Source organism: Lagopus muta, chromosome 2 (assembly GCF_023343835.1).
Source record: "Lagopus muta isolate bLagMut1 chromosome 2, bLagMut1 primary, whole genome shotgun sequence".
NCBI classification, from domain to species: domain Eukaryota; kingdom Metazoa; phylum Chordata; class Aves; order Galliformes; family Phasianidae; genus Lagopus; species Lagopus muta.
Genome location: NC_064434.1, coordinates 62,246,039 through 62,366,376, shown reverse-complemented (window position 1 = coordinate 62,366,376; position 120,338 = coordinate 62,246,039). Strand labels below are relative to the sequence as shown.

The 120,338-nt window shown below is 41.0% G+C and overlaps 5 protein-coding genes and 1 non-coding gene across 16 annotated transcripts; 1 reads left to right on the top strand and 5 right to left on the bottom strand.

Annotated features, from left to right (window-relative positions):
* Window positions 1-2,308: 2,308 nt before the first annotated feature.
* KATNA1 (katanin catalytic subunit A1) lies at window positions 2,309-21,159 on the bottom strand. 5 transcript variants are annotated; one of them, XM_048936172.1, is made up of 11 exons: window positions 21,090-21,159; window positions 16,391-16,565; window positions 15,538-15,695; window positions 12,374-12,557; window positions 11,100-11,221; window positions 9,756-9,861; window positions 9,269-9,427; window positions 7,989-8,115; window positions 6,199-6,333; window positions 5,802-5,928; window positions 2,309-2,656 (listed from the first exon to the last, which is right to left on the bottom strand). In XM_048936172.1, exons 2-11 carry the CDS (start codon window positions 16,559-16,561, stop codon window positions 2,458-2,460), a joined length of 1,488 nt encoding a protein of 495 aa, XP_048792129.1. In that variant the 5' UTR covers window positions 16,562-16,565; window positions 21,090-21,159; the 3' UTR covers window positions 2,309-2,457. The 5 variants fall into 5 exon arrangements, with proteins under 5 accessions (XP_048792129.1, XP_048792131.1, XP_048792127.1 ...); XM_048936174.1 differs by lacking the exon at window positions 21,090-21,159 and adding an exon at window positions 20,248-20,772; XM_048936170.1 differs by lacking the exon at window positions 21,090-21,159 and adding an exon at window positions 20,926-21,029 and having other exon boundaries at window positions 2,310-2,656.
* A 51-nt stretch (window positions 21,160-21,210) lies between these two features.
* TRNAG-GCC (transfer RNA glycine (anticodon GCC)) lies at window positions 21,211-21,281 on the bottom strand. The gene has a single exon. It is a non-coding gene; the product is annotated as a tRNA-Gly (tRNA).
* A 1,459-nt stretch (window positions 21,282-22,740) lies between these two features.
* On the bottom strand, window positions 22,741-45,346 carry LATS1 (large tumor suppressor kinase 1). Of its 4 annotated transcripts, XM_048936148.1 has the most exons (8): window positions 45,270-45,346; window positions 41,077-41,586; window positions 37,079-37,229; window positions 34,826-36,354; window positions 29,870-30,452; window positions 28,768-28,950; window positions 27,864-27,970; window positions 22,741-26,905 (listed from the first exon to the last, which is right to left on the bottom strand). In XM_048936148.1, the coding sequence occupies exons 2-8, from the start codon at window positions 41,425-41,427 to the stop codon at window positions 26,399-26,401; spliced, it is 3,411 nt and encodes a 1,136-aa protein (XP_048792105.1). In that variant the 5' UTR covers window positions 41,428-41,586; window positions 45,270-45,346; the 3' UTR covers window positions 22,741-26,398. The 4 variants fall into 4 exon arrangements, with proteins under 4 accessions (XP_048792105.1, XP_048792106.1, XP_048792108.1 ...); XM_048936149.1 differs by lacking the exon at window positions 45,270-45,346 and having other exon boundaries at window positions 34,826-36,351; XM_048936151.1 differs by lacking the exon at window positions 45,270-45,346 and having other exon boundaries at window positions 37,094-37,229.
* Window positions 45,347-45,935: 589 nt separating this feature from the next.
* NUP43 (nucleoporin 43) lies at window positions 45,936-55,143 on the bottom strand. The gene is made up of 8 exons (XM_048936184.1): window positions 54,948-55,143; window positions 54,716-54,838; window positions 54,426-54,503; window positions 53,508-53,685; window positions 50,418-50,553; window positions 49,440-49,591; window positions 47,715-47,837; window positions 45,936-47,087 (listed from the first exon to the last, which is right to left on the bottom strand). Exons 1-8 carry the CDS (start codon window positions 55,065-55,067, stop codon window positions 46,873-46,875), a joined length of 1,125 nt encoding a protein of 374 aa, XP_048792141.1. The 5' UTR covers window positions 55,068-55,143; the 3' UTR covers window positions 45,936-46,872.
* Window positions 55,144-59,869: 4,726 nt separating this feature from the next.
* PCMT1 (protein-L-isoaspartate (D-aspartate) O-methyltransferase) lies at window positions 59,870-95,172 on the top strand. Of its 4 annotated transcripts, none has more exons than XM_048936194.1 (8): window positions 59,870-60,062; window positions 73,837-73,941; window positions 75,045-75,076; window positions 77,496-77,600; window positions 80,886-81,006; window positions 86,854-86,939; window positions 88,004-88,173; window positions 93,003-95,172. In XM_048936194.1, exons 1-8 carry the CDS (start codon window positions 60,008-60,010, stop codon window positions 93,013-93,015), a joined length of 687 nt encoding a protein of 228 aa, XP_048792151.1. In that variant the 5' UTR covers window positions 59,870-60,007; the 3' UTR covers window positions 93,016-95,172. The 4 variants fall into 4 exon arrangements, with proteins under 4 accessions (XP_048792151.1, XP_048792152.1, XP_048792149.1 ...); XM_048936195.1 differs by having other exon boundaries at window positions 88,004-88,220; XM_048936192.1 differs by lacking the exon at window positions 59,870-60,062 and adding an exon at window positions 60,305-60,533.
* A 2,458-nt stretch (window positions 95,173-97,630) lies between these two features.
* LRP11 (LDL receptor related protein 11) lies at window positions 97,631-116,607 on the bottom strand. The gene is made up of 7 exons (XM_048936175.1): window positions 116,027-116,607; window positions 110,370-110,533; window positions 107,884-108,025; window positions 105,795-105,920; window positions 104,910-105,122; window positions 99,440-99,541; window positions 97,631-99,164 (listed from the first exon to the last, which is right to left on the bottom strand). Exons 1-7 carry the CDS (start codon window positions 116,580-116,582, stop codon window positions 99,010-99,012), a joined length of 1,458 nt encoding a protein of 485 aa, XP_048792132.1. The 5' UTR covers window positions 116,583-116,607; the 3' UTR covers window positions 97,631-99,009.
* Window positions 116,608-120,338: the final 3,731 nt, after the last annotated feature.

The window sequence follows — 120,338 nt, the reverse complement described above, 5'->3', positions numbered from 1 at the left end:
CTCCAGGGCCTCAATGTTTTTCCTGTAGTAAGAGGCCCAAAACTGAACACCGTACTGGAGGTGCAGCCTCAGCAGTGCCAAGTACTAGTGTAAGGCTGAAATTTAATGAAGAAAAAATGGGGGAGGGGGCAGACAACATTCAAGAGTTTTACCTTACTGCACAAGTATGTTATGAATTGCAATGCAGATGGAAATTGAGCAGCTGTTAGTATGTGCTCTTTGCATCCCTACTTATGAAACTATAAACCAAGCACCTGCACCGCAACAAGAAAGTTTAACTCTGTGCTAAACAGCTGCAGCATAAATGAGTGGTTGAACCTGAAAGCATTGGTGCTGCTTCACAAATTGGCCTATTTCCATAGGCCAAATAATCCTCTTATTTCCGTACTGTGTCTATAAAGTTACAAAGCACAAGGAAAGAAATACTTGTTTTAAATTGACAGTAAGTGGGAAAAGTAGTGTCAGTCGTGAACAGAAACACAGTAGTTACCAAACAACATTGCAGTGCTACCGAGCTATCAAGTCTTAAAAACTTTTAGCAGAGGATTTCTGTTTCAGCATATGCAAGGTTTTCCTGATTCAAGAAAGATTCTTTTCAGAGGAGGGCTAAGTTGAGCTGGGACAAACCTCAAATAGACAAACCATTTTGTAAACAGTTATAAAGACTCCTTGCCACAGATAACAAGGGAAACTGTCCTCCATGCCAGTTGCATCTGGTCTCATTTTCTACACATGACTTGAAAAGGATACGTGTGCAATCTGAAAGAAAAAAAAAAAACAAAACAATAAAGATAAGTCACTTTGTAAGACTAGGAAAGGCACATCCCTCTCCTGTTCTTATAAACTGTGGCTCTCACCACAGCTGTCATGTTCTCAGCCTCTGAATGCATCTGTACCTTTAAACATGTTGAGCTGAGCATAAGTTTTTCCTTTTCTCCATCCAAGAACTCCACTGGATAGGGGAAGGCATCACGTTCTGCTTTCCAAAACAAAATTAACTTCTGAATTATGAAATCAGCATCTATTACTTTTTTCCATGTGCCATATATTACATAGGTGTTCATTTTGTTAATGTAGAGTGAACAGCACTGGTTGAGCTAGAAAAACTATGCTGCTTTTTAAACAGTTTACTTTAGAAGTTCCCAAAATATATTACAGTTTAATTAATTGTTACATTTCAGTTTAAGTGGCCCTTTACAGGAATGCTTCCAAGGATTGAAGCTTAAAAATTCCCCTTTTAACTCAGATAAGACTGAGCAGTTTGATTTGTTAGCAGTGAACTGATTTCCAAGAAGAAATCTCTTCCTACAACACAATTGATAGCTACATCTTCATTCTCACATATAAACAGGAATAAGTATTAAGAGAACCTACTCCAAAACACTACAGCTTTGTCTGCATTCTTACCTGAATTTTCTTCCCTTCATTTTTGGGTTCATCACACTGCATTCACCATGGAATTCAGAAACTGCTCGTAAGACCTGCATCTCAGTGTCTTACTGTAATACCTGACCGCTGACACTGCTCAAAGTGCCTTTTAAGAAAAAAAAAGTAAATCGTGTCTGTCACTCATGACATAGGGATGAATTAAGTATATTAACAAGATGTTCATGATAATGGCATTTATAGGATGGTGTACTTGGGATGCATTTGCCTTCCACAAAAATCACCACTTTTCATTATCACATGTCCTTTCATCTCCCTTGCAGCATGTCAGGAAGCATCAGAAGTTCCACAGCTGGCTTTGTATGGTGGGCACACAGAAGCTGAAATGAGCCTAGACATATTGGACTCATGGGACAGCATGAAGTTCAGCTGCAAGCAGAACTGCAGCCATCTGCTCTGAGATGAGCTGGAAGAAAGAAGTGTTTCCAAAATAACAGACATTTTCAAGGAGATGGACAGGAACAATGATCACTACTGAGCAAAATCTAATGTTAAATTATATCCTAAATGGTCATGGTAGAACCATTCTCAGAGATCTGTTTCTACAGTCCACTTGGCAACTACTGCAAAAAGAGAACACTCTCAAGAAGAGGTTCAGATTTTAAAACTGTAAAACCAACATTATAAGCAGAAGTCATCTGAGTACAAAGATATCAGGACTTTTCTGGCTTATCAGAACAGCGTTAGCAGAATGAATGTGTAGTGAATGCACCAGTTTTTAAGGTCATGGTACTGTACAGTGAAGGAAGGAAAACATTTCAGAAATAACACCAAGAAGAAAACCTTGAAGATCAAAGCAGAGCCCATCAATGGCTTTCACATTTGAGAAAAAACAGGTAACTTTTGAGCAAGTCCAAAGAACGCTAGAGAGAATCTGCATTTTAAAAAAGTATTTATTTAGATATCTGTTGCTCTTAAATTACAAAAGTTAAAAAGAGCATGCAGTGCACTGACACACTGATTACTTCTGAAGCTGTTTTCAGATGTAAGATGGCTTCAAGATAAGACAACTCAGCATGACCCAAATTCAACTATCCATTTCTCGTATTTCTCAATGTCCGCAGCAGATACAGACTTAGAAACCTTCTTTAAAGCTATTTCAAAGTCTTCCATCGTTGTTGGCATGTGCATTTCATCTCGAGAAAGATTTCTTATCTCTTCTGGTGTCAAGCCTTCAATGCGCCTTCTCATAGCCATCAGCGATGCATCTCTATTACGTACACATTGCGGGGAGGGAAAAGCAAAAGAAGAAAGTAGTTATTCAGTAAAGGATGATGAGTTTACTTGCTCAAACATTCCAGTTAAGCTGTTGCGTTCAAAAAAAGATATAAATAATTCTAAACTTTTCTAGGAAGCTCTCTTATTGCCTGGACAGCCTGCAATACTATGCCGTCTGTATTTTTCAAACACTGATTTATTGCTGGATCTTCCAATAGCTGTTATACTAAATACACAGGTGAAAGAATGCTTTACTTCTACCGTGTACAGAAGAGATGCGAAGTTTTGAATGTTTCCTGGTCCAAATAGATCTGCTTCTAACAAAGAGGTCTACGATATCTGACTCCAGCCTATACTTTCAAAACAAAACATTTATCTACAGAACCTGTTCAGCCTTTGGCTCCTCTAACTTCTGGCCTCAATAAGCATTAAGTGCATTGTTTTTGTACTGGGTTGACCACATGTGAATTTCCAACACTAACACAAGAAGTAGCAGATGATGAGCAGAATGCTTTCACAAATGGATAATGCTGAAAGACTACAGTTCTTGCTAATTCCTTGTTAATAAAGCTTATTTTAAAAAGTAAACACTGTTAATTTTGTCCAGCAGTCAAAAAAGAAGGAAGGGTAATTCAGGTGATATCACAGAGTCATGTCATAGTAGTAGGTCAGGATCCAGGAAAAACAAAAAATCTTATAGGGCATTTTAGAAGGATTTTGAAAGATGGTAACAGCATTTCCATTTCAATTTTGTCCCCCCAAAGGAAACCATAACCGACAGACTTCTGCATTCTAACTGTGAAGAATTATTTATCAAGTTCATGAATACAATAACTAGAACCTTAGAGCAGCAGCAGCAGCAGCAACAAAGAGCTGCCTTGTTAAATTCCATCTTAGTTAAATGTCACCATGCTTTGCTGCTACGTCATCATTTATGAACTACAAGCCAGCCTTACACAATCTGGAAAGAAGAAGGGGGGAGTACACTGTGCATCTGATTTACCTCCAGTGCAGCTGCCAAGACTTTCTCACATAAAGTCATTTTTCTGACAGTCATTCTAACTCCAGTTCTTAGCACTTTCTCAAACACACTCTTAGTAGTTGGACAAGCACCAAAGCTATCCTCAAAAAAATAAGGAACCACCCACCAGAATACACAGTGAGAGTCTGTTCCATTCCAAATGCCTTTCAAGCTTCACTTTGCTCAAAAAAACAATTGCAATTCAGTTCCAGCTGATACCCAATACACAACTTAGATGCAATTTTACATTTCCTGAATATATTTGCTATTTTTCTCTCTCTCTCTTTTTTTTTTTTTAAATGAAGTTCTATCTTAACTCTGTGCTGACTGTTAGGAACTGCCCTGTATAACTCTGACTACTTTCCACTCTGGCTCAGCGAACACTGGATTTTACTTTAAGTTGTTTAAGGTAGGAGAACAATTTGAGCAAGCCAGAGTCCTTGGCTCACTTTTTTCCTGTTTGGCTTACGTCACTAGCAAGGATTTATATTTCAGAAGTTTGAACTTTACCTGTGTTTGTATACTGCTTCTGAACAATATAAAAGCCCAGTCAATGGCTCAATGTAAATGAAGCAATCACGTCTAAAAATCCTTTTTCCCTGATGCCAACAACAAAGTGTAAATACACAGACTAATCTGAGTACTTCCTTATTAATTTCAAATCACGCACATCCAGACTCCAGCTTATCTGGATTTCTAGTTGCTGTCACCTCAGTCACTCTAAGGAGATCACCACAAATGACAGACCTGGACATTTCTGTATTTGTTTTCCTGTACTATTTGTCTATATGAACTTTGATTAAAACTAAAAAGCAACAGTATAATTAGAAGTCACAAATATGGTAATGATTCTGAACAACTCTATTAGTATTCAGTGCAGTATGAATTACAAATAACAAACGCTGTATCTAGAAAAGCAAACAGTCAGGTAACAGAAAAAACAAAGTGCAGCTAAACCACTCAAAGTAATAGGCTAAACAGAGTCTTGTGTTACACACAAACCTCTATTAGCACAAACTACTTTCAAAGTACAACCAATGCCAAAACCCAGCAGAACATCACCACAAATTCAACTCTCAGATGCACACATGAAGCAAATCTGTACCATACTCATTCAGAGCACCGACTGCATTGTTTTCCCAAATGTTGTGCAAGGATTTTTCTGGAAGTAATACCACGCCTCCAAACTCTTCAGTAACCCTCCTGAGAGAAGCCTTTGGCGTCAGCTTTGCCTACAGGCCACACAGATCCCTGCAGCATGACATACTGTCCTCTCATTTGCACTGACAAACACTTGCAGAGCTGTCTGTATTAAGTGGATCTGTTTTTGAGGAGAGTGATGAGACATTTTTAACCTGGAACAGTTAGTTCTCTTAGCCTGCTCAAAGCACAGCCCCACAACAGTTGTGCTGACACACAACTGGAGGTCCAGGCTTTCAACGCCACTCCTTAGTGCTACCTCCAAATCCTGAAAGCATAGTTATACAGGTGCTTATGAGATGACAAAAGCATCTGGACAAGTTTCAGTTCTTTGTCACTTGCTGCTGGTTCTGTAGTTTGTCATCTCTGCATGAAGGGGAAAGGGATAATTGGGGGAAGGCTTAGCAAGTATTTAAATAAGAATGCTAACAGGATTCTTGGTTGCATTAGGCAGAGTACTGTCAGCAGGTCAAGAGAAATGACCCTTCCCCCCTTCTCAGCACTGGTGAGGGCAAACCTGGAGTGCTATACCATATATTCTGGGCTGCTCAGTTTCTATTATCTGTTACTTCTCCAACAGAATGTCCATTTTTATGACCTCAGTGGAATGACTGTAAGCCTGCAGGGTTGAAGTCTATCATCCTGTGGACATTCCCCACACAAGGAATTTTGCATACATAAAAGAACGTAGAGTTTTACCTAAATCATACTATGTTGCAACTGCTCTTCATTATTACCTTATGAAAATACCAAACATACACAAAGATTAATGTAGCATTTCATCTTTTAGCTGTATGTAGAAGACAAGTTACAATCTGCTCTTATCCAACAACTTAAAGTAATTAGTTTCGTTACTTTAAAAACAGCTTTCTCAGTTTGTAGCAGTGGTAACACAGATGATGTAATGTTAACATACCTGCATACGTTGGTAATGTCTGCACCTGAATAACCCTCCATTTTCTCAGCTATATTTGCAAGGTCAACATCATCAGCCAGTTCCAGCTCCCGCAGATTTATTCTTAGGAGTTCCTCTCTACCTTTTGCTAATTAAAGAACAGAAATCAAGGCTATACAATCTGGTTTCTGAATACAAATAGTAAATTGGAGAGAGCTGAGGAGGAAGGATGACCAAAGGATTCTGCACTTGCTAGAAAAGTAACAATATTCAATGCTTAGATTTAACCCGATTCTGAATTCGTAAATAAATTTGCATAGATATACCAACAAGATTATTTATTTAAACAAGTGATCAAAACAAAAGAAAGATTGACACAGCTTTGATTTCAGCCCCTCCTCTCCTCAAATCTTTATACCTGATGGTAAAGGAATGTAAATTCTCTTTTCTAGTCTCCTTCTTAGGGCTTCATCAATATCCCATGGAAAATTAGTAGCTGCAAGTACCATGACCATTTTAGAAGGATCATCATTTTCAGTGGCTCCTCCAACACCTGCATTGGAGAAAAAGGAGAAGTAAAATGTACATATGCTGATATTAAGTTTGACACATAGAGAAAATAATATCCATGATTCTATAATATTAAAGCAGCAAACCAAGTGTAACAGAAATGATACAGTGCAATAAAATTCCAGTTCTTATCTGTCAAGAAAAAATGGAGACGCAGTTTAGTTAGAAGCAATGACTTTGGCTGTATGGGGTCAGGAAGTTCCTCTCTACTACATCTAGAACACTTCTACAGTAATTATTCCCATTTCCCATTACACCATTTGGAATCTTCACACCAATGTCATGCAATGGCTGCAGGGAGAAAGGGAGCAGCCATGAAAACAAACCAGCTAAGCACCACAGTCACCTCTCCTCAACAGTATTCACTAACAGCCATGCTAAACCAGCATTAATCCCCTACAAAAGCTTCCTCACTTCTGAAGTCAGGCCAAATGTTTTACATACTTGGTTGGATTCTTTCAAACTGCTGCTGAAGTGAATGTTCAAATCTGTTGAACTAAATCACAATTTCTTTGAGACAGAGAAATCACTTAAATCTCCAAAGCACTATGAAACTCCTGCTAAGTTAAGAAGTTTTATTTCTTAATATATATTATTGTAGATTATATTTTATATTTATAATAAATGTATTTATCATATACATAAATAAATATCATAAATAAATAATTAAATAATATTATGCATTTTATTACATATATTTAAATAATTTCTTAAAATTATTTAAATTGGCTAGGCTCTGGATTACTGTTCTGATTTGTGCTGTGGAACAGCCATGGTACCGAGTATGCCTGAAAATTTGCATATAAAAAAACATTTATGAACAAAAAAAAGAACTTCAAGTAATTCTAAACAACAAAACTATGCTTGAATTATGAGAACAAGCTTGGCTGCTAGTTCAACTCAGACCTAAAAGGGCATCAACATCAGAGAGACAGAATATACAAGTCTCCTGACCTTCAGGATTTATCACAAATTACTGCATATGTTCACACTTTCCAGTTGCTCCTTTCTTTTCCCTTCTTGCCAAAAGAGCATAAGGGTGCTTCTAATACTGCAGCTGTGTAAATTTTATTTATTTGCTGCCTACTAAGCAAATAACTATAATGAAATAGTGTTTTAAGAAGCTAATTCTCCAGACCCTTTCTACAAAACAATTTTTTTCATTTTTCTTTTTTCTTTAGGAGGGGAAGAAAAAAAAGGAGATCCCAAAGAGGTGTAATGATTGTATTTGTTGAAGTTTAAATTGAAACAGGTGACAGTTATTTTGAACCACTCCTCCAAAACCAAGTAAAAAGCAGATAATATTCTAGGTAACCACTCAAATGCCATCCTGGCTGCTACATTTATATTTGAGGAAGACACTTTCTTCCTTCTGCAGCCTTGAAATCTTGCATTCTCTACTGAATCTTTTTTATTGTAGATTAATATCTGAAGTCCTTGCTCAGATGATAAAAGACAGTTTCATAACAGGTTGTTATTTTCTTTCTTCCATACTGGCAGTTGGAATGGTGTATTGGTATATTTTTACTCCAATTGAATGTAAGCCCTTCAAATAAACTGCTTCTGAAGAAAGAAGTTTGGATTTATTTATTTTCCTCCATCAAGCTTCCTCCAGCCCCGAGGGATTAGGTTATTTACCATCCATTTGAACTAGCAGTTCTGCTTTCACGCGTCGGCTAGCCTCATGCTCTTCTGAAGTTCCCCGTCGACTACAGATAGAGTCTATTTCATCAATAAATATGGTTGTCGGGGCATAAAATCGAGCCTAAAGGAAACAAACGATAAATGAGAAAGTGAAATGGCAGCCTACTCACATTTAAGAAACAACAGCACAGTCAGATCAGAGTAATGAAACATACATCCCAATGAATCAGCTCCTAAGCATCAAACTACACCCAACCATCTGCCTCTGACCACTGCACACATTCATGAAGTCTATCCATTAATGACATCTGAGCAGAGTTGATTTTGGTAGACACAACCACCAAGGCTAGAACAAACATTTAGTAACGTTAAATTTTCACACATTAGGAATATAATTTCTTATTTTGTGAAAGATCTCACAGAATGCTTGAATAAGAACTTGGATAAAGTTAGGCGTACCATTAGTCCTAAGACACCATGACATGGAACCTGTCCAAAAGCCAGATCAACTACAAGATAACTTCACCTTTCTGACAACGAAAGAAGTTAAACAAGGGTTTCTGATAGTAAAGTCACTGTCCTACAGCAGTTAAACTATATTCCCTTGTGTACACTCATTTCTGATTGATGGTCATTATATTAATATCAATATTAATATCAATATTAACTTATTTAATATGGTCACACTGTATTTTAAAATCTTCTCTTTCCTGACTACTGTAATAGCAGCTCTGCTGCGCCTTTCAGTACTGGGGACCCTGGCAAACACTGCATGCAAACCTGATAGCACAGAAAATAGTACATGTTCTGTGCTGTTTTCAAGTGTTACGAGCTCCGAAGCCAACTACATACTTCATACAGTTTGAAAGCCTACTTATTTTAAAGTACAACAACAACAAAAAAAGCCACACACAACAAAACATGTACAGCCTAAGTAGGGTTCCCACCCACAAAGCAATTATATTCAATTTCCAGGTTTACCTTCAGGTTTGCTCTATAGTATCATCAGCTCATAGATAGATAGCTACTTTCTACCATAACAAGTTAACCCTGAAAATAAAATGATCCACTTTTTTCAGTTAAGAAGTTGTACACTAACAACTAGATTCTCAGTGTACATAGCCAATTCAGAAGGTTCCAAAGCATCTGAAGTTTGGAGAGCTCTTTTATTTTTCCCACTTATGCTATAAATTCTAAAACTTGGGAAGCTTTTACTATTCCAGAAGTAATTCTGCTTCATCATTTCACTATTTATGCTAAGAAATTTCAATCACCATTTCAAAGAGCAAACGAACAAGTTTCTCAGATTCTCCCCTGTATTTTGAGGTAAGTGTGGAAGAAGAAACATTGAAAAAAGTAGTCTTGCATTCAGTTGCTACAGCTTTTGCCAGAAGGGTCTTTCCAGTACCAGGAGGACCAACCATCAACACACCCTATTAAAATAAGAAAAGAACCACAGTTAGGACAAGAATCTAAACAGACAACTTCACAATTTGATTAACAGTACAATAGGAACGCCAGATGTAAACTTTCTGTTGAGAAGTTACTCAAAGGTAAGTAATTATTATTGCTTACTCGCAACGAAATAGCTGAAGATAGTAATTATCTGACACCATTATTTTGTTAGTATTATTTGCCATAATTTTATTATTAAAAAGTGGAAAGAATTTATATAAACTGTAAGACACCTGTAATTGCTTGTTGCTCCAAGATCCAATCCCAGAATCCTACTTATGATCACAGGATCAGATTTTTTCATACCTTCCATGGTCTTCTAATTCCCTTAAAAAACTCCGGCATCCACATTGGTAAAACTACAGCTTCCTTGAGCAGTTTTTTAGCTTCTACTAAATCAGCAATGTCATCCCTGACAAGAAAGAGAAAGTTGTTTCACAGATTCAGACAGGCTGAAAAGAATCAGTCCACAGCTCAAATTGATGTGCAACTGAACTCATCAGTATTTGCCTGAATTATGGAAGAATCATTATATAACGATCTAATGAAGTTCTAGTGGCAAAATCCTATGACTACTGCAAAGAACAGTTGACAGACTCCAGCTGGTTGCAAAAACAAAAAACAGACATCACTATTTTAGTAAAACATCACTGTTCTTATTCACAGAAAGAATAAGCAGAATAAGGCATTTTGGGTAAACTTATGTAAGCCAAATTATGCTTTCCTCTTTTGTTGACAAGTTGGCTGATTCTGAAACTTAAATATCATCTTCTATCAATAAGAAAACCAGCAAGTAAAGGCTAGTAAATATGAATAAAAATGTTGAATTCTTTTTTGAAGTTACAAGAGTATTAATTCTTAAAAATCTTACAGGCTAACCTTTTTTTCTTGAGGATGACTCTAAGGGCAAACCACTCATCAGCTATGTCCAAGTAACATTTTGGTTACAAAACACACACAGGTAGAAAAGTAGTTTCAAATATGAAGTTGTAATTTAAGATTCAGTGTACGAATAGTATGATTTATTCACATACTGAACTGAAGTATATGTCAGTTGTCCTATGCATACACAGTTCTTAGGGTTTGAGGGAGTGTTTTTTAAAGCCTACTTTATTTGCCAGATTTTTGCTCACTTAATCCCCACAAAATCACCTAAGCTTGGAAACATTCAGAACACAAAACCACCTTTGTATAAGGTTTAATATTTAACACGTTTATGTAAAGGCGTTGACACGTGGTTACATTTTACACTGGCAGTCACATCACATCCAGTGAGACCTGAAAGGGTTCCCATATCGACATAATTTCTTTGTAAATTGGTTATCTTTCTCGGTATGCCCCTGGGTAGAAAAACAGGTGGTTTAAAATGATGAGGCACTGGCAGACAACAGAATCTTTTACACTGCAAAATACTATCCCTGCATTGGTTTCAAGACTCTTAGAAGAGATTGAGAAGCTTTGCATGGGTGACTAAAAAGTTCTAAAAATATTCAACTACCCAAGAGGCTTAGCTGACTACTTAATGAGCAAGGAAAGCTTGCATGTACTTTTTATACGTAAACAATTAAGCATTTAGCTTATTCTGTCATATCATAAAGAGGGAAAAGAAACAACAATTAATTAAGATCTAGCAGCAGTACCCAAACTTACCATCGAATGTTGGGATTTTGAGAAATTATATCTCTTTCCAAAGCTTCTACTAAATCTTTATCGTATCCAGTACTATCAAATTTCTTTGGTTCAGACTCTGAAATTTCAGACGTGGATTTGTTCTACATAGAAGGAAGATAGCAGTGTAAATACATAACAAATGTTATAAAAATCCATTAGTAGCATAACCAAATCCATAAGTTTTTCAGAGGTGACATAAAACAGCACAGAAGATGTGGGGTATCCATATCACTGTTACACTGTACTATCTGTTTGGATTACCCACAGTTCTGGACCACCCTAGCTCAACTTCCTTCTCCCCAAAGGCATCACACCACACTGATGCAGTTTCTTTGCTTCAGTAAGTTAAACATTCCAACAGCCAACGTTGACAAAACAGGGAAAAAAAATAGAAACAAAGCAAAGAAAATCCCACACCATCCTGCCTCAGCACATATATTTTCTTCTGAATGAGAATCATCATTCAGAGAATGCAATATAACTCCTACTAACTAAAATCAGGGAACTTCAGAGGCAAATATTCCCACCCTGGTATTTTATACTGTTTTCTTGGGTCACTACGTAAGGTTGTTGGGACTACCAGAGACTCTAGTATATGGCTAGTTGATTTATTCAGACTGAAAAACAATGTATTTATTGTCAGTAAGATTACTCTGTTCATCAGCTAGATTTATGGAAATCAGACCATCAGCAAAAACTTATGCAATCGAATCAAGAAGAATGGATCCTGGCTCCTTCTCTTTCATGAAATATGTCAGATTTGTTTGCTTTAAAATGAGAAGAGTCTGGAGCTAGTAACAGACCTCAACATACAATAAGCAAAAAACTCTGCCTCTAAGATTAAGTAAGTTCTGCAATGCTTTTCAACAGGGTTGTCAATTTCAGCATTAAATATACACAAGCAATAGAAACTCGCACATACATTGCATTTGAACAAGCTCCACCAACAATGTTTTCAGTAATTGAGTGATATAATCTTAAACAATTATCTCCAAATTGCAGTAAACAAGCCCACAGTTAGCAGATCACTTCCTCTAGATGGGTTCATTACTAGGTTTTTGTTTGTTTGAATTAATCTACTTTGCACCTTTTAGTAAGCAAGGTTGTCCCCTAAAGCAAATATACTTTTGAAGGTGAGATCAAAACTGCCATGCTGACATAAACAAAGTAAACAGTTTACAGGCATCTGACCTTATAAAATACTCAAGAAAACAAGAAGGTTCTAAACGCCAAGAAGCCATGTACAAACTTACCTTCTCCTCTTTTCCTTTATTTTGCTGATCCTTCTTTTCCCGGCCGCGCACTGCCTTTCCTTTATCGTTGGGATTTCGAGAAGATGGACGGTGAGGGCCTCTAACAGCTGCACTTATACGATTATTGTGACCTCTGCAGTCACTGTATTGAGCGGACTGACGCTTCCTGGGTCCTGGTGAAGGTCTAATTAGTTGTAACACATGTAAAAAGCCTCAGTATAAAGCCACCAGTGAGCATTAAACAACTACATTGTTTTGCTCAAGATAAGAATCTGTGTATATCAATTATATTTCACTCACCACAACTAAAAGTACCAACAATATTACAAGTCACCACACCGAACTATGTTGACCAGAATCAGCACAAACATTTTTATGTAGTCACTAAAAAATTCACTTTCCTTTTGCCATAATCTCTAAAGCTCTTAAAGCTAGCTCTTTTCATATTTGACAAATGAAAGTAATTCTGGCATTATGGAGCTTAGAAAAACATGAACAAAACCAATATATTTTATCCCTATTACAATTATCCCTCACTTTCCTACCCACATAAACAAAGGTTTCTTGGGAATGACAGCATTATTTTTACATCCTCAAGGGGGGAAAAAGGAAAAAAAACAATCTGATCTCTGCCACCACTGTCCATCACTCTATTGCTGGAATAGCTTAGGACAACATAAAAGAGAAGACAACTTGCAATGTTACAAGCAGGTATCTTTTTTGCTTTAAAGAGAAACACAGAGAAACAGACACAAAATGAAATAAAAAGCATTTCTGAACACCAATCAAGATCTCTTATCAAAATTTCCCAAAGGAAAAACGCACACTAATTTGTCTTTATCTCTCAAAGAACACTTCTCAGAACCTGCAGCTTACGAAAGAGGAAAATGAATACAGTCTGGATATTCCTGTTACAATTCAAGGAAACACAATCATTTAGGTTGGATGGGACTTCTTGAGTCCTAGTCCAACCTCCTTGTCCAACCAGGGTTATCTACAGCAGGTTGCTGAGGGCTGTGTACAGTCAGATTTTGATTCTAACTCTGGAGACTACAACCTCTCTTGACAACCTGTGTTTGTGTCTGTTCCTACAATAAAGGAGCATTTTGTTATGTTCTGGTTGAATTTCGTGCATTTCAATTTATGTCTTGCTTTATGACCTGTCACTGACTAGGTATAGGTATTACTGAGAGGAGTCTGGCTCCCTATTTTCACTCCCTCTCATCAGTTACTTACACACATTAACAAGACTCCCCTGAGCTTTCTCTTCCCCAGGTAGAAGACTCCCAGCTCCTTTAGCCTCTCCTCATAAGAGGTATGAAACCATCTTTGCTGGTCTGTGATGGACTTGCTCCATTAACTCCATCTCTCTTGTACTGGGAAAGCCAAAACTAGGCAGAGTGCTCCAGGTATACAGTGACTTGCTTCTAGGTAGGCCTTCTGCCACCGATCACAACCCTCTGAGCTCAGTCGTTCAGCAAGTTTCTAAATCCATTGATCTTGTTCACTTATTTAACTCATATTTTGTCAGCCTGTGATGATGCTGTACAGACAGTATCAAAGGCTCTACTAAAGTTGAGGTAAATGGCATCTACTGCTCAGCCATTATCCACCAAGTTAGTCACCTCATTGTAAAGGGTAATGAGGCTGGTCAAGTATCATTTCCTCTTTGTAAATCCATGCTGACAACTCCTGATCATCTGCTTGTCCTTCATGTATTTGGAAATGTCTTCCAAAAGGAATCTCCCTACCATCTTCCCAAGGATTATTTGCCTATGTCCAAAGCACTCTTCCTTGTTGATTCCTTAACTACCTGTGCTACGAAGTCATCATCAGTGCACCTCCCACATCAGAAACCTCCCACATTGTTTGAGCCACGCTGTGCTGTCCTTCTAGTAGGTGTCAGGTGATACGTGTGAGACCTCCTGTTTGAAACTGGACTGCTCTGAGCACATACAATTAAACTGGTATCATAATGGACTTCATTTTTAAATCCAGGTTCTTTTCTAAATCCAGTACACTCACAGATACACTTTTTCCATGGGCCTTCCTAAAATTCCAGCATGAGTAAGTTACCAGCCAAGTTTAAGTTTGGAGATACCTCTACAAAACAGACAATGGAAGACTGATTTGGAAGGCATTTATCCAAGTCAGAAGATGAGTTCTGACATTTCATTCAAGATTAATCAGGATAAATTACCTTCATAAAAGTTGAATTTAACTGATTCACAGGAGGAAGTTTGTCAAAACCATACAATCGCTTCAGGGTGAAATGCAAATTAAGGATCAAGAATATGCTAATGATAAGATCATAAGTATTGAAGTCTTTTCACTCTCCAAACAGAGTATCAACCAACCTACACTTGTGTTTATGTATTTAGCCACCTCTGCATTCCATCACAAAACTCAAAATAAGGGAATAATCTGACACCTTAATTCCATCAAAATTAGTATGATCTGCTATCTCAGTACAGAAATGTGCAGAAATGATTCCAACACAATGACCAGATTTTCTCTGTGGCTTTTTCAAATTACAACCACCAAACACTCAACCAACTGGCATGGTAAATGGAACAGAAAGAGTTCTTTCCATCAAATCTTGTCTTCTTTAGTAGTATGAATTTGTGTCTTCTCTTGAAAGTTTTAAAACACTAGAAGTTCTGTCCCACAGACTCTAATAGCCTAAAAAGCTTGAATGAAATTGGCTAGGGGTGTTCCAGTTATTAAATAAGATAAACAGAAACAATGTGAACAAAGGACCCATTTCTTTCAGAGAGTAGGCTTAAAATAAATCTGTCAGAAACAGCCTGTAGGCTCAGAGCCTCAAAGAACAGCTTGATGATACAGCTAAGCTGGTTACCTTCTGTCAAAACGCACAGTTACATGCCTGTCTTGCATGCACTCCTGTCCTGTCCTTCATGCTATCACTAGCATTTGTTAGAAACTCCAGCTAACTAGTGCAGAAAGCTAGCCTCAGGCAAAGCAAAACAGAACAAACAAACAAGACATTTTGTTGGTTTGGGTTTTCATTTTGTTTAACAAAAACTATGCAGATGGTGTGTTACATATAAGTCATGTATGCTCTGGAACAAAATCTTCACAGGAACGGGCTGAAGTCAAAGCACACTTTGCTCTGGTCAGCGTTAATACAAGTTTCTCCTTACCTTCGTTCAGCAGGTACTGGCAAAGACCAGACTTCTGCATCATGAGCCGGTAATTCTTGTTGTGAAGCTTTCAGTGGAGTACTGTCTAGTTTAAAACTCTCTAATGTTTTCATTATATCTTTCACGTGCTTGGCTTCCACACTTATCTCCTGCCAAACCTGATAAATAGAAAAAAAAAAAAAAAAGAAGGAAAAAAAGGAAGATTAAACAGTGAAAGTCAGTAAGTTTGTAGCAATCTTCTGCTTAAGACTGTGTAATGCCTGGATGGATTTCACAAAGTTTCATAAACTACCTGATTCTACTTTGCTAAGCCAAGATATTAAAAATGTTCTTCTGCTTTTCCCAGCACATTTAAGGATTAAGGAAAAAAATTTGAACGCAATACCAAAGAGACATTTGACAAACTGTTTAAAAAACATCATACATGAAAAGAGAATGCAACTTCATAGAGGGAACGTCAATGAAGAATTAACGTCTTGGGACTAAGATAAATTAATATGGAAGCCACAACTCAGTTTCTATTAAGAATGTGTAAGCCCCGCTACTGAAACAGGGATTATGTGAAATATGATTACTGAGAATAGTATTAGCTAGAAAAAAATACGAAAAAACTTCAGCACAACAGGGGCACAGTTCAGCAAGAAGACAGTGCACTACTGGCTCCTCACAGATGTTTCACAGTCTAGTTTGTCAGTGTCAGAGCGTAATGAAACCTTAAATATATACATATCACAATACTACAGTTTATCAGAGAATTATATAAGTACTCCTATGCTTCTGTATACCATCAACAAAGCAATTTTTGCTAGTTTAATGCTTTACTCTTAGAATGACCCAGAAATGGATTATTTACCTGTTGCCATTTCTGCTGCAGGTACGCATCTCTGACAGAGCAGAGGTATTTATTTATCTGGTCAAGAACTCCCTGATAGTAGACCATTGCAGAGTCATAGTTTCCCAGTAAGGCATATTCACGGGCCAGCTTTACATTCTCACTGATCATAACAAGGCTCATGTTCAACATGAAGCTGAAAAAGACAGCAAACACTTATATTAAGGAAAAAATACCCCACAATCCAGGAAGAAAACACATTTTTGCAACTATTTTTATGTTACTGTTACCCTAACAAGTGTATCTAAATACAGAAGCAGGAAATACTTGGTTAGTAAAAGGGTTCTAGAATGTATGTCGTACATACAGAAAGATAATTGTTTCTCTATTGAAAGAAGTGGAACTTCTCATTTCACGCAAGACAGACTCTGTTGAAAAGTATATGCAAAACATGCAGATTTAATATGCGTCCTTACAAGCCAGAACTGCGGACACTCCTTCCCTCTTTGCACTACTGTAAGACAATTTGATATCTTACTGTTAGTGCTACAACATCCTCCATACTATAACCATTCTAGTTAAGAACAACAACAAAAAAACAACCAAAAATCCCCAACCTGTCCTTCAGACGCATTAGGTTCATATTTCTGCCTTATTGTTTCATGTATACAAGTTTATCAGAAGGGTATACGCAGACATAGTGGAAAACGCCATTTGTTCCTCATTCCTCCCCCCCCCCCTTTTTTTTATATATATTTTATTTTATTTTACAGTTCTTCAGTTTTATCTAAGGACTCCTTGAATCAAGTCTCCACACTCCATGCTCAGCCTGCCCTTCTATCACCTTCATTTTTGCCCTTAAAGAGAGACTCTTGAAAAACTTTGGGACGGCTAAGGAAAGGAAAAGCCAGAATTGTTTTGTGTGTGGCGTCCCACTTGGTTTAACATCTTGTTCAAACCATGCTAATATTCCCACAAGTGCTTTTTCTGTCAGCAAATACTACGGAATGTGACCTCTTTGTAGATTAGCACAACCTGCACTTTCAGATGAGAATAGCACTACAACTATTAACACAAGTACAGCAATAACCAGACTAGAACATCAAGCAAATATAGTAGTAAGTAGACATAGACTCAGTCTTCACAATTCAGCCTTTGTTCACACAGCAGTCCTCCTCTGTTTTACACATCATTTACACATCCCACTCCTTGCTAAGATACCTGCACCATCTCTATTCTTCCTGTTGCTTACTCACCAAGAATTCACCTCTTCTCGATTTTCTAGAACCAAGCACAGAAAACATCAAAATAAGCAAATAAACAAGCCCGTGAGAGTCATCTTACTCTCATTTCAGTACCTTTACCCGATACCAGTAAGGAGCAATTGCAGACAAGCAATTACTGCTAAGCCCTGGGATGAAGCATACTTGATACAGATCAACTATTTAAAGAATGTAAGAAGCACTATATTCACACGTGCAATAAAACGACTTAAGACCAAACATATTTTATGACCAGATCATGGTGAAACTTGGACACATTACCAGAGGTTTCAGAAGTCATACCGCACACCAGATAATCCACAGCTAAAATGTGACATCCCCTCTGTAAGGAGGAGCTGCTAAGTACAAATCAAACATTTTAAGGCTTCCTCTCCTCCCTTCTCTTTTCCCCTCCTAAGTAATTTTACGTATGGATAAATAAATGTTGATCCATTCTTGAGCCAACACAACTTTTTCCCTCCTTTCTCCGCCTGCCTGCTTCCCCTTGAAGCAGCCAGCTGCTGAGAAAAGTTTCAGCCTTAACAGCAAACCTTGGCAGCAGCAGAATTGGAGAGGGGCCCCACTAGCCCACGTGCACACATGTGCAGGGCCATGCAGGAGGGATGGCACCTGCAGGGCTGCGTCTGGAAGCTTGCTACCAGAGCCTGCACCACACAGCTCACTGCCCAGAGACTTGCTGAGCCGGCCACAGCCACGTCTGCAAACTGGTATGGTTCCTGTGACCAGCAACTACAAAGACTGCCATGTCCCTGTGTGATTAAGCTCTGGAGACACAGCTTGACTTGGGAGTATTGTTGGGTTTTTTAATCTCAGGAGAAAGAGCCTGAAGATATTTGTCAACTGCTGCCTGGATCATCAAGCAGATGCTACTGAAGTTTTACCTGCTATATTTAGGAGCAAGCTTTTCCACCCGTGCTCATCCTACCAGATACACCTGTTTGCCTGTCCTGAGAATTCAAACCCATGACTAACACCTCTAAAATCACAAGTTGAGCAAGATGCTAATAAACATTCTAAAAATCAAGTAACAGCAAGTTACCAGAGCCAAACCAGACTTTCAAACACAGTGAGCAGTACATAAGTGGAAAAAAAAACAAAAAAAAAAACGAAACATGCTGAATACTGGCAGAGCGATCTGAGCAGAACAGGCAATTCTGCTTAAATATCAGAGATGGGACACAGAACATAATAAAACAACTCATGTATTGGTTCATGCTGACTCACAAGAAGAGCAGAGTTTGGAGCTGCTCCCAGACACGTGCCTCCTGTGCAGGACAGCTGCTGGCTCAGCCCATGTCTGGACACACTGCTGTGGCTTACAGACAGCAGTACCAGAGTGGGTCCACTAATGCAAGCCCACAGCTTGTTGCAACTGCAGATGCTGAAGCAGCTTCAAGACAGGCAGGAGACGGAGTTAGAGCACTAATCTGAAAGCTGATTAAGGTTTGCAGCACAAAGCAGGCTGTGGCAGCTCAGAATACCATAAAAGACTCGTGTGAGAGAGGTGCGAGCACACAAACCCAGAGCTAAGCCAGACCAGAAGAAATTCAGGAAAGAATAATAAAAAAAAAAAAACACTCTAATTTGTAACCACTTAATTTGTAAAGTGTTTATAAATACCTGGTGCTGTCACGTAGCCGGATGTCAGAGCAGCAGGAATGCACTTATCAGCTACAACCTTCCCGTGAATCACCCCCTGTGAAATTATCTACGTTCCAACAGCCACTGGAGGAGCAATAGGCTTGTAAAGCTCACAGCAAACAGGGCAGGACACAATCAGCCTAAGACCTCTGACTTGTACCTTAATTCCATGTGTGTACACACACCATTCTCCCTCTCTGCACTGGCTGTAAACATCCTCGGTTCTCAGGGTTGACACAAATCTTGTCACACCTTAACCCATCTCCAGTAACAAAATACATTCATATATTTTATCATTTGCTCTAAGCACCTGAAATATTACTAGGGTTTGAAACTGACAAGAATAGCATGGGAGGAATCTAACAAAGGTTCAAGGTATTACAGTTCTGAGAATGACATTTTGAATTTGATTTTTGTGCTTTACGTTAAAGATAACAGCTTGATCATCAACAAGAAAACACTGAGGGTATATCACGTTTCCAGCAATAACTTTATGAAATTATCAAGAAGTACCCAAAGTTCTTCACAACAGTACACGAGGATTTAGGGAGTTGAACACAAACTCAACAATGTTTCACAAAGAAATCCCCCCATATGCACACAAAGAGGAAAAAAAAAAAAAAGATACTGAGCTGTCAGGAGGGAAGAACAAAGCCGAGCTGTCAGCTGCCATGGGTCCCCCAAGCCCTCTGTCTGACCCAGAACAGCACGAGCCACGCAAGGACAGTATTCCCGCAGAACCCTTTGGTCAGACTTCCACACCTGGTTTACACCAGTGCCAGGGTTCTGGCAGTGTCCTGTTACTGCAGCCTGCTAGGCAGGCTCTGACACCGAAGCAGCCATGTGAGCCTCAGAAAGTTCCCTCCACAAATACAGGGAGGGGAAACCAGCAGTAAGAGCTCTCGGGAACCAATTTTCACTCCTAACACGGCGTCCCATAGTTGGGCCACGTACCTCTGCGATCCCTTCTGCCCCACTCCACAACGCGCACCGTGAGCAACTTCTGGTATCAACAAGTGCTCCTGCTGATTGCTACAGAAACGCGACGCTTACCCACACTGCTTCTCACATGCTGCGTTTAACGGTAGTGAAAGACAGCCATCAGCAACCACAGCTGTAAGCACACTTCATATACACAAAAACTCATCGTGTACAGGAGCCGTACGCAGACGACGTCGTGTTTTCAATACTGAGCTTGTCAGAAGACTCTGAATCAACCACGGTACTCGCTCCCGTTTCACGGGGCTGGCGCTCTGAGAGAACCAGAACCACAACACCGAACTTCTCAGCAAGGCTGGAAGGAAAGGGCCTGCTGCAAAATGGATATCTAAAATATAGGCGAAAAAAAAAAAAGCAGGAGGTGGAGAGAAAGGAGCACAAAGCGAAAGCCGGCTCCTGAGGCAGCCCCGGCCGGGAGCCCTGCGAAACAGGACGACCCCTCGCCACGGCCGCCCAGATGCAGCGCGTAGGCTCTGCCCTGAGCTCCGAGCCCTCCGGCCCTGCCCGCAACCCTGGCCACGCGGCGGCAGGTGCCGGGCGGGGCAGCCCTCACCTCGGGGAGGCGGCCCGGCGCCACGGCCGCCAGCGGAGGACGGGGGCGCCCCGCAGCGGGGCGAGTGCCGCGGGTCTCACCCGTACGGCCCAAAGCTCGGCGGCAGCTCCCAGCACCGCCGCTCGTTCCTCCGCCTTCCTTCTCTCCTCCGGCTCGGTAACCCCGCCCCGCTCCGCCCGCCTCCTGCCGCCGCCGGCGGTTTGAAGGCAAATCCGCTGCGTCACTTCCAGGCGGTGCTACTCACGGGTATCACGTGGGCGTCCGAAGAACATCGTTGTTTCAGCTTTACTGCTGGCTAGGTGGAGGCTGCGGGGCTTTAAAAGAAATAAAGGCATTCAAAACATAGAAAATTTTAAAAGTCTTACTGCATTGGCCGGGAATCGAACCCGGGCCTCCCGCGTGGCAGGCGAGAATTCTACCACTGAACCACCAATGCCTACATGCAGTGCTCCCGCGCTACCTCAGTTGAACACCGCGAACGCGAGTTTTCAAATGGCGCCGCCTCGCCGCAGCCGTTTGAAAGCTCGCGCCGGCCGTTGGAGACCGCAGCTGAGAGGATTTCACAGCACGCGTTTTGCAGGCCTCTCCCCAGTGCTGCTAATCCTAAATAACGTGAAGCCCTATCTGTCCTTCAGTGCTCAAACACACAGGGAGAATTAAACCATTTTTATCGTGTCCTCCCCCCCTCCTCCCCCAGTACACGCAATTAACCACCTATGGCCCAGCTGCCCCCCATAGGAGTTATTTCAGCTAGAAGTACAGAGTCCCAATTTCTTATTTGATTTCGCTGATTTTTAAACTAACTCAGTTTGTGAACTGCCTCGAGAAGAGCATTCCTTCCACACAGTCGCTTTGTGACAACCTAGAGCTCTTCAGATGATCTCTCTCTTTCACCTTTAAGACAAATGTAAGCACTGCCATAGGGTGCATCACTTCAGAGAAGGAATAGCTCCATGATAGAATTTTATACATAAAAAATAGACAACATCTTAATGATCTTGATGGTAGTGGTAGCAGAAGGTAGGGAAAGAGCACCAATGAATTCAGCTCTTGAACATCAAAATGCATACTTCTGAGAACAGGTTACAAACATTTATTTTGTTAATCAGTAAAGCTGCTGTAGTAAGGGGGGGGTTCTGGGGAGAGAAAATCGAAGGAAAACAATAAAACAACTGCATCTGGATGATTACTGTGTACATTTCACATCTGATTAACCAAAACAGAAATCTGGTTTTCAGTTATTGTATTATTGTACTTCTCACTACCCCAATAAATGTTACGCTAAAAAAACTGCTTCTGAGAACAGAACGAGTTTTTAAACTCTAAAAGAGTGTAACTGATTACCAGAAGCTGACAGTTATACTGTCCACACATTCTGTAATTCTCTTGCTCTGCAGTAACTTTACAGTAAGTGTGGTGTTGTGTCAGTGCAACCCCGTGCTCACAGCACCCAGGTTGGGACTTGCTGCACTCACAGCTGAGTCAGCAGGGCAAGCAAGGCTCACTCAGTTCTTCAGCTATCTGGTACTGACAGAGGAACAGGAAACCTGGCATCCTGCACACAGGAGAAAAAGAAACTCCAGGATTCCAGCTGTAAAAGATGGTGTAGAAGATGCATGTTCTTTCCACGCAAACGTCAAGGGGACTTAGTGTTTATGGTTCAACCAACATCACACAGCACTACAAAACCCAAATGCACCAACAGGTGTTTGAATATCACACAGCAGAGTACAAGTATGCAGAAACATGTCAAAAATGGGTGTCCAGGCTGTGACAGAGACAAGCATGGAACACTCAAAAACTGGTGAGTAACTTAGAATGGTCATGAGATAATGCAAGACTTTTAAGTTTACTAACAAAACACGTAATAAATAATTTGCTTGAGCAGAACTGTGCAGTGGTCTATGTATTTTAATTGAAGATCCAAAGGAACTGTGACAATCAGAAGGATGTTTATAATACAAAAAAGACATTATATATACACACATATACACATAGATATATCTATATATGTGCCTATATAGATATATATAAATCAGTAAACTTGAATAGTGCCTTTATCAAGAGCATCTTAAGGCATTCAAACGTTTTACTATCACGTTGACCCAATTTAACATCTTTTTGCTTCGGCTGAACTAAAGCAAACATTATAAGGTCTGATCTGAAATGGCAAAGACATCTGAAACCAATGCCTAACGGTATCTTCGGTGACAGCAGCAACATCTAAGAACCCATCCACTGCACTGCCTATTAGCTAAACAATATTAAATGAAACTAAATTATTCCCACTCACAGCTTTGAGCTTTGCGACAGCAGAAGGCAAGTCAGCCTCAGTGACTTCCTAGCCATATATTCTATAGAGTCTATTACAAACTGAGGATAGAAAAGATACAGCAAGAGGGCCTGCCCTAGGATAGAATGCCACTGAATATCAAATAGTATTTACAATACAGTATACGATTATAGAATATTTTATAAATACAATTTATATGTATACAAGGACACATATGAGAAATCTGTTTTCATGCTTTACAGAGAGAAAAGTAATCTGAACTAAAACTCACTGCATAATTCCACAGCTGCTGGTTAGGAGCCTTTTCTCTACTGCCAGTATAAAGCAATCCCCATGATGTGTAGCCAGTACAATACCCATGTTTTAAGCAGCAGCTACAAAGAATCTCAACAGACTCAAAGTGTGTGAAACGTGACGTTTCAAACATGGATAAGGCATAGTATGTTGGAGAGTTGCACCATCATTACATGAGTAACGTTTTCTTTTTAGAGAAGAACACGGACTGAAACACACTGCATTTTTGCAAAGAAACACACAGTGCTTTAGCATACGGACGGCAAAATTCAAACAAGGAATATTACAACTTCTAACAAGGTAACAGAAAATGCTAGAAGCATCTACCAAAGTCTAAAAATGTGAGCTCTTAGTATGTTTGTTTCAAAACGGTAAAATAATATTTAATATTTCAGTATTTGCATGTCCTTAAAACACTCAATTTCTTTTATTAAAAGCCATCGTTTTTGCTCTTACAGAATCGCGTGCCCTTGCAGGACCCTTCTGGGTTGTTGTTTTTGGTGGGGTTTTTTGTTTTTGTATTTTAAACTCGCTAGCTAGACACCAGTAACAACATTAAATAGGAATATAATAACATAATATAAAGCAAGCAAAGGAGAAATATACTCAGATAAACAAAAGCAATTTTAACAGTCAATTTAATAATGAAGAACTGACATTATTTTCTCTGCAAACTTCACAAATGGTAAGGTAGGTTTCATTAAATTACCTTTAACTAGCAATATATTATACTTTACTCCAAGCAAAGTAGACCAGTTTTACTGGGATACTTACTATGAAAGAGGATAATCTTTAAAAGTTTATTTACATTGAAAACCATCTTTTTTACATAAAATGGAGTAGCTATACACTGCAACCATTTTATAATATTCAAACTAAATGAAATTAATCTTAAAAGCTGTTCCGTTTCAATAGCTGTAGATCAGCTGGACAGAACATGAATTATTTTATCAAGCTACAGCCCATTTTCACTGTAGAAAATATCTACCTGGTTATGAAAAGCACTGTCTTTTTTTTGTTTGTTGTTTTTTTTTTTAAAGCATCACCTAATTCTAGACACTTCTAAGGAGGAAGGTGAATTAAAAAAACCCTCTTGTGACAAAGTCTGTTTATGAAGTTTCCACACTTTTTACTCACCGCAATTCACTCCTCCCTCAGTTATGCCAACATAAGCCATTTTTTGGACCACACTGGTTCACTTCAGTGAACACGCACTACAACAACCGTCCAGATGCTAAAGACCATTTTTCACACCGAGCCAATAATTAGCATTGTAAATGGTTGCACTGGCACAAAAACAGGTATTGAGCACAGAAAGGCAACAAACAGCTGAAAGTGCACAAGAATTTCTTAGACCAGTTTAGTGAGAAAACTGAATTAGTAACTGAAGTTTGCTGCAAGAATAGATACAAGGACAATGCAGAGGCACCAAATAATAACTTAAGAAAGCACTAATACTATAAAGTACATTACTACAATAAATTTGGAATTTTCTATTGGAATTCAATTCCAAGAAGGATGGATTTTAAAAGGAATGAAGTTTACTAAAAATAGTGCATTTTACTTACTGCTCTGTTGAATTCACAGAATAGAGCAAGATGGAGAGAAATAAAAGTGTAATTCTTTCCGCCTCTCACCTGAAACTCCTGGTGTTCTCTCAGGGAATTTTTTTCACAGGTTTGCCTTGCTTCCTGCTCCTGGCAACCTCAGCAGGCTCATCGCCCTCCCACCATGAGACCAAAGAATCACCTGTTCACCTGCTGTGGGAAGTTGTGAAACAGGAATGCAGAATATGCAGCAGACAGACGCAGGTTACTAGTTCTGTTCTGAACTGGGCTGTGAAAGATGAACCACTGAAAATGTATGAAGGAAAACTAACAGATCAGATTGGGTGCATGACATTTCTCACACACTGTCACTAGGAGGAAACTCATTAAAAGCAAGGGAAACAAGACCCTACAAGAAGCCTCAAAAGCCATAATTTCTGCTCTTTCTCATCATTACTTCAAACATATAATAAAGAAACTATTCTAAAATTTTGCTTTCAAACTAGAAATTCCAACTGAAGTCATATTTTTTAAAATGCACTTTACAGTTCTGTTGTAGTTGGAAAATTAAACTGGATTTCAAGAAGTACTTTTCCTTAAGCTTGCCTTCTCTCAAAACCATAAGAGAGCTGATGACAGAAGACAACCAAGTTGTTTCTTCTGAGCGAGGACCCCTGCTCACATACTACAGCATTACTAATGTCAAATTCAATTATGTATTTTAAAGACCATTTCTAATGCTTTATCACTTCACAATGACAGTACAGCCAAGATGCTTTCCTGTTTGAAAGCTGAGAACTATGCCATTACTGCAGCAGCTGGAAACGTTTCACCAGATAAGATGGCTCAGTTTTCCCCAACACTGAATAAATATACTAAATACAGTGAGCAGTGAGGGTATGGGGAAGGGGAGGAAGAGGCTGCCAAACTTATCACATAGCTTCATTAGTGTAAATTTAGTTTTATATTTGGTCAATGCAAAGGAAGAACTGTCATTAAAAAAATCTGAAGCAAAGACTTGTTTTTTTAAAATTATTTAGTATATGTACAAATAGATATCAGGCATCACTTCAGGGTGAAAAAAATAAATCACTATTTCCTATTTTAAGTACTTAGAGTACAGAGATCAATGATAAAATTCAAGTGATAATCTTTTCACCTAACATCGAATCTCTTCTAAATTAAATAATTGACAACGTTGGAATAAATTAATTTTTGAAAAGGAATTTCATGGATTTTGGAAATGTATTTTGGAAAAATGTACAGAGATGGAAAGCAAAGACAACTTAGTGTTTAAAATAACAATAAAGAACGTGCATATATTCACCCTAGCAATCTTCTCTCAATTCTGTTCAGAGAAAACACTTTTCAAAAATGTCAGCTGCAAAATAAACTGTTTATTTAGTGTTTACTCCTCTACTAAACATAAACTAGGTCACGATTCTGAACCCCTCTACCTGCTTGTTCTTCATCATCAGACTGCTGGTCTGAGTTCTGGGTACTGCTATACTCATACTCAATGGGCTTTGGGTTGTTGTATGGGTAGCCATTGTCATCAAAAAACCTTCGGAACGTGAACTCATAAAAGGCATGTTCAGGATGCTTTCCATTTTTGTACCACCCATTAAGCGTATCATTTACGTTTCCTTCCTTATCATCATCACTCCACAATTTATCTGGATCGACCGGATCAAAGTTCGATGTGTCCGTAGGATGAGCGATTTTGGGAATGTAGAAAGCTGACTGCCGCCGCAGATCGCTTGAAAAATCAATAGTCTTAAAAAAGGGATGAGCTTTTATTTCATCTGCACCATTTTTGCCTAAACGATCTTCTGGCCCTCGGCATAGTTTAATAATAAGGTCAGAGGCCTCTGGAGTCAGCTTAGCTTGAGGTGGAATATGAAGGGAAGTCTGCCAGTTGATAACCTTTAAAGCAAGAATATATGTTATTTTATTTACAACTTCACAAAAAAGAAAATCCCCTGTGAAAATTAAAAAGATCACTCAACAGAAGTAATGTTTTCAGACTGATGAGGGCAAATATAAAGCTGTTTTTTCAAAAACAGAACACTTGCTGTGAAAATCTGTCAAAATTTAGATAAAGTTTATTCACAGCTCAGATCTAGAGTCTGGCATGGAATATACCTGCCATAAACACACAAGATATCACAAAAAACAGTGCCTAACAGGGCTCACAATCTTAAAAGAAGGTGAGATGAATGAATTTTTAATTATTTAATTTATTGGAAAGGTGAACAAATTTAAAATTAGACATCAATGCAGAAGTACATTTGGGCCTATTAATATCTTAGGAGTTGAATGCTGTTTTGTAAAAATGGTGCAGCAGAAGACTGCAGAAGCCTTGTAGTCTCTCTGAACCAGGTGAGGTCAGGAAAGGGAGAGACCAACAGCTCTGAGTTGCCAGCAACCCTAAGCAGACACACTAAACTGCTCTTCCTCCATCCCCACATGCTGAGCACCTGCAGACACTGCAAAAAGGAATCTTCTGCAGATAAGTGAGCACGGAACCCAAGTGGTAGCAGAACACCACTCAGATTGCTGGAAAATGAGAAGAAAGTGGAATTAATAACTTCTTGCACTCACTTCTAGTTATAGAGGATGGCTAAGATCTGAACTGTGATTTGACTTGGTACAACTGCAACATAACCAGATAAAACACATGAATGTGATTCTTAAAGTCCCCTTACAAAATGAGCAACCATCACTGTAACAATTACAATACTGTCAGTTCCTAACATCCTCCAATAGAGCAGCACTCTCAAAAAATCACCTTTGATTTTATTATAAATTAGAAAGATCATGTCCATTTCAACCCTCTTTTTTCAGCTTTTTCTACCTGTAACCATGAGATTTTTAAAATTACCTTCATTTGTGTTTCCAGAGGTGTTTGTGCCAGGAAAGGAGGCTGGCCCACTAACATTTCAAAGAGAATTACTCCAACACTCCACCAGTCACACAACTGTGTGTAACCTGGAAGAAGAAAAAAAAAAAAAAAAAAAAAAAAATCATAGAATCACCAAGGTTGGAAAAGACCTAAAAGATCACCCAGTCCAACCGTTCACCTATTCCCAATAGCTCCTACTAAACCATGTCCCTCAACGCAACATCCAGCCTTTCCTTGAACACCCCCAGGCTCGGTGACTCCACCACCTCCCTGGGCAGTCCATTCCAGTGCCTGACCACCCTTTCTGAAAAGTAATACTTCCTCATGTCCAGCCTGAATCTCCCCTGGCGTAGCTTGAAACCATTCCCTCTGGTCCTATCACTAATGACACGAGAGAAGAGGCCGACCCCCAGCTCACTACAACCTCCCTTCAGGAAGTTATAGAGAGCAATAAGGTCTCCCCTGAGCCTCCTCTTCTCCAGGCTGAACATTCCCAGCTCCTTCAGCCTCTCCTCATATGGCCTGTGCTCCAGACCCCTCAACAGCTTTGTTGCCCTCCTTTGAACACGTTCCAGGGCCTCAATATCTTTCTTGCAGTGAGGGGCCCAAAACTGGACACAGTACTCAAGGTGTGGCCTCACTAGTGCTGAATATAGGGGAACAATCACCTCTTGCCTCAGAAAAGAGTCAAAGCCTCAGTATATATTTAATCCTGCAAGTTTGCAAGGTATTTCTGTTCGATATAGAAATCTTAAATGTATTAATAGCTGTTTTTAATCAAGATATATACTTGGGGGAAGCAGTAAGAAAGGTGAAGCTGCTACTGGAATGCCAGTTAAGCTGCAGCAAGATTACGATAAAAAAATAAAAATAAATGCATTACCTGTTCGCAGCAATACTTCTGGTGCAATATAATTAGGTGTGCCAACAAGGGAATGGGCCAGACAGCGCTGGTGCTGACGTGCAGCCCTACGTTCGAGTGGCTTCAGCCGATCTCCACATCTGCAATTCGCTGGGTCACCCCACTCACTGCTGAAATCCATGCTGTCCTGACGGGCATGATCACCTGCAACAGTGTGAGAAAAATGCCAAAACTGAGATGGGCCATTTCAGAGCGTAACTAGAATTAAATTCTCTTCATTTATTATGTTTTCATCACAAAACAGAAACTATTTCCCAACTCAAGAAAAAATAACTGAAAAGTCTTAAAACATCAGTATTTTGACTTTTTGCTTATGATACAAATTACATTTGAGAAGTTAATTTTTGGAGTAATTATGAGAAAGTTTGATTTCTTTCAAGTTGTTTCTTAACATAACCACAGTGACTATATAGTGTGTATATTGTTCTTTCTGCTATACAAAGAGAGAAAACCAACATTTAAAGCATCAATTGATGCTAATTACCAAAATAAAAATCAATGAGTTTTTATTTATGCCTTCCAAGTAATCAGTTTCAATCTCTTATCTGGAATAACACAAACCCTGGCCTTCTCTTGAGAGACTCCAAAGTAGCCTGGTCTAACAGTAATTCAGAAATTCTCTTCTAAAATAAAAACAAGCCTCTAAGAATTAAAAAGACATCATTTAGAGTTTTAAAAGAAATCAACAGTTACAAGGATGCTTGGAGAAAGATTTTCAAGAATGATCAATCTAAAACATCAGTCCTATCTTCAGAGTAGAATTAAAGTTGTTATCTACATAATTATGCCACTACATCTTTTCTCTCCAAGTTACAGAAGATACTAATGGGACAAACTTTCAGCATCATAGTTTATTTCTTCCCTCTTAAGCAATCAATGCCTACCTACACTCAGAAATGCTTCCTAAATGTTGTCTTCTGTAATTTGAATGGTGTGCAGAAACACTGCTAGATGCTTTAATGTTCATGAAGGCAACGCTACAGTCATCTTTTGACTCATTATTTAATTTCTTCGAAAGAATAACATACCAATCAACAACAAAAAAGTTTTATATTTCTCTTACCACTCTGGTAGTATTTTGAATCATGGGTCCATCGAAAACCTGTACAGAGTCCGAAGTCAGTCAATTTAATGTGACCATCGCGGTCTATCAAAATATTATCAGGTTTAATATCTCTGTGGATGAAGCCCATTTTATGAACGCTTTCAACTGCACAGGTCAGTTCTGCTGTGTAGAACCGTGCCAGATTTTCTGGAAAGACACCCATTCTAATTAGGAGACTCATCATATCACCTCCAGGAATGTAGTCCATTACAAAGTACAAATTGTCCTTATCTTGGAATGAATAGTACAGACGAACCACCCATTCGTTATCAGCTTCCGCAAGGATATCCCGCTCAGCTTTAACATGAGCAACTTGATTTCTAAGCAACACATCTTTTTTTCTTAGAGTTTTTGTTGCATATAAAGCCTTGGTATCCACTTTTCTTGCTAGGCAAACTTCTCCAAATGCGCCAACTCCCAGGGTTTTAATTTTTACAAACATGGACTTGTCCATTTTAGCTCTTCTTAACCGAATGTAATTAGACTCTTTCTGGCACAACATTTTCCTCATTTGATCTCGGGCTTCTGGTGACAATCCAACCTGTGCAGCAAAAGAGAATTGCATTTGAAGAGTGAATAGTACTCTCAGTTCTAAGTGATCTTCTTAACATTACAAAACTTAAGCAAAACAAACAAAATACTTATATATGAGAGACTAAGAAGATCCTTTTAATCTTACTTCATGTCTTTGTTTCTTAGCTTCTCTTCCTAAAAAATAGGAATAGTTATTTCCTTTGTGAAATGTTTTACAAAATACTGTTAAGTACCACCTGCCCTGTTTTTTATTAATCAGAATAACAGTGTGCATTAACTGTCTCCCTGATGCTTCATGCAGAGCAAAAACCAGCCAAGACATGCAGAGGAGCTGCAGTGGGAAAGGCTTCTACACTACCTTAGCTGAAGCAGTGTTACTAATCATCCTGGCCACATCAGTGTAATCTCAGTTACAGGAGGGGATACAACGCTCCCACGCTCATGTCTATCTACACCAGGCAGAACTTTAAACCTTGGCACTGTTTCCTATTGCCCGCCCAACCCCAGGGCACACCTCCACCACAAGCCCAGGCCCAGTCTTCCCTCCTACCACAAGTTCCACCTCTCCCTAACAGGGCCTCAGTCACGTTCTCTCTGCTGCTCTCCATGTACCGGTAAGGTGGATGGAGCAGCTTCTTGGAAGTGGCTCACTCCTCCACCCACTATCATTTCTCAGCAAGTATCGCTATCTTGAATGAACATACCTGGCGCCTGATCAGTACCACTAGCACTCTGACAGCTGAAATACTCACAAGCCACGTGAAACTCACAGCCTAAAGCATAGAAACTCTTATCTACTATAACCACGCTAAGCATTCTCATCGTATTCCAACCCCGGTTCCTCCTACTGGTTGTTTTTCTGGCTTCAATTCCTTTAAAGCATTCCAGTAGCATCTACCAAGGAGAATTTCAGGTGCTGGTACCAGGATATCCCTTCATTTTAGTTTTAACATGAGAAAATTTTTTCTTCAGAACTGTTATTTCCTTTGAGATGTTCCTACCACAGGGCTTTATGTTCATTCCTTCTTTTGTTTTCTGTAAACATTTTCAATCCTTTTCAATTGTTTTTCTGCCCACCTGGCTTGTTGAAACTGCCAGCCAACAGCACTGATTTGCCAGTGCAACCTACAGAATACTTTTTCCCTTTTTTTTTTTTCCCTGGACACTCCAACCATAAAATGGAACATAAATGAATAAATGAAACCCTGTAGACATAACGACAGTTGCTCAGCACAAGTTTCCAATTTCTTAGTGTCACAGTATTTTACTGATGCTTGATACCAGATGGTGCAACTTCTGTCCCCGAACACTGCAATGCTTAAGATACTATCTGCATAATACTACCCCAGGACCATCACCAGATTAGATAATCACTAGCTGAGGTGTGTATAAACTGCCTGTTAACAGATGACTCCTACGCTTCGCGTAGAAAAAAAGGAGTGATTGAAAGACCAATTGGGTATCACTCAGCATCTTACACATGCCTTCAGTATACCATATATCAATCACAAAAACAAAACAAAAAAAACCCACACTGTTAGAGAATCAGAGATTTTCTTACAAGCATAAAAAAAAAAAAAAGACTACAAAAAATTTACAATGAATAGCAGTAAGATTTAAATAGAGAAAGCTGGCTCAAATCTGAGACAAATTTTTTCATCTAAGTCAGAAAAACAGCAGTTAGGTAGAGCTAGCTTCAGATTAGATTTGGGAAATACATTCAACTTGCTACCTCAAGTACAGTCAATGTGTGCAACTGACCTCCATGTTACTGTAGGAATACCAAGGCAGTGCCCTTGAAAAGAGAGATACAGTGGAAAGCACCTTAAGTTTTCTGTGGATGAAGTGCTTAAGGTACAGTTCAATGCAGAAGAAGCCATTTCTGAAGAATTCAAAAGATCAAGAAGACATTCTTGAAACTTCAGACAACAGAGCATCTCTCAAATGCCCCCTGCACCATGAAGTCTGCTTCAGGGCAGTGCCAGTTGCACACTGACAGAATCCCACCTGTTAGATAACTAGCAAAGAAAATGGTAACAAAACACTAGGAGGGAGTTAATCACAGCAAGATATACAGAATACGGCCTCCAAAACTCCTGTTGCTTTCTCGTTGTTGCAATTTTGTTTTTCGTTTGTTACAATTTTGTTGTAAAATCCAAATTACATAGCCTAATTTGGCATCTATTCACCCAAACGCAGTCTTCACTTTTTCCTATGCCATTCATTAAAGTAAACGTTTGTCACAAACTGACCTCTTCCCACACTGCAGTAATTTGCCACAAGTCTTCTCAGCAATGGAATTTATCAAAAATTTACTATTTTTGTCAGGTGCATAAACACATAGGTACTCACATCTCTTATAACTTCTATTCAGCAGCAGGCACAAGTCTCCCGAATTGCTATCTACTATCACACCATTTACCCTCATTTTACTTTCTTCTCATCTCTTCCTTAGATCATGACTACTGAATTTTCTATTTGTGATAGAGATATCTAGCATAACACTTGGGCACGAGTGTAAAGGAAATAAATTCACACATTTAAATTAAATATTTCTGACAGACTTTCACTTAGCTCCCTAAAAGGCCCAAAAGAATACAAATCCATCACCTATCCAAGAAATAGCATCTGCTGACGGTAGGTACTTCTGCTGGGATACATTCTGTGTTCTTTTTTGATTTTCAAAATTCCTACCAAGGAGAAGAAAAGTGGGGGATCGATACCTGTTTAATCCTCTTAACCTTCCTAACAGCATGCAGTGAACTAGTTACCCTTACTCCTTATCATGAAGGCCTCAAATATACTACACTGTTGTGGGAATTCTGTCCTACAACCTGATGAAAGAGAAGAGGTTTGTGGCAGTGTAATACTGCATTTCCCCTGCTTCAGTATGCAATTGAACATCCCAGCTTTTAATCTAGCATAAATATTATAAAATGTATTTCATATAAAAAAAAAAAGACATTCACTTAAGTGTTTTAAATGTACAAAGAAAACATTCAAGAAAGCTTACAATCAGTGTCTTTGCTTAAGTAAGACATGATTCTGATACTATGGAACAACACAGGAAGAAGGGAAAGTGAAGTTTGCAAATCAACATGAGTTACAATCTTACTTTTCAGTACTGAAAAATAGTCAAAATAAAATTCATGCTTAATTTTGATGCAGGATTGCATGCAAAGACCTCTAAAAAGGGATCATGCTACTCTTTAATAAAAAAATACTGTTGCTCCAAAAATCTTACTTGCCTACACAGGAATGGAGGCTACAGAGTTCAGGAAAGCTTCCCACACCTTAACAGTTTAAATCAGCTGTTAGTGGAAGTGAAAAGGAAAGAGAGAAAACTAAGAATAAAGATCTAGAAAGAACTTCAGGAAATCTTGCTAACATTTACATATCTTATGATTAACCAAACATAAAACACTATAGCTTACAGTAGGAATTTTCAAAGAGTAAAAAACATGGATTTTAAAAGCAGTGTTTCAAAGAAAGTGGCATTAGCCAAGTGCATTTATAAAAGGCACATCACAATTATGTCCAATTTTCAACTACAGCTGCTAAGAATATATAAAATGCATCTCAAATCTTCATTTCTGCAAGTCTTAATAATCTACTTCTCCTGATTTTCACTTTTGAAATTACACATAAACACATCACTTGCTTTTTTAACCTTTTAGATTGTTTCACAAACATGAAATCTCAGGAACAGACCACTGACTTCAGGTACGCACAAAGAAATTGCTTCTATATATTCTTGCAGGTGTTTGTTATCATCCCATTCAGTTACACCTTGTTTGAACAGACACCCTTAGAGTCTGGGTTATAAAATACTTTGCCAAGAAGTACCACATCACTCTCATTTTAGAAATATAAAATTAAACACTGTTTTTTAAGGTATGAACTTCAAAAACCCTCTTACTAGTGAGAACAAACTGCAAAAGATATCACTGTTTAGGTGACTATATAAAAGGTGCACCAACTTGTCCCTGCAGTGTTTGCTTATACACACCTACACATACCATTAAAACACTGCATAGAGCTCACTCAAAAGAAAAATCAGGATTAAATAGAATCCTGAAAATAAACTATAAGCCAAGTAGTTAACTCTCAGTTCATACAGAAATACTGCTGCTTCTGCCTTACCAATTATAAGCCATATGAGCTGTGTTTAGACACAGAAACCTTACTTCACAAAACTAATTTTTAAGAAGACAATAAAGTACATAAGCAAAGTAATGGAGAAACTGCCACATCTGAAATACAAAAAACTAAGCACAGCCCTCAACACCATGCTGTACCACAGTGTTCTTTCTATGTACCTGTACTATTTGTCCTACCATTAAGGCAATTCTAGTCAAAGACTTAGGAGAAAGAGTTTACCCGCATCATTTCATTCTCCAGTTGTTTCTTCCGATGTAAACGTTGCTGATGTGACTTGAGTATATTCTCCACATGCTGCTCCATGAAGAACTTAAAAGCCTGAGGGGAATAGCTCTGAATACGAGACTCTCGCCGTTCTTCATCTTTCTTGTTTTTTCTGACAGGAACGGGCGATGTTGTAATTTGTTTCTTTTCTTTGTCTGCTGAATCAACACATTCATAATTCTTTTCGTTCTCTTCCTCCTTAGACGAAACGGGTGGTTCCTCTTTGCTAAGCTTGGGTCCAGTTTCATAAGGATGGACAGATGGACTCTGGTGTAACAAGTGTTTGGGGTAAGGTGGGGGAGGACCCTGGTAATTCGGAGCCTCTGCAACAGGTGGCATAACAGCCATGTTTGTAGATGGACCCTCGGAGAAGGGAATGGGCTGAATGGTTTGTACTGGTTGCGGCATCCAGGAAGGGTGAGATGGTGCTAAGGCAGTCTGCAGCTCTGGCTTTAACACACGCATACTTTTCACTGGCTGCTGAATAGGAGCTGGTGTTATAGCTGTTACTGTAGTGGCTGAAGGCTGAGAGCTGCTAGCGTGACTCTGTCTACTTCCGTGATGGTTGTTGAAGGAATTTGACCGTGCTGGAAGGTTGGGTTGCCATGCAGGGATTTCGTGCCCATTGCCAGGTGATGACTGCGGCTGCACAGGTGGAGGCTGTGACCAGGATGCAGGTATTCCAGCCACGTTTGTATTATAAAGTTCCATGTTGTGACTATTTCTATTTGGCACCAACATTGTTGGAGGAAGATTCCCATTGGTGTATGCTGAAGGGGGAGCAGATCCCCCTGCCTGCATTTGTAGTGCTGTAGGACTCTGCCTATTAGTTGAGTTCATTGGATATGGAGGTGGCTGGCGGGTAACCGAGTTCCCAGACACAACATTCTGGTGAACTATGAACTCTGCCTGACAATTACCATTTTGCATTCCAGCCCTTCCTGAGGGAAAGCTAAACTTGCTGTTGGCAGAACTCTGCATGATTATTGGTTGCCTTCCAATGGGGACAGCACTCATGCCTCTCTGACCCTGAGTAGAAGAATTCATGGGTGGTGGATTCATCGGTGGAGGTGGATAACCGTCCTGCCACGCACCTGGTGGCACTGGAGAAATACGGGTGATCACATACTCCATGTTCCCAGAGTAACGCTTTGTCTGAGCATTTGGTTCCCAGGAAGGTGGCGGTGGCGTGGTTCCTCTGGGAGGGGGCGTCTGCCCTCGAGGAGGTGGAGGAGGCGGCGTGACGCTCCTTATCTGGGGGAGCGGTGGGGGATTCACTCTCTGTCCATTGCCAGGGTGAGCCTGAGCAAATGCTGCAATGCCAGATCCAGATAGCGGCCTTCCCACATCAGGCTGAGAGCTGGGACTTTCTGAGCGATAAACTACTCCGTCTGCCAGGGAAGGGCCGTGCCTCTGAGGAACCAAGGATTCCTTAGAACCCTTCCAGCTCTGCTTGCGGTTAACCGACTGCTGTACAGTCCCTGCTTTTACAAAAAGATGACAGAGCATTGCTATCATTTCAGTAAAAGAACATGCTAACTATGATAACTTTGCAAGTAATAATGAAAATTACAGCTCAATGGTAGCATTTAACTAGCTGCTTCATACAAGCTCCAACTAGTTCTGCTTCAGAGGCTAACTGAAAATAAACGCTGTGTATTGCTACTCTTGACTATCATTTTTTCCTCACATCTATATTGTGGATTTAAAACAACTTTAAAGAGATGACTGTTGAGTATTCAACTTTAAGTCAAACAAAAGTTTACTGATTTCTGAATGGCACGACTGAGAAAAAATACAAGCATCACAACAACCAGGGGCAAAAATGACTGAGATCTGAGTATCACTCCTTGAATATAATACAAAGATGTTGTTTAGGTGTTGTCCTGAGGGACATGGTTCAGTGGGAAATACTGGTGATAGGTGGACTGCATGACCTTGGAGGTCTTTTCCAACCTTGGCAATTCTATGACTCTGTGATTCTTAGACAAAATGCTAACAAGCAGATATTAAAAAGTCTTAAATTCACATCAAAGATACTGATGTTTCAAAAGAATTCTATTATACACTTCACAAATAATCTTCAAAGCAAAACCCTGTATCTCAGCACCTCCACTCTTCTACTGTGAGCACATGACAGAGTATGCCATTTTGTATTTTTCACCAGTAAGAACAGTTAATGAGTTGAAGTGCCATGAATATACCTACCTGGTGGTTTCATACCTGCGTTTACAGGTCTTGCTGCAGCTGCAACCATCTGTTCCCGACGAGGATCCTGGTAGCTCATTTTACTGATAAATTCGATGGCTGCTTCTATACTACGGTTGTTAGTTTGTCTAAGGGCTTGTATAACCATTTCCTAAAGGGAAAATTAAATACAAAAAGTTACTAAAAATGGCAAGAATAATAAAAATCATGAGAATTTAGCCAAATATCCTCCAGTAGTTTTACCAAAGTACATAATGATTTCTCTCAATCAACTTAAAAATCAAACAAGGTCTTCTCCAAAACAGATCCTCCAAAAAATTAATAGTCTGGATCTTCCAAAAAACAACTATATTTTGATATTAACTATGTCAGCGTGCTGTTCTTACAGTTTGTCTATTCTAGGTGTTTATTAGTTGTATGCATTACTCAGATAACAGATAGAGGTTCCATCTAACTTAACTTATTCTATAAAAGATATCCAAATGTGACATTCAGTTCTATTGTATTTGCTCATTTTTCCTCAACCTGAAATGTCAACAAATATCCGTTAGCTTCTCCTCAAGTATTTTTTTACTAGTAAACATAACAATACTGGCAGAAATTCTGTTATTTTTGTGGTGGGGATTTGCTGTGTTCTTAGAGATCCAAAGAGAAGCTTTGATCAGATGACCAATCCCAGGTTTGTCAATGAAAAATGCATTATGGATCAGTGGTGTTTCTCTGGACTTGAATGAGACTGAAGTCAAGAGGTGATTAAAAAAGTCAGGCATTCCTCTCCCATTTTTATTGAATGGTACTGTGCAGTTGACTCAGAATTAAAAAAAAAATATAGAGAGAGTGACTCCCTTTAATTAACCACACTGCCTTGCAGTGATCTGTTATGGCCATACTTTGTCATATCAACGCCATCATTTCAGTTCACATTATTTTTGAACAAGTCACCAAGTTACAGCAGTATATGGCAGGAGGGCTGGAACTGGATGATCTTTACGGTCCCTCCCAACCCAAGCCATTCTATGATTCATCTACCAGCAAAATCAATGGGAAGTCCAAGAGGGTTCAAAAGGGAAGAGGTCAGTATCAATTTCAAATTCAAACCCACATTTATACTTTCACTACATCTGTATGTTTTTGACATTGTGAATGCATGAAATATGCACAGCCTTCATAAACAAAAATAAAATGGACAAAACAGAGAAAGTACATACATATAGAAAACAAGATAGCCTTGATGTTTACAGAGCAGGTGATGTTGCTGGATCAAAAGTTACAGCATTTGATCTCATAACTTTTTCATGAGACAGTTACACCTGCAACATTTCAACTATTACAGGCAAAGAAGTACGTTTTCAGCATCAGTATGCTACTGGATCATTGTGCAAACAGAAGGTTAGACTGTCTGTAGTATTACATTTCCAATGTGAAAATGTTTTTTCCAGGCTCATCATCCATTTCTACCTAACTACTCTAATTCTCTTCGTTTCAAAAACAGATTCACCAGCTTTTCAGCAAAATTAGTCTACAATATGCAAACATAAAGTAACAAGTTTACATCATCAAGCTATAAAGTTAAATATAAAGTACAGAATGAGCAATATTTTAGATTAAATTTAAATTCCATGTCCACTGATCAGAGAACATGAGGAAGAGCCAGCCAAAAGGTCTCTCCTAATGAAGAATATTTTATGGTCACCTATGTCAGACGAAGTATTAGACATTTTGGAAAGTATCCCCTTACATAGAACACATTTGAACTGAACTTCAATCTCAATAAGACAGATTTCCTGTAAACAATTTAGGATGCCTTTTTTTAAATGAGTAGAATGAACTACATTCTTCCGTTTTGTTCTTTTTACAATATTCTATTTAATAGTATAGTGTACTATATTTTCTACTGCTCTCATTTTACCACTACATATACAGACACACATACACACAAGCATATGATTTCAGCTTTAACCCTGAATACTACAGACTATTAGAAAAGGTGACTGGAGGAAATGACCAAAACTTCTGTGATACAATCAATACATACAGAATGAAAAAGGTGGGAATGAACTTACCATGTTCCCAAAGCTCAAGTGATTACTGAGCCTGCAATACAGCTAAGACCTTGCTCTGATTTAAAATAAGCTTTTATTGTTACTTCAAATCCATTTTGAACACCCTAATAAAATCCCACTAAAACTTAATATAGATTCTGACCAGAGCTAAGCAAAACAGAAAATGAAGTTGGCATCCACTAGTTAGTTTGCTTCTACTGTAAATACAGCAGATTAGAAAATCTCTGGCAATGCACCAGAGATCAAGAAAGTAAGGTCCATGTAATCTGCCAAAGCAAAAACATACCTAACATAAATTAGAAACAGCCCAATCTGGCCAAACCATAAGCAGCTAATGCACTCAACTACAATCCTGTTCAGAATACCCAGCTCAAAATACCCCCTTATTCCCTTCTTGTCTCAACCCCCTCACTCTGAAAAATGCTATCAGCTGTATCTGTTCCCTAGTGGTGTCTGCAGGCCACTCCCATATGGACTATTGTGGAAACACAGCCATGGGTTATCATGTGGCACAAACTGCTTACGCTGTCTCTGTCTCTGAGGAAGAGATCCATGTAATCCCAAGTGCCCTGTGAATTCTTGGTTGTATCCAAGAACAAAGGGCAGAAGACCAAAAGGTTTCAAGACACAGAGGCCTCCAACAGAAATACCAACTTGAGATGCTTTCCTAGTTTACTATCCAGCCACAAACCATTCCACAGCTTGGGAAAGTGACTGGAAACTCGCTCTGTAAAAATGGATATGAGAGCTAATCAATTTAAGAAAGCAAAACTACTCCAGCAGCAAACCACAGATAAGGAACAAATCATTACAAAATCATTTATCATTATAAAATCCTTCCATTCTTACTGAAAATCAAGCTTGGTCTTTGCGTTCGGGCAAGCCAAAGGAAAGTGCTTTTTTTTCCCCACAGTCAGCACCTCATTTTGTGACATTATTGAGGAAATACCAATTTAGAGAAATTTGCTCCTCTTAACCTCCCTGTGAATACCAAAGCATCGCAGAACTTATGAGCTGGCTGCTAGGGCGGTCAGCACGCTCCTGGAAAGGGAGCCCCAGGGTGGCAGAGTGGTTTGCTAGTTTGTGTTTTGTTTTTATCTGCTTTTCAGGTTTACAGAGAAGGAGTGAGAATAGGTATAACTTACGTAGATGTGCAATTTCCAATAAAGACACAGGAGCTCTAAGTATATTCATTTTATATTCCTAGAAACCGTATTTCAAACTTCTTTCACATACTGAATGAATGGAAGTAAGTTTAGTGCGTACTTGTCTAATGTTCTTGGGTTTTTGGTGGCTTTTTTTTTTTGTTTTATAACAATGATAGCAGAATAGTGACTTATACCCATGATTTTCAAGTGCTGTGATCTTAACATTTTTGTCTTCAGAACATAACTGCAGAGAAGATAACCTGAAATTGCTTTTATAGTATACCTTGTTAAATATATTTGTCAGGGGAAAAAAGAAAAAAAAAAAAATTATAACATTTTTTCTTCACTGACTTTCCACTAACAACAGATGTGAAAAGATCATTAAAATTTAATCCTGAAATATGTGGTGCTGCCTTTCACATTAGAATGGCCATACGTTATCAACACGTTTTAGTTGTGCACAATCTAAAATTCTGGTGAGTATCAAAGACAAAATCCATGTTCTGAAGTGTCCAGTTCTCTCTGTCTAAAATGGTTTATAGAATTAAAACAATCCCTACCACACATACTGCAAATGGTGCAAAAAATGAAAAATAGCCAAATCTCTCTAAATCTGTTTCCCTTCTTCATTCCAGCTTCATCAAGTTCTGATTAGAACTCCACCAGATTTTACAGCTATTTTGCTTATCATATGCTGTTTAAACATTCCATGACCAACACCTCCTCCAATACACTCTGATAGTTTATAGTTAGCAAAACATTAAAACTTGAATATAAAATATTTCACCTCATCAAAGCCAGCAGCTTGTAAGTCTTGCAGCATTTGTCGATTAACTTCTGATGTTCCTTTGACAGCTGAAGTAGTCTCATTTGCAAAGGGCAGCAGTGAGTTTCTTATCTCCTGCAAAACTTTATGATATGTTACAAATTTGGGGGGATTTCGACCTTGTCGAGGATCTTCAGATGACATCTTCCCCATGCTGAGATCAGCTTTAGCAGCATCTGAGGGTTTTGGTAAATTCCTGAGGCTCTCTCGTATTTCCTGTAGCATTTGCTGGCTGCTGCCAGTATAGTTACTGGCAGGAAAAGTCTTAGGCCTCATTTGTCTATAACCTTCTGGCTTCTCAGTTCTCTTCATGAAAACATGTATATATGCAACCTTCACCAAGGACTCGCGCTAATGCAAGACTCCAGAAAGGCTGGCTGGTAGTTTCAGAACACCTGAAGGCAGCGACTGTTTGCTGCTAAACTGTGATTCTTGTAGCGCTGAAGTGTGGCACAATCCAAAGCAGCTCTCCTGTTAAGAAAACAAACCAAAAGTCCCATTACACATCACAAGTAAAACATTGACATGCAGCGACGCCTTCGCAGTTAGTACAGGTATGCTACCCAAATTCTTCAGGGAGTCTTTACATAACGCAAACCAGGAACTTTGCTGGGCTCCTAACACTCCTTTAAGGAATGTCATAGATGCCTCAAGTTTGAACAGACAGGAACTCAGGGTGAGGTTCAAAGTCTAAGGAGCAGACACGACTGCTAAGTGCGCTTCCCCCACACAGCCCCATTGCTGGCTCTCTGCCTTCCCTGTCTGCTGTTCCCATTCTGTCGCCCACATTCTCTCCATCACCACTCTGGAAAGCTGAAGGTGCCTGCTCCACTTGCCAGGCAGTCAGCTACAGCATGGACCAACATGCTGGCTGTTCAAAAGCCCTGACACCAAGCTCCATGAGCAGGTGGAAGCACAAAGTATGTATATAACTACTGTGATTTATCCATTCTCCACCAGCCACATATATAAAAAAAATGGCCAATCTCATCACAAGCAACTTCATGATTTCTAGCACCAGCTTCCACCTAATCTTGTTTAAGGTCTCAGTTTTCTAAGGCTATCACAGTCTCTCAGCTTGAGCCTTCTGGATCCAGTTGTATTTTGTTAGTAGTTATATATTTTTTTAATATAAAGAAAGATGGGTGCAGGAGGATAAAATAACATCAAAACTTTCTTACTGCAATATCGTTTAACTGAGAACATAACTGTGACATTTGGTAAGGAAAACAGAAAATTCTGCCAAAAACAAATAACTTCTGCGTTTTGAATGGCCTGACTCATCAGGGAAAGAACTCTGTGCTCTAAAATTTCTGCCTTTGTGCTGTGCATTAGCATGTACTCTAACCAGTATAGCAAAGCTATAGAGACTAAGGTGATACACTGAGAGGTTACAGAGCCTCCACCTCTTCAGAGCATCCTGGAATAAACCTTCTGCAGTCCACAGAGGCAGATCATACACTGAAGGCAGTACGAGACACAAAAGTTACATGTTTTAGCACTGTCTTCAGAGGCAACTAGAGAATGATAAAGCTTAACTCACACTGCTTCTTTACCACAGCTCAACACCCAACAGATTAATGCACTCAAATTCTGCCTTCCCAGTTTTCTGAAGGATTCTTTCTGAGGATCCAGATGCTTGTAAGCATCATTTGTCTCTTGAAGTACTGTGTAAGTGTTTCTCATGACAGACATTAATTAAACACATCTAAGGAGTTTCAAACAGCCCACATAGGAGCCACTTTTTACCTTGGTTTCACTTCCACGATATCTGCACTGACATAAACCAATTAGTGATTCAACAACTGAGGAAGAATGTGACACGCAGCTAATAGGAAAAAGAACCTTCTGACACCCATACACATTATACAGGTGGCATACACACGCTACCCATACATGAATGAAATTGGAAAGCTTAAAGAAGACATAAACTAGGCTTGCAAGAAGGAACACAAAGGACCACCGTCCAATGCCATTCACCTTGGCAAATCACTTCATACTGTATTTCTTGAATGGAACTGCTTAAATCTTTGATGCTGTAACTGCACCCACACTTTCCTTGCTCTGTGGTAGGTACAGAACTTCAAACAAAGATAGTTTGCTACTGATATTAAAGCTTTTTCCTGCAGTCTGGTAGCATACAGTTCCTCAGTACTCGCTGAATAAGGAGAAGATTATCAAGCATCTAAGTGAGTTTTAATAATAAACAGCGAGGTTTTGTCCAAAGTATTAAGAAATTTTGATTCAGCAGAAAGCATGTCATGAGAGCAATTAAAAGATAATTCAGTTTTGCCCACTTTCAAGATCATTTTCAAAACACGATGTTTAAGACTGCATTCAAAAACATTTGGCTAAAAATGCTTTTTCCAAAGAAAAGGGAGAAATTCTACTAGAAAATACTTTCGCTTGGCATGTTCCTTTTTCTTCCAAGAGACCTGCTTCAGAACATAAACTGGACTCACAAGTGCAAGGACGCATGCTAACAGCGTCTGAAGGAATTCTCTCCTCCAGAAAAGCAAAATCTCTATGTGAGTTCATTCAACAGTATTTAATGACACAGCTCAGTAATTTCAGTGCAAATTCAGCCAAAATTAAGAGCGATTATTAGTTCACCATTGGCAGGGTTATCCAGCTAAAGCTCTGCCAGCATGAAGCAGCCATCCTGCTTACCTGCCACCGCTCACCTGGGCCTGTGCAACTGCACGTAAGGCTGCACAGTGCAAATCAGGCTGGGGCAACTTACCCAGATAACAGTCACTTTTTGGCAGGTCTTTCCTTTTGACAGCAGGATTGAGCAATAACAGTTAGATGCCTATGTGAAACAGCAGTCTTAATTGCTTAGAAAGCCATTTAAACCTGCCTCTCAGTTTAACAAAATCAGAGAAAGCAAGCATTACATTGGCTACAGCTAACAATGCTTTACGGGTAAACTTCAAAATTCAGGACACCTCCTGAAGACATTTGTACACACTGCAAAACAAGAACATTTTAACTGCTCAGTAAGAGATCGACCGGAGTTGTTCACCTCTAACCACAAATAGCTGACTGCACCCAAGGGAAATGACACGTACCTATAGAATCACAGAACTGCAGTGGTTGGAAGGGACCTCCAGACACTGTCTAGTACAACCCCCTGCTAAAGCAGGTTCCCTACAGCAGCTATTCCCACTCACTCACGTGTGTCCTTGAACCTAAGCGATATACCTGTTTGTCACTAGTACTTTCACTAATGAAGCTCCCCAATTCCCTAAATTAAACAAAAATTAAGAAAAAAAAAAAAAAATCATTTCACCCTGAAACTTTGAAATGAAAAGTATTTTCTATTATGAGTCAAACTGTAAGAAAAACAACAAACACTTGTCTTTACACAGACAACCAAGAAAGGCTGGGCTTCAGAACGGGCAGCTGCATGAAAGCACAGCACAGTTGCATGCAACCGTCAGCACCTTCCAACTTTTTTCTGAGGGAAAAGAAAAGGCAACACGCGGCTTTCCAGCAAACTTGTAACATTTTATATCTAAATAACTTTGAACACATTTAAATATTCCTATTCTCCCACTGACCATTGAGCACCATGTTGTAAGCTGTCTTCGGTTCCACTTCCATACCCATTGCAGTAATTTATTTCTGATCTCAAGACTTCATCACTAGGAAAACCAAAGCAAACCGACACAAGAATTTGGGAGCCATCAACTTAAGTTTGCAGGCGCTCGATTCAAACTAAGGAGAGGCAGCAATTCTTTCCAGCACTTACAGCCACCGAGCTGCCTGCCAAAGGACGCGCTGCCAGCGCCGAGTGCCTCCAGAGGAGGAGGAAAGCACGGCGCAGAAGGGCGCACTCGGCGCGGCAATGAGCGCGGCTCAGGGTGCACGGGCACACGGCGCTCTCAGCCCGCCCCGTTATCTCCCGCGGCGGGACGCGGTTCTTCCCACGGACGGACGCTCCCCGGCCGCTCCCGGCGGCGGCAGGCCCACGCGCTGGGAAGGGCGGCGGTCGCCCCGCCGCCCCCCGGGGAACGCGGGGAAAGAGCGGCCGAGCGGACCCGCGGGGCGGCAGGATCCGGACACGGCTCGCATTCCCCGGCGAAGAGCTCGCGGCCGTCCCCGCACCGAAGCCAGGCCTCGGCTTCCCGCTCCCTCCGTCACCGACCTACCTGCGGCGAGAGGGCGGCGGCGGCAGCGCCCCGTCCCCGCCCGCGCGGCGACGACCGCCGCGGCCCTCCGCGCTGCCCGCCGCGGCCGCTCGTTCCCTCCGCCACGGCCCGCCGCCGCCGCCACGGAGCTCTCAGTTCGGCGCCGCCATTTTGTCGGTGTCTCCGCCGCGGAGGGCTTCCCGGATATGGGCAGCTCCCGGCCGCCCTTGCGCGCCCGGCGCTCCCCCCGCTCCCTCGGCCCGGGCGGGGAAGGGAAGGCGAGGCGAGGCGAGGCGGGGCCCGGCCCGGCCCCTGCCGCGGGCTGCCCGATGGTTGGCCCCGGGGGCTGCACTTCTCGGCAGTACGCTGCGCACAACTCGGGAAGAAAAATTGAAGACCAACAGCCCTCTTGGCAACAAGCCCCGCTGTCCAACGGGGTGCACAAGAAATTCAGATCAGCACATTCTTACAACGGTACGTCGAGTGCCTCTGCAGACAACTTGAAAGTAACATAAAGCTCGTTTGATGGACAACGTCTCTTAACACCCGGTCACATCGTCTGCTGCTGCCCCAATACTCGCACTGCCCTCCATAACCCAGATCCCACTCAGAATCGATACTTATTTACCTTCCTGAGCAGATGGCTACAGGTACATCTATTTGAACTAATGTACAAAGTCACACCACTGTCCTTCTGTAGAATATTTATTAAAAAGAGAAACTGTTCTCTGCAGCAAAAGGGAGGAATGACATTATTCATAAAATCAACCTTCCAAAGATTACAAAAGACCAGATGTGGAAGGTTGGTTGACAGGACAAGTCCAAAGTTGAGTAAGTCTCAGTCTCACACCCAAAAACACAGCCAACAAGTCTCTCACTTCTTGAATCATATAACTACATAAACAGTCTTCTGTTGAGAATAACTGACAGCTTATAATGATCAAGTTTTAACATGAGACATTTTAACATTTGGGTTTTAATATCCATGACAAAGCTGTAAGTAACCTGAAATAATGCTCTTAAAATGTTAAGATTCTGACAGGACCTTTCATATTTCAGAGCTCTAACAGCTTTCCTCTCTTGTTCTCAAGGCCTAGGATAAAAAGTTATGTTCCCAAAACACATTAAAAAAACCCTCAGATTAAAAAAAATCTTATCTGTCTCAAATGACATAAAAAGAATTCCAAAGAAACCCATAGTTTGGCCTTGAATTAATACTTGAAAAAAAAAAAAAAAGTCTCAATGTTTAAAAAAAAAAAAAAAAAAAAAAAAAAAGCAGTTTGTGTTGCCTTTACTTCACCTTGGGTGTATTATGGAAATAATTTTACAACGTGTATTTTTGCCCTAGCAACTACCATGTCTGCTTAGCAAAAACAGGCATCAGGGAAGAAATCAGAGCAAGCTGACATGTAAATGTACTTGGCTACTCATGCTGAAGCATCAGTAATGAGTGAGAGCTTTCAGAATCTGGGATAACTTGTATTCCTTCTGCAATGGCAGGCCAACTGAAAGCCTCTCCTCCACATGCTGATAACACTCAGCGTAGTTAAGAAGTCAAATCAAACGGACAACATTTCTCTGTAGTTAAAGGTGATCAGCACTTCAAAGGGATACTGGAAGAAGTTCATGCAAAAAGTTGTCTGTTGACATAAATAGCCTCTGCATCAGTACCGTACACTAGACATGGTCCCAAAACATCTAAAGTATTCACAGACAAAGTCTGATTCGGAATTAGGTTGGTGATTTCCATTCGGTCCTTGGTTGGATCGTTGCTTAGCCAGGCACTTACTACAGACTGGTTAATGGTGCTGTGGGAAATATAGGCAGTACTTCTTCCTCCTAGAAGAAAAAGAACAAGGAAGATAGGGAAATCAGTTTATAAAAAAGGGGAACATTTCTCTACTGTTTATAATTTGAAGTTACAAACAATCAAGCAGTCTTTATGATCGTGATGTGATGTGAAACCTTTCTATTAAGTCAGTATCATATGATCAATTAAAATCCTGCACAACATGAAGAGATCGTTTCATTCAGGAACAATCTAGTTATGACTTTGATAAGTTTACGTATGAGCAAATTCACAATTCCACTATCTTAATAACTTACCATTTATTTTGGTATTATAAAGTGTTGCACATCTCCCTCAGAGACTAAGGTCATTTAGCCTGCCTTCATGTCTTTTCTGTGCATGTATGAGTTTTAACTGGGCTTGAAATACCAGATGTGCCTCTTTATGTACAGGACAGAGTATGGCAAGGACAAATTAAAAACAGAAGAACCCCACTCAAGTGCTTGCTTTTAAGCAGTTTTTCTGAAGCCTATCAGTCTTTTCTTTCTAAGAACATAAAACATTTTAATTTTCTGAATTAGGACTGTATTATAATTGGATTATATAAATAAGCACAATGGCTTTAATTATGCTGCCATCTGACAAATTAAATGCAATCTAACTTCAGACATTCTTACCTTGATGAAGAAAAGATGGTTTTTCAGATACGTCTGTGGAAGTATCCCAGTGCCAAAGAGATCCATCTTCAGAACATGTAAATAAGTGATCGGGGTTGGAGGGGTGGAAGTGAACTTCCCACACTACAAATATTAAAAACCAAAAAAGAAAAAGAAACCTTACTTTAAAAGTATAATCATGCTCCTAAATATTTTACATTGCAGTGATCCTAAAAGCAGTTCGGTTCCTCCATTACTGAAATCCAACTAGTGATTATGACACCCTAAGAGCTCACTTTTTTCTTAAAATATCTGAAGTATTATTAATGAAAGGAGACAAATAGCTTTCCAACTGTAAATCAGGATGGCTTCTTTCAGTAACGATAGTGCTATGGATAATAAAGTCACCACAATTTCCAGCCATTTCAAATGTAAGTATTTCACTTATCCATCCAGTCTGGAAGAGCACTACGTGCCTCAAAGGCCAGTGTGGTCCTACTGTTGCCACAGCACTGTAGGATATATCATTTAGTACAGTGTTTGCACAAATAAAAAGGAGTGTACTTAATAGTAAACATACATCAGTGGGAGCACCATTATTTAGCTTGGCCATATGCAGAATGGAGTCACTCAGCAAGAGCCTCCTACAGGTTTGCTTGTGAGAAGGGTGGTGAGAAAGAGCTGTCAGCTCCAGTAAATGAAAAGAGAACTTCAACTAAACAGAGGAATGCTACTGCTTTCCAAGAAGGAAACACTTTAAAAAAACAAAAAAAAAACCAAAAAAAACTTTATGGACCAATAAAGACAGCCTGGATCCTCAGGGTCTGGAAAAGAACAAAACCATTTCAAAAATATCAGATACAAAGCTCAATGTCTTCTTGTTAAATATGACATGGACATGCACTCAGGCTCCCACCAAAAGCTTCCATTCTCAACTGGTGTGGTGAGTAGGCGGGAAGAAAGCCTCCAAACCCCACCTTTAGTTATTACTACAGTTTTCCCTTCAAAGGAGAGAAAAAAGAAAGAAATCAAATGCCCCATATTCAATACTATGCATGCCGCTAGAGGTTACAATCTTCTCTAAATTCAGGCATTCTGAATAATTTCTTATGCCACCTTCTCTACTATCAGTTTAAATCTGCACACAACACATACACCCCTTCCCAGCATGCACGTTATTCAATTGTGTCTAAATACCACAACTGAGAAAAATATTTGACAGTAAAACTTAACTCAAAGCTTATTTCTTAATCCTTAAATAAAATTACAGCAGTAAAGATGTTCAGCACAAAATGAATTACTATTATTCATATTAAATAAAAGTGAGCCATTTCAGCACTGTGAAATCACCAAATGCATGTGTACTATCTTCATTTCTCCCTCCTTTATGTTTTTAAGTTTATTCCCACCTTGCTGCTTTATGCTGTATACTGCAGCATCGGTTTCTATAAGTAGAAACTATTAATATACCCACTTCATAAGAAATTATTTTCTGCTTAAATGTCTCTAATGGCTAACAAAGAACTGCTTACTAATTCTAGTTTTAATTTAAACAGAGTTGCCTTTTAGATGAGAACAATTTCATATGCAGAGAGGAAACAACAAAACCAATTGGATAAAGGCACTTTATGTAGCAAATACGATTGATTGCTTTCTACTCCTGCTAAACATATCCAAGTTTTTTACCCAGGATTTACAGAACCTTTTTCTAAAACACCTTCTCTCTTCCTTAACTTGGATACTCACTTTCTGCTTCATGAGCATTTAGCAGGGACACTGGCATAGTACCCTGCCTGATGTCCCAGATACTCAGCATCCCATCCTGGCCCCCTGTGGCCACAATGTGTTGCTGACTGGGGTGTCTGTCCACACAGTGCAGTGGAACTCTGTCACCCGTCCTGTAAAAGAGAAGAAAAATAAATATATACATCAATCCTTCATTCAATTTACATTTTCTCTTACACTGGATGAATGTCGACCAACAGGGCAACTGTATCAACTGCAGCCACATGACACCTAACGGAGTTAAGACCTATAGTAGTAACAGGCTGCTAGGGCTGGAGAGGCAGCAAGTTCTGGCCCTTGGGCATACAGGCACCTACACAACATGCAACAGCTTTACAAGAGTGTACAAAAATTTCAAATATACCTACAAGAAGGTTACTCTGATATTCAAGTTATAATTACAGTTGCAACATATACAGCCAATTACAGAGGGAGATCTGAGTTACAGGGAAGATGAGGCACTGATCAGGTACCAAACCCTAAGCCTATTAATGGCAACAGGAACTATTCCACAAACAACAGGGTATGAATCTAGCTCTGTGGTTGCTTTCTCACAATATCTTAAAAGGCATAAAGTTATCATTCAGAAACATTTCAAATGTCAGCAATTTTTTTACAGACCTTTTGGGAAAAAAACCATGTATAATTAATCAGCTAAATAGGAAGAAGTGCTTTGCTTTTCTCTTAAAGAACAAATGTGCAGATACAATAGTCTTTCAGAGTTAGATCACAAAACAGACCATTACAGTGCTGACTCACAACAGTAATTAAGCAGACTCTGCTTCTGGTACTGAAATACCAAAGCAGTAGAAATATTTTGGGGAAAAAAAAGGTTATTTATCATCCCATTGCCAAGAATGTGGTGGCATCAGGAAAGACTAAAATCAGATATAAAGTAGCATGTGCTTCTCAGGAAGTAGACAAAAATTAAGGTCTTACAAAGAAAATATTTGAGCTGGCTCATTTCTTTGCTGTCTCAAGTCCCATATTTTCAACTGTCCAATTGAATTTACTGTCAAGATCTCAGTTGTGCGAAGGAAAGTCACAGCATGGAGTGTACTGCTATCCGCATTGTCTGCAAGAGAGGTTAGCAAAGCATTAAACTACAAATTCAGGTAAACCTACTGAATGTTTATCTCTATTTAATAAACACAAAACAGCTCTTCTAAAATCAGACCACATTTTCAGGGTCAGAGATGGCCCAGCGCCATGGGAAATTTTAAGTGTTGCAAGAATAACCTTGCTTCTATAGAAATATTATCTAGACAAATCTTTAAGAAACTGTATTTAATTAGATTCAGTGCTTAATGACCCACTTGCTGATGCATAAGGTTTCTTTCTGGAGTACCCAAGAAGAATCAATTTAGCCAAGCCTGTGACTTTCCTGAGAGTTTTCTTTACAAGCTCTGCATCCGCAAATGCAAGAAGGGCTATGGAATTTTTCAGGATGTTCTTTTCCTTTCTGTTTCTCCTACAAGAAACCGTAACTCTTGCTGAGAACACGAAACAGTGGTACACAGAAGCACTTATTTCAGCAATCAGTGTTTATAACACTTTCTTTAGGCATTTTCCAAAAGCAGCCATCAGTATTATACTCATCCTTAAAGACTAACAGAGACAATGCTTTGTCTGTTAATCTTAACTAATGGAAAAGCCATTTTCCAGGTCCTTTTCTACAGTGCTCCTTCTGATCACAGTTTTCTACAAATGTCAAAAACAGCTCACAGCACTGACTTGAAGCTTTAAGAGGGGCTTTAGGAGAGACTAAAACAAGCACTGCATACATTTAGCATCGCTCTGTTGTATATAAATCTTTCATCTCAATTATGATGGGGTAACATTAAGTCTACTTTGACTCCAACTTTTTAAAAATGAATTAAAATCAAAGGAGATTTCTTTGGTTGCAAAATAGGAATACCTTTCCTGGTATTGAGACAAAATTTACATTACTGCCAGGTTACAGACATTTGAGTGAAGGATTTTTTTTCTGCTTAATGTTTGAATGAAAGCTTCAGCACAGTTAGAAAAAATGCTAAATGACTGAACACTTAAGTTGTGGTGGATTTACAATTTCCTGGCAAAATAACAATAAGTGATTTAGCAATGACACATACTTTAGTCCCCAAAAGATTCCTACTTCATCTCTAACTTTTGAGATTTTTTCCACAGCAGTTGAGTATAAGCCTATCAGTTTTATATTATACTCTTAAATCCATTAAACGGTAGTAGAAATGTCAAGGTACCTCTGTATGAATATTTCACAGGGTGTGTGAATTCCATTGGTGTGTTTGAAAAAAAAAACAAAAAAAAAAGAGAGAGAGCTCAGTGCCTGGGGAACAATGAGATGTCACTGACTTGGGAATCTACACTAAGGATTGCTTACAATATTGAACTCCACCCTAGGTAACTTTGAAGCATCTTCCAAGACACCCTCTTCTCACCCACTCCAACTTTTAAAATCAGCTCTAATCAATTGATGAGTTTCTGTTAGTCCTTTCCACTTAAAGTCCAAGCAAGATCCACTTACCAGGTCATACACTTGACTGAATTATTTATGGTTCATTTATATTTCATTATTTCTGTTTCCAAAAGGATATTTCTCAGTTAATTCACATACGATTTCTTTTATGCATATACTCCTGCTGAGCTCAGTGCCTCAGTGCAATCTCAGTTTATGTTACCTCCACAATGCAAACCTTTTTACATAATTCCATCAAGTGAGCACTAAGAAAATTAATGACTTGCATCCTGCACATTATTAAATCTGAATACAATCATTTGAGCAACTGCTCAAAGAAAAATAAAGATTTGTGTAGACCTCTCCTTCTTGAGTCAGCAAAACATTCTATTTCATTAAACTTGTGCCAAAACATTCTGTTACTGCTTATAAATGAAAACTTGAAATTAAAATAAACCTTTCTAGCTGATTACTTTTTCCCTCCCAACACTGAAGAATTAGTTTTTTGCATGTTACTACTGAAACTCTGCCTTGTGCAACTTCTGTGTTTCTTCCTGTGTTCTAAAATGACTTCCTGCAGTTCTCAAGGAGCTTCAGTAAAGAACTGTATGCAATTAATAGGATTTGCCTTGTGTGCACATGTATACACATGCACACACAAGTACCCCTGTCTAGAAATCCCAGAGAGCTTCATTCCTTAATTGGCTTATCACTGTCTAAGTTCCTTCATCTGATCAATCTGAGGCAAGATTTCACTTGAGGAGAAACACAGGCAATGTGTCAAACTGAGGTTTCAGGGAGAAAGTTCCATTACCAAGAATGCTGTTACTGTGCTTCAGATCATTTCTGCTTTTAAGTTGGATTTCCACCAGTTGCTACAGACTATTCCATGAGACTAGCATGACGGAAATGCTGAGAATAAGTTTTGACACCTTCCACAGACATCTGTTTCTCTGTTAGATAAAGCTTACTCAAGGAAATATGAACCCATTTCACTAAGTGAGAGATGATGGCTGTAAGCCATGATATCTGGTAGAACAGAGGACAAATAGTAATTTCTGGCTCCTGGTGCTCCTTTCAAACATACAAATTCTTTTCCACACAAATTGATGGTTTTGAATATGGATAGCACAAGGGTTAATCTTACTACAAATAATGAATTGAAATGACAGTAGTAATTGACTCCTACTTACAAACAACGGGTGACACAATGCTTTTGGAAATGTAACCGTTTCATGCATCCTATCATAGCATCTAGCTACGATTCCAGATCAAACAGAGCTTACTGAGAATGTTAAATCTTAAAATCTCCACCAGTTAAAACACAGCTTACAAACATTTGAACTATGAATGCATACTGAAACATATCTGAAATATACTTCAAATACTTGAAGTCTGGAGGAATATAGGAATGATCTGGAAGAAATACATTCACCTGGGAATATTTAATTTAATTCTCAATTGCTTTCCTTTCTGTCACACAACAGTGCTTTGGCAAAAATGAATATTCTGTTTTATTCACCAACCAAACTGTTCCAAACCAAAACATGCTAAGCATTTACTTGGCATACCTATAGTCCTCACCGCATCCTTTTGGTCAGCTCTGAAAAGATTAATTCTACCATCTTCTCCAACAGTGACAATTTCTGGGTTGTTGCAGATGACTCCGGTACACGCTGCTCCACCACAAGCTGTGTATTGATCTACATGATAATGGGCGTTCTCCCACCGGTGACTGGCAGATAGAGTCTAAGCAGTAACCAGACATGAAATTCTGCTGGTAAATAATGATCCTGATTGAGCAAAGCTTTCAGAGCATTCACAAATATTCACACAATTGGAAAGAAGCTTCAGGAAAGCCATATTGCCTCACTGGAATAGGAATCTTCAACATAAATAAGATCCAGCGATCTGAATTTCCCTGGACCCCTGTCAGTGAGGCACTGTCAGCTCTGAACCATCTTTTTCACACGAGAGAGAACTCAGAATTAATAGTATCTATGTCTGAATGTGAAATGTCTCTCACTACACTTTTGTCTCCAATCTTTCCCTAGGATAAAGAAAAAGGAGCTGAGGCCTTTATAAAATGTAAGGTCAGATTTAGATTCTGATTAAAAAAAACTCAGTTTATCATAATTACCACATGAAGCTATTAACAGATATTAGTCTTTGTCATGCTGTTGCAAATAAATAAACGTGCAAGTTCATTCATTCCCACTCCCTGAAATTTTTTATTCTCATAAATAACCGCATATAAACTCAAGTATGTTTTTAGTGAATGGACTACTTACAACATATTAACAGAACCCAATCTGTCTGGCTCTGGAATCTGATTTATGTTGTACATGTGCAAGATGTTTTTCTCTCCTTTTCTCTTTTTCTAATATGCTTTGAACAAATTTATTCCTGAATACAGACATCTCTTGCTTTAAATCTGAGAAATCTTATGCTGAGATCCAACTGAACAGACCACAGCTGAAGGTACCTACCTGGTTGTTCTGATGATGACGGAATATAGTCACACTTCCTGTTGAGGAGGCAACAACAATTCTCTCTTGATCCAAAAACTGAAGAGATTAATAAGCATGTTATGAGTCGGTATCAACACTAAGATGATAATTCAATTCAAAGTATTCAGATGTGTCAGTAGCAGCAGTAAAACACGCACAAACCGATACCGATTGATTCTGCCATTCTTCATAACTTTCTTTTTCAAATCTCAGCTCATTATCAGCCCATTTGTCCCAGGTGACCAGCCCTTACAGAGCAGCTCCCTCACCTGCATGTCCATCACGTCACCGTCGTGCCGAATGTCACACAGCAGCTGAGGCTCTCCTTGATATTCTCCATTGAGGCCCGCGCTTCCCGCATCTCCCACAGACCAAACGGAGACGCGGTTGTCCTGCAGGGAAACAACACGCCGCTTTTACCTGGAGTTCGCGTAACGGGGCTCCCCGGCGGCTGTCCGCAGCGGCCGAGGAGCCCGAGGCGGGGGAACCGCGCCGCGCTACCTCGTTGTCCCAGGAGCCGGTTGCGAAGAGGTCGGGGTGCTGCAGCGCGGCGGCGGGCAGGGGCCGCCATCGGGCCTTGCTGATCTTTTGCGACACGAACCGCGCGCACACCTCCTCCATGGCGCCGCACGGCTCCCGCGCTGCCACGCGCCGCCTGATTGGCTGCGAGGCGACGGCAAGCGCCGAGGGACAGCGCTGGGCGCGGCGGCGGAAGCGGCCGTGCGCGATGAGAGGCGCGGCGTGGGCGGGCGTCCGCGCCCGCGGTCACAACGGTTTTTTTTTCTTCTCCAAATACTGCACGGCCCCGCGCTTATATGTCACGAGCGGACTCCCCAGGGCAGCAGTAACGGCCCCAATGCAGCGGGAGTTCAAGGAGCGTTTGCACGACACGCTCAGACATAGATAGGGCAGGAATCTGGGTGGTGCTGGGCTCTGTGATCCCTTTGGGACCCTTCCAGTGACTCTATGATCGCCAGAGCCCTCAACAACTGCTGCACACAAAGTTCAGGGGTCAGCTGTAAAGCGAGCTCCGGGCCGACTGGGCCAGGCTGTGGCCCCGGGATGGGACGGCGCTGCAGCTTAGCGAGGCCGTTCCCGCAGGCACCTTCCTACTCTGTCCGGCCTGATTTTTGCTGCATTTTCTAACAGCTAGCACTGCCGGCTGCCTAGGACTCTGCCAGCTGTGTTTACTGGCAGCAGCAGCAATGTCTTGGTCAGACTTCCAACTCTGCTACTGCAGTTCTCTCTCTGCATTCTTGGTCTCCTCTGCAGCATCACAATTCTTTAGATGTGATACAAGATCAGTGACATTAGCCTGTGTGCTTTGTGCTTCAGCTTCCTTCGTGGCAACTTTTTTTTCATAATTACGTACAGCAGTACCAACACGGAACGTATTCGAAAGGCAGATGCTGCGGTAGTCTCCATACTATGAACCTTGAGACAGCTCTCCCGCTCCCTGCAGTGACATTATTACTTTCCAGCAGCACCCTGTGCTGAGCTGCTAGCAGTGACCTTGCAAGTCACAGCCAGCTCCTCCAGTATTCCCTGCTCATTCTCCTAACACTTCTGAGAAGGGTCACTGGGGAGAGCATGGAGACAGACTGGAGAACTCAACATGGAAGAGATCATACTTCGACATTATTGACATGTTTTATTAGACAAATATCTTTGATGGTTACTTCATAATATTTGTGTGGTTTTTTTTTGTTTTTTTTTTTATTATTTCTTCTGTGCTCTTGTCCTCTCTTTGCTCAGGAGTGCTTGGTTGAAAGGATTTGGAAAGTATTAAAGTGAGTAGGTGGGACACAGACTGTTTTCATTGGGAAGGAAAAAAGAATCCATTTTTCTTCCCTGTGTTGATTTTTTTTTTAGATTCTTTTGGCAGCATGCTCTGTGTTGGATTTAGGGCTGCTCTGTAGGCCTTTATATAAATATAATCTCTGCATTTGATCATTATGAAAGATGGGTACTGTGTTAGCATGTTGTTTCAGGATAATGTCAAATTTAATTAGACAAGTAAAAGAAGGAAACAAAGACCACAAGACAAAATGCCTCATCAAGTATTCCTGAGGTTGTCAATAAGAACTTTAGTACTAGACAAAGCTGGCTCTGGGCACTGGGCCCAAACATATAGCAGAAGCAGAAATGAGTTTGTACGGGTTGGTCTCATTGTGACTAAAGTTAGGAGTGTGAGCAAGAGGGATGAGAAAGCATGTGTCTCCCTGTCAGAGGCTGCAGAACCTGGGGAGGCAGGCACCTGCCAGTCAGTGGGTGTGCAAAGGCAGAATGAAGCCAATTCTGAATTCTATTTGCCAGTAACCTGCTTTCCTCTAATTATTGCACAGCAATATTTTAAGAAAGTTATTTGAAGATTCTGTATTTACTGCTGGTCATAGCTCCTGGAGCTGTGCCCAGTTGAATCTCCTGAACAAGCACAATTGTCAGTGCAGGGCACTGCAGAGCAGATGTAAGAGCAGAGAGCTAGGGCCACAAGCACACTCATAGTCCTTGCTTGCCCTGACCTTAGATGCAAAGCTCTGAAATGGAAACATAAAATTAAAGCCGACTCCGAACAACAGGAAGAGAGAAATGATGAAGGAGAATGATTAAGTTAAAAAGAGAACAGAGGCAGAGAGAGGAGTGAGTGTAGGTGTAGAAGCCAATTAGTGTGTGGTTTGGGACATAGCTGCGGAAATGCTCAGCAGGAACATTTCATAAAGAAATTTCTGCTTGCCGTATGTATATGCAGAAGCAGATGGGACCAGACAGTGACAAACAACTTTTCATATGCTTTTGAAATTCAAGGGCTTTCAAAATTCTAATGGGTGCATGAGGTGGGAGGAAAAGGATAAAACAGAAATAGTAGCATGGAGGGGTTTATATATAAATGTATAAGAGACTGAGATGTGGGTGAATGTGCACTAAAGGAGAGAGAACCAATGGGCTGCATGCTTAAAACTACTGGGATATCCATACCAGAGCAGTCACACGATCGCCCACTACTGGCCTTCCCTTGTCCCTTCCTTGGCAGGGCCTGGAGGGGCTGGAGAGTTGGTCGCACCTCTGGAAGGTGGAGGAGTCTGCAACTGACCGTGGACATCTGGGGACTGAGGTGCTCATGCTAGCTCAGACAAGTGAGGAGGAAGATGAAGGAGCCTTGAGTGTCAGAGCAGATGATAATGTGCTGATAGACAGAAAACACTTTAAAAAATTATATATATATATATATATTTAATTATTATTCTGGCATAAAATGCAGGCATTCTTTCATGGGCTTTTATTGACAAGCATGCTCTTAATAGGTTTTAATAACAGACTCATGGCCTGGGGCTGTAGAGCGAAAAATGCAAATGACCCTCATGGCTGTTTGTTGCACAAAAGGGTGCATCCTGTTGCCACTGATGCACTGTAGTATCTCAGTGCCATTTCAGCCCAGTTGGCTTGTCTTAAAGTTCCTGGAAATCTGCACAGCCAAACCATTTCCTTCACACATGCCTGTTACCACCCCAGATATCACTTACATTCTTCTCACTATCTGAGAAACCATGCCAAACACAGTGCCAATAAATGGCCAAGGTCAGCCTGAAAGCTGTAGTGTAGGTTTGTGTGTTCCTCTGAGATAAAGTTAGGCTCTTTCTCTATTCTCTGACAAGCATAAGCCTAATTCAAGCCTGGTGCTAGTAGGAACAGTCAGGCTGTATGAAAATGACTTCTCTGGTATTTCTGGTTCCCAAGGGGGTAAGTATCCCTGGAATGCTTTTAAGCATGGGTCAGCTAGTTTGTTGCTAACAGTCTCTGTATGTAAACGCAATGCAGTTTGCTTGCATCTGACAACAGAAAATGCCTTTTGCATTTAAAACAATGAAGTATTTTTGTTTGCGTGTTTTTACAATGTCTGTTTGTTCTTTGTACTTGCTGCCCTTTGGGAATTCTTGTAACTCCATGGCTTTTTTCCTTCCTTCCTGACCCACTGGACAGAACAAGGAGACCCTGCATGCTATGGGAGGGGCTGCAAAGCAGTTTCCAGATCGTGCCTGAGAGAAGATGGATGCAGAATACAAAATGAAGCAGCATATCCATCTCCAATATTACAAGAACCAGATGGGAAAGGTCTGGGGATTCAATGGACAGGACCCTGGTGTGCACACTGGGCACCTGCCAGCTTTGCCCTTAAGGGAATGCCAGCTAGAAAAGCAAATTTCCGCACGCACCTCACTTTCCTTACGTGAATTAATGATCATGGGATGGAGAGCAGTGTGATGTGGAGAAGGTGCTGCCTCATTGCTCCCAAGATGGATTTTTACACAAAAGGATGTTATCTGCATCTCTTGTGGTGGTATAACAGGCAGTGTGTGTCCTTCTGCCTGGAGCGCTTCCAGAGAACAATATGGTATTTCAATTTATGACTGACACCTTATGTTCTCCAACGTTCATACTACACATTGCCGACGGACCTGGCAGTTCGTGGTCTCACGTTTCCAAAGCAAAGAACTGCTGCCTCACTGTGCACGCACAGGGGCAGAGCAAAGCTGTATCGCAGCCTTAAGGTATTTATTACACTTCAAGCCAGTGATTTTGTAAGCCGGACGCCTTCTGAAAGGAATTTTAAGCGTGCAGCCTTGCTCTGTAACACCACGGCGCGGCGGCAGACATGTGGCAAGGCTCAGCCGTCAGCGCAGCACTCGCCCCCGTCAGCCTGCAGCCGCAATGCCGCGGCCGCCTGACGCTGGCTCAGCGGATCTTCCCGCCCGGCCGCTGAGGCTCGCGCCAGCTGACCAATAGCAATCTTCGACACGTAGGCTCAGCCCTCACGGGCCGGCTGCGACCAATAGGCGCACCTCATGCAAAACGCCGCGCAGCGAGGCGGTAGTCATTGGCTGACTCGTGAGGGCGGCGGGGAGCGCGGGCCAATAACGGCCGACACTGCCGGGCCGGGCAGTGTGAAGCGGGGGGCGCTTCACGAGAGTGGCCACAAAGGGTGAGGGAGGTTCAGTGAGCAGTGCTGCGCAGTTGCAGTACCTCTCTCGTTAACCCACCCCGTAGCGAGCGCTTGCCGCGTCCCCCGTCGGGCATATTGGTAATCAACCCCCGTTAACAGGGGAGGGCCGCAGCCTTCGTGTAAGGGCACAAGAGGCCGTTCCCCACACCGCAGCCGCGTCCGCCCACGCGCGCCGTGGCGGCGGGCACGTCCCGCGACCCCCCCCCCCCCTTCCCTCCTTCGCACGGTGCGCAGCGCCCCACCCCGGCCGGGGGAGCTCCCCCTCCTCGAAGCCCCCGCGCAGCCCAGCGGCGGCGGGCGCGCATGCGCGGTCCGCGACGCGGGGCGGCGGAGCGGCGGCACCGTCCGGAGCATGTCGGGCGCGCGGGGCGGTGGGCGCGTGGCCCCTCCCCCCGGCGGGCGCGCGGCAGCCGCAGCGGCGGCGGCGGGGGGAGGAGGAGGAGGCGGCGAGGAGGCGGCGCCTGTGTCGGCGCTGGAGGTTGTGTCCTTCCTGGGGAAGCTGCTGTGCGCAGTCGCGGCGCTGAAGGCGGCTCTCTACCTGCTCCGCAGAGTGTGCCTCGCCATGGCCTGGAAGTCGGGCGGCGCCAGCCACTCCGAGCTCATCCACAACCTCCGCAGTGAGTCTGCGGGGAGGGCGGGGGGCCTCGGCGGCGGCGCGGCCGGGAACGGCTACGCTCGGCCGCACGCGCCCGGAGTTCCCGCGGCGCGCGCCCGGCTGCCAACTGTCAAGGAGCGGCGGCGGGGGGAGGAGGCGAGGGCGGCGCCCGGCCGGGGGGTGTGCGGCGCCGCGTCCCCGCGTTTCCCGCCCGCCGTGCCGGCCTGAGGGCGGCGGCCGCTGGAGCGGGGCGGGCCCGGGTCGTCGGTGCGGGAGGAGATGCGGCGGGGGGGTGCGGCGGTGGCGCTGGCGGCGGTCCCGGGGGGAGCGCCTCGGGGCCGCGGCTGTCGTCAGCCTCCCTCGGGTCCCTTCTCCCGCACTCTCGTGCGGAGCCGGGCGGCGTCCCGGGGCGGCGTCTCGCAGGACGCGGCGACCTCCCTTCCAGGGCCTCGGGGCGGTTCGAGGGGGAGCGGGCGCGTCCGTTGGGCGAAAGGTGCGTAACGGCGGCCCGCTGGGGAGGTTCCAAGAGCCGGCGTGGCCCCGACGCCCGGGCGGCTCTTCCCGAGGGTCAGCTGGGGCCGCCGGGGGGTGTTGGGGGGGCAGAGCCGCTGCGTCGCCGTCCTGTTGCCGCTCCGTGCCTTTGAGGTTCGTGCCGTCCCCGTGCTGAAGACGGGCGGCGCTGTCAGGATGCTCCGCGCCGTTGGGCTCCCGTGAGCCGGGCGCTGCGGGGTCACGCGGGGAGATAACCGCGTCGTGTTGTCCTGCTCTTCATCTTTGTTAGATACTCCTGTAGCGTCCCTCATCTTTACCCTCGCTCGTTGCCTTTCTGTCCTCAAATGCACAAATTCCAGGCGAGAAAGGATGTATCCAGACTTGGAGCCTGTGCTGTGGCAGCCGCCTTGTGTTTCAGTGCTGCCTTTATCTATCTACCCTTCTTGTTTTGAGACAAGGGAGAACTATTCTTGATGTCTTCTCTAGCCTGCTTGTGATGGATGCTCTGATCCTGAGAGCTTTTCCAGCATTTTCTTTTGCCACTGTTGAGAAATCTTCCACTCAGCAGAGCAATACTTGCTGAAGTAATTTTTCAGTTTGACATTAAAATTGCCACTTTAACAAATAGATAGCAAATCCTCTCATTGTGAGTTTCAACGTTCTGCCCCTCATCTCTGTCTCTGAGGGACAGAAATACCGCCTTAATGAAATTCTGTCGTGAAGTCCCTTACATAGAATGTAGAATGGATGTCAGACTTCCAAATTATATCCAAAAAGTCATTGTTGCCAGAGTTGTTTACAGCTCTGAGAACCTGAAGGCAAAACTCATTTCGTTTCTGAAGAAAACAATGGCTGTTTTACCACATGGAAGCTGTTCAGGGCTTTGCAAATAATGCATTTTTTTTTTCTTAAGTTAAAAGCCACTATGAGAATGCAACAACAGCAGCTTGTAAAGGAAGAGGAAAGTAAGCTGGAAGTTTAGCACTGCAATCTCAAAATTTTAAGTGACAGTAATTACCTGAAAAGTTGCATTCTGTAATTTTCCCCTCTGTTTTGCCTGTGTATCTGAAAATATTTTGAGTGATGTTAACACAGAGTGGAAATAAATCACTGCTGAAGCACAGGTGCTTTTGATCTTGCAGCAGGGTTGTGCTGCTGGCAGGTGCTTTGTTGGCTTCATTGGGACTGCAGTGATGATGTAGATTCCAGGTGGCCAAGAAGGCCAGTGGCATCCTGGCTTGTATCAGGAATGGTGTGGTGAGCAGGACTAGGGAAGTCATCCTGCCCCTCTACTTGGTGCTGGTGAGGACTCACCCTGAGTGCTGTGTTCAGTTTGGGGAACAGAAAGGACATTGAGGTGCTGCAGCAGGTCCAAAGAAGGGCAACAAGGCTTGTGAAGGGCTTGGAGAACATGCCCTACAAGGAGAGACTGAAAGAACTGGGGCTGTATAGTCTGGGGAAAAGGAGGCTGAGGGGAGACCTTATTGCTCTCTTCCAGTATCTGAAAGTTGCTTACAGCGAGAACGGGGTTGGTCTCTTCTCACTGGTGACAGGTGACAGGATGAGGGGAAATGGCCTCAAGTTACACCAGGGCAAGTTTAGGTTGGATATCAGGAAACACTTCTTTACAGAAAGGGTGGTTAAGCACAGGAATAGGGTCCCCAGGGAGGTGGTTGAGTCACCATCCCTGGATGTGTTTAAAAGCCGTTTGGATGTGGTGCTCCAGGTAAGGTCATACATAACTTGTTGCTGAAAGTTGGGGAAAAGTTTAGAAGAAAATACCTTTTTATGTGGTATGTACTTCTGTTAGGCATGTTATCAACAAGCTTAAAAATCATTGGTTACTGAAAGAGTGAAGTGATCTAGAAAATTCTATTTTAATAATAGATCCCTCAGCGTATTTTGCTATTTGCTCTAAAAGCAGTTCTTGCTCCTGCCCTTATGCTGCTGGTTGTCTCCTACCCGTGCCTACAGAGCCACGTGTGTAGGAGGATATGTACTAAGACTGGATCTTTCTTACCCTTTTGTAGGGGTGAGCTTTTGTGGTGTTCTCTTCTGTGAGAGGGGAAAAAAAAAAAACCCACCAGCAAAAACGTTTTAAACTCCTCAATGTCTGTAAGCTGCTGTACTGCTATGTTTAGAGAAGTAGTAAACTTTGCTGTGGGTGTGAGTGGGCTGGGGAAAGTGGGAAGTACTTGTTTTACTTCTGTATAAAAGCATCGCTGGAAAACTCCTGTGAGCTGTATATTCTTGTGCTTTAAACCAGCTGTGAGGGCTACTCTTTCACGTAATTTGTTAGTGACGGTTACTTATCTTCTATTTTGTGGCAAAAAAAACCCAAACAAACAAACAAAGAGAAAAGGTCTCATTTAATGAAGATATATTAATATATATTCTTATTCCAGTGTTGCCTCAACTATGGAGTTGGATTGTTCTGTAGAGATAACAAGAATTAGGTTAGAGCACTACTAAGTGGTTGGACTCGACGATCCTTAAGGTCTTTTCCAACCTGAGCAGTGCTAAGCACTTGTGGTATTTGCATGCAGATATAGGCAACTGTTCTTCACAAGCCTTATCTTTGTTTTCGTGTCTTAGGAGGAATAAACTAATAAAGAAGGCCCTGGAAATTGGAGGATTTTTTAGTGCATAGAGACAAATGACTGAAGAATATTCCGTGGCTTTTTGTTCTTTTGATTTATTTATTTATTTATTTATTTATTTTTAGCTGCTTATTACATATTCTTGCTCTGTTGATTTGAGGCATTGGGGGTGTACAATTTGTGCAATACACAAAATAAACCTGCTTAAAAAGCACTCTCCTGTCCAACAAGAGTGCTGCCCTTGAATTCGTCTCCTTGTTCCATCAAGGTGCTCAGCTACTTTGTTTTCAAGTGCTTTTTTCTTCCTGATCGTTTTGATTCTTCAAGCATTAAGAGTTGTTTGTAAAAGTGCTATTATTTAAATACAGCTGGGAAGAAGCAAAGATATAATTGAGTGCATGTCTGCAAACGTCACCTCTAGAAATACTTAAAGCATAGGCAGTGCTTCTGGGGAGTTATCTAAAGGTAGATTGCTGGAGAGTTATAGATCATATTGAAGGTAGAAATAGTTGGCCGTCTTTAAGTTCACAGCTATAACCAAAGTTCCTTTTTGCTGTGAAGCTAGCACAAATGGATGCTGAAAATCAAGAAAAGACTCAGTAATGGATGGATGGCTAATTTACTATTATATTACTTGGTTGAGAATCTTTGGATTCTGAATCTCTTCTCTCTCTCCTCCCACACCCCCTTTATCTCCAGATAGCCACTGTTGTCTCGCCTCACTGTTATATCATTTTAATCCCCCTTTGTTTTTCATACATGGGCTCTTGCCAAGTCCTGTTACTTTGTGCACCAACATCTGAGAAACCAGCTTTTCTTTTCCACCTGCAGAACTCAAGGTTTGGTTCCTGTCCAACTCACCATCCATAAAGTTAATTAGGTTTCCTTATCACACCTTTATTTCTCTCCTCCAGACAATACAGTGTGCTGCCATATGACAGTCTTTCTCTGCTTGCTTTTCTGGTTGTGTTGTGCCAGTGGTGTTATAACAAGATATGTGTATTTTTGAATCCACGTTTCTGGGTTTAAATGTGAAGATGAATTAACTTGAACGTGATTAAGAGCTGCATAATGTTGTTAATCGTATTTGTGCTTGTTTCCTGCTTCATTCAGTTCTCTCTGTCATCCAACAGATCCGTAGTCTTGTTTCAAAAAAGTTAGAAGCTGTAATTTATGAGACACTGTGGATTGCACAGAGTTTGATAGCTTGTTTCAGGGAGGTGCTGTGAATGGGACAGCACTGTGTGTGGCCTTGCTGAGCCTAAGCTTGGTTCAGCGAGAACTGAGCATGGTTGTTCCTCAGGTTTGAGTTCTGTGGTTTTATTGGTTTGTTTGTTTATTTTCCCGCTGTGTCATTTCCTCTGGTTCATTCAAATCCTTTCCGCAACTGACTAATTTTGTGTACAGAAGGCTAATGTAACTGGGATGAGCACAGATCGGGGAAATAGCAAATGAAATGAAAATAAGCCAGTAAATGCAGCCCAAATTTAATATCCACGACCTACAAACAATTATGCTGCCTACTGTTTGTATTCAGCAAACAGTTTTCCCTTCAGCACGTGCACTGTGTTGAGGTTTGAGTGACTAAGCATTGTAGTTTATGGCAAGAAAATGGAATACCTGGAAATCAGTGTTTTTTTAATGTATATTTCTCGCTGCTTATTTATATCACAGCACTTCAGAATCAGTCATTTTAATTTAAAAATGTTTAGTACTTCTGCTTGGTTGAAAGTGTGTTTTGGTTGTGGTTGGGTTTAAAGGCATAATGCAACTTTTGTGATAGTCTGAAACTGCCTAATAATCAGTGGCAGAATGGAAATAATTTCTGTAATTCTATCCCTTGCAGGTAATTACCATTGCTTGTGAGCATGCTAAAAAGTGAAAATCTGGTATGGTTTAGTTTCAGTGTAACTCCAAGCCTTTATTTAAATGCTGCTGTTATTCTACCTTGGTGTAGCGTGGAATGCTCCTGAAGACCTGGTAGTATGCTTGGGAATAAACCACGTAATGCTGGTTTTCTTTTTGAATGGTTGTCTATGGAATATAACACCTCCAAGCTGTGTTTGTTAGTGTTATGATGATAATGTTTAAAGTAAAGAACTCTTAAAAGTAAAAAGCTCTTTTAATGCTTTTAACTTTGATTGCCATAACAAAGTTTTGGCAAAGACACAGTAAACTTTTTCAGAGGCTAAGGCCAATAGTTTTCTGAAGTGACATCTTTACTGAGTTGTCTTGAGTTGCATTCAGGTTCTGGAGTCTGAAAACACGACATTGGAATTGAGCACAAAGTGGGTTTAAATGTTAGTACTGTCAAATACCGAAGAGGTGATCATACAGACATAGCTTTAGAAGTTCTTTGTTTCTGCTAGTGTGACAGCCTTTTGTCAGTTTGTATCTTAGCATGTTGCTTTATGGTCAGTAAATATTATACTGTTACCTATAGCTCTGTCTCTTTAGCTTGGGATGGCTCGGTGGGTCAGCACAGTGGCTGGCTTACTGGTGGTTTTAGGTATGTCAGCTTGGCGGTCCTCCTTAACGGAGTTACCATGGAGCAGTAGGTGCTATGGGAACTATGTTAGCTGTTCTCACGAGACTTCTGAGGCATATTTCATCACTGGTGAGCTAGTTAGTTCAGAATGGCAAATCGTGCTTGGATGCCCTACAAGTTCAGATAGCGCTTTACCGCTCTTCTGATCTTCCCGTAGCTTTCATTTTACTTAGTGGCTGTTTTAATGAGATTGCATTGAAAGTAAACATCTATTGCAGTATAGCTGCTAGTTTTGACAGCATTACGTTTTCTGAAAACAAGTGAGCAAAGATGTTGTATGGAATCTGTTCCTTAAGGTGCAAGGTATTCAACATCTGCTGTTCTTTAGAGATTTGCTAAAGCTGCTGGTGAAGCCTTGCTATGAGGAGAGCTCTATACCTGTCTGTCCTATCCAGCTAGGTTTATCATAACAGTTTTTGTTATTGCTGATGGTTGCTCCCACTTTTTTTATTGAACTCTCTAGTTTTGACATCCCACATGAATTTTAAGTGAAGCTCAGCCCTCTGAAATGTAGAGGGATAAAATGCGCTTGTAGGTGAAGTCTCCCACACTTGGACTGTCAAAATGTATTGAAAAGTGCCATTCCATGCTCTTGCAGGCTGAACCCAACTGTAAAATCATTCTTTCATGAGCTCTTAACAGCTTCTTCACTTGAATGCTGATACAGATCTAGAGTAATGTAGCAGTTCAACAAAGGTGGCTGTATTACAGATGTTTTTTGTGGTAAAGACACACTGTAGCACTACAAGCAAAGAAATAGCCTACCTTTCTCTGTCCCATCCCCAGAGGAGGAAATTGTTGATACTTACTTTGTGGCATTAGCTGTATTGTTCCCTCCTACTGAAAGCTATAGTTAAATATGCCTAAATTAGTTATTTGCAGACTTTCAGATCCTTGAAAATGAATAGAGAGCTGGTTATCTGTGATACCAAAATGGATGGGTTGGTTTCAAAATGATAATTATTAAATAGAAATGGAGTACTCTCATAAAATAGAAGTGAAATTTTTGAAGGTACGTTTGCATTTAATGCGATCTTGAGGATATATATTTGGTGCATTTTGGCTCCTATGTGGATTTACCTGTACATATTCTGAGCAACAGCATGTATTTCTGGATTCCAAGTCTAGATCTGTTTATCTCCTTCTTTCCTCAGTGTCTTTGTTATCATTCTCTCTGAACTGCAGACTCTGAATTGATTTCTTCCTGTGAGCTGTATACAATATTCTGTTTGAATAATGTGTTATCACTCTGACAAGGCTTAGAAATAGCAGGCCAGCAGCTGAACGTTTGAGGCAGATGCTCTGTAAGTTGTCAGCAAAGCACCAAGAGATTTGTATGTATGAATGGATTAAAAAATGTTTGTTTGTGAGCATGTGCTTTGTTACTTTAGCATACAAAGAACTTTGTATGTTTTGGGGCCAGTGTCCTTTATTGGATCTCAAGGTGCTGATCCGTCATTTCATGTTAGAATCACAGTCGTCTTGTTTGTGGCTTACAGAGAAAGCTTACAATGCTTGTTACTGACATAAAATTCTGTAACTGAATTGCTTTATTAGCTTTTTCCTCCTTCTCCCCAACAAAACGATTCCAACCTAAAAAGCTCAGTCGACGAGCTGCTTAGAACTAACTAGCTTTACACTGTTTGAAAATCAAGATGTCATTCTCATCCAGCCTGCCTTCCATGTGGAAGTTGCTGGACGGTTTGGCTGGTTCATGTAGTGATGTCTGAATCTGTTAGCTCTCACTTGAGTAATCTTAATCTACTTGATTTCATCTTTTGCTGTACTGCACTATCTTTGCTTTGCACCAAATTTTAAGACTTCAGTATGATTTAAGATTTCTGTACGATAATGTCACTGTTAAACAGAAAAGTTGTCCCAGCAAGTGAAACACTTTGCAGTGGCTACAGTGAAGGTAATATCCGGAAAAATTGAAGTATGTGGATACTGAGAAAAGTCCCAGTGTAACACTTTTGGCATCTGCGTGATCATTTTGTTTATGTAAACTAGAAATAGGATGTGTTTGACCAGCTGTTACTCAGCTGTGACAGACCGTTGCAGCAGGACCAGTTAAGATTTGTGGTGTAAGCACGTGTGCTAGCCTCACCTTGAGCACCGTGTGCGGCTTTGGGTGCCACAATGTAAGAAGAACATAAAAGCTATCAAAGTGTGTCCGCAGGATGAAGATGGGGAAGGATCTGAAGGGCAAGGTGTATGGGGAGTGGCTGAGGTCCCTGGGTTCGTTCAGCCCAGAGCAGAGGAGCTGAGAGGAGCCCTGAATGGCGGCTGCGGCTCTTTGTGAGGGGAGCGGAGGGGCAGCGCCGAGCTCTGCTCTCTGTCACTGCGACAGGGAACGGCATGGAGCTGCTTCGGGGGAGGGGCAGCTGGGGGTTAGGGAAAGGGTCTGCACCAGAGGGCAGCGGGCATTGAACAGGCCGCCCAGGGCAGTGGGCACGGCCCCACATGCTGGAATTAAAGGAGCGTTTGGACAGTGCTCTCTGATGTAGCTGCAATAGGGTGATGTTGTTTGGAGCCAGGGGCCGGGCTCTGTGAATCCTTGTGGGTCTTCCAGCTCAGGATAGTCTATGATTATATCACGCAGCAACAAGACATCCTTTTTGTAATCTAGAAACTAGTGTTAGTGTGAATGTTGACTGCTAGTATGTTTTGAGCATGTTGAGAACCTGACTGATCAATGGTGAGGGTTAATCATTCGTGTAGGCTGTTCTTCTTAAGATAACTTTGCTGAAGCTTTATTGCTCAATAAAAAGATAAGTTGTTTGCTTATTGTATATCCATCTTATCTTTCCAAGCTTTCAGCTTTTTTTTTGCTCTCCAACATTCAACTGCCTGGTTTCCAAGATTATGTTCAACAGTGGTAATATTTATACCTTCAAACCCAGGGACTGCTGCATGAGCTCTTCTCCTGTTTTCACTGTGTTATTCATGGAAAAAAGTGGAGTAGAGCTTTCAGAACATGCTCCAATTATGTCAAGTTGTTGGTGCCACAGCTTCTGAACAAAATAACTTTTGAACTCTGTGGGCTGTGCTTTTCTTCTTGGTTACTTTTCAGCTTTGTCCCTTTGAATCTTGAGTTGTGCTGATATCACTAATAAATAGAGCTTACGTTATATTTTAAGCTCCAGACTAGTGTGTTTGCATATTTGTATTTGCTTGCAAGCAGTTAATAATTTGTGATTTAGTTTTAGTGCTGATTATGAGTATCTTGAAGCTGAGCAGTTTGTTCAGCTAGCAAGTCTTCAGTGCATGCTTGTCATTGGAAAGGAAAATCAGCCTCTATATGCTTAACTGTAAATGATTTTTCTGTGACATATAGCTCCCTTCTAAGATTTAGAAAACATTTTGCTTTGGAATTTTAATAATAAAGAATTTAATTATCTTATTTTTTGTTTTTTGTTTTTTTCATTTAGAAGCAGTGTGAAATTAGAATGCTCTCCCTGCACTGGCTTTTTTTAGGTGATATGTGTTTTCTTAGCAATTTGGAATCTGAGAAGAGATTCTTCCCAGATGGAATTAAGATATTCATTGTTAGTCTTCTTGGGATTGACTCTGCAGGAAGGAAAGGGCTTTCATTGGAGTTCGGTACCTTAAATATAGAGACACGCAGAAACTTTAATCATGATTCTAGGGAAAAATCTTATTTGTTATCAATGTTGGGGAAAATACTACATAGTCAATATTAACTTTACTGGGTAGATTCTTGATTGCTTTTCTTAATCACTTCCTAAATTTTATTACTTCTACGTAAGTAGAATAGCACTGCAGTAGTAGTAGTCCTATCCTATAGGACTGAATAGCACTTGTAAGTGTGTGTGTGTTGTATTCTGGTGTTCTCCAAACACGCAAAGAAGTCCAGAAAGCAGATTTAATTTTCTATGGGGGACAATTATACCATTATAATTGCCCTATTATATTTCTGCTGAAACAGAATGTGGGGTTTTATTTTGTACAAATATCCACAGAGCTCTTAAAATTTGATAAAAACAAGATAGAGAGAGGCATGGATAAAATACATAAGAAAAGTAATGTAGTGCAGGTGGAAGAAAAGTTGTAAATGCTGAGAAAGGAATTTAATTAGCAATGCTTTAAGTAGAAAGATGACAAGCAGATGAGAGAACATGCAGGTGTGCAGTTCTGTATAAGGAAAAAGGGGGGGTGGCAGCAGGACGGGTTATAGGATAGTGTGAAAAAAGAGGCTTGGGAAAAAATCTTGTGGTTCAGGAATTATAGAGAGGGTCCTCTAAAAATGGGGGAGGTTGTCTGCCCAATCGCAGGGCCTTCCTTGAGATGTTTATCAGTTCTTTCAGGCTGGAAGCTTCATCTGTTTATTCTCTGCGCATTGGTTTCCCCAAGGCGCAAAAGGAAAGAACAGATGGTTACCTTATCAATCTGTCTGCACAGTGCATCATAAAGGAGTAAATAGCTAGTTTAGATTTTTCCTGAATGCTTTTCAGCTGCCTGTTTGTATCTCTCTCATCCCCCTGGAACAATTTACTCCTGTTATAATCAGCTTTCCCGCCTCTCTTTTCATTTTTAGGTACACTTATTTTAGAAAAGCTACTTTCTTGGTGATATCTAATGGGATGCTAACTATATATATGTATGTATGTATCTATGTATATTTTTTTTCTCCCTAGTTTAGTTACCAACTGACATATAGCTAATTCCAAGTGGTTGGGGGAGCTCTTATTTTTTTTCTCATACTGTAGAATCAGAGAATCACCATCATAGGAAAAGATCTCTGATATCCTCCAGTCCAACCATCCACCTACCACCACTATTTCCCCATGAACCATGTTCTTTAGTACAACATCTGAGTGTTTCTTGAACACCTCCGGGGTGACTCCACCACCTCTCTGGGCAGCCCATTCCAGTGCATGACCACTCTTGGAGAAGAAATTTTTCCTAATGTCCAACCTGAATTTCCTGTTGCAAATTAAAGCCATTCCCTTTTGTCCTTTCACTAGTTACACAGAAGAGCTCAACGCCCGCCTCACTACAACCTCCTTTCAGGCAACTGTTGAGAGCGAGAGTGGTAAGGTCTCCCCTGAGCCTCCTCTTCTCCAGACTAAGCCATCCCAGTTCACAGAATCACAGAATTGTAGGGGTTGGAAGGGACCTCCAGAGATCATCGAGTCCAACCCTCTGCCAAAGCAGGTTCCTTACAGCAGGTCGCACAGGTAGGCGTCCAGGCAGGTCTTGAACATCTCCAGAGAAGGAGACTCCACCACCTCCCTGGGCAGCCTGTTCCAGTGCTCCGTCACCTCACTGTAAAGAAGTTCTTGTGCACATTTGTGCGGAACTTCCTGTGCTGCAGTTTCCAGCCATTTCCCCTTGTCCTGTCTCCACTCACCACTGAAAAGAGTCCGGCCTCGCCATTCTGCCCCCCACACCATAGATACTTATAGACCTGGATCAGGTCCCATCCCAGTCTTCTTTTCTCAAGGCTGAACAGACCCAGTTCACTCAGCCTTTCCTCATAGGAGAGATGCTCCAGGCCCTTCACCATCTTTGTGGCCCTCTGCTGGAGGAGGGATCTCTTGGTCTCATGAGGATCTCTTCCAAGAGATCCCTGTCTTTTTTGTACTGGGGAGCCCAGAGCTGGACGCAGTTCCCTCAGCCACTCCTCATAAGGCCTGTGCTCCAGACCCTTCACCAGCTTTGTTGCCCTTCTCTGCACATGCTCTAGATCCTCAATGTCTTTCTTGTAGTGAGTGGCCCAAAACTGAACACAGTGCTTGAGGTGCAGCCTCACAAGTGCTGGGTACAGGGGAATGATCACCTTCCTATTCCTGTTGGCTGTACTCTTTCTGATACAAGCCAGGATGCCATTGGTTTTTTTGGCCGCCTAGGCATACTGTTGGTTCATGTTCAGCTGAGTGTTGACTGGTACCTCCCAGTGCATTTTTACCACACTGTCTTCCAGCTGCTCTGCCCCAAGCCTATAGCATTGCCTGGGGTTGTTGTGGCCAAAGTGCAGGACCCAGCACTTGATCGTGTTGAACTGCTGACTTCAGCCCAGCGATACAGCCTGTTCCAATCCCTCTGAAGGGCTTTCCTAGGCAGATCATTGTTTCCCCCTGAAATTGGTATCTTCTGTAGACTTATTGAGGATGTACTCAATGCTCTCATCCAGGTCATCAACGAAAATATTGATCAGGACTGGCTCCAGCACTGACCCCTGGGGAACGCCACTCGTGACCAGTCACCAGCTGCATTTAGCTCCATTCACCACAGCTCTCTGGGCCCAGCCATCCAACCAGTTCTTTACCCAGCAAAGCGTGTCCCTGTCCAAGGCACAGGCTGCCACCTTCTCCATGAGAACACTGTGGGGGACAGTGTCAAAGGCTTTGCTGAAGTCAACAGCCTTTCCCTCATCCACCAAGCGAGTCACTCAGTCAGAAAAGGAGATGAGGTTGGTTGAGCAAGACCTGACTTTCATGAACCTGTGCTGGCTGGGCCTAATTTCCTAGTTGTCCCACACATGCTGCATGATCTCTTTCAAGACAATCTGCTCCATAACCTTTCCTGGCACTGAGGTCAGGCTGATGGGCCTGTATTTCCTTGGATTTTCCTCATGACTATCTTACCCAATATCATGCTGGCACAATGTCTTTAAATTTTTTCTTTTACTTTGGGGTACGGTTTTGCTTAGTATAAAATCAAGGTTGGAAAAGATGTCAATTTATGAACTACTGCTGCAAATGCCTGTTGTCTCTCAGATTAAAAAACAAATTGAAATGAGGAATTCTCTCTAAGACTGTAGCATGCAGTTCTGAATGGAGTCAAAACACAAGATATGTGTAATGCATAATGTATAATGTGTAATGCAAACTGCAGGGAGCTTATGAGTTTTCTAGGGTTTATAAGGGAAGAATATTGTTATTTAGGACCATTTTTATAAAGCATTGTTATTTTCCCTAATAATTTGATGGCATATTGCTATTGCATTTCTAAGTGATACTTTGTCTTTAGAACAAAGAGCACAATGTCATGGGGGTACCAATTTGCTCTCTGTTCTATAGGCTAATGAAACTGGGCACAGGTAGTGGATATTGGGGATGGGTGTTGAGAAAGAGAAAAAAACTCAGATAACCCACAACCATGTTTGATAAGAGTAATTGATGGGAGCATGCTGTAAACAGTCAGGAAGGCCTTTGCAAAAGTTAGCTGCAGCCTGGTCACGGATGTCTTAGTGTTGGTAGCTCTCTAAAACTGATGGGACTTCAATTAAGATAATCTTGGAAGAACTCACACATCTTACTTTTGAATTACTGCAGTTTATATTAGATTTTGAAAGCACTCAGATTATTATTTATTTTTTTCTTTTAAGTAAAACTTTCCAATAAAGTTAGTTAGTTAATAAGCTACTCAGTAAAGCTTCCATCATTGCAATAGCATTATTTGGAGTTTATCCTGAATTTTTTAATGAAAGTGATTGGTTAGTTTCTTCTGTTTGTTTTTGGTTGCTTTCTGTTGCTTGTAAGTATGTCTTCAGAATTTAAATCTATAAATGTTAAAAAGAAAGAAAGTAACTTCACTGCTCAGTGTTTCTAATGTTTTGTACGTACCTTCTATTTTTAAGAGGAGACAGATTCAGAATGTTTTAATACAAAAAATCTTAGGCCTCAGCCTGCCCCATTGTAAGAATTCTCATTCTGTAGGAGTTTCTTCACAAGGGACTTCTTTCTTTTGCCAACACAAAAGAGAAACAGGACTTGAAAATAAAATACTGAGCAGGGATGCTATGGTTTCTGCTAACCTGCTTTTGTTTATTTTTCAATAATTGATCACTTAACTTAAAAAAAATAAGTAAACCTTGTTTATTGTATAGAGTAGTATGAATTTCTTACTTTATATGTTTTCAGGAGTATCAAAGCTGTGCATGGAACTGAGTGTTTCTAGGAGTTACATCTTTGCATCTGTAGCTTCTGGGAGAGTCTTGCTTATGATTCGCTGTCTTAAGCAGTGTTTCACCAATGGATCATAGCTTAACTTCTAAGGTGATGAGGGTTAGAGTACTAGGGAGAGTAAGGTAACGTGTTTTCTCACAGTGGTAGGAGTATATTAATGTATTTTGCATGTTCTTGCATTGAGGAACAGAATGCCTTCAATGTGATTTGTTTTATTTATAGAAAATGGAATAATCAAATCAGACAAGGTATTTGAAGTAATGCTGGCTACAGACCGTTGCCACTATGCAAAATACAACCCTTATATGGATTCTCCTCAATCTATAGGTAAGTCAGTTCCTATGAAATGCTCTGTCCTAATTTGTGTAATGGTGACTGCCTTTGTAATAGATGTGCAAACTTATTTTGAACCATCTTAGTTCTTTATCAGTTTATTCAATCTCTTTTAACTACGTGTTTTGAATTTATGGGACACAATTGGCATACTTAAATACATCCATAGATTGTTATTGGCCAATATTAACGTGTAAGTATATATTTTTTTAATGCTACAACAATTTGTAGTGATGGAGCTGATATTTAAATATTTATAAACCACTTGTATCCAATTTACTTCAGGAACAGTCTCTCTCTTTACAGAAATGGTTTATGAGAGATCAGTACAATGCTCTTCAGATTTTTACATGAGATGTTTTTCTATACAAAAATAGGCTTTAAATGGGAGAATCTGTTGATGGTTGTAGGACACTAACTTCTCGTCCAGATCTTAGTTTTATCATTCCAAGGCAGGAGAATTAATTAAACTTATGTGCTTCCTTTATTCTTTTCTTGATTATTATTTTTTTTCCTCTCCTTTCCCTTCCATGCTGGATGGTGAGCATTATGAATAGTAATTGGATTTGATTTGTGTAGGGACATTAAAGAAATAAAATGTTCTAAAGTATGTACTCAAAAATTTATATATTTCTAAAGGAACAAATATAACTCTGTATTCCTAGGTTTATGTGCTGTCTGGGGGAAAAAAGACATCAGTCTTCAGAGGGTCCCCATCACGTAAACTCACTAACAAACCTGGGTTCTTATGTATGGTCCATGAAGGAGGGGGAAAAAAAAAAAAAGAAATTAGGTTATTCTGGGAAACACAGCTCATCTGAATTCGACATATGTGATAAAGCCAAGGAGATAGAATCACAAAATAGAAATTATAACTGAGGTTGAGTATAGAACTGTGTTTTTTCCTGTTCAGAGTTAAGGAGGCATAGCTTACAGATGATGTACTTAACTCACTTCTGAAGTAGAGTACTTACATAACCATTAGTGTGTGACTGATGTCCTGAATGAGGCTAACAGTGAAGATATTGCATTTTACGGTCAAGATCAATAACAATGGTCTGAACAACAATCAAATCTTCTGCTTTCTTGTTTTACAGGCTTCCAAGCAACAATCAGTGCTCCACATATGGTAAGCTTTAAACTTGTATAGATGATTTTATGATGATACAAACGTTCCCAAAATAAAAATATTTATCACAACAAATTTAACTAGGAATTGATGGCAGTAATGTGGTTGTAAATTACCTAATAGGAGGGTGCAGAGAAGGTTGAGCCAGACTCTTTCTGCAGATGCACAGTGATAGGATGTGGGGCAGTGGACAAACAGTGCAACGTAGAAAATTGTGATTAAATTCTATTGTGAGGAAATCATACTGGATGTAGTCAAGCACTGGAACGTTTCTGTTCTGTGGTGGAATGACTGCATCTGTTGACAAGGGAAGACTTAATGATGTAATCTACCTGGACTGCTGCAAGGCCTTTGGCATGGTCCCATACCATGTGATTATCTCCAAATTGAAGAGAGATGGATTTGAATTGTGCACTTTACAGTGGATAAAGAATTGATTGGATAGTTGCAGCAAGAAAGCAGTGATTCCAGGTGGAGTCCAAGTGGAGACAAGTGATGAGTAGTGTCCATCAGGGGAGTAAGCTGTAGAAGTGTGATAATGACTATCTGTAAAGCATTAAAAAAACTAGAATTAGAACGATTCAGTGAGGAGGGCCTTACAAAGATCATCTATTCCGACTGTCCAAAAGCAATTAAACTTTTGGCTATTATCTAAATAGTATCTCTTGAATACTAACAGACAAGGGGTATCAACCACCTCTCTAGGAAGCCTGTTCTAGTGTTTGACTACCTTCATGGTGCAGAAATTTTTTTGGAACCTCTCCTGGTGCAATTTTGTGCTCTTTCTATGAGTTCTATCGCTAATTACCAGGAAGAGAAGAGACTAGCACTTCCCTCTCACCTTCTCTGCAAGAACCTGCAGAGTGTAATGAGGTCGCCTCTCGACCTCCTTTTCTCCAGATTGGACAACTCAAATGTCCTTCTTTAGCCCCTCCCCACAGGACGTGCTTTCCGGCCCTGTTACCAGCTTTGTTCCCCTCTTGTGGATGATTTCAGGTATCTTAACTTGCTTTTTATATTGTGGAGGCGAGAACTGCACACAATATTCAAGAGGAGGCAGCACTACCTCTTTTAGCAGTTTGGCTATCCTGTGTTTAATGCACCCCAAATTGAGGTTTGCTGTCTTGTCTGCCAGAGCTCTCTGCTGGCTCATACTGAGCCTGTTGTCACCAGTATCCTCAGGTCCCTTTCTGCTGAGCTCCTCTCCAGCCACTCGTCTCCCAGTCTACACCTTTTATTTGACATTACCCCATTGCAACTGTAGCACTTGTCATTTTCGTTTAATGAAATTCATGCTGTTACTGATCACCCAGTGCTCCATCTACCTAGATCCTTTTGCAAGGCCTCTCATCCCCTTGAGAGAATCAGCAGCAGTTCCCAATTCAGTGTCGCCAAACAACATGCAGAGGATGCGCACCATTCCTGCATCCAGACCATTTATATATTGAACAGAACCAGGTTCAGAATTGATCCCTGGGGAATGCTGCTAGTGACAGACTACTAGGTAGATGTCGCCCTGAACACTACAACCCTTTGAGCTCTACTGTTAAGCCAGTTCATTAATCAGCATAGCATGAACTTGTTTATCTCACAGCTGGACATTTTGTCCAGAAAGATGCTGTGAGGAATGGTATCAAAATCCAAAAAGACTGTCCACTGTCTTGCCATCATCCACCAGGCAGGTGACCTTATCAAAGAAAGATCAGATTACTAAGGGAGGACTTTTCTCTGCATGAACCCATGTTGGCTTTGCCTGATAACTGCACTGTTCTTTAACTGCATTTCAGTATTTCCCAGGGTCATTTTTTCCATAACTATTCCAGAGGATGAGGTTAAACTAACAACCCTGTTAGTCTCAATAATGAATTGATTGGCATATGACAAGTTTAGTTTGTGTACTGGTCAACTGTGTAAGAAAACAAAGCAGCTCATGATGTAGACTTTTGAATTTTCATATGTGAATGTTTTGGATATCAGACTTTGTAAAAACCACCTTCTTTTTTCCTTGAGTAACTGTGTGCAGGCAGTATTAACTACAATATAATTTTTCTTTGATCCTATGAAACTAGCTTCTGTCTCAGCGTATTCCAGTGTATATAGCATAATGATAAGACATTCTCTTTGGCTAATATTCACCAGAGAACTGAGAACCACCAGACCTGAAGAGAATTTATTCCATTGTCTCTCTCCACAAACAAGAAAAGAAAAGTTTTCTTGAAGTAAAAGAAGCAACAGTGATTATATCATATAGCTAACTCCACTCACTACCTGTGGAGTTCATATGCTGTTTTTACGTAATGAAAACATGATTCTGAAATTTTTTAGGCTAATGTGCATTGCCTCAAAACACTGAAGCAATGAAGATGTGTAGGATCAAATAAGAATGATAATACTTTGAAATTTTGTCTCCTTCCTCTAGCATGCATATGCTCTTGAACTTCTGTCCGATCAATTACATGAAGGAGCCAAAGCTCTTGATGTGGGATCTGGAAGTGGAATCCTTACAGCATGCTTTTCACGGATGGTGAGAAATCTAGTTTAATTGTTGGTTCATCAAAACTGTTTGAACTGCAGCATAACTGAATTAAAAACAAGGGTAAAAGTGGGCTTCTTACAGTGGGCTGAAGTAGATTACACAGAAAATGAACTACTCTCCTGAGTGTGGCTAGTATACACTTCTAATCATATTGATACTTGAGGCTTGGGTCCAGTAAATCCTTTGGTGATGAAGAAACTGCCTCAGTGGTAAGTTTTTTCTTGATTTAATGGTTGCTGTATAACTTGAAGAAAGGTGGTATTTGTTATTTTTTATCTTTTTTTATCTTAACTTGTGTGGCTGTGAATGTGCTCATATTTCTTTTTCTACTGTGATGAGAGCTTAATGAGACCTAAAAGAATCCTATTTCCACAGGTTAATTATATATCTATGTGTATAAATAGTATTTGAAATTAGTTTCATTTTTTTCCATTTATTTTATTGTGGAAGTATGAGAATCTATTTAATCACTTTCAAAATTAGTACTAATTTATATTCTTCTTACATCTTTTCCTAGTAACTTCATATCAGATTATTCAGCCTATGCTTAAGAAATTCTCAGCGAGTCTATCCTCTTTAGCATCAAGAGAAAAAAAGATGAGAAATTTTGTTTTATGATGACTGTAACTACAGTTTTTCCTGACTGTTTTTTCTGGTGGAATATGATCAATTCTTCCTTCTCTGTTATAGGACTTAGCTTTACAACTAGCAGAGGACTTCACTAAAATGCCCAGCTGGAGCTTTTTTTCTTTTTCTGAACTTAATTTGGAATATGGTGATGCAGATGACAAATTCTCATTTGTTCTTTCACTACTTAAATTTTACTATTTTCAAGCGTTGATCTGTTGAATCTTCATGTCCCGTATTAAGAGCTAGATAAGAATGTTTAGGATTCAATAATACATTAGTAAAAGTCTGTGTGCAGTTTTTCAAGAATGCTAACTGCCACGTTAAAAAAGTAAATTAAAAAAAGTGAAATAAGTTCATCAAACTGCTGTCTGCAGGAAATATTAAATGCCATTTCTTTAACTTACTGTTTTTAGTCCAACTCTATAGTCGGTCTAGCTTAGATAATCAAATGCAACAAGTGCTAGTAGCATGCATAAGGGATTTGAGTCCTACAGGTGTTGAAGTTTTCATCAAAGATGTGTGTTTATTCATTAGAAATGTTGAATGTATAAAATGCCATGTTAGGTAAGATGTTTGTGACACGTGGTTGTGCACTTTTTTTCTTTTAAAACAATTGCATGAGAAAAGCTGAGGAAAACGTGCAAGGGGAAAAAAAAGTCAGAATTATCACAAAAAGGAAATCTCTTCAATTCTGCTAAGGTTAACCACACTATTTATCACCGTGTGACTGTTATGTTCCTCTTCGGAATTCCGCCAGAATTTCTTTCTTGGTGGTGTTGTGGAATGCCTTACAAACACACGTTTTGTGGAGCATATTGAACAAATACTTTTTTCCGTTCGATAGCATTATTACTGTGTAACACCACTTGAATCGACGTAGATAAGAGTACATACTGCTCAGACTCAGTTTTCTTCTTGTATAAAAACTCTAACACACTACCATCGTTCCAGGTGATGTACTTTCAAGCTTCAGTTAGCCTTTTCCTATCAGAATTCAGTTGGAGGTATGCTTACTGGCCATACTTCTCAGTCTGCTTGAGATCTAGAAGGAACATCTGGTATTTGTGGCATAAGCTGCTGAGTGCACATTGATGTCATGGCGGCTTTACTCCTGCGAGACTAGTCTCCCTTGTAGCATTCCTAGAGGGCATTTTATTTACTTTAGTGTGGATTTCTGTGACATTACCCTGAAGGGCCTGTATTGTATATTTCGCCGGCTTTTGGTACATTCCTGCAAACAGTAGCCTCTAGGTGTTATAGTGAAAACTTGCCATGTGTCTTGTTCTGTTTCACATGCTAGGCCAGTCTTGTTCCAACTGAAATAGAAGAGCTAGTACCGCTCTTTCTGTGTTTTTAAAGTAGGACTTGGTCATGAGGGAGTTCTCTTAAATTTTCATGTCTTAGAAAGAGTAAAATAAAAGATACAGAAGCATTACTGACATATTCAAATGTGGCCATTATAAGGCAGAGTTGTGTGACAACATGGACTTCCAGAACGTATTTTGCTATTGAGTTCTTTGAAATGGATCCTGCAAAAGGTTTTCCTATTCTATGGTTTGGATTATTTTTCTCCTCTCTCCAAGACTGAAACATTTTTTCTGGAATAAAGGCACAATTCCAGAACAGAAGCTATTTTTTTTTTTTTTTTTTTTTTAGGATGATGCTCTTTAAAAGTATGTTAATTTTGGAGACCTGTTTCCCCTGAAAATACACAGACCTTTTATGTGTGAGTTACAAGCTCTCAAAAGTTTTGCTCTCCTAGTGGAAGAGAGCTGTAAATATGAAATCACAGAATGTCCTGGGTTGAAAAGGACCACGATGACCATCGAGTTTCAACCCCCTGCTACGTGCAGGGTCACCAACCACCAGACCAGGCTGCCCAGAGCCACATCCAGCCTGGCCTTGAATGCCTCCAGGGATGGGGCATCCACAACCTCCTTGGGCAACCTGTTCCAGTGCATCACCACCCTCTGAGTGAAAAACTTCTTCCTAATATCTAACCTAAACCTCCCCGTCTCAGTTTAAAACCATTCCCCCTTGTGCTGTCACTATCCAACCTCGTAAATTCATGAATATTCACATATGCAAGAGGTTAGATGGAAGTTGTCCCTGTTAACTGTTAAATTTGACTCTAAAAAATTAGAACCCTTGAGATAACTTAGAACAAAATGTGTGACTTAACTATTTTCTCTGAAATAAGGTTTTTCTCTTTAGAAAAAAAAACAAATAAACAATTCACAACATAATTTTTAAGGAAGTTTACTTGGAATGGAAGGACATTAGTTCCAGTCTTTGTCCTTGAAGTCCTTGCCTCTTATTGGATGTAATACATATACTCATTGTATAATTTGGCTTCCAAAAATTCAGAGGAGAAATCCCCACTGATATTTTAAATTGACTGAATTGATTCTTAAAAAGTTTACTGTAGCAAACATAAGTGTTAGCTGGTGAGCTTTAGTTAGTGGTTGCTTGTAGCAGTCAGAATGTGTAATTTTAAGCAGTGTTATTAATAGCATTGGTAAGGTACTACCACTTTGCTGATTTGTTTTTGTACTAGAGAAATGGGCTGAAGAGATGGAAATTCTGATTCTATAAGTAAACCATAATTAGCAGAATTTATTCAACTGTATATTTTTATTTCAGGTTGGTCCCAAAGGACAAGTTGTAGGAATTGATCATATCAAAGAACTAGTAGATGACTCAATAAATAATGTCAAAAAAGACGATCCCACATTGCTGTCTTCAGGAAGAGTGAAACTGATTGGTGAGCATCAGACTCTGATATACTTATTACTTAAACTGGTATTCTTTCTAACAGCTGGTTGAAAGTGACTAGAGTTTGAACGTGAGTAAAAATTCTGATATAAGAAGTTAAACCAAAGGAAGAAGGGCCAATTAACTAAAGAAGGAAGAGCCAATTCTTTTGGCCTTTGAAAAACACCATCTTTGCACCCTTTTGAGAATATGGCTTCTGGCAATCTTAAGGAATATGTACTCGTTTTATTATGAAAGCTGAACATGCAAGCGTTTTCTGATGAAAATACTTTTCATGCTAAAGCACAGTCATGTTAGTTTGCTTTTTAAAATTGGGCTTCAATGCACAGATTTAAATGTGCTGTCATCTAAATTTGAACACTTTAACAGAGCATTCATACTTCTGATATAGTAATTGAGAAAGCTGCAAGCAGAGGGTTGAGTGGAAAAAATAGTAGATTGGTAATACGCATCACTGAAGCTTCTCAGTTGTTTTTAAAATTAACAGTGTTTCTGTTTGAGGGAAGTGATTAATGGATGCAAACTAGTTTAAATGAGAGTTGCTAGTTGAAATAATGCTGAAATTATGCAAGGAGAGAATTGTTATTTGTGTTACGTGACTTAAGGGGAAAAGATACCTGTTTTTCTCAGTAGAGTCGAAGCTGGCAGGAGGAAAGCATTTCCCTTGTTATCATCATTCCCTTTGTTAAGTTTAAAAAAAGTTGAAGATCTGGGTTATTTTGGGGCCATTCTTTTGAAAGTGCTTGGAAATATTATGGTTTGTGATGTTTAGCTCTTACCTTAGTTTCTTCCAGTTTGGTTCCTGGATTTCTTTTTTTTTTATTTTTCCTTAAATGATGATCTTCTAAATCTTTCTGGAATAAGCACATCAACACATGTACTTGGACACTATCTTATACAATTTTACATCACTGTGAACACTTATGACTTCTTTTTGAAGAAATTTAAGGTGTAACTGAGACTGAGAATTGAGAGAGGAGGTAAGGGGATAACTTCTATTGGTGCTGTACAAGAGCAAATTGACTCCAGTTTCTAGTTATACCTGAGACAAACTTTGATGCTCTCCGGAATCTGGAGTTCTAAGTAAATGTCATCACCAATATTATGTTTGACTGTGTAGCAGCATAACTAAGAGACTTCTGACTAGTTCTGTTGTGAGATGCATTAAATACAGGGGGAGGAGTAGCAGGAATGTGAACTAGATGGATAATAATAATGCTTCAGTTGTGCTGGACTCCTGGGAATATTATGATGTGGAGCTAGAATCAAGATAGAGCTGTTTAAAACCAACAAACAAAAAAACTTGAAAAGGCAGAGTTATTTGGTGGTAGGAACTGCATGAATTAAAACAAATGAAGCCAGTGGTTAGTCTTTGACGGGTATGTCTGAAACATTCTCCACTGTTTTGTTGCACCACAGACTTACTGCAGTGACATTTCAGAAGCACCAGTGTTATTTTTCAGTGCAACTGCATTGTAAACTGGGGAATAGGTATCCTTAGGCTGTGTCTAAGCGTAGGTTGGGTTTTGTTTTGGTTCAGGAGATTGCTTTTTGAGGTGAATCTCTCAGCCATTCCCATGAAAGCATACATGGAGAGCACAAACTTTGATTCATTGTGGATGAAACTACACTGGATGATGTGCTCTGAGAATATGGTCACATAAAGATAACAAATAAGACTAGGACCAGATCAAAACAGTCATTCTGAAATGCATGTGTTGCACAGACATTAAGTCCTGAGCACAAATTGTTTTGCTGTATGGATTTACTGCTCTTGTGCTTCACTGTTTGCTGATGCAGAAGTGAAATTCCTCTAAGCACAGTGAAGTAATTTTCTTCTGTTTTGTACTCATGCTGCAGTTCTCTGTGAAGCAGGTTTGTGTAGAGACACTGAAGGCTCGAGTACCATTACAAGCAGATCAGATCTAGGTTCAGAAAGAAGGTACAAAACCCTTTCATGGGAGAAATAATGATTTCCCCTCCGTCCTGTCCCAGTGATTATTTAGTTCATTGTCACGCTGCATGTTAAGGGAAATTTGAGTAGGATTTTTCAAGCTGTGAATGCAAGCTCATAATTTGAACCATTTCCTCTTGGAAATTGAATAAAGTAACAATTTGGGTCGCAATGAATATATGAATGCTGGCTTGGAAAAAAAAAAAGTTAGTTGTCCTTTGAATATCTGAAAGTGTGTTCACGTAGGAGTTGGACTTGACGATCCTTATGCATCCCTTCGCTCCCTTGGGGTATTCTATGATTGCGAGTAGTGATGTGCCTGGACACAGTAATTTTGGTTTGGGCTATTGATTTTAAGAGGAAATTCTGTGGATGTTTTACTTCCTTCTACTGCTGTCAGTGATACAGTGTGCAGAGATCATTTTCACAGACTTTTCTAGGCAGGACACAAAGTGTGTTTAAGTCTCAGAGTATGTACATTCTTCTTCAGAAGGCAATTTAGCCAATGATGACTTTAATTGCTGGTAGTACCAGGGCTTCTACGTGGCGCCTGCTGATGAATCTAAGGGAATGCAGGTCTCCCTGCTTCTCTAGCATCCTTCAAACCAGTATCTGCTTGTCTGAGCTGAAAAAGTCTTTCTCCCTTGCATTCTCTGATTGGAACAGAGTCAACACAGTAACATGTCACTACTCGTTAGAGGAGGTGTACTGTGCTACTAGGATGTAAGTGAATGTAATTGGTACTGTTAGCTGCACTGAGGCTGTTGTTTTTGTTATAAGCCACTTTGGCAGGATCAGAGAGATTAGGTCCTGAAATTACTGGAGCTTTCATCTTCTTTACAAGTAACAGTAATGGAAGATGGTGAAATCACAGAATCACAGAATGGCCAGGGTTGGAAGGGACCTCAAGGATCATGAATCTTCAAACCCCCTGCCACATGCAGGGCCACCAACCTTACATTTAATACTAGACCAGGCTGCCCAGGGCCCCATCCAATCTGGCCTTGATCACCTCTAGGGATGGGGCATCAACAACCTCTCTGGGCAGCCTGTTTCAGCACCTCACCACTCTCTTTGTAGAGAACTTCCTGACATCCAACCTAAATCTTCCCTCCCTCAACTTAAAACTGTTTCCCCTTATTCTGCAGTTGTCAACCCTTTCAAAGAGTTGATTCCCCTCCTCTTTGTAGGCTCCCTTTAGGTACTGAAAGACTACAATGAGGTCACCCCACAGCCTTCTTTTCTCTAGGCTGAACAAGCCCAGCTTGTGTTCCTAGTGAAAAGGGTGATAGCCATGAGTTCTCTTGAATCGTTGGTGGTTTCTGCTTGGAAGCCTCCAAACTGTGAAGAAAGGGGCTTGTGCTACTCAGAATTTGTGATGTGTGGAAAGAAAGCACTTTAAAAGGCACCTCAGCAACTGGGGAAACGTGCAGTATTACTGTCTGTAAGCTTTGGGTGTAAAGCATACATGCAGGGTCTTGCTTCAGGACCTAATATGAAAGACAACAAATCTCTGGTTTTAACTATTACAAAATGCTATCCAGATCTTCCTGCCATGGTCACCATGTAATTATTCTCTTGTGATTTGATGGAAGGCAAAAAGTCAAGTTTCCAGCTCCTGGCCAGAGGTGCAGAACTTCCTTTGATTCATTCAGCCTTTTTATTAATCTCTAATGATAGTAGCTGCCTTTCAGAAGTCAAAGCTCAGTACTAAGGCAGCAAACCCCAAGCTACTTGTGCTGAGCAGAGAAGTATCTTTATTATCCTTCTTGCTTTTTCTTCTTGAACTGATAACTAAAACTTTTGCACTCACTGAATATGAATTTATGAATGGCTTAGTATCACTTGCTTATTTTTTTTCCTGAAGAACTCCAGAGAGAACATTGTGTAAAGCCTAACATGAACTGAACTTACTTTTGGTTGGATCTAAATACCGTGGATACAATATTCACTTAATTTTTCAAACCTTAATTCAGATTCCAGGCTGTCTTGTAACACACAGTCAGTGATTAAAGACATTCCTGTTAACTTCATTTTCCTTTGAATTCTGTGCTAGTTTGGGTTATCACATTGTAGTGACTGACTATCAGACTTGCCTGGCTGTGCCACTCACCCACTCTTTCATTCCCTCTTCACAACAGGACAGGTAGATGACAGATCTCACTGATCAAGCTAAAGATAGAGATCAGTGACTGATTGCTGTGACTGGCAAAGCAAACTACTTGGGGAAAAGTATTGTATTGCCAATTAAAAATAGAATAGGACAGTGAAAAGTAAGCTATAACACCTTTCCCTTCTCAGCATTTGCTACCAAAATGTTGGCATGTAAACCCAACACACAGATTTATGTCAGATTAACATAACTAAGGTCTTTGGAAGTTTTATTGGCTGTATTTCAAAGGAACCTACAGTTTCAGCATTTGGAAGTTCATAGATGAAGAATCAAAGTGACTTCTTTTGCCTGATTCTGTCTGTTCCAGGCTTATTTCTGACAAGTAGATTTCTGTAGAACTTGCCAGAGGTTACAGTTATTTTATACAGTCTTGGGCTCTGATTTTTTTTCTCCTAAATAATCTCTTCCATTCTGCTCTTTTGAGAATAGTGAGAGTATGGCAAGCTGCTTTATCTGTATAGGTACTAATATTTGTCTCGCACATGAGTAACTGTGAATAATGTATATTTATTTTTTGAATTTTGAATGCAATAATTAGTTTTGTTCCACTGATTTTAATGTTTTATCCAATCCATCACAGGCCTGTTGGTCTCTCTGGTGTGGGCCTTCTGTGATGACATGCTAAAAGGAGGAATAGGCTTACTGTGAGAATTAGTACATACAGCGCATGAGCAGATTTTGTGTGGCTTTCTGCTTTATGTATTTATGGCAGGTACTTAATGTGACCAAAGCAGAGATCATTGAACTTTGAACAATGAGTTTACTTTTTCAGTTTGAGCTCAGATGTAACTCTGGCCTAGGTGACCTAAAAACTTGTATCTTTCAACCTTCAGAATGGCTATTTACATATAGGTCTTTAGATGATTATACATCTTTACTTTAAATGAGGTTGTCAGCTGAAGCAGTAGAAAGTGGGTGAAAAGGTTTCACTGTTTCCATATTTGATTTACAGACTAATGAAGAGATTGAGACTAACTCGTTTGGTCCGTGCAAACCACTTGTTTTCTGGCACTGTGAAGACAAATTCTGTAATGATGCTTACAAACATGACTTTGTCCTGTGCATGTATGTCTTCAGAAGTGAGATACCCATCTGTTGTAGTGTGTGTGCCTGTCCAGCACAAAGTGCTGCTCTTCTGTGTCCCATTTCCTTCCAGATTAATTATTGCAGAATGCTCAGTGGGGTGGTATGAAACATCTGTACTGGGATGCTTCTCCATGAGCTGAAACTGGTTCTGTATCCTTTTGAGTAACATAGTCTTCCAACTGGCAGAGCAGTTATAGGTGTATAGTCCATGTGAATACCTAGTTTGTCCTTTCCTTGTCTTGGGAGCCTTATACGTACTTCTGAGACTTAATGGCCGAAGCTTGTGATCTGCTTTATAGTTAAGGACAGCATAAGCAAAAATAAGGCGAAGCATATTTTCTCCGAGGGTAAATGAAGGGAAAGTCACATCTGTTGGAATGATAGGACACATCTGCTTAGGTGTCTTTTCTGGATGGGCAACGTGTCTCCAAGAGCTTTCAGAATAATTCAGTGCTTTCTGATTTCTTGTGTTATGCTACTTATTGTGTGTGTATGTGGTTTTTGTTGCATTTACTTTATAGCTATGTTAATATTTTTATATTGACTTCATATTACTTTGACTAAGCAGATTTTGAGTTGGAAAACCTTTGAGAAGGTTAAAAAAAAAAAGTGTTTTCTTGCAGTGGGAGATGGAAGAATGGGATATGCAGAAGAAGCTCCCTATGATGCAATTCATGTAGGAGCTGCAGCACCAGTTGTGCCCCAAGCAGTAAGCCATTTATGTTTTTGTGTGTGTTATTCATTAATCTCTTAGCTGTAAAAAACATTTTATATACTTAAATATGTAAAATACTTCAGAGAGTTGCACTGCTGGGCAGTATCAGTGGGTAGGATGCTGTTAGAGCATGGTCTGTATTGGATTTCTGGTTGGTTTGCTGAAGGCTGCGTGTTCTAATAACTTTCCTGTAGACATGTTTTAAATTGTCAGGTGTAGAAATCAGTGCTACAGCAATGGAATATTTTCCTTAATAAATTGTTTTTGTCATAATTGAATGACAAAATTTAAATATTTGTTTCCCAGGTTCTGAGACATTGGGCCTGTTGGAAAAATAATGTGCTCAGCTGGAAATATGGAGCGCATATATTTTTATTTACCAGCTTCTGGGAACTACTGATCAGCTGTAATTAACCACCTTCTTAATTATAAAAACAAAAAGAGGTTTCCAGGCAATTCTCTCATGTTCTGTGTTTCTTATCACTTAACATTCATATAGAATAGTTTCATTAAGTGTTGTTCCATTAACAGAATAAAAGAAAAGCTTTTAGGTAACCCATGTGTTTGATAATTTGAAATTATTCAAGAAAGACAATGTCACAGATGTCAAATTGTATTCTAAGGGCACGAGAGTCATTTATCCCACAAAATGTTAGACAGTGGGCCTGTACCAATAAGTAATAAGTATCAAACTTTTATATCTAGCAGTTTAAAAAGAATTTACTGTTTTTAAAAAAAAAATAATATATATGTATAATAACAGTTAATGGTTTTGATGTGTTTCCCATCTTGTATAGAAACTAAAACTGCATCTGACACAACCCAATTTTTTTACCTTATTTTGGAATTACATGAAATTACTGTGAATGTGTTTTGCAATGTTGATTTTTGCCATGTTGTCATGTTTCTCATTTTCGGTGTTTTATTGTTAATTGAAGTAGTTATCTACTGCGTAATAGCAGATAAACAATATGGCAAAGCTGCTCATGTAATGTTATCAATGTTGGATCCAGCTTCTCTAAGTGGCTGGTTACATTCTAATTTCTGTTGTGTTCTAGCTTATAGATCAGTTAAAACCTGGCGGAAGATTGATATTACCAGTTGGTCCTGCAGGGGGAAACCAGATGCTTGAACAGTATGACAAACTAGAAGATGGCAGTGTCAAAATGAAGCCTCTGATGGGAGTGATATATGTGCCTTTAACAGATAAAGAGAAGCAGTGGTCCAGGTGGAAGTGATTTTCTGTTCCACTTACTTCTTCCACATACACGCAAGGTGAAAGGGTGTGAATTTTAAGCAGATAGACTGCAAGGCCTGCGTTTGCTGCTGTCATTGCTTTCTGCTGCTCCATACCATGAAAAGTGACTCAGTTTGCATTACTACATCAGCAAGAGGAGGTTATGCAAAGTTTAAGTTAAATTAAAAGCAGAAAAAAATATTGCATGAGTTGCACTTTGTCTCTTTTGGACTCATGTTTTCTTCAGTTTTGGTGTGTTGAAGTTACTTTTTTCTTTTTAGTTTTTTAAAATAGAATATTCTCTACGTTAAAACTTCTTTTAATGAACTCTTCATAAGCAACTTGCCAAATAGGGTAAAGTGTAAAATACTACTGAAGAATAAATATAGTGTAAGTTAGTGGTAATTAGCTGTTCATTTTTTTATTTTCCTGAAATGTCACAAGTTAAGAGAAAGCTCTGTAAAATCCTTAGGGGGCAACATAGATTATCTTCTTAATTCCTTTTTCTCAGCCTCTAAGCAGCAGAAAGTGAAGAAGCTAATCCCCTCTTTTGTGTAGCATGAGTGTATTTGAGTAGTGTTCAGAACACTTTCTCAGACTTGTTAATAAATCTGTCACCTGTCTCTGGGGATATGTTTGAGTTCTACAATGGAGCAAGCTCTCAAGGCCTTTCTAGAAATAGTAGACCTTCCAATGAGTTGAGCTGAATGAGCAGAAACACAGCATAGCACAGCTGCCAGCTTAAACTACTCTGTTTGTATGACACTGAACAAAGCAGCAGTCCTGTTTTGCTTCCTGCCAGAAAACATTTGTGAATGTGTTATCTGTTTTAATGAAGTGCACACATCTGTAATGAGCTCTGGAAACAGCTTTTGAGCTTTATATTTCTTGCATTTTTTTCTAGATATTCTGTGGTGTAGCTTATGATTTGGATACACAAACACTTCAACTTTAAGATATCAAGATGTCCATGAGAAAGTACAAATAAAGCAGTTAGTATTACTGCTGCCTGCTGAAACTTCACTGTAGTGTTTGTTGGATGGCTGTATAGTGGCTGTGTACAAATTAGTGTTAGAACATGAGTTATAAATGAGCTTAGATCAGATATTGCAAAACATACTTACTATTCAGATTTTCCGTATGTTATGCAAATTAATACTTTATCCTTGAACCTTAGCAGTGTTCTGTCAGCATGGTACTTGAGGATTTCTTGCCACTATATAAGGATTTGAAAGTCTCATTTTGTGATTACTTTCCTTCTCTGACAAATGTGACTGACTTTATTCAAATATGGAGTTTAGGCTTTGAAAAAGAATATTCTTCTTGAGCTATCTTTTTTTCCAGAGAGTTTTAAAGCACATTTTTCTGCTTTTCCATCTGACCTTATGATAGTAGCAGTTGTTTTTCCTCGCACCAATGAGTATTTTTATACAGTGTTTAAATAGTGTTTCTTGAAGGATTTCTGGATGCATGGAACCCACAGTGCTAATGAGGGTGTAGTATATTTAGGATCTTAGAATTCTAAAGTCTTCATATCTCAAGTGCACAGTTCTGTTCTCTGCTTTCTTTATTAGTGCAGGAAGAGGTAATGAGTTCTTTTGGATTTCATTCAGTCCTGTGTACTGGTTCTTTTGTTGTTTGTTTGGTTGGTTTCAATCTTTTCCCCACAGATTTTTTTTAAAAGTCTTTGATCTGTTCTGAAATACTTCATGATTTATTTTATTGTGTTAAAAACATATTGGTGTTATCAGAACAGATAAGCTTAGCCTGAAGTATGACCTTACAGTGGCATAAAGGCTTTTCTTCTGATGTATGTTTAATATGCTTCAGACTTGGAAATATCTGTGAAAAGACATCTCTGAAGTCCAGTTATTACAATATCTCCTTTCTTAAATTGTCCTTTGATCTGAAGAAAACTGCCATTCCCTTCCTGAGGAGCTGCCGTATTGTAGACTTTAAAGGAGGTGCTTACCTGTCTTTTTTTTTTTTTTTATACTTTTCCTGATTGGTTAGACCAAAGTGCTGGTCAGCCAACTGCTGCTAAGGAATCTCCTAATAATAATTCAGTATTTGCTATCTACGCTACCATCAAAGAAAAAAGAGGTGTGGTGTTTTTTTGGTTTTTTTGTTTTTTTTCCTGGGCTTCTTAGATTTCAGTTTATCTTTCCTAAACTGTTGAAGACCTGTGAGTGGAGGTCAGTGAAAGACTCACTTACTCTTCTGAAAGAGCTTAATTAGATCTCTCTGTAATAAAGAACTGAGTATAAGAGAGGCTCCTGCGGCTGTAGGTCCCAAATTAATTGGATTTGAATGGTGTGTGTGTGTGTGTATATATATATATATATATATTTTTTTTTTTTTGTTAAGAGGTCTTCAAGAATCCTTTATCCTTAGGTCAGTTCTCTTAGTTAACATCACATCAAGTGCTTTCATTCCTAAAGCAGGGAACTGCTTCATCATGTTCAGAATTGGTGTTCTTTCACAAAACAGTCGTAGCATGATAGCTTCTGATTCATACTGTTGAGGCCAAGATCAGTTGATGCTGTTTTGCAATGTGTATTTCAGTCTGCTAGCTAATTGCATTAGGTGAAAAGCTGTAAATGTTTTTCTTTAACATTTATGTACACACAGATAATAATGCACACATGAGCTCAGTTTCTCATAACTGTAAAAAATAAGCACTGCATGATTTTAACACACAGATGATGGATTGTTTTGGGCTGGCATGCTGTTGTTGGATTCAGAAGTAGTGAAGCCTGGGTGAAAAGTCCTTTGAGGGAGGCCAATCCCCTTACTACCACTGTATGTTTGAACGAACAAGAATATGAAAATCTGTATTTTGAAAGTGACATCTAAGATGTACTTCTTTTTTGTTGGGAACACCTTAAAGCAATGGGAGATTGGTTAACACACTGTCATGCCAATATAGCTCATCTGAATTCTAAGTACAAGTACCATTTTGTAAAAGAGAAAACCCTCAAATACATTAAGTTAGCTGGCAAAAACTTTGCCAAAATTTGTATATGAGTAATGTGCCATCTTTAATACTTCCAGAGCAAGTATAGGGTTTCTCTTTGGCTTTCAATTTTTTGAGGATCTAGCTTGGGTGTGAAGGATCCAGAAGTGTTTGGCACAGTAAAAGACCTGGCTTTTGCAAAGCTGTGAGAGTATGTGGTAGGATTCAGGATGCAAATCACATCAGCTATGAGGCATGTTGAGATTAAACCAGCAGTAACAGTAGTCATTATTTACATATTTTTTGATGTAAATATCAACAGGTGGCACAGCTCCTGGAAGCATTAGGGAAGAATGGAGTAATTGGCTAAGAGTCACCTGCACTGCGTTTTAATCTCTGTATCAGAGGTTCATTTATTTCATCTGTTTAAAGCAAATACCTACTCCGTGAAACATGCAAATACAGAGACCTTCCAAACATTTGGCTGTAAACAGATTTTTATCTTGCTGCTGCCAAGATTTGTCCTCCCTTTTGCTTTTTTCTGCTTTTTCAATTCTTGTGACACTCTGAAGCTGTATTATCAGTACCTGTGCTATAGAAGGCAGTGCAAAGTGCAAAGAATGCAAATATTTTTCTAACAAATCATAAGATTTGTATTCCAGCTGCATTAGATAGAACTGGTTGCAGAAGCCTTATCAGTTGCTTTTAAAATGATGTGCATGTTGCCATTCCACGCTCTATGGTTTGTGAACAGTAACGCCTTTGTAACTTCAAAGCTTTTGCTTGTGTGCACGTAGCACTATATTTTTTTTGTGGGTTAGTTTGCATGATAGATGGAAATACTGGTGTGTACTGAGCCAGCAATCACATTAGTGAGGTTTTTGTTAACTCGAACATTAACTATGGCTAATGAGAGCAATGCACTTACTAAAAGAAAGTGCAGTAAGCCCAGTTTATAGATTGCTTGTGCCTTGTGGATGGAAGAGGGGAAAAGCAAACACTTCTGATTAAGTTTTCCAGTGTTTGTAGTGCCAATGCACTGCTTTCAGATTTGATGAGCATCTGGCATTAAAGTTAATGCTTTGGAAATATTTAAACAAATCACCAATATAAGATAATTTCACTGCTGGAATATGGGTTCTATGGATTCCCTGTTTCAGTGTGTTTTGCAGGATGTGTAGAAATGAAAGCCTGCATTTTCCTGTGTCATCACAGTGATTTAGAGACTTCTTGAAGCATCCTTTCTCCTCCTTGAATTTACTTCTGATGTAACAACTCCCTTTCTAAATCACACACTATGATTTAGTGTTTTGGGAGCTAATACAGTTCCTCTGAGAAAGAAATAAAATAGTTGATGTAGACTTTATGATGTTGATGTGAGGTTGATGGACTGGATCTTTTGAGGTCCTTTCCAATCCCTGACATTCTGAATTCCCAGCTTTCTTAAGAGACTGTAACTGCAGTTAAGCTTGTCTCTTTGGTAGCTACAATGAATGATTTTTGCCAGTACTGTCTAGTAATCTGGCTCTGTTTCTTGCCAGTATGGAGCGAGTGGAGGTTGGATGACAGCCAGCTATGTAACTTCAAAAAAAATTACTGATTCTGGTGGTGTGGCAGACGTTCACTTGAGTAAACGATCTATTTGAAGTAGAGAAGGGACTTGTATTTCACAATAGGTCACACAATTGAGACAGTATGAGATTGCTGTTGCCTTTCCTTTTTGACTAAATGCTTGAAGAGATTTCTGAAATTTTGCCAATTTGTTTGAGCCTTTAAATGTGTTCTGATACAGGAACAAGACTTTTCAAATCTAATTTCCAGAGAGATTAGAAGTATAACTACTGTGTGTGTTTTCTTTCTGCAGGGATGAATTGTAAAAGCTACATCATCTTGACCCAAACATAGTGTTACAGTGGACTGCTCATCTCCAGTTCTAAAAGCTTTTTGAAAACCAACAGCATTGCAGCTTGTTTTGGACTTCGTTATACTGTTGTTATCAGCATGGAAAAGCGTGGTGTTTGTTTTATTTTTTTAGATGCTCGAGGCAAATCTGATAAAGACATGGTAAAAAGTTTTATGTGGGCACTGTTTTATTTAACATGCCTTTATTTTACTCTCATCTGTTTGAAGTGAATTTCTGCAGATGAACTGTGGATGAAGATCTATAGCTTGTGAACTCTAATTTTGATGGGGGTACTTGAACACTCTCACTTCTCTTGGCTCCCGTGTCCCTTGGTAAAACTGCTTCTGTGCACCTTATGACACTACATAGGCAATACCAGGTTTTCTGTGTTCCAATGTCTGCTAGATGCTACTAAAAGGAAATGAAATTTTTTTTTAAGCTTTTGACATGGTGTCATAGACTAGCATGTAGTAGATACAATCAGCTGCTTTATTACCTTAAAATCAGGCATTTGTATATATTGAATTTGAAAACATCAAAGTTGGCTGCTCTTACTAAATATTGCTGTTTGAGTTGGACATAAAAGACGTGGTTTTCCCTTTCTTTCTAAAATTAGTTAATGAAAACCTGAAACTCTGTTTTGGTTTACAGCTCACTGCTGTTACAGTAAACATAGATTTACCTCCAAAAATACATGAGAGCTGCATCCCAGTCACTGGGATAATAAGGCTAAAAACAAGAGGGAGTTTGTGCTTGTGTGGAGGACTACGGTCAGTATGTGGCAGACATACAGATCTTTGCATTATTTAAAAATAGGAAACAGATCAATATCTAGTCTGGTTCAAAGCGAAAGTTGCTTTTGATAAGGCCATGTGCTGAATTAATGTTCTCTTTTTTTTTCTGACTCTGGACACTCTGAAAAAATTCCATTCTTTTGAAAAGCAAACTGTTGTTATGCAAGGAAAACATGTGTGATACATGTAGAATGGGTAGAGAATCCCAGACTCTTACCTACAGTTGTTCAACTTTCATGTAGAAGAATCATTGGAAGGCTATAAATTTTTTTTTCTGCCCCAAGTTTTCTGTTTTATATAGGAAAATGCAAAGCAGTACAGCAAATTGAGCTGCTTTGGAAAAGTGGAGAAGCATGTCTGATTCTTCTTGCTCAGATTGGAGCAACTGGGAAATATTGTAGGCAGCATGTTGTTGTTTTCTTTTTAATGATAAAAAGGATTATAGAATAAAATAACCAGTATAAACACAGCCATCGTGATCACTGTAAAAAGCATTTGGATGCCTGTGGCGGAACAGCTATGTTTTGTGATAGGATTAATCACTGAAAGCACAAAGGCTAAAAAATTCAAAGGCCTCTGGGTCTGAAAGAGGTAACATTTTAAATAACCTTCCCTGCGAAGGTCGGCACAATCCCATTCCTGTGTGAAAGTGATGTATCAATTCACATAGATGTTTGGAAGTCAGTGTACCACCTCCCGATCTGGCCACAGTCTGGGAGCACACAGACTGATCTTATAAAGGAATTACTACAGCGTGTATTCTAGAAAACACAGTTCAGAAAAACCCATCTGCGTCTGAATTTGTACTAACCCACAATCAACTGTGAATCTAGTTGTTGGTGTTGAAGTGAACTATCTTAAATGATGCATGCTCATGTTCAGCCTTTTGGTCACTGTATCATTCAGTTTGAGTTCAGCTTTATTTACATCATCTCACTAATTAGTCAAAGGAAAGATAAGAATTCAACTGTCTCCAAATTTTTGTCTCTGGACACAGTAACAAGCTAGCCTAAGGCAGCTTAGAGGTGACGGAGCTGAGACCTGGCAACAGCTCTGTGAGGAAAACACTTCAGGGACCAAGGCTGCGACAAGGCACCTGTTCTGCAGAAGGAATTGATGGCAGTAGGGGTGCTTGGGCAGGGTGGAGCATGCAGGGGCAGCGTTTAGGAACTGGGGAATGAAGACCCCTCCGTGGTGGAGCAATGGTTCTGAAGTACAAGCTTCTTGGAGAAGAGGACAAGTTGATGTGCAGAAGAGTTGAAGAGCTTGAATAAATGCTGTGTGAAATGTCTGAATTGCTACTTTGCCAAATAAATTGAGAGGAAGCTGTATTTAGATGTCCGGGTTTATTTCTTTATTTCTAAAATCTTTGCCTTCACAAGACTTCGCATATCCAATAAGAAAGCAAGCCTGTGTAAGAAATGCTAAATGACCAGAATCGTGTCCATTTTTAGTTAGTTAATGTGCTGCAGCACATGGCAGCAGTTACCAAGTCTGGTGTGTAAATGCAGTTGTGTGGTGCTTATTGGAGTTTCTTACAGTGGACACCAGCATGTTTGGAGAGCACATGCATGGGTTTTCACCAAGCCTGTTAGTTCTGTATGTGTGCAGTGTTGTTCCTCTATGGCTGAGGGCAGCTGCCTGGTCTAGTTGTAGGGTTCTGGGCTTTCCTTTCTAACTACAGGGCTGCTGTGTAGTTATGGACATCGCTGATCCATTGCAGTTGTGGGGAACAGCATGGCTGAAGAAAGTTGTTCTGAATTTAATGTCAGTGCCATCTCCTTTGTGCATTAGGAACTGGAAGGTATGAAAAACTGTGTTAAAATTTCCTGCTCTATCATCTTTAAAATGGGTTTACGTGCTTTGAAACCTGTAAAAGGTTATTTCTGCCATGGCTTTCTGTGGTGGCTCAGTGCTTCAGGCTTCTCCGTGCTCCAGAGGTCCAGAGCAGCATTTGGTGCCCTGAGGGTGTTTCTGCTGTGTTGCACGTTGCTCTATGTTCTTGTGTCCTACCTGAGCTAACTAGCAGCTGAAAAATACATGGTAAAGGTAATTCTACACATTTCCCCCACCCCCAAATATTCCCTGTTTACAAATACTTTTGCCTTTTCTTACTCTGGCCAAACTGTTTTGTGGGCTCTATTTTTCTTTCAGAGTAATCCCAATGTATTAATTGCCTCTGTGATCTGTCAGCTCTCTTTGAATCTTTTCTAGCTTTTTCCCATTGCTTGTACTATTTCAGCTTTTGCCACTAGAAAGCAAAATAATCAGTTTCCAGCATGGGGAGGCCATTGTGTTGTGCTGTGTTTGTGCTGCCCTGTTCCCTGCCAGCCACCCACCAGTTTGCAGTTTGGACTGGAACTTTATGCTTTATTTAGGGTTTTAAAAACAAGTGGAGCATCATGCTGACCTGTTTCAGCCCTCTAGTTTTGCAAATGTGCTTCTGGAACTGCTCTTCTGTAATGTTGCAAGACCATGGAAGGTGTGGGGCCTTCAGACTGTTCAGAATGGGACTGCATAGAAAAATGGGATTCCAAATTGCAGATACAGTTCAGGTAGGCACTGCCTGATACTTGGAAACAGATTGTACACTTATGTATATGTAAGTGTCTGAAAGGCAAAACAATTCAAAATAAAGCAATCTAACCAAAATGTGTACCTTGCTCAGCATTAAAACACCAATGAAACATTTTGATGACCTCTCCTAATACTCAGAGAAGTAGCATCCATTGGTGTATGCTGTCAGAACAGTCTGTGTTCTCTGTTTCTCTGGCGAAGGGACACTGGTGCTGGAAGGCAGCTGGGCTGGGCGGTCTGCAGTCAGCCCTGGGAGCTGCAAGGAGGGCTGCAGGAGCCAGTGGACGGGGCTCCTTGCATGCTCCAGAGCACGGCTTCCTGATGTGCTCAGGTGTGCTTCTGCTCAGTGATTTGGTGTCACTCATTTTAAGGCATATAACTTGTAGAAAGTGAACATTACTGAGTTTTGTACAAATTGCAGGAGTTGAGCCGGCTTTGTCTTGCTCTTCATCTGGCTGAGGATGCCCATGCTTTCTGGTGAAGCGCAAGTTTTTTCTTAATTTCAGACTAGCTGGGGAGTTTCCAGTTACCTTAGTGCATTGGTCTGCAGAGCAGCAAATCCCACCACCGCCTCTTAGAAGTCTCTGGGCAGACAACTGCAACACATTGGTAGCTGCTGCCAAGTGCTGCACTGCTTTTCTTGCTGCTGTGGAGAGATGGTGAAGAAGGATTTGCTGTTTCACTAAACTGCAAACAAAGCCAAACAATGAATTTTTTTCAGTGATGGGAAATGCACCCTAAGCAGGTGGGTAGCGCGTCTTTTCTGGGTGGCTGTATTTATAATGTGATCTTCTGGGTCTTGCACAATTTGCCATGCCTGCTGTAGAAAGAGAAGCTGTGCTCCCAGGTTAGAAATGGATGATAGCATCAGAGACTCCTGGATGCCATCAATTGCTGCAGTCTGAACAATCAGACTCTTCCTCACTCAGCAGGAAGGCCCTGGGAAGCAGTGCTGGCAGCCCAACCTCCACAGCTGCTGTGCTGCATGGCTTGCTCTTGATGCCAACAATGGATAAAGAGGGGAGGTCTGTCTCTCTCCTTCTCAGCCTTCCTGTAACAAAATGTCCCTACGTTCTGCCCACCGCATATCCCAGCTTCTAAGGCCATTTCATAGAGGCTGTTCTACATGCTTCTGTCTGCTCACTTTGAGCTCTCCTTCCAGTGAGAGGAAGTTAAGAACATTTAGCTGGTATCTGAAGATAAATGCAGTGCAAGAAATGTATGAATAAAATAGGTTTATTAGAGCTATTTTCCATAAAGTAATCAGGACTGAGCAACTCAAAGAACTATTTGTGTACATGGTAATATTCTTGTATTCTTGTAGACTTGAAGATACTGAAGTAAAAAGACGACATACAAAAAGATGCATGCCTCGTCTTGCCTCCATTTCTATTGGGACCCATGATGAATGCGACATCCTTGGACAGTCAAACAAAGTAGACAGCACGGTGTCTATATTTATATATATATGTATATATAACATGTACTGTACACAATTTACTGTTAACACGTCTGAAATTCACTCACACATATCGATTACTTGCTCTAATTCTATGAGAATTTTGCTGGGATGGGGACACATTGCTGAAGCCTTCAAGCTTTGGAGGGAGCTAAGAATTAACCAGCACGAATCCCTTGCTGTGGGGGAAGCACGACCGGGTTTTAATCGCTCTGCCAGAAGCATCAGTCTCACTGACTGTGCCCATCTGCCTAGAATTAACTTTGGTTTTTACCCACCAGAGTACCAACACTGCTAACCAGTCTGTGTAGCAAGGCTGGGGCTGGTGCCCTGAAGAACAACCACTGGCAAGTGCTCTTTCACAGGGTGGAGCACATTGAGCTGTGGGTACAAAAGGCTGAAGCCTGCTGTATGAGGAGAGATGTAGCTCTGGGATCACATACCACAGCTGTCAGGCACTGGTAAGTCCCAACTTTGAGTACTTGCTTTTTTCATTTTAGCATTTAGTAAGCATGACTTTGTTAGCTGCTCAGAGGTTTAAACTATGAATGAAAAATGTGTTCCGTTCCTTAAATCCCAAATGTCAATATAAATGCTGGTGCTTAGATGGCAATTGCTTTTTGTTAACAAAGCAAAACAATTTTTTTTTTTAATTATAACATTCCAAGTGTCCGAGGTGGGAAAGTGCATGGATCCATCTCTGCTGGATGGTACACTCATGTTGGTCTACAGCATCCCAGTACCCAGTGCAGAGCACACTGGTGGCAGCAGGGTGGTGACAAGCTGCCCTCTGTTCCTGCTAATGCTACGGGGACCTGCTGGCCTTGGCTGCCTCAGCACTCTGCCCTAGGGCCCTGGAAGCCACGGGGAGGACAAGGGCATCCCAAGTACCCTGGGGAATTCTTCACCTCGTGGCACCTTCTACAGCCAGCTGGAGCTACCCTCTGGAGCCTGAACGCTTCTGAATACTGGCACCCACCCACATCTGTATTCATCACTGAAGGGGGAGAACATGTTTCCTTATCATGGAAGCTTCTTCTACATTTGAAACTTAACTAAAGATTTTGGTCCTTTTTTAGAGGCAGAGGTTCATGGACACAAAAGAAGGGGAAGAAAACAACAGACCTAAATCTGATTTTTAGAGATACATCCCATTGATGAGGTAATCAGATTCTTCGGATGTAATGGGTCGAGCTTTTTTCAGCTTCTGTCTCACTAAACGTAGTCTGCAAGCAACCATAAGCAGCAGTAGAGCAGTGATGGCCAAACCTAAGGCCAAAGGTAGTACAGCACCTACAGAAAGGGTAAGAGAGATTATGCTTAATACAGTGAAGAAACAGTAGAGGAAGAACTCAAATTTTTCCATAAAAATACAGCTGGCCTATCAGCTTGGTGATAATATTTGGGGCAACTCACAGTGAGAAACTAAAATGTGTGACCATGTATGCTGAGAATGGTTCAGAGCATGGGAGCACACTGTTCAGCTCTTGACTGTAATGTCTGGGTCTGTGTCACTTGACTGAAAAATTCTAATGTAATTCAAAATGACTTCATGTGATCAGAGTTACCTGTTTCTGGGACTGGACGACCATCTCCGAGCTGATCTCTCTTTGGCATGATTACGCCATTTCCATTTTTATCATCTGTTTTTTTCCCTGAGGAACTGTTATCTGCATAAAGCCAAGCAAGACAAGTGAATATTGATTTGACTTTTTGAAAGAATGTGAAACTGATGCTAAAATGTAAATTCATTTTTAGCATTGCAAACTGCAGTGCATTTCAACCAAACCTAAGTATGGTCACTTTCCACTGAAAAAAAGGATGTAAATTCTCCTTTCTAAATATTTTCATAACAGGGTATGGACCAATCAATGTGAGCTAACGCATACTGGAAGCATTTGCATTCCACTGAAAAAAAGCTATTCCAAGTTATGTTACCTTCATCCTTCTTGCTTATAAAGCAGGAAATATAAAGGCTGCCCAAACTTCCTTAATTCTGCCACGCAGAGAAGCAGAACTTAAGTTCTTGGAAGACACAAAAGTATGTTGGGAAAACATTTCAAAGATGATGACTTAGTCACAGCTGTGCATGGAAGAGAGGGTGCAATAGAACATCGTTTGTAACAATGCAGGAGGAGAGCAGACACTTTGCTGCCAATAAGTGTTCACTCTGGGAGCAGAGACAACTGCAGTTTTGCTTGATGAGAGTAAAAAAGTAATGCAGCCAGAATTTCTTTTTACTCCAACACTGGAAGCCTGAGCTGATAGCTATGGGGCTGCTTAATGCAAGAGTGACAGCTTAATTCAATGCCTTCACAAAAATCAGAAATGTGCCTTTTTTTTTTTTAATGTGATGATTGTGTTTGGGCACTTTGGTTGCAATGTGAATATTTCTTGGAAGTGTGTTTCCTCTGCAGTGATAAAAATGGAAACATTATGCTGCATTGTCAGAAAAATATGAAGTATTATAACTGGTGTTCCATTTAAAGGTGGGTGTTAAAAAGGAAGTGTTTAGTCAATTAGCTTGAACATGTAACTCATCTACCTCCTACCCAACAAGAAAGCAGAAAGCTGTCTCATCAGGGTAAGGAGAAAATACAAAACCCTTTCAACTCGAGCCAAAGTTATTCCATCACTGCAGGTGTGAGGTTAGTGCTCATGTCCCCACTCTAAGACACAATGCATCCTTCCAGGCTCTGGGTTTGTTGGGCTGTCATTAAGGCTAAGCATGTATGAACACCAACATCAGATGCTGGGAAATGCCTCCGAAATAAGTTACAGTCCTCCTCTTTCTCCTCACATGAAGGTTTCTTTGAGTTCTTCAGGCATATAAAAGGATCTAAGAGAATGCTAAGTGTAAATTGTGCTGGCTTTAAGGTGCCAGAGCTGTGTAAAGTAACTCAAATGTAACTGAAACCAAAACCAGCAGCTGTTTTGTTTCCCTAAATGAATTACATGAATATTTTTCTTTATCTTGGGAATTCCCAGAAGGTATCAGCTCCTTTTTAGAGCTGCTCGTCTGTATAACAAGGCCACATCTGAATGCCTGCTTTATAAATTTATTTCCCTTCCATTTGAGCAAGGAGGGAATATTTAAGTCAACTGCTGGTAAGGACTTTCGGCAAATATACCTAAATGGAAAAGAAGTGGGGAAAAATTGAAAGAGCAGAAAAATAATAGAATCCTTTCAGCAAATCTTGCAGCAGTAAGTTTTGTTAAGATTTAGGGCTTTTCCTACAGGACCAGAGGCTATTGAGGGCAATACCATTCAACATCTTATCTGTTAATCAACTAGAAAATGATTTCCCCAAACAGTTTTGGGAGCCTGACACAGTGTGTGCCTGCACCCATTGGGAAACTGGTGGAAAGGAAGAAGTATGAAACTAACTTGTTGAGATTTTGCCTTGGGAGTTGGAGAAAAGAGAAATAAGTGATAAAAGGTGATACAACTTTTACATATTTGGGCTTCTTGCCTGCCTGCTAAAACATGTTCTGTGAGTTTTGTTTTATTCTTACATTATTTTCTATTCTGTGCCTAGGAAATTGCAGTTTATAGTCCATTACGGGTGCCCTAAATTTCAGCTATTGCTGTTCATGCCTCTACAGTGAAAACATGACTAATGCTTGGGCACTCAGTCAAATTTTGTAATCCCACCCCTGAACAGTACTGCAGAACAGCTGGTGTGGGCAGCCTGGAGAGATGCACAGACCCTGTGCTGGGGGTATGCAAAGCTGTTACAGTGATTTTTATACACTTGAGTTTGCTATGCTGGGAAGTGAAAATCTTCAAGCTTCTTATGAATTCAACCTGTCTGCATGAGCATGCTTGCTAGAATGGCTGTTGATGCTTAGAACCTGGTCTATTGCTGCAACTGAATTTTTGTTGAATTCATTTACAAGTGCAGTAGTGCCAAACACTCGTTTTAGCTTGAGAGCTTCCCTGGAAATTAATGCCAGGGCACTTTGGAGGCAGCCATGCAGAACTGCTGAGCTGGCCTTTGGAGGAGATGCAGTCAGGGTTACCTCACTCTGGAGGCATGTCTGCAAAGGGAAAGGACTCCTCTATTGACATCAAATTCCTCTTCCTGCATTCACTCCAACTAAGGAATAAAATATTTGGTCTTCTAGCTTGGATGAAAGTAAATCACGAGTCTGCTACTTGTAAAAGACTCCGTGCACTTGGCTTTCAAGGTAGGCTCTATGTTGGACTTGGCATTCCCCTGGAGTTGCACTGCTTTACAGGCAGTTGCACTTGCTGGAAATGCAGGCGTGCAGAATAGGGATCATCTATTGTCAGCAGTGAATGACTTTTTATTTTTATAACTCTATTGTTACTAAATCCCTTGTTAGGTCAGGTAGAAGTTTTAGATAGTCCTTACCTTGCAGTTGCACATTGATATGAAAATGTGAAAAAGTGTAAATCTTTACCAAAAAATTGTGCTGAATCAGAGCCAAATTTGAGGGTCCACTAGAGTAAAGAAAGCAGGTTAAGGGAAATTGGGAACAGTGAAATTATTAGGAGGATAAGGCGTTCTGGAATAAATTTCCCTTGATACTATTCTCCCAGGCACAATCACTGAATTTAGGGATTGGAAATGTCCTCTGGAGATCATCCAATCCACCCCCCTGCTAAAGCAGGTTCCTAACTTTCAGTAATCGCTGGCTAAAACAAACAGACATGACTAGAGAAAGGACAAGCAGTCAGGATGCCCAGGTTGGGTGTGCTCGCCACTAAGGAAGAGTTTTGACCTCCATTTTCTACTCTTGTTACTCTAAACCAAATCAAACATCCTTGCAGGGAGCTGGCAAGTCTCACTGACAACAGCATGGACACTTCTCTGAGAGGTAGGAAGTGAGACATGATGCACCTTTGGGAACCAAATTCCGTTCTCCCTCTGTCTGGACCAGTTACCTAACATAAAACACATGTTCACATGCACACAGTGTCACTGCATTTTTGTAGCAAACGTAGCATAATTGTAGTTATTAAATTTGGTCTGTCATCTCAAGGAGATGAGAGTGGTGGGAAGAAACTGAACTCAGTGGATCTGCGTGTATTTTTAGGAATGTGTTAGATGTCTGTCAGCCCAAGTCCATAACAACTGTGATGCTTTCTCATGGGGCAGGACTTGAACTTCTGTGGACCCTGGGGAATCATTAATGTACAGTGTATGACTCCTATCAAGTTTAAATGTCTGCAGGAGAGTACAAGAATTCAGAGGAGATTTTGTCAGTTGCCCTTAGAAGCTGGGTACCTTCACGTCCTACCTCATGCACCCCCTTTGCCACTGAGCCATAGCTATTTAAAAGCTCCCTGCTGCTTTTTTGGTTAAAAGTATTGGGCTACTGGCTCACTGAGCATTGGGTCTTTCTCTTCTACAAGGAAATCCCTACATAAAATTCAACTGAAAGTTCTGACTGATGTCAAAAGAATTAAAGACAGACAAGGTCAGCTGGAAATCTTGCCCATTTAAAATATTAGATTACAGCCGTTTCTGGTACTACAATAACCACTGAAAACCCATCACCTTATTTTTAGTTTTATAATATTTTTTTTAATTGCTTACTGCTGTGTACAAAGCTACCTTCAGAACAAGAACAAGTTACTGTGCAAAGGTCAGACACTGAAATGACAGCATTGAGGTGTCACTCTTACATAAACTTTTGATTATAATGTTTGATTGTAATATTCGATTATCAGTTGCTAAGCTTAGTGATGTCAATTTGGTTTTACTTCCGGATTCATGAGCCAGTAGCTTTTAAGACAGTTAGCAGCTGGCTTTCCATTAGAGTTTGCAATGCCTTTGGCAACTTGACCTCTATTTTAGGTAGGCTCGTATCAGGTGTCACTCAGAACTATGAGAGCCAAACAGGTTTGGGGCCTACTACAGTTTTAATTCATTCTGATAAGGAACAATGAGGTTGTTTTACACTGACAAAAAAGGTGGAAGCATTTGAAAGAATGTATTGCCCTAAGTTTCTAAATATTCTCTGGAGCAATCGAGTTCTTGTTGATCGTTATTTTCACTCCCTTTGCAGACTCCACAGATGAAATTCAAGAATATGAAGATATAAGTGTGAACCAGGGAAGTGCCCTTTGTGAGAGCCAGCAGCAGAGGGCACTAAGCACTGCTCTGTTGTAAGAAGAAAATAATTAGCTGCATCCTGAGGAGCAAGGATCTGTCCCAACTCTGAAGAAATAAAAGCGGGAGGTCTTGCACTCATTTAAGGCTCTGTGCACAGATCTGCTTTCATTCAATTGCCATTTCAGGCCATTTTATTTTACCAGCAGGAACCACCTGTATTTTGGCTGCCTTAAAAGTCACACCAATTTCATTGCAGCTTCTGGAGCTTTAATAAGGCAATGTTTGATGACTGGTGCCTATAATATCACTACACAGTGATTCACAACGGGCTTGCAGCCAGTATGGAGAATACTACTAGAGACATGAGATTGTTTGTTACCAAAGACCAAGCCTACTTTGTAGTGATGGAAGATTTCTCCTGCCCCAGAGGTACAATTCAGAAAAAAAAGTGCCCATACTAATCAAGATACCACTTCAACAAAAAATCAAAGAAACAAACAAAAATAATAAGAAACAACCATCAATTAGCACTAGAAGAGACACAATTACTTTCACTCAAGTTGAATAGTACTTCATTACATTCTGCTGAAGGTACCACGCTACAAATAAAAACATCAGCTTACACAGGTGAACCTGTAGAAGACAGAGCTTGTATTCAGCTCTCTGCATGTTTTCCTCCTTATACTGTGGGGTTTTTTTGTAGCGTTTCTGCATTTTAACTTTTTCTCTGCATTTTGCATCCAGTAAGAAGCAGACTTGAAAATTATAAAGCAATACTCACTGGTAATTTCCCTATTGCAAGCTGCTTTTGTTGGTTTTTTGTTTGTTTAACATTTGTAAAAGTTTTCTCTCAACCAGACACCTGAAGCCAGTTTAATTTAGATTAGGGTAAAAGATATTTTCTTGCTCAAGATAGGGTGATTTACTGAAACCGATACTTTTCAGTTCTTACCTGGCACAAATCCACTATTTTGTTTTTTTGGTCCCTGAGAAAGCGATTGGTTAGATGTGTCTGCATCCAGTGAAAGAAGCAGCTGATTTCTGACAGTGGCTTTCAGGGTGTTTTCTGCAGATAAGTTCTCGTCTGTTTTTTCTGTCAGTCCTACAGTCCTTTGCTGAGCAGTGCTGAGGGCTGAATGAGTCACTGTCTTCCGTCCTGGGCTGACTATGTAAATAGAATCAAGAATCAAATTTTTTGTATTCTGATGGAGAACTAAACAACTTCATTAGATTCAGACAAATGATGAAACATGAGTTCCATGTACTTAGCAGGTTACCAGTTGCTCAAAGTCACTATAGAACAAGAATATACTCATGAACTCTAAAGTGAAATCCAGCAACTGTAGTATCAATGAAAGTGGTTAGCCATCATGGCAGTTCACCCTCTGATGATTTTTGTTCACTCTGCTGAGCACAGGCAAATATTGAAGGCAAATAATGAAAACTAACAGAATGACACTGATGGTTCACATGCATGCTCAAATATCCAGCATTTCACATTCTGGTCAGGTACTTAGCTGCACTTTGAAGTGTATCTCTGAGGTGCTCACTGAGATTAAGACAGAAAGAACCGATCTTTTCAGTTTTGAAAACTAAAAATCTGTTCTTTGGAGACCTCTGATCATTTTTATATACACTGAAAAAAAAAATGGAATTGATTTCTGAGCATCTGCTCTATGTGGACCTAAATCTTTCTCACATATTATATCCAATAAGTGGTTCCATGCTGATAGCAAGCTGCTTGTTCAAGAGGGGGGAAACCAGGGGATATCATTTCCCTTTGGTTGTACAATCTGCAGTGACTTTCACAGTCAGTGTTACCCCATGTGGCACTTACGGTTCTGGCAGAAAGTTTCATCGGAGCCATCGGGGCACTGTTTCACTCCATCGCAGGCAAATGTGATGTCAATGCAGCAACCATCATCACAGATAAACTGGTAGCGAGAGCAAACCCCGACACAGGCTGTTGAGAAGCAATTTTCAAATTACCAAAAGACAAATCCAAACAGTAAGTACCGAGTCAATGACTACAATCTGCAGCACCCAGGAAAACCCTAAACCACACTACAGCAAGAACCACAGAAAAGGCTGAAGACCAGGCTCAGCTACATGATATTATATTGATAGAAAAGGTAATACAGCTGATAGCTGTTCCTGGCACCCTCATCACTCTTCTGGAAATGTATTACTACAAACTCACTTAACCTGGAGGCTATAGCACCCTACAGTCCATGCAGGAGACCTACTGCAATTTAAATTCTGCCAGCTTATGCTGAAAGGAGATCTTTCCAGTCTTAGAGGACTAAGAACAGTCCTGAAGATAAATGAAATCTTGGTGGCTGGAATTGCATTTCTCTGACATGTAATTCCTACCACATCCCCATTCTGTATCACTGATAGTAAGTTATCTTACAGGTACACCTATGGACTACATGGGGTGGAATGTTTTTAAGTAATTAGGATGCTAGGAAAGTGTTCATCATTTATCCACATGAACAATTCACTGACTCCTATGAAGCATCTATCAGAACAGGTCTGAGCACAAGGTCTTACAAGTGACCTTTATCAAGAGAACTGCCTGCTTTAGTGTTTAGATTTCTCAGGAAACTGAGAATGTCCCTTGACATTTCATAATTGCAGCTGCACACTAAAAGTTTTCTTGAAACCCATCCTGACCCTTGTAATTATCAGCTGTTTTATATAGGTGTTTCTGTCCTTCTAACAGCAGTGCATCTCATCGCTTTGTAAAGCACTGTCAAATTCCGTGTTGGATTATGGTTCTAACAGCAAACCGGTCTGCATAAGCAGCTGACAGCCTTTGGTTGTCATACTGCTATGCACCACAGCAACAACATTAAACCTCTGCACTGCAAATGAAAGTATGGCAGGAACACATGAATATTTTTTAAATCCCCAAATCATACTCTGGAAATGCATCTCGTTAACTTCAGTCCTAATAACAGTACAGGTCCTGTGTGCACTGAGGCACTGTGCACTGGTTTAACTATGGCTGTAGTGCCTGAAGTGCAAACATAACTGGGGAACCGGGGGGGAAAAAAAGAAAAAAAAAACAAATCCACTCAAGAGATGCCACAGATTCTCAAAGCAAAAAAATAAAGGAATCAGCAAACTTCTCTGGCTGCTTTTGCTGAATTAAGCATTAATTAATAGGATTCTATTACCCATTACTGGAGCATAGATATTATTAAACAGATTCATAAGCAGTTTTTCATGATACCTATTTATTGCCACTGGGACAACCCCCTCACGTAGTGATATTGCAGTGGTGCAGGGCTTTCACTGGGTCAGTAAACACATTAATGATGCTAGTTTACCCTTTACTTTGTGCCTTAGCAGCAGATCTGTATTAGCTTCCTGCAAATTACAACGTAATTAGAAGTTATTACATTAAAGAGCCCCAAACTGACAGTCACTGAAATGTCTTTTTTATCTACCTTTTAAGTTTTTATATGCTTCTCAAGCTCAGAGTTTAAAAAATGATGGGTCAGTTCTAGTTTTGGTTTTCACAATAACATAAAGCTTCACTGTTTAACAAAATTACACAGTAAAGCTGAAGTGCATAGGGTCTTCCCTGCAGCATAAACCCTGTCCTGTTCCATACCCCCCTTGACCACACAGTGAACAGTTACAGTGTGTCTGATGCATATGGCAGTATTTCCAACCCTACTTGCTTATTAGCAGTATAGGTATGAATATTTAAAAGCTTGAAGTATTCTTGCACTAACAAACATGATGTTTGCTTCTCAAACATCGACTCAAAATGGAAAGAGATGTTATTATACAACAAATAGGGGTGAAATAATATGATAGAAATGGAGAATAAGATTTCTGCCTCCATCAAGACCCTCGCTCTGAGCAGCATAACCTGGGTGTCATATGGGCAATAGCTGCAGTCAGTTTCTCACCTACTGCAGAATGAGCCATGGGAAGAACAGTCACAGAGACATTATCCATGCTCCGCTGACCAGCAGTGTCTGTCACGGTGAGCTGGAAAATGAATGTGCCTTCCTGAAGATGAGACAGCTTCAGTGTTCCTGGCTGTGGTACCTGGCAAAAGAAATTGTGGGAAAAAAAAAAGGGATTGGAGCAGAGCAGAGCAAAGTGGAGTTAAACACAATGCAGTACAACACAATACAATGGAATAGCTCAGTTGGAAGGGACGTTCAGAGATTTGTTCCAGCTGCCTGACCACTTCAGGGCCAACCTGAAGTTAAAGTATATTACTGAGGACACTGTCCAAATGCCTTTTGAAGACTAGCAGCCATGGGTCATCAGTCACCCCACTAGGAAGCCTGTTCCAGTGTTTGACCGCACAGTAAATACATTGTTCTTAATGTGCAGTCTGAACCTACCTTGGTGCAATTTTATGCAGTTGCCTCATGTTTTACCATTGGTGACCAGGGAGAACAGACCAGCACCTCTCTCTTTGCTTCTCCTCCTCAGGAAGTTGTAGGCAGCAATGTCTTCATTGCTTTCTACAATAAGGGATCTGTCTGTAACTTCTAGGACTAAGTACATTATTTCTGTGCAATGCTTTTCACACAAAAAGAATTGGAATTTCCAAAAATGTGTTAAAAGAATCCGAGGCCTACCTTTATAAAGACATATATTGGTAAATTCATTTTTTTCTTCCAGGAAGTTAATTTTCTAACATGAAATTTCTTTCCATTTGCATTTACCGAAATGTACTTTTATCTCAGCCTTCTACTAATTACCTTCTTAGGATGGATATGACACTGCAGAATGTTATTGTTTATTGTATAACGGAACTAAATATGCTCAAAAAGGCACCTGCTGTCCTTTACTGTGACTGCTGGGAGTGCAAGTATGGTATTTAAAGCTCATGAACCGTACAGTACAGCTCTCTTCTCAGTGCAATTCCAAAGAAGCACAGCTGACTTCAGAACACGCCATCCCTGTGCTTTCCTTTTTATCTCCATTCTGCCCTGAAGGATGCCTGACTGTATCTGTTCTGTTCCAAACTTTGGCTCAAACTGGAGAACTTCCAAATAATCAGCATTAAAAAAAACAACAATCACCCACAACTGCCACAGAGTTTCTCAGCTACAGCATGTGGATAGCAATCTGAGAAGGACAATATCCTTAAGCTAAGCAATCACAATACCAAAAAAAACAAACCAAAACAAAAAAACACTGTCTTTTCTCTACAGTAGGATAAGAACTCTTTATAGCAGTCTTTCCACATCTGGTACTTTTTATTTACTTTTGGTATCTAACTACAAAGCAACAGGTGCCAGCTATCATAAATAAACACAATCCCATTTTCCCTGGCAGCTGTGGTTTCATGCACAGTTTATGAAGAATCGATCACAAGAAATCCACTGGCATCAAGATGACAACAAAAGCACTGAAGATAGCAAGCTGAATGTGTATGAATGATCACAACTATCAATTCATCTCTACAAATTAAACTGTGAAGGAAACTATCAGGGTACGTACCTGTGGGAGAAATCCCTGCTCATTTGAACACAGCCGTTTGAACACAACAAAAAAGCATCTGTTTAAGCAGAAGCCTCTCAAAGTTGTTTTTATTTATTAAATACGAAGAAATCACCAAGATGAATGTGAGAATTTTGCAGGTTTAAATAAATAAAAACTGGTCTCTATTTAAAGACCTTACAAACAGGAAGGAGGCTCATGGTGGCTCTTGAAAATGGGACTGTTCCTGTTGCTGGTTCTGTCCTGTTTAATGTCTTCCTATCCATCATCAGCATCTCAGCAACAATGATGTCTATGGTACACACACCTTTTAACAGTGCACTCTGCTGAACACCATGGCCTGCAGACAGGCTGTGAGTTGGCACTTTGGATTTGAAGCACTTTTCCTTTCCTTTTCTGCTGCTCCTAAGAAGCTATAAGCAAGGGTAGAACGCAGAATCCTTCTCCTGATTGTTAATTTTAAGCTGAAACCCAATTACAGGTACAATAAAATAGGATCTCATGATATCTTACAAGGTCTACATCAGACATTTCCTTGCAGTTTCTCCACAAACACTGACAGAAAGACTGCTGGTGAAATACCTTATGACTTTCAGTAACTGAATTATTGAAGTGTCTCTAACCTGGATCACATAGGCTGAAAACCAAGTTCAGTGAGAACAAACAACAAGGAAAGAAAGCAGAGCTGAAACACATGAGACCCTACACATTTGCTGCTGACTGTTACATGCCTCACTGGATATAGATGAACTACAAAACCCACAAGACATGAAAGCTCAGGCTGTGCAGTCTTGCAGTCTTTCTAGTTATGGTGCTTTTTAGCCATACTCATTCAAACACATTTAATATTTTTAGCCCTACATTTAAACCTGAGCTACACTGAATACAACAACCTGCAAATAACTGGCTACATGTGCGGTTCCATGTGTACCTTCATTTCAACAGATGAATCACCTTGCAGCAACGTCCATTCATACTGCACAATTCCGTGGTCGTCTGAACTTTCGCGACCATCCAAGATCACCCAGTCGACAGGTGACTGCAGCACAAGATCTTGTCCTGCCTTGCACACTGGAGGCTCATCAAATTCTTCTTCTTCAAATTAAAAGGAAAAAAAAAAAAAAAAGAGAGAGGCTTGGTCATTCATCAAAGGGAATTCAGCAATTATTTATATAAAACATATTTTTCTTGGTTGTTATTGATTCACCACTGTGCAACTTCCTGAAAAAGAGGACAAACACTACTGAGCACTCAGCAGCAATCTTCCCAAGTCTCATAGGAAGACCATGTAGTTAAACTGCCTCAGCATGTCTGCATCTGTCAGCTGAGTATGCTGCCCTCCAAACTTAGTGCAGGGTGAAAAAGAAAAGCTCTTCAAAAGTTAAGCTTTAACTAAGGAAACAAACTTGTGTTTTCTCACTGAAACGTGCGTGTACATTCTGGTTCACATCTTCAGGAAATAGCTGTTACCTTGCAAGCATGTGGCATGAAAATCCTCCCTATGTGGATGTTTCACTAATACAAGGGGACTGCCAGCATCAATGCATTTTTGATCTGAAGTACAGAAAATTGATCTCAATGTAAACCACCTAGATATTCAAATGTCAGTTGCTGCACATCTTTTACAGTATTCTGCATAGCAACGCTCTTTTAGTCTCTTTTTATGATATGTCCTCACAGGATTGATAGTTATTCAACGTCAACTGACATCCTAGTAAAACAGTGCACAACCTAATGATAACAGTGATCAGAAATGAGCACCATTTTTAAGTGTCTGATGTATGATACTTGATTTTCATACCATTTGACTGTGGCATTTTGTTATACTCTAAATATGATACTCATTGATTAAAACTGTGAGTATTAAATAATTTTGCCAATCACAGCACAAGCTTTTCAGGTTAGGCTAAGAAAGCTTGCAGCCTGGAAGGCCAATGGTATCCTGGGTTCCATCAAAAGAGGTGTGGCCAGCAGAGACAGGAAGGTAATTGTCCTCCTCCTTTCTACTCTTGTGATGCCCCATCTGGAGTACTGTGTCCAGGTCTGGGGCCCCCAGTACAGGACTCTTTTGGAGAGGGTCCAGAGGAAGGCCACGAAGATGGTCCAAGGGCTGGAGTACCTCTCCTATGAAGACAGAGTGAAGGAACTGGGCTTGTTCAGCCTGGAAAAGAGAAGGCTGTGGGCAGACCTCATTGCAGCCTTCCAGTATTTAAAGGGAGTCTATAAATACGAGGGAAATCAACTTTTTACAAGGGTAGATAGTGACAGGACAAGGGGGAATGGTTTCAAACTAAAGGAAGGGAGATTTAGATTAGATGTCAAGGGGAAGCGGTGAGGTGCTGGAACAGGCTGCCCAGAGAGGCTGTGGATGCCCCATCCTTGGAGGAATTCAAGGCCAGGTTGGATGGGGCCTTGTGCAATCTGATCTAGTACATCATCTAGTGGCTGGCAATGCTGCCTGTGGCATGGGAGTTGGAAATTAATGATCCTTGAGGTCCCTTCCAACCCAAGCCATTCTATGATTCTAAGAAAGCAGATGGTAACTTAAGGGAAACAGCCTGTGAGATGTGGCTAAAGTAATTTGTCTACACAAGGTGCAGGAAAGAGAGGGATGTGATCTAGTTCTACACATCAGCATTCAACTACTCTAGCCACAAGATCATATCTTTTTGTAGCTCCCTGACCAGCTTTCATTCATTTTCTGAGCACAGTGCATTCCTGACACTCTGACGTGGCACAGTGCTTTCTGTTCTTTGCTCTCTGCTTTCCCTCTGACCCCATTCAAGCAATCTACAACAGCTTGCTTCTTCAAACTGCACCAGATTTACTGAACTTTCAGGCCTAATTATCTGCAGGAGACATCTTCCTTCCATTTCTGAGAGGATGAACACACAACAGTCAGGGTATACAGCAAGTTGAATGAAGAAGGTAGATGCAAAGAACATTGACGTTCAGCTCTGAAAAGCACCTCCTAAGCCTATGCCTGTAAATCCTCTCTTTGGGTAGAGCATGAGGAAAGACAAGGTGCTTGCTACCAGTGTGGGGATCTGCCTGGCATGTGCCCTGACCAGTATCAAGAATCTGCCTGAAGGCACAGAGCTCACAAAGCGGTGGCACACTTTACTGCCACTAACAGAAGAGGAGTCCCTCTCTCTGTTGCTTTTCTCTAAGACATTCTAATGAAGCCTTCAAAGAAAAACAGGTGAAACCAAAGACAGAAAATGCCAATGCAAGTCCCTTAACATAGGAAAATGTACAAATAACTTAAAATAGAATCTGATATAAGGAAATATGAAACAGTTCTTAGTGATCCAGCTGGCACAGGAAGGTTTGCCTAATGTTTACAAACACAGTTTTCAGAACCAAGGATGTTTAAAAAGCACCATTTAGGTGCAAAAAAAAAATAATACTATTACTAAACACCAACAGCATGGTGCCAGGGTAACTCTTATTTGGTATCTATGAATTATGTGCCGTTTTAACAAATTATTCACTTTACTCATCACTGTCAAAAGAGGACAATGAACCTGACTGACCTGGGTCTGAGATGGCACAGCTCATTCCTCTGCTTCCTACTTGGGAAGTGTTTGTGTGCCACCTGTCTGCTTTACATGACTTGATGGTTTCCCTGCTAACTCCGAGACAGAGGCAAGCCCCAGCTGCCTCGGACCATAAGCAATAAGGATCATAAAAGCTGAAAGAGATTTCTAAGTTTACTCAGCCTAACCACCAGCCCATCACCACCATGCCCAACAACCACGTCCCTCAGTGCCACATCCACACAGTTTACTATCTCTCTAGGGACAGTGACTCTACCACCTCCCTCGGCATCCTGTGCCACTGCTTCATTACTCTTTCAAGGAAGAAATATTTCCTAATATCCAACCTGATATGTTTCCCCTTTCCAGATGAATGCTACCCTGAAACAGTTCGAGCTATACTGCTGGCAGGAGCTGTGCTGGGCTACTTCATGCTGAGGCATGGCACAGAGATTCCTTCCTGTCAAAACGCAGAATGAAAGCACAACACCTGCTTGTACACTGCCAGAATATTTTCAGAAAGGTTAATCGACATCAAATCAACTCATCTCTTGCTCTTCTAAAGAAAAAACTGACCTGAGAGAGACTGTAGCATGGGATAGGGCAGACCTGTGAACTGAAAGGAGCTGTAACTTTATAAGCAACTTCTTTTTCATAAGCAGGGGAACACAACAGGCTTGATTTGTTCTCCTTCCTCCTTCACACAGACATGGCCCACCAGTAACAGAGCTGCCAGCTGAGTGAGGGCTTTGCAGTAAAGGGCTATTTCACTGCTGAATTCCCATGATATCGTTTTACCCTAATGCTGCCATCTCCCACTGTGCAGCAGTGCTGAGTATCAGATGGAAGCTGCACATCTCTGTTGAAGCATTCAAGCACTCTTTCTTTGGAATTAAAGAATTTCTCTAACAAAGACAAAAAGGTTTTCCTCTTCTTTCAGTGGGTTTTCAGTGTTAACACAGCACAAACTGCCCGAATGTGCTAAATAAATCTGCCACTTAAACCTGCAATAAATTGGGTGTAAACTCAGGGAAAATTCAAGGCTGATTTAAACTGGGAAGTTCAGCCTACAAAGCTCACCCCACCACCGGCCCTCCTGGAAGTACACAGAGGTGCACGTGATCTGAAGAATACATATCCATCACTGCAATTGGTTTCAGATTACGGAAGGTCCTTAACACAAACAAAATCAAACTGCCATAGTGACTGCTGTACACTACTGCTCAGAAATACTTTCGAATTACAAGAACACCATATTCATGGACAGGTGTTTGTTTGGGATTATCAAAGAGAAACAGAAGACCCAACACCACAGTATCCTGAAAGGAAAGAACAGGTAAAGCATGATTCCCCGACGACATAAAATCTAGTAACCAAAGAGATTTCCCCAAATTTCCCAAATTCAACCATGTGGTGACATAAGGGAAAAGAGATCCATCCTCATCACATTGTCCAGATTAATTTTCAATGTAATTCAAGAATGCAGTGGTAACACGATATCAGGCAGCAAAATAATTTCATTTTAATTTTATTTATCTTTCCTGGTTTATGTCACGGCTGGCAGATGTTTGAATAAAAGTTCATTTTCCTTTGCAGCTCTGCTTTAGCTCTGACTTAATTGCATGAAGGAGTCATAATCTCCAGCTTCTGATACCGCCTGCAGGGCAGACTCCTAAATAAACCCAACAGGACATGGAGCAATTTGCAGATTAGGAACAGAAATGACTTTGCTAGCCCAGTGCTGATAGAAAAGCAGCCAAAGAAGCAAGGCTTTGGAATTCAAGATTTCTAATAGGCAGATTATGCTTCAACAGTGGTATTATTTACAACGTGACAGAACTGCACTCTACACTAGGGCCTCATTTTGGTGGAATTAAGGCAGTTCAAAATGACAAAGGAAATCTGAAGATATTTTTGAAGGTTTTCAAAGCTGCTAAATTCTCTCTGACTTAAACTCCAGTGTTAAGCCTTCTATCTCCCAAGTGCAGGGTTATAAAATGCAATTACCAGAAACTGCTACATTAACAATAGCGTGGGTGTAGAACTCGCCCAGCTGTAAATGTCAAAGCCATACCTTGGGTCCCTCCAGCGTCTTATCCTTGTCTCAATTCCACAGATATCTCCCTATAGTTTTCTAGCTTACCTATCTAGGCCCTTCAGAAAACTTCCAGCCAGCCAGCCCCCGCTCTCCCCCACCTCCAGGAGCTTCCACTGGCGTTCTCATAACATGGGCACAACTGCTAGTCAATTTTGAGGTCACCCCCAGCCAATGGAGCAATATCAGAGGCCTCCAGAGCACAGTGTCTTCGTTCCCAGCACCACCAGGTTTCCTTCCTTCAGGCTGCATGCAGTGATTGGTTACTTGGGTAGGGAGATGGATGCAGTGATCTGTTTACCTGGGTCTGTACCCAAGGTGAACGCTAAAGAGGGCATTTATGAAGGAAGACGTTTAGGAAAACATTTAGGAAATATCGTCAACTGAAGGTAATTAAATTAAGGCAGGAGTTCAGATGCAACCATTCAACAACAGAAGGTGTTTGCAGGAGGTGGGAGAAAGTGCAGGCTCTATTGATCAGGTGTTAGGAAATTGACTATGCTTCCACATACAGAGCTGTTTTCACTGACAGATTTTGCTCTGGATTGCATTGCGTTTAAATACCCTTCAGGGCTGATCAAACCGCTGCTTTTCACGTGGCCTGGACCCTGGCGGTTACACAGAGCTTCCACGCTACCTCCGGTCTATCTGCGAAACGGCCTCCCCTCCATCAGCCTGACCCCGGCGCTCTTAAGAAGGCTTTATCCCAAATCGGGCGCACGGGAAACCTGCGCAGGGCGGTACCTTTCGGGCGGTACGCAGGCAGACGGGCAGTCCCCTCTCGGAGCGCCCTGCCGAGCTGCCCTAGTCCCGCGGCCGCTCCCCTCCCCCTGCCCGCACCTCCCGGCGGCCGCCGCCATTTCCGCGCGCGGGTCGCCGCTCTCCCCGCACGAAGCCATCTTGGCGAGGCCCCCGCCCGCGCTCCCCGCGTCCCCTCCGCGCGGCGGCCCTTACCCGGCGGTAGAACGGACGGGACGAGGGCCGCCCCGCGGGACGAAGCGGCGTCGGCGTCGGCGGGCGGCTGCGGGGCGAGGCGGCTGTAGGTGCTGTAACCGCGGTGCGGGGCGAAGCGGCAGACGGGACGGCCGCGGTGCGTGCAGTTGAAGAGGAAGCAGCCCAGCTCCGCCGCCGCCCGCGGCCGCCCGGGCCCCTGCACCACGGCCAGCGTGCAGCGCGGCTCGGCGCAGCAGGCGTCCAGGCACTGCCGCCAGCCCGCCGCTCCGCCCGGGGCTCGCAGGAACGTGGCGCCGGCCGCGATGGAGTCCTTGGTGCGGATGATGGAGTCGGGCCTGGCCGAGAAGCCGCCGCTGCCGCCGCACCGCCCTCCGCCGCCCCCCGCCGCCTCCGGTCCCGGGTCTTCCTGCTTCAGCTGCCGGCGGAACTCCTCCAGCAGCGACTCCACGCCCGAGATCTGCGAGCGCAGTTCGGCCAGCGGCGCCGCGCTCCGCGCGCCCAGCAGCACGGCCCGCCCGCCCAGCGCCGCCAGCAGTACCAGTACCAGCGCCGCCATGGCCCCAGGCGGCGGCGGCGGCGGCGGCGGCGGGCCCGGCTCCCCCCGCCGGCACCCTCGAGCGCGGCGCGGGGAGGCGCCGGCCCCGCCCGGCTGCCTGGCACGGCGGTGCTCAGCACCCGCCGCCCTGAACAGCTCCGCCGGGCGGGGCAAAGGCGGGCACCGCCCCGCTGCCTCGGCCTCGGGCGGGGACGGCTCCGAGCCCGTCGGGCTGCGGGCGGGCTTGGAGAGCGAGTTAGCGCCGCAGGGGAGTGAGAGCAGCGGGTGGGTGCTGTCGGGATGTATGAACACGGAGAAACTGCCGCAGGCAAAGTGCTCGTTGCCCCGTCCCGTACTTAGTTAACTGCAAAGAGCGTAATCGACACAACTGGGATTTGTTCAGCTTTACCATCAAACCTCAGAGGTGGTGGCTGTGGCAGACCTTCTTGAGGATGCAAGGTTTTGAAAGGTGGAATGAATTTTAGAGAAGTGCTTCAAAACACAGAATCATTAAGGTTAGAAAAGACTTCTAAGATTACTCAGTCCAACCACCAACCCACCCTCACCATTCCCACTGACCATGTCCTTTAGTGCCATATCCACACGGTTCTTGTTCACCTCCAGGGACGATGACTCCATCCCCTCCCCAGGTGCCCTGTGCCAGCATCTCACCACTCTTTCTGTGTGAGAAAATAAGGGAGAATAATTTTTTCCTAATGTCCAACCTGACCCTCCCCTGGCACAGCTTGAGGCCATTCCCTCTAGTCCTATCACTCATTACGCAGGAGAAGAGGCCTATCCTCATCTCACCACAGCCTCCTTTCAGGCAGTTGTAGAGCGCAATAAGGTCTTGCTTGAGCCTCCTCTTCTCTAGGCTGAACAATCCCAGTTCCTTCAGCCACTTCTCATAAGATCTGCGCTTCAAACCCTTCTCCAGCTTTGTTGCCCCTCTTTGGACACAAAATCAAAAATCATCAACTTTAAACCTTCAACTTTTATCATTAAATTAATGCTTCTTCCATTCTGTTCAGAAAATGAGTAACACTAAGACCTCCCTGAGAACTAGCAATGTCCCAAACAGTGGCCTCTTCGTTTTTTTCCATCTTTTTTACTCCTCCATATTTTCAGGCTGCACTAGGGCATGTTCTCAGCACAGCTCGAAATTGCCTCCAAATCAAATCCACTTTAGTATTCTGCTATCATGGGTCCATAGGTGTTGCCCAGGAAACTCACATGCAGTTTATGATTTGGATTAGGATTTTTCTTAGAACCACAGAATATCCCTAATTGGAAGGAACCCACACGGACCATTGAATCCAACTCCTAGCTTCACACAGCACCCCCCAAAATCCTTCACTCTCTCTTTAAGCTCAGCTTCACCCCTCATACTTCATCCCATTCTTTCATTCTTTACCCTGCAACATTCATCCCATCCCTGCCACCATGTCCTGCACAGCAAGGTGACATCCATGACTTTTCAATGGGATATGCATGGGGACGTCCTTGTCTGGGTGAGCCAAGCCCAAAGGTTTTGGCTAGCTGTCAGAGCCCTTGGGTAGTCCTAATTATGCCTGGCTGCACTAACAAAGCAACAACCCTCAGGAGCTGTGGGTCTTGGAGCTGTCTGAGCACAGCTGTGCCTTGTTGTGGGCCCAGGGCAGGGTCTGACCCAAAGCCTCTTAAACCCTGCTAGTAGCCTTTAGGGGTATTGCTGGGAGCTATTGGAAGTGCCTGTGCTGTGAGTTCTGGCAGCAATGGGACCATGGAGGCTGTGAGTGCTAGGGATCCAGGGGTGTGCACTCCTTCCCCCTCTATGGGGGATACTTCTGTGTGTCACGCACTGGGGGGGAGTCTAAGATAGCAAGGATGCAGCAGATACATGAGAAAACTTTCACAAGCCTTGGGACTACTTCACATTCAGGTTTGTAGTACTTTTCAGATAACAGGTTTAGCAAAACCCTAAGTTTTTAGCCTTCCTGTTTTGACAAAGGCACAAGAATGCCTTCTCTGATCAGGCCAATACTATGTCAACTTGGTCAGTCAGGATTAAGTATTTTATGTGGTAAGACTATCTTTCCTTCTAAGGTTTTGATAAGGAAGTGACTTCCAGATGAGGGACAGGCAACAGGACAGAGCAACAAGTGGAAGAGAATAGCAGGGAGTGGGACCAACATAAATCCTTGACAGGAAGGTGGGCAGGGAAATCAGAAGAACAAGACTAGAACAGAAAGAAGAGCTGCGACAGTGGGCTGTTTGAAAGAAAAAAACATCAACAAAACAGGACAGAGGGATAGAAAGCATAAAAAGGAGAGAAGAGGGGAAAAAGAGAGGATCGAAAGAGAGGCTGAGTAGGATAAAGGGAGAAGGAGAGAGGTGTGGGGCTGGACAGAAATGGAAATGTGAAATAAAGCTGTGCCAGGTAGAAAGAGATGCAGGTGGAACAAGAGTACGTAGATACATATGGAGGGGAAGGTTGGGAAAGACAAACAAACAGAAGGATATGGGGTTAGACATACTGAGGTGGAGGAGTTAAAATACAGGGTCAGGGAATGGAACACAGTTTTAGTTCAGAGTTTCTTTGAAGCAGGCTGGTCAGACAAGAGTGCAGCTTCTCAGTATTGCTTTCCACGTCGTGCTTTGTGGGCTCTCTAAGTTTCTGGAGAGTGCATCTTTGAGGCTCAGTTTTTTATCAAATTTAGTTGAACTGGTCAATGCATAGAGAATTTATAGGGGAAGAATCAGCTAGGCAGCAAGATAACTTGCTCTTCATTTCATCTGAAAAATCAGGCTAAAATGTCATGATTTTTATTGAGTGGGAGGATTTTAGGGAAATGGTTATTAATGACAGATACTGTGACACACTGGTTTGCCAGATGTGGCACTGACTTTTCTCCTGCTCTGCCTTTATACTCTCACATTACTGCTTGTGCTGGCAGAATGTAAAGCATAAATAAGGCTTGTGCCATAGTTAATGATGCCTGAAGTTGGCATACATGAAATTGTAATATATAATATAGCTATACTCCAAAAATAATGCCTCCTATTCTATAATGTTGCCTCATGATGTCAGAGGCAGGTGTTGGCAGTAGTAAAGGTTGAATCTTCTCACCAATTTCCTTATATTTTGTTGCCGTGCAACAGGTGGTAGCAGAGGAGCAGTCTGCCACATGGTATTTGACATGGAGGTACGGATGAAGCAAAGGGATAGAATTGAATTCCTGCATGTGGATTAAATGGCACCCGCTGACGTTTGTTGATGCTTGCTGAATGTTGGTGAAGACCAAACAGTGGATGTGCGAACAATGAGGTGATGAATGGTGCATTTCAGCAGTGGTGACAGTTTGTTACAAGTATGGCATGAAGGTTCTTGTTCATCACTTGTGAAAATGTTGAGAAATACTGTTTTGAAGTTGAGAATTTGCTCTATCAAATAGTATTGTGCTCTTTGTAGCTGTTGTAGTTTTCATGGAAATAAATGGGAGGAATTACGTTCAAAGCAACTTGTGCAGCTTATTGAGTGTCTGTCTCATAAGGAATTTCTCAGCCTCAAGGAGTAGCCTTGAGAGATGCTGCTGCTCAAGGCGAAGATTCTGGCATGTAGCCTGATGTATTCCTGCACAGAGCTTGCTAGGCTCTGTGCTGCCCTCTCTACACAGGGCAAGAGAACTGAATACTGGTCATATTTGCATATCATCCATACTTGGTTGGTGCTTGCATCTTCCCTAAATTATCCACCCTGAACCTTGTCCAGCTATCACGACCAGATGTGTCTATCAC

Excerpts from the sequence above, each read along its gene's own strand:
- NUP43 (XM_048936184.1), bottom strand. The coding sequence starts at position 55,067 with ATGGAGGAGGTGTGCGCGCGGTTCGTGTCGCAAAAGATCAGCAAGGCC. Across the intron at positions 54,504-54,715 it reads GTGACGTGATGGACATGCAG|TTTTTGGATCAAGAGAGAAT; the intron begins GTGAGGGAGCTG and ends TAATCTCTTCAG. Across the intron at positions 53,686-54,425 it reads GTCATCATCAGAACAACCAG|ACTCTATCTGCCAGTCACCG; the intron begins GTAGGTACCTTC and ends GTTACTGCTTAG.
- LATS1 (XM_048936148.1), bottom strand. The coding sequence starts at position 41,427 with ATGAAGAGAACTGAGAAGCCAGAAGGTTATAGACAAATGAGGCCTAAG. Across the intron at positions 36,355-37,078 it reads CGCAGGTATGAAACCACCAG|CAGGGACTGTACAGCAGTCG; the intron begins GTAGGTATATTC and ends TTTTTGTAAAAG. Across the intron at positions 27,971-28,767 it reads AGAAGTATTGCTGCGAACAG|GTTACACACAGTTGTGTGAC; the intron begins GTAATGCATTTA and ends TTCTTCTTCCAG.
- KATNA1 (XM_048936172.1), bottom strand. The coding sequence starts at position 16,561 with ATGTTGAACATGAGCCTTGTTATGATCAGTGAGAATGTAAAGCTGGCC. Across the intron at positions 9,862-11,099 it reads CAAAATCCCAACATTCGATG|GGATGACATTGCTGATTTAG; the intron begins GTAAGTTTGGGT and ends CTTTCTTGTCAG. Across the intron at positions 2,657-5,801 it reads GACATTACCAACGTATGCAG|AGATGCATCGCTGATGGCTA; the intron begins GTATGTTAACAT and ends TGTACGTAATAG.
- LRP11 (XM_048936175.1), bottom strand. The coding sequence starts at position 116,582 with ATGGCGGCGCTGGTACTGGTACTGCTGGCGGCGCTGGGCGGGCGGGCC. Across the intron at positions 110,534-116,026 it reads CCCGTCCGTTCTACCGCCGG|AAGAAGAATTTGATGAGCCT; the intron begins GTAAGGGCCGCC and ends TTTAATTTGAAG. Across the intron at positions 108,026-110,369 it reads ATTCATCTGTTGAAATGAAG|GTACCACAGCCAGGAACACT; the intron begins GTACACATGGAA and ends TTCTTTTGCCAG.
- PCMT1 (XM_048936192.1), top strand. The coding sequence starts at position 60,320 with ATGCGGCGGGGGGGTGCGGCGGTGGCGCTGGCGGCGGTCCCGGGGGGA. Across the intron at positions 60,534-73,836 it reads GCGCGTCCGTTGGGCGAAAG|AAAATGGAATAATCAAATCA; the intron begins GTGCGTAACGGC and ends TTTTATTTATAG. Across the intron at positions 81,007-86,853 it reads AGGAAGAGTGAAACTGATTG|TGGGAGATGGAAGAATGGGA; the intron begins GTGAGCATCAGA and ends GTTTTCTTGCAG.